Raw genomic sequence first — 144,179 nt, forward strand, 5'->3', positions numbered from 1 at the left:
ATGTTGAGCATCTTTTTATGTGTCTCTTGGCCATTTGTACGCCTTCTTTGGAAAAATGTCTATTCAATAGGTCCTCTGCCCCTTTTTTAATTGGATTATTTGTTTCTAGGGTGTTGAGTTGTATGAGTTCTTTATATATTTTGGTTATTGATCCCTTACCAAATATATCTTTTTCAAATATTTTCTCCCATTCAGTAAGTTGCCTTTCTGTTTTGTTGGTGGGTCCCTTCTCTGTGCAAAAGATATTCTTTGGTGTAGTCCCAATAGTTTATTTTTGTTTTTGTTTCCTTGCCTGACAAGACACCTCTGGAAAAATGTTACTACAGCTGAGGTCGAAGACATTACTGCCCATGTTTTCTTTCAGAAGTTTTATGGCTTGAGTTCTCACGTTCAGGTCCTTAATTCATTTTGAGTTTATTTTTGTATATGATGTAAGAATGTGGTTCAGTTTCATTCTTTTGCATGTAGTTATCCAGTTTTTCCAACACCATTTATTGAAGAGACTGTCTTTTCCCCATTGTATATTCCTGCAATGTTTTCATAGATTAATTGACCATATAAGTGTGGGTTTATTTCTGGGCTCTCTATTCTGTTCTATTGATCTATGTGTCTACTTTGTGCCAGTACCATACTTTTCTTATTATTACAACTTTGTAGTATATCTTGAAATCTGGGATTGTGATGCCTCCAACATGGATGTATCCTGGAGAATGTTCCACATGCACTTGAAAGGAATGTGTATTCTATTGTTTTTGGATGGAATGTTCTGTTTATATCTGTTAAGGCCATCTGATATAAAGTGCTATTCAAAAGACACTGTTTCCTTATTAACTTTTTTACCTGGATGATCTGTCCATTGATTTAAGTGGGTGTTAAAGTCACCTACTATTATTGTATTACTGTCAATTTCTCTCTTTATGTATGTGTTAGTATTTGGTTCCTGAGCACTCTGCACCAGGGGTGCCCTAGCAAGCTGTCTGGATTTGAAGTGACAGAGACCTGGAGTGTTCCCAGTGCAATGGCTGGAGCTGTAGAAACAGGAGTGTCGCAATGTGCACCATGTTGGGACCATATAGGTAGAATGGCTGGAGCTGGTGTGGTCTAGGTGACCAGGACTCACTGAGGCAGCAGGCTGACTATAGAGTCTAGAACCTTGCTCTTGTCCACACTACCAAGGAAGAGGGGGAACATAAACTGGGACACTTGCCAACCCCTATGACCCAGAGAGTTTCAGCAGCTCCTCCAATATTTGTCATAATTCTAGGCCTCGTTCCTTTATATTCTGTTGCCTTTTTTTCTGTGCCCCAGGGCATCCAGAGCTGGGGAGGGCTAGGGATCTTGCTCACCAAGGCAGCAGACCAGCTATGGTATCCAGAACTAAGTATCAAATACTACCACTACTTATACTAATTCAGGTAATTACTTATAGCTAAAGGAATAATTTTCCAGATAGAGATAGCAATTTTAAATTCATGGACACCTAATATAAAATATAGCAAAATATAAAGCTATATCTGTCACAATAAGAAAAATATTGACAAATCCTCCTTAACAGTGGGAGATTTAACATTCTCTCTGAATGACTGATCAACTAGATTTTTTAAGAAGTTTTTCAGATTGTGGATGGATACAACAATGAATTAATCTCTTAATCTATTAGTGATACATAGGATGGTATACTAATACTATATATTGCCATTGATTGAATCACGGTCTGAAGAAACTAGATTTAAAAGGAATTGTATGAACTAATAGAATCATATGGATAATATTAAATAATATTAAATTATTTTAGGGAATGATTAATTTTGTTAGGTGTGATAATACTGTTGTGGTTATATAGAAAAGTGTCTTAGTTTTAGAGATGCATACTGAAATAATTAGGAGTATATTGTTATGATATCTTTAATTTATATTTAAAAATTTACCAAAAACAGATGAAACCAATGATTTAATTGTTAAATCTAAGAGATAGGTGTTTATAATTCCCTTCATTTTTTGCATATTTGAAATTTTTTATAATAACAAGTTTCAAAATAAAAAGCAAAGAAAATAGAAGCAGCCTCAGAGATCTACTATTCTTTGCTAATGTGAACCAGACGTTGGCCCATCTAGGCTCCAATCTCACCTAAAGCTGCCTCCCAGTGTTGCACAATGTATGGCACTGAAAGGTTTAGGGGCAGAGGTCATTCATCCCACAGCAAGCGTGGCATTCTGCCATGAGTGATCATGACACTAATTCAACTTTCTCTGGTTTTATACTTAGCACTCCAATACGAACTTGAGTCAAGCAAATTTGGACAGCTCCTACTTGAGATAACCAAGAAAACTGGGAGACGTTCTGAGATTAAAAGCAGTTTCAACTCTTGGAACCAATTTTCCTATCCAGTTTTACCATTGCTGACTTGGTTTAAATCCTGCAGAACATTTCTTTTCTGGCTGTCTCATTCTATCCAGTTTATAAGTTTTACCCAACAGAAGTTGCCATTCTTCTTCCAGAATATGGAAAAAGAATTATATTCTTATATTGATAAAAATTAAACAGCTGAACTTCATATTCATTAATATGAGCTTCAATCTATCCAAAGTGGCATTCAGTATGTGCTGTGAGGGACTCACAGATAGGCAAGCCCTAAAGGAAAGCATAAGTGACATTGGGAGAGAAAGATCTTGAGCATTAAAGGCAAACTTTGCTACAGAAATTCAGGGAAAAAGTACTACCTATAGAATGAAACATGGGGCAGGCTATGAATAATGACAGTTTTGTTTCTATCTTATTCACCCTTTCATTTCTTTTTCTTGCCTTGCTGACTATGACCTCATTTATTATGTTGAATGAGAGTGACAATAGCAGGCATCCTTTTCTTGTTGCCAATCTAAAAGGGAAAATTTTCTAGTTTCTCCACTAAGTATGATGTTGCCAAAGGCTTTTTTACCTTTCATTCCTGTAATGGATTCTATTGGTTTCCCCCAAGGTTCTTTTCATTGAATCAGTCAGTGTAGCCCACGCCCAGCTACTGAAAATTACTGACAGTTAAAGTTTACAGCTGCCCTTTTCCACAAAAAAAATTATCCTGGATCAAACTGGAGCCAGGATGGCAACCAGTATCTACTGAGTGAAATAGGATTACAAAGACTGACCACTTTGTAAATACCATTGGGACATTGAAGAAAGAAAATTACAGGCTCAGGTTTATTAATCAGCAGTCTAAGACAAAGTATGAGACTCAAAATTCTCCTTGGCAGCATTAAAAACAAAATTTCTTACAGTAAGGGAGTAAACAAAGCTAAAGGCTAGATATAGAATTTATTTGTGAGAATATCAAAAATTCAGAGGAGGCCAGATTCTCCTTGCCTAGGTCAGGGCCCTCATAATAAAGTGGGATCCTGAGGTTTGGGATAGGATATGCAGCCTCACGTCCTCTCTATATGTGCCTATCCACAGACAGCTTACATATCTTCCCATTATGGCAGCTGGCTTCCCACAAAGTGGAAGATCCAAGAGATCAGGCAAAAACTTCAATACTTTTCATGACCTAGTTTTAGAAATCAGGTACCATTACTTCCACAATACTGCGCTGGTCACACAGTTCAGTCCCATCCAGTGGTAGGAAACCACTCAAGGGCATGAATATCAAGAAGCATGAATTATGGTTACCATCATGGAGGCTGAGTCCCACAGACCACCATTTGGCTTTTAATAATTCAAGTCTCTCCTACACATGAATATTCATAAAGTCTCATACCCTTGCCACATCAGCTTGAATTCCACGGACTTCATCATCTAAATTAGGGACAAGCATGTATGAGCTTCCTTGAATGTAGTTTCTGAAGACTAGTGAATGAAGAGACAGTTATCTGGTCTGCACATCCATCAAAATGGTGGGGCAGGGATAGGATAACTACCATAGACTCTTCCATATAAAACTGGTAAAACAGGAGGTACACAGGAGTTATGGGCCCATTTCTAAAATCTAGAACATCAGACACATGTTCATAGATCCTTGATTAGGAGTTAAGTCTTGGGAATGATTCAGTGTGGTTCTGGATCTGCCTTCTGAACTTTTGGTTCTACCCTTCCTTTGCTATGAAGGGTATCTCAAGTTTACAACTGGTCATGTTCTCAGCCTTCTTCCTACATGAATTTGAGGATTCAAAGTTCAATTTTTATTTTTATTGTCCCTGTTCCTTTCAGTTCAAATTAGTGCTGCTTCCACAAGTATGATTATTTTCAAATTATACATTAGTGTTTTTTTAAGTTTTTATTTTAATTTCAGTTAGTTAACATACAGTGTAATATTAGTTTCAGGTATACAATATATGATTCAACACTTCCATACCAGAAATGAACTCACAACTATATGGTCAGTTAATCCTTGACAAAGCAGGAAAGAATATCCAGTGCGGGAAAAGATAGTCTCTTCAACAAATGGTGTTGGGAAAACTGGACAGCAACATGCAAAAGAATGAAACTGGGCCACCTTCTTATATCATACACAAAAATAAATTTAAAATGGATTAAAGACCTAAATGTGAGACCTGAAACCATAAAAATCCTAGAAGAGAACAAAATATGTTTATTTTTAAAATCTTTGTGGTTCTCCTAGGAATCTTACTGAAGTTTAGTCCTTTAGATAATAGCCACACTGCAAGTCTCTTTGAGATAACCCTTTTTCTAATTGGACTTCCCAGTGAAGCTACTGAAGTATAACACATTTTAGATTCTTAAAAGCCCGACTATTTAAAGTAGAAGGTCCATGAGACACGACTTTAAAACATTACAAGGACTTTTGTTTGACTGATTTTTCTAAGGTCTTTACAGGCACATTGTCCTCTTCATCTTTAGACCATATTTTCCTGAACTTTTCCTGCACTTAATCTTTGCCTGGAATCCATTTTTAAATGTTTACATCATTCGTCCTATGGAAAGTCCAGGAATTCTCCAAACCAGCAAATCCTTGATTTTCATGTTTAACAGTTATTTCATGAGCATATCTCTCTCTTCTTGGATTTTACTACAGGCAACAAGAAGAAGCCAATTGTCATGTTCAACAGTGTGCCTAGACGTTACCTAGTTCACTAAGGAAATTTTCTACTTTCCACGTTAGTGAGGGAGACGGCATGTTACACAGGGATCCCCTTCTCTCTAGTTTCCAATAGTATTTTTCTCACTGTCCTTTAAGCCCTCACTGTCCATCTCCTTGGGATCACCTGGCTACCATAAACAGTCTCATTGCTGCCATTTCCCTAACATTTCTTCTAAAGGTCTTCCACCTTTTACCTCCTTCCTAGTTTCAAAGCAATGCGCACATTTTTTAGATTTTTTTATTTGAGTGGCATCACAGTCCCAATATCAAAATCTCTATTAATTATCTATTGCTACATAAACAATTATGCCCAAATGTAGTGGTTTAGAATAACAATAAGTATCTTCTATCTCTTAGTTTCTTTAGACAAGAATTTAGGTGCAGCTTGGCTGGGTAGTTCTGGCTCAGGGTTACTTATGAGGTTCAGTCAGACATCAGCTGCGGCTGCAGTGATCTGAAAGCACAAATGATCTGGAGGATCCACTGGAAGACGGCTCACTCCCATGGCTATCAAGCTGATGTTGGCTATTGGGGGAAGGTTTCAGTTCTTCTCTATGTGGGCCTCTCCGTGAGACTATCTCAGTATGTCATGACATGTTAGCTGGCTTCTCCATGAATAAGAGATCCAAAAGAACTAAGGCAGAAATTTTAACACCCTTTATGACTTAGCTTCAGAAATCACACAATATCATTTCTGCAGTATCTTATCTTCTGAGGTCACACACCTCAGCCCTATTCACTGTTGGAAGGGACTACACAGGGCATGGATGGCAGGAAGTAAAGGGCACTGAGAGCCATTTCAGAGACTAGCTACCCTGAGATGGCTCCCTTCAACCAAGACAGAAAATCAAATACAATATTTCATTCTGGAAAGAATGTCAAAGATTAGTGCCATGCTAAAAGACTTAAAGGATGCGGAATAGTGATCTCCATCATAGTCCCCATTTAATTCACCAGTCTGGTCCCTTTCAGAACTGGATGAATAAAGGTGGATGTTGGTAGATTACTACAAACAGCTAAAGAATAGCCCTTCTTGCAGCTCCTATGTGGGCTTTGGTATCTTTACTACAGTAGATTCATACAACTTTGGATGTGTGGAATGTGACTACTGATAAAATAAATGTGTTTCTTCGATACTTTTCTGTAAGAAGGATCAGAGGCAGTTCACTTTCACATGGGATGGACTACAATACATATGCGTTATCTTGCCCCAAATTTGTATTATGTCTACTGCTTTCTGTTACAAGATAGCCCCAAGAGATCAGGACCATCTAGAAATTCCATGAACATCACACTGGTACAGTATATTGATGATGTATTATCTGTTGCTACATAATGAAGTGCCCCAAACCTTAGGACTTAAAATACCAATAAACATTTTTTACCTCACATGGTTTCTGTTGATCAGGAATTTGGGAGAAAGTTAGGTTTTGGCTCACGGTCTCTGAGGATTTTACAGTCACGGTGTTTGTCAGGGCTGCAGTCATCTGAAGTCTTGACTGGTGGTGGAAGTCCCACTTTCAAACTGGCTCACCCATCTGGCTGGCAAATGGGTGCTAATGATTAAGAAGAAATCTTAGATGGATCTCTCCATAGGGCTACTTGAGGGCCCTTATAACATAGCAGGCAGCATCCCCTAAGAAAGCAAGGAAGAAGTTTTCATGACCTTGCCCTGGAAAGATTGCCCTATTCAATGTGAGAGAGGAATGCAGAAATAGAGGAATAGCAAGGGGAGAGAATCACTGGGGACAGGCTTGGAAGCTGGCTGCTATACATAACATCATGTTAATTGGACCTGATAACTAAGAAATGGCAAGTACAGTTGATCCTTGAACAACAGAGGGGTTTAGAAGTGCTGACTTCTCATGCAATTGAAAATTTGTGTACAACTTTTGACTCTTCAAAAACCTAACTACTAAGAGCCTACTCTTGGCAGGAAGACTTGCAAATAAAATAAGCAGTCAATTATCATGTATTTTGTATACTATATGTGTTATAGACTGTACTCTTAAAATAAAGTCAGCTAGAGAAAATAAAATGTTATTAAGAAAATCATAAGAGCTGGGGTGTCTGGGTGGCTCAGTCAGTTAAGTGTCTGCCTTCGGCTCAGGTCATAATCCCAGTGTCCTGGGATTGAGCCCTGCATCGGGCTCCGTGCTCAGCAGGGAGCATGCTTCTCCCTCTCCCTCTGCCTGCCTGCCTGCCTGCCTGCCTGCCTGCCTACTTGTGATCTTGTTCTCTCTCTCTCTGTCAAATAAATAAATAAAATCTTTTAAAAAATTTAAAAAAAAAATCATAAGAGCAAATTCATAGTACTGTACTAAATTTTAAAAATCCACATATTAAATAGATCTGTGCAATTCAAACCTGTGTTATTCAAGGGTCAGCTGTACTCTGGATGCCTGGTAAGAAATGTGCTCCAGAGGGTGAAGGATAAACTCTACAAAGATACAGGAGTCCTATCAAATCAGTGAAACGTTTCTGGGTTTATTGGTCCGGGCGTTTCTGGACGTCCCTCCAAAATAACAGATAAGTTATGTACCTTGTACCTCCAACCACTAAGAAAAGAGCACAATGCTTAGTAGCCTGCTTTATGCTTCAGAGGCAGTACATTCCATACCTGAGCACGATATTCTGTCTTATTTATCATGTGGCACATGAATTCTTGAGTGGAGTCAAGTGCAAAAAGATACCTTGCTGCGAGGTCAGGCTGCAGTAAAACCCCTCTGCCTCTTCCACCATATAATCTTACAGACCTTGTGGTTCCCAAGATATCTGTGGGAGAGAAAGAAGCTGGGTGGACCCCTAACAAGCCCCAGTAGGAAAGTTGCAGCAAAGAAAAAAGGCTATTTCCTCATTTGTCCCCAACCTCAGTGTGCAGCCTGCAGTTCTGCCAGCTAACCTGGCTTTCCTTTTGTCTTTGCAGGTGATATTTCCTCTGCCTGAACTATTTTATTATTGTATATCTTGGCTCACTCTTTCATGGTTCTGCTTACATGCAACTTTATCACGAGTTAGGGAAGGACTAGATAAAATTGCAACCCCTACTCCTCACCCAGAGCTCTCCTTCTCTGCTTTACTTTCTACAGAGGGTTTAATGTAACACACCAAATACTTCATTTATTTCTTTTTTGTATGTTATCCATATTAGAATGTAAATTTGATGAGGGTAAGAATATTTGTCAATTTTTTAACTACTGGATCCCCAGTGTGTGTATATATATAGAGAGAGAAAAGTGCCTGTATAGTAGACAGTAGGTAAATACTTATTGGATGGATAAATGCTAGACCCCAAATTTTAGTGAACATCTAATGAACATCTTCATATCAATGCCCTTGAGACACTGATCATTATCTCTCATTCCATTTGGCAGACAGAAGAATACCTCCATCCAAAGATGTTCAGGTCCTAATCCTTGGAAATTGTGAATATAACTTGTGTAGATTATGTGGAAAAGGGGAATTAGGTTGCAAAGGAAATTAAGGTTGTTAATTAGCTGACCTTAAAATAAGGGCATTATCCCAGAGCAGCTGCGGGGACTCAGTGTAATCACATGAGTCCTTAAAGCTGGAAGAGGAACAAGAGGAGGAACTCAGAGTGGTGTGATGTTAGAAGAATGCAACTAGCTTTTGTTAGCTTTAAAGGTGGAAGAAGGGGGTGACAAGCCGTGGAATGCAGGCAGCTTCTAGAAGCTGGAAGAGGCAAGGAAATGAACCTTTTCCAAAGCCTATAGAAAGAATAGCCTTAGCTTTAGCCTGGTGAGACCCTTGTCAGACATATGACCTTCAGAACTAAGGAAATACATTTGTGTTGTTAAGTCACTAAATTTTGCGGTAATTTGTTATGATTGCAATGGAAAATTAATACACTTCCTCCCTGTTCTCTTTAGATCTACTTATTCTCCTACACCCTCTTTATTACCAGGAACACAGTATAATACAGTGGTCATAGCTTGCTTTCTGGAGCAGGGTCAGCCTCCTCAAATCCAGTTTCTAGGTAGTAGCTTCAGGAAACTTCAGCCTTCAGAAGACAAACTCCTACTTATTTACTCCTGTTTCCATATCTGGAACCAAGCCCACCTATAGCTTTGATCCCCATTTGTGTTTCTATTCTATTTCTGATCAACAGAGATGCTAATCTTGTATTTAAGCATAGTTAAGTTTTATTAAATTTTTAATGTCCCCTTCCTTTCATAGTAAATCACCAAGTTTTATCCATTCTACTTCTAAAGTGTCCAAGGGATTTGCCCCTCACTGAAATTGCCACTAATACTGTTCTACTTGAAGTCCTAAGCATCTCTTCAAGGATTATTGCAGTATCTTCCTAACTGGTTTAGCTGTTTCCAGGCTTTCCCATTTTAAATCATTGTCCTCACTGCATACTGCCAGTTATAATTACAAGGATGATGTTATTACTACACCATTGAAAAATCTTAACTAGCTCCTATTATGTTTAGAGTAAAGTCCATACTATTAAGAACTGAGTAGTATTAAAGGCCACAGGCTCTGGAATCAAACCGCCTGTGTTCTGAACTTTTTGTTTCAGTACAGGTTCTGGGTCAGAAAAATCCGGATTTGCATCCTAGTTTTCCATGTATTGCATGACTCAGGGCAAAGTTTTTACCCTCCTAAGAGATCACTGTAGTACTTTTTTCAGAATGGTGAGGGTTCTATACTGTAATACATGTAAATTCCTTAGTACCGTGACTGGCATAAAATGTGGTCAATAAATATTAGCTGCTTAACTATGTAAGATAGTATTCACTGTTATTAAGATTCTGGCCCTTTATATTAGTCTGCTCAGACTGCTATAACAAAATACCAAATATTGGGTGACTTAAGTAGCAGAAATTAATTTTCTCACAATTTTGAAGGCTGCAAGTACAAAGATCCAAGTGCCATCAGGGCTGGTTAATGGTTCCTCCTGGCTTATAGACAGCCACCTTCTTACTGTGTTCTCACATAGCCTCTTGTCTCTGTGCATGTGGGATGAGAGAGATCTCTGGTGTCTTCCTGTTCTTATTAGGACACCATTGGGCTAGGGCCCCATCTTTATGACCTCATTTGACTTAATTACCTCTTTTAAGGAACAGTCTCTAAATACAGTTACACTGAGGGTGTAATCCATCCAACATATGGATTCGGAGGGGACACAATTCAGTCTATGGCACCCTCCTTAACCTGACATTCCTGACTCATCTCTTTCTAGTGATACAAATGCCAAGCTCCTGCCATAATAGTATTTTGTGTCAAAAATGCGCATCCTCCCTTTCTTCTCTAGTCAAAATTCCCGCTCAAATGCAGAAATAACTCATCTTCCATCTTTGCTCCTATGGTACTTTGTTCAAGCCCTTAACATAGCTAACATAAGATTAGTATTTTTCAGTTGCATATTTCTTTTACATAAGATGTTTTCTGTTAAATCTCATAATCATTATATGATGTAATTATTATTAATGACCTTCCTTTATGAATGTGGCAACTGAGCCTCAAAGAGGTTGTTTATTCATCCTATCAAAATTGAGAACACTAAAAAATGTGCTTGTTTGTAGAGGATGGTACTATTCACTGATTATGAAACATTGAAAAAGGAGTAGGTTTTATGGAAAAAGATGTTTTATTTGACACATAGCAAGTGCAAGGTGCCTATGACACATCCAAGTATGCAAATATTCTGTACCTATTTAATATAGCCAGTCTTGGATTAACATACAATTTGGGACTTAATCTTCTCATTCCATAATGTTAGCACAAGTAAGTGTTAAGTGGCAAATAACCTCTTTTAGTGGTTAGTGAAGAATAATGTGTTAGTGAAGAATAATGCTAAATTATTTGTTTATTCTATATGCTCGACATTCTTTTTCTTCTCACTCTTACCATATATCTTAACTTCTTAGCAGACAATTTTTTAAATCATAGAAGTGGACAGAATCTGAAGTGAATGACATTTTAAGAGATTATCTAAAGGTAGTTCTTTTAATTTATAGATAAAAAAATAGTATAGTTAAAATGACTCATCCAAGGCCACAGTTAGTACTCACATAAGTAACATTCATATTTTCTTTTTTTAAATTTAAGTTTATACCTCTTAATCATATTCATATTCATAACATTCATATTTTCTCATTCCAATCAAAAGCCTATTCCATTATACCAGTGATTCTCAAACAGTATTCTGCAGAACATAAACTATGTGAGAAGCTCAGTGAATAAAATTGTTCAAATGACTTTTAACCCTGAACACAATCCTCTCTCTGAGTTGCAGTGAACAATTAACTTTATTTAACCCAGAATTTAATGATAGAACCCCTTTTCCAGCATGTATTAATGCTAGTAGAAGATGCTTTGGGAAATGATGCACTATGCCATATTTTAGAATGACAATGGTGGGTTTAAATGCTTAGTAGGAAAATTATCCTGCTGAGATGAGGTCAGGCTAATGCAAAGGAAAGAATTTCACTTGTTTGATAGATTTATGCTGTTATTGGAAGATGTAGGGCATATTAAAAAATAGTTTTATGGGGCACCTGGGTGGCTCAGTCGTTGGGCGTCTGCCTTCGGCTTAGGTCATGATCCAGGGGTCCTGGGATCGAGCCCCGCATCGGGCTCCCTGCTCAGCGGGGAGCCTGCTTCACCCTCTTGCACTCCCCCTGCTTGTGTTCCCTCTCTCGCTGTGTTTCTCTTTGTCAAATAAATAAATAAAATCTTTTTTAAAAAATAGTTTTATTAGTAAGTGAGTTATGGGATTGTTTGAGTAACTTGCCTAGAATGTATTAATCATATTGTAGGGTAGGTTTTTTAAAGATCTGATTTTGCTTAGGTAAATGGAATGTAAATACACTAAATTGGGTGTTTGAGGGCTTCCAGTTGGAGAATTCTTCTTTCCATGGTAGTTGCTGGGAACCAGGTAATGAAGTCATTGTGCTTTGTTTGACAGAGAATTTCTGGGAAAGACAGGAAACTAAACACAGAGTTAGGATTTGATGGAGTAATTAATTCTGTTGCTGTGAAGTAGTAAAGAAGGCTCAAGGGAATTAATCATGATGGAAATCTCAGCCCAGTTTTATGGCTGTGCACTGACTTGAATTTGAATTAAAGGGAAATATTACTAATAAAATTTACATATGAACAGAAAGTTTCTGATTTTTTTAGGACTCTCTTTTAGGACTAAAGCTCATTCATGCAACCTGTGTACATCTTAATGATACACATAGATGGTACTAAGAAATAAATATGTGCTAAAATATGGAGCAATATACATACTTCAAGGTAAATTTATATAATTTTCAAGTTATTTTGGTAAGAGAAAGGCATTATTGTCCTGTACCAGATATAAATGCAACAAACTTGACTGCTTTCAATATGTATTATGTTTATATACAGTGAATAAGAAAATTTTAAATATTAATTTGCATTTCTATTGTATTTAAGCAAGTTCACATTTTAGATGTTATAACTAATGAAATAAACAACATAAATAATTTAACATTAATCAAATATTCCTTGTTAAAAATATGCCCTGCTAATTAAAAAATCTTAAACATTGCAAATAAAGAATACAACCTAAAAGTGGAAAGGACAGATTTTGCCAGCTCTTTGTAGCTGGAAACTTAGAAAAATCACAGATCAAGAAATATTCTATTTTTAAAATTACATTTTGGAAGTTTAGCCCTTTCCCCCCATATCTATAGATAGTTAATCCAATCTATAACTACCTGTATAGTAATGGAAAGAAAACAATTGCAGCAAACACCTCTGAACTTAGAGGTCTGCCACTTACATCCTCTATGAACATAGACCCTTCTATGTCTTGCAGGAAGTGAAATAAACCTATAAATTGTAAACCACCAAGCAAACATTAGATATTTAACTGGACCAGTCAGTACTACTTCCCCTGATCCCTCACATGCTGAAAGATAATGAATTTTTAAATTCCAGTAAAGGCAAGTATCATTCCTTCTACTAATACTTATTGATCCAGCAATGTTCAATGCACCATACTAGGTACTATGAATAAGACAAGCCCTTGACTTCCATAAATTTATATCCGTAGTATAAGTAAGTAATTCTTTGCAAATACTAGGATGAGTTAAGTAATTCTTTGCAAATACTAGGATGAAGGTAACGGTCATAAGCAAGTTACAGAGAAGTTACCACTACAGGCTGCTTTGAATCTGTTTCCCTATAAATAGCTTTGTAATTCTGCATTACATCCTGCAGAGATATTTCTATAATGCACATTACACCACACCCTTCGGTAATGTATATAATAGTTGGCTAGACTTTATACGATTTATCGAGGCATACAGGCTGACAGCCTTTACGTTATTGGTGGCTCTCCACCCAAACATGGATGTTTCCTCGCTGAGACCCAACCATCGTCTTAGAGTGTAGTTCAGTATAACTAATATTACAAATTTTAAAGACTAGGCTATGTTCAGGCCCTAAGGTTTGGTCCTCAGAGCCTACAGCTAAGACCACGGCAGTGCGCCGAGGAAGGTGTTCCTGGATGGTAAAAAACATGCCAACGCCCAGGGAACGCGGCGCGTCCGCCAGCACAAAAGGTACCACCCCACCTAAGGCCCGGGGCTGAGCTCAGGAAGGCGGGCGACCTCCCGAGAGGTCCGAAGCTCTTCCTGCCCCCCCACTTCCGCTTCCGGGGAGGTGACTCCGGGGCCCTCCTGGCGTGGGGGGCGGTAGCGAAAGAGGAGCCGGAAGTGGCCCGGCACTTCCGGTACAGGAAACTCCTTGCTGCCGCTTTGGCTGGCTTGACAGGCGCGGTCTTTGCAAGTAGATCTCTCTCCTTTCGTCTTCCTCGCGTCCGACCCCCGAGCTCTTTTGCCGCTGCCGTCCCGCAACTCCTGTCTCCGAAGGCGCCCCTTCCCCATGTTCCGGGGCAGGAGTCCTGAAAGCGAAGACCCGCTCGCCGGTACCCCATCATGTCCGAACTGACTAAAGAGCTGATGGAGCTGGTGTGGGGCACCAAGAGCAGCCCCGGTCTCTCTGACACCATCTTCTGCCGCTGGACGCAAGGTACCCTGGCTGGGCTCTGACTTCCAGCCGCTTGCTGTGCCCCCTGTCTTGCCCCGCACTCTGTCCCGGTTGCCCTGCTCAGTTCTGAAACTGGACTTTCTAGAAACGCCCTGCCTGCCTTGGGGGGAGTGGTTGGGTAGGAGAACGGTAACAGCTAAATGGTTACGCTAAAGCCCCGAAGCGCCTCTGCCGCTCCCTGGGCTGCCCTCCGGCCGGAGAGCAGGGCTGGTTGTTGGGCTGCAGTGTGCGACACCGAGGGTGCGCTCGGTGCCCCGGTGTCAGTTTCTCGGGAAGTGTTGCGGCCCCCTGAGTCATTACCCACGAACACGGCTTCCTGACGTTTGTGTCTGGATTAATTTTGGAGAGAGCGAAGTCCACGGGAAAGTCAAAGTGGCTAATTCCAGAAAGCAGCTCTGTTGTTTGTATTTTAATTCCGTGGTTAGCCGTAGTACTCGGTGTATGAATATCGTGTGGCTTGCCATCAGGTGCTCTCTTGACCCAAAGCATCCCGGGCTTTGAGATGGTTTAGTATATATTACAGTTAAAAGGGAAATGTGGATCATAGCACTTTCTGTGCTGGTCTAATTATCCAGACAGGATTTTGAGTTATGTAAGAAGTTTTATTAATACGAATACTAATGAAATAAAAACTACCATTTATTGAATTTCTGCACTGTGCCAGGCCCTGCGTTAGGTACTTGATGCTAGCAGTTATCTGTGATTCTGAAATTATAATAAAACACAACATTGCACACTATTTAAGGTGACTTCAGAAAGACTGGTGAAGTTAAGTGAGGTTAAGAGCCTTTGGAGTCCGAAGGATTGGTAATGTAAGTATGTAAAACATCACAGGCCAGTAAATAATAGTTACTCATTCTTATTATTAAATCATTTATTTAGAGAATACCTGTTCTCAAAGGATTTGGGGCAATTTTAGCATAGTAAATCCAAGTTCCTACCTCATAGTGTGTATTTTGTAACAAAAATTCGGGGTTTAAGTAAATCCCTTCCTCTCTCCCAGATATGCCTCATTTAAGAGCTGGTAAAATTAGACTCATAATGTATTACAGGCAGCTTATTTAGTCCATCACTCTTTTTTTGCTGATCAGGAAGATGAGTGGTGGGGCTAAGCAGGACAAAGTTGCACAAATTTATAGAATGGGAGTGAATTACAAGGCTCCCAGTTCCTAATACAGCACTATATTCCTTTGAGTTTCCAAACCTTAACATGTAATTAGTTTGGTTCTTTTTACACATTTTAATTACGTCACTGAAGTAATATTTTCTGAAATCTTGGGCTCTTGCATTTGCAGATTTTAAAAAGCTTACTTTCTACTTTGACTTAATTTATCCTAATAGTGAACAGCCCAGAAGTACACAAGGCTGTGAAGGATTAAGAAAAAATTTACTTCCTGTGTAAGTAGTTAGCATTAATTAAGCTTTTACAACATAGAATAAGATAGTATTCAGCCTTGTTTATGTTAATGCTGTGGTGCAGATTCCAGGAGAATTCAGAGGCCATTCTAATAATGGTTAAGAGAAGGCTTTGGAACAGGTGTGCTTTGGTTCCAGATTCAAGTTGTTTAATTTACTTAAGCCTCAGTTTCCTTCTCTGTAAAATGCAGATAATAGTAGTGTCAACCTTACAGGGTCGTTGTGAGGATTGAAGGCATGTAAGTCCATTGAGGCACTTAGCACGATATCTGACATACAGTAAACACTCAAGACAATGGAGGTTCTTAAGACTTAATTTAAAAAGCGTTTAATTGTAGGCTAAGCCAAAGATCACTCTCTAGCCGTGACCTGACAATTACAAGAAATTGTTTATTTGGTGAATAATCATTATTTTTTTACTTTTATTTTATATTGAAGCATAGAGGATACATGATCATTATTTAAAATACAACTTTATAATGACATTCGAAAATGCTGTGCCACAAGAAGTTCCTTAAGATTCATTCAGTCATTGCCATTTAAAAATAAAGGATTTTTTTTTTCGTTTTAGAGTATGTTTATATTGTGGATATATAATTCCTCATGGTCTTACACTGATCAAGATTTTCAGGTGACCAAATATGTATTTTTAAGTTACCACCTCTGAATCAGAGGGAGGTTGTTACTGGCTTTGCGACGTTAACTGTTGTATTCATTTATTCATTTAGAGACAGAAATCATTGCTAAAGATTGCTTTGGCAGTCATTTGGGATTATGAGAATAGGCACAAGACCTTGCTTTGCTGCATTTGCTTTAATGCATTTGTAATGTGACACCAACTTTGGCTCTATTTTCTAGTCTGTAACTGTGCTTTGACAACTGTAATCTTACAAGTTTTTGGAAGCAAGTTAAAGTGTAAGATGTTTAGGGTAAATATTTGTAAAATTATGTTGAGGCATATTCCATTTATGAACCCATGTTGATCACATTAAATTTTTTTTTTTTTGATACATTAAAACAAGCTGCAGGAGTTGCTGCAGCACAGAGTTGAGTTTTTTTCTTAATTGATCTGGCAGTTTCAGATAATACGTGAAATCAGTGAGCCACAGAAGTGGCACATAGTTTAATTCATTTGGCAGTTTTAGATAATTCTCTTCTGCAATTCCTTTTTCTTTGCGGAAAAAAACAGGGTTTTATGGGGTTTTGGTTTGTGTGGGTTTTTTTTTTTTTTTTGCCAGTTTTTCTTTGAAAGACAGTAAGTCACATAATTTAAAGATTTGCAGTTGTTATTTTCTAACTTGGAAATTGAGTCTCTACTCCTGCCTCCTTCCCTCCTGCTCAATTGCCTGTGATCATTTTTTAAGAAAAGTGCGTATTTTCTACCTCTTATTCAGAAGCACCATTTATCCTCGCCCCTTTCCCACAAACTATATCGGTGTTCCTAGGCCTCTGCAGGTTAGACTTGGTAGGTAGGATGGGAAGGCAGACAAATAATAAGCATAGCACAAATGAAGTACATGTAATAGTTAGAAGGTAAAGAAATAGGGAGTTGTGGAATGGGGTGGTGTGGCTAGGCCTTATTTTAAGAGGAGATTTGAGCAAACACTAGAAGCAACTGAGTTAGTTATGCAGTTATCTGAAGAGTGTTCTAGGCAGTGAGAATAGCCATTATAAAAGACTTGATGCAGAGTATTCCTGGCTTTTTGTTCAAGGAGCAGGAAGGAAACTAGTTCAGCTGAAGAGGGAATGAGGGAAGGGGAGAGTAATAAAAGATGATGTAAAAAATAATTTTCATACAATGGCCAGTAAAGCCTTATAGGCCATGGTAAGGACTTTGGCGTTTATTCTGAATGAAATGAGAGGTCATTGCAAGGTTTGGAGCAGAGGAGAGAAATGACATGACAAGTTTTTAAACTGACTGCTGTGTTTGAGGATAAAGTGTAGTGGCTTGAGTGAGACAGCAAGATCAAACGAGAGACATTTGCAGTAATCCATTGGGGTAGAGATGGTGGCTTAGACCAGGATAGTAGTACTGGGGATGGTAGCAAGTGGTGCGATAGACCAACTCCCAGCAGAACCAAAATAAGAGTCATCTAGATCTGATAGGAGTAAGCATAAATCTTATTATAAATGAAAACATTTTGACTTACTGGGAATTTGTTTTCTTTTCAGTATTGATTGTCTAGTTCAGTGTTTGGCAGACTTTTTCTGTAAAAGAGTCAGCTGCATTTGTTGTTTCTGTCTCCTCTCTGCCATTGCAGCAAAAGCAGCCCTAGATAATATAGGTATGGCTGGGTTCCAAAACTGCATTTACAGAAACAGGTCAACCCCTGATCTAGATTATAAGCTCTGAGAAACCTTTTTTTTTTTTTTCCTTTTCCCCCCTCTTTCTCCTAAGCTTTAAGTTATTTTATTGTTTAGTGTATAAGGTTAACCCAAGAGAGAGAAACACAATTCCTGTTTATACCAGTTCATTGTTTTGGGGGGCCTCATGGAGGTGGAAGGGGAATGGAGCTGTAGTTGGCTGAAATTAAGAGTTTGGACTTTTGATATAGGACAATTTTTGTTATGTAATATGAAAAAAATAAAATTTAACAACATGATAAGTGAGGGATCGGTTAAAATATAAGTATCAAATGTATTTACAAGTTAATACATTTATTATAATGATTTAACATTTTACCAAAGTAAATGATAAACCAGTATAATTATTATTGTTGTTATTATTGAGAGAAGGTGAGCAAGCATGCACAAGTAGAGGGAGGGGCAGAGGGAGCTAGAATTTTTAGCGGGCTCCCAGCCCAGGGCAGAGCCCAACATGGGGCTCTTTCTCATGACCCTGAGATCATGACCTGAGCTGAAACCAAGAGTCAGACACTTAACCGACTGAGCCACCCAGGCACCCTGATACACCATTATTAATTAATTTTTCTTCCAAAATGAGAATAATGTGGATCATATCACTTCAGAGGTTTTTGTTGTTGGATGCCTCTTATTTCTCTCAAGGATATACTCCTTTCTCCAGCCTACCTGAATCATGTCACCTAAGATCCCGTTCTTTTAAACTTAAAATTTGTAAGCTTATATGACAAAGTTAATTTCTTGGTACTTTGAATACAAATACTTTTGTTTTTTAGTTCAAAGTATCTATCATAATATCTTACATTGCATTATGCTTTACAGTTTTTGGAATTCTTATTTAATCCTTGCAATAACCCTGCGAGATAGCAAAGGATAAATGTAGTTTTCCTCATTTTTATAGAGGAGGAAACTAAGGCACAGTTCAGATTTGACTCAACCAATATACATTGAGTTTGTAATGACAAACCAAGTCTTCCTAAGGGCTTTGTTTACTTGGGAGCCTAGAATTATGGAGGCAGAAGTTAAAAAAAATGATTTGAATAACGTATATATGCATAGTAAGTCATATGAAAGTAAAAGATTGGAAAATTACAAAGAGGTTCATGGCTCAGGTTTAGATTAGTTATGAGCTATAAAACAGATTTCTATGTAGTACTGTGGAATGTGATACAAAATTATGTATTTAGGATCAGATGCTTTAGATGGCTAATTTCAGATCTAATCAGAAAAAACCATTTTGTGAAAAGATAATTCCTTTTAAAAGTAGGAGATAATTTGAATATAAGAATACAAGAAAAATAACTATATCCTAAAAAATTAAACTCAAGTGAAACCTTATTATAAAGGAAGAAGCCTACTTAGCCTAGTCCTGTTTTAGCATAGAATACTTAATTTACATTTAGTTGACTTTGTTTCATTATAGCCTTTTGCTCATTATCAGTTAGCACACTCAAACATGTATACATAATTAAACAGAATTTGGAGTACAGCAGATCTGCCTAGAATTCTCGCCATGGGATTTTTATACAAAAGCAACTCATTGTAGTTCATTTCAGCTATAAGCCCCACCCATGGATCTTGAAAACTGCATTACATTATTAGTAATTTTAAGGAAGGTAAGAATTCATTCCTGATTCATGTTTATTACATATCCCGAATGTTTGATAGATTCTAGTTTTCGCCTCTGCCCTTAGGCCCAACGTCAGAGATCCTTTGCTTATTTCCAGTAGGAACAGAACTGGACAGAGTGGGGGGCCTCTTGGCTTCATCTCTTGTTCCTGTGTTGGACCTCAAATTTGATTGTCTTGACATGATAACCAGCACCCTTAGAGCTCATTTGTCCTGTGCATCATACCTGTTTCTCATCCTCCATATAGCCTGTCATCATTTCGTTTCTCCCAGGCTGCTACATATCAATGGAGAAAATTGTGGTCAGCATCAATACAAATGCAGTAATCAAACCTTAGCTGAGCCCTCAGCATTTCTCTCAGTTCTTTATCTTGTCAGCTTTTCCTGTTTTTTAGAATTAACATTCTCCTCAGTTCTTTCTCTCTCTCTCTCTCTCTCATTCCCCTCCTTCTTAACCAACTGAGCCACCCAGGCGCCCTATTCCCCTCATTCTTATTCAGTAATATCACTTCCTCTTTGCCTATATATTTAATTTAGAAGCCTGCTAAGATTCACTTCTTCTGCTAGGCCAGTGGCTTTCAAGTTTTTTTAACTTGGGGCCCCATTATACTCTGAGAAATTATTAAGGACTTCAGTATGAAAAATAAAATTAATGAGACCTGAGGCATTGTTTTACATTTCTGTAAGTCCCTCTAATGTCTGGCTCATTAGAAGACAGCTTGGATCCTCACATTTGCTTCTCTGTTCAATCTGTTGTAATATGTTGTTAGGAAGTGTATGCAGAAAATCCAGCCTCACCAAGATTGTAATTGGTAAGGTAGGAGTCATACAACAGCCTTTTCAGGTAATTGTGGATATTTGTCTTTGCTACTACACCAAAACTTGACAGTAGTTTCTTAGAGGTTATTCTCAATACGCAATCTGAAACCACATGAATGAATTTTTTGTACTCTGTTAAATTGAAAACCATTGGTTTGTCTTGTACTTTGAATGGATCTTTACCCATGCATTCATTTCTAACAGCATGCATCAGTCATTTGAAAGTTATTGGTCCAGTGGTTTATTCAGACATTCCAAATGATAACACATTTCAGTATCAAAAATCACATTTATTACTATCACCGCTGATCTCATTAGAAAAATATCTAAGAATTGAGATGTCAAGTTCACAGTGGTAGATGCAGGTTTTCCAAAATTTTAGTTATGCTTGAAAGCCTGAAATTTTATCACTGGCGAATGTAACTGAAAGTTATTTTTCTTGAAGTATCAGGCTCACTTCATTCACTTCTGAGAAAGGGTTTGCCACATACCCAAGTCTGAATAATCATAGTTTGTCAGTAGCTCTTCAGAATAAAAACAGTGCTCTACAAAAAAGTACTTACAGCTTGCAATTCAGAAAATTACACACATGCTTTTTCTTGAGACAAAGATCAGTCATCATCAAGGTATGTAGCACAGGTGCTTTGTGGGTAGTTTCCTTTTTGTCATGCAGAATAGCTTGAAAAGGGACGCTTTATTCAAGGTCAAGATTTAATAAAATTAGCATCAGTGAGGGCATTCTTTAGTTAAATTGGCTTTTGTGTATGTGTGTTTGAGAGAGGGTGGTTTTGTTTACTGGTATGGTAACTGCTAATACAGTTTAATGACGCTGCCTTCGTGTGTGTGCTGAGACACCAGCAGTCACACCTACATCTGCTTTTGTACCATGGCTCTGAATGTCAACACAGTGTAAAGGGCAAATAATGTCTTAGTATCCTTATGAGAATTATTTTTACCCCTAGTAGATCCCCTGAAACAGTCTCAGATTTCCAAGTTTCCATAGACCACACTTTGAGAACCTCTCTTTATCCAGTCCTTCCCCCCTCACACACCCCCCAACCACACCACAACTCTAAGACTTGAAGTCTTTGAAATTCCTCTTTGCCATGTAATCACTCTTTTCCTGTTTTTAAACTCATGCCCTTCAGTCTATATAAATAATAATTCTTTATCCAGCTACCCTCCAAGTTACCATATTTTTTGCCTTCATTTGTTTAAAAAGTAGTTTGCTTTTACTCTTTCTCCTTGTATTCTGAATCACTTTAAATCACTTACTCTCTCCAGTGCTCTAGATTTCTTTTTTTGTATTCCCAGTGATGTGCTTAATCCAGTGTTTTAATTTATGTTTTTACTCTACTCAGCGGCATTTGTAGCAAGTGACTACTCTTTGCTTCCTGGAGGACTTCAGTGTGTTTTTCTCTTACCTTTCCAGTCTTTGTCCATCTTCGCTGACTCAGCCTCTGCTTATTTTTTAATGTTCCCAACTCCATTATTTTTGTTTACTTGTTCTCATTTACTTTGACTGCCAGTGTTGAGGATGATTCAGATTGCTGTGTTTAATCCTAATCCCTGCCCTGAGCTTCAGACCCATATTTCCCCACTTCTAAGAAATGTTGCCAAATGGTGCTTGAGTGGCCCATTCAGTTAAGCATCTGCCTTCGGCTCAGGTCATGAACTCAGGGTCCTGGGATCAAGCCTGGCATCGGGCTCTCCTCCCAGCGATGAGTCTGCTTCTCCCTCTCCCTCTGTGATCTCTCTCACTTTCACTCTCTCTCAAATAAATAAATAAAATGTTAAATAAATGTTGCCAAATGGTTATCTCACAACTGAACTTGGCACACCTAGAAACAGGCTCCCCTGTTATCTTTCCTTGCAACAGTTGAAAAAGCATTTATTGAGCATTTAACTATACTAGGAAAACTGGTCAGCAGAACAGGCAAGATACCTGTAAGGCAAATAATAAACAAGTAAACAAGCAATAATGAAGTAATCATAGATTATGAAAAGTACTGGTTATGCTGATGGTAGGAGAGACCTACTTAGGTTTATCAGGGAATATCTCTGAGAAGTTAACACCTAAAATGAGTCCTTAATAATGAGAAGGATTCAGGTTTCTAAAGAGAGAAGGGGAAATGCATATAGAAGGAACAGCAAGCACTAGGGCTAAAGTAAAGCCCTTGGGATGTTCTAAAGTCACACGAGAAGCCACTGAAATGTATTAAGTAGGCTATGACAAAATCCGATTTCCAAGTCTGAAATATTCCTCTGGTAACTCTATGGTGAACATATAAGGATGGGGGGTGGGGTAAGTGGGGAGGAATGGGGGCATCTACTTGGAAACTTAACAGTATTCTAGATGAGAGATGACAGTGGTTTGAACCTCAGGGTAGACCAGAGATGGGATAGAAATGGACTGATGATACAAGTCATGTTGTGGGGTCTTGAACCAAGAGGATCTTGCCTCAAGATGACAAAGGATTAGCAGGTGTTTCAAGTGCAGGGCACAGTTATGTTCAAAGGGTAAGAAACCTGACAGAAAATGGATATTTGAGGACCTGAAAGATGCTCAGCATGCCTGAAGTCCCAAGAGGAAGAGTGGCAAAGGATGAGGTAGGAGATTTAGGTAGAAATCATATCATACAGGACCATGTTAAGAAAACTAAACTCTGTTTATGTCTGGAATTATAATCTGGGCTCTATTTGAGAATTCTCTCATTATAACCAGTAATGGAAATCTTGAGAGTAGATGAGTTACCTAAGGAAAATATATGGAATGAAAGAACCATAGATCCTAAAGCCAAGGCATGAGGAACATTAGCATTGAAGAGGAGTTGACCAAGGGAACTGAGAAGAAACTGAAAAGGAAAATTTGCAGCAAGAGAGACCAGTAAAGCCAAGGGGCAAAGGTTTTTCAGAAGAAGTCCATGGTCAGCATTTCAGGTGATTCTCTGGAGAGTAAATAAGAAAAGACTTGAGAATTTGCCTGTATTGGTCATTGATGAACTTGGTGAGAATGAATTTGGTGTAGTCAGAGGTTGAAAACCAAATTTTGGGGGTTAAATAAATTATAAGGAGAATAATATTGTAAGGTTGAATAATTGTAAGGAGATTGAGAGAGTGCATATAAGACAAGTAGGTGGGCTTTGAGAGGGTGGTGGTTGGAGTTTTTGGTGGTTTTTTTTTTTTTTAATGGTCAGCTGGATTTTTTAAATTTAGACTTTACTTTTTTAGAGCAGTTTTCGGTTGACAGCAAAACTGTGGGGGAAGCTACAGAGGTTTCTCATATACCTCCTGCTCCCACAACATGCGTAGGCTCCCCTATTAGCGTTACACCCCAGGGTGGAATATTTGTTAATTGATGAACCTGCACTGACACATCATTATCACCCAAGGTCCACAGTTTACAGTTCACTCTTGGTGTTGTACATTCTCTGGGTTTGGACAAATGTATAATATGGTTTCACAGTATTTTCACTGCCCTAAAAATCTGTGCTTTGTGTATCATCCCTCTTCCCTTTCTCCCTCCACCAATCCCCAGAAACCACTCATCTTTTTATGGTCTTCATAGTTCTGCCTTTTCTAGGATATCCTATAGTTGGAATCATACAGTATGTAGCCTTTTCCAGTTGGTTACATCATTGAGTAATATGCACTTAAGGTTCCTCCATGTCTTTTCATGACTTTTAAGCTCATTTATTTTTTAGTGCTGAATTATATTTTGTTGTCTGGATGTACCGCAGTTCATTTACCCCCCCATTCAGTTACTGAAGGACAACTTAGTTGCTTCCAAGTATTAGCAATTATGAATAAAGGAGCTGTAAACATCTGTGTGCAGGTTTTTGTGTTTACATAAGTTTCCAACTCTTTACTAAAAAGAAATTTGGGTGGATTCTTAAGGAGGATTTTTTGTTTTTTAAATATGTGAGACATGTTTAAGTACTGTTTGAAAGAGAGGGATTGAAAGGTTAAGAGAGCAGAGGTGGGATGGAATGGGCGGCTCTATGCTGTTTCTTATCTCAATTGTTATCACCTGGTGTCTCAAGCTAGAAACTTCAGAATCTGCTCTCATTTCTTTGCCCCACTTGCACATACTCATCAAATCTTAATTTTTACCTAAGAAATACTATTTAGATAGAGTTTCCCCTCTCCATACTATTGTCAGTTTTATTCGGTCGATAACATCTCTGTATGGCTGTTGAAACAGTCTCATCCCCATTCTATTCCTTTAAAAAAGGAAAAAAAAAACAGTATTAAACATATTACAGTTCAATTAGTACTTGTCAGGGTCTGGCCCTTCCCAGTATTAACCTCTTGTCGGCTTTCCCTCCTCCCATTTACCATCTCTCCCATCCTACCCCCCTGCTACCCTTAAGCTACGTTAAATTTCCCCCTGCCCCATAAACTTGTCTTGTTCTTACCAAACCTTTTTCCTTTAATAAAGGTAAGTTTTCTGTACCTGAAAGTCATGCTTCATCCTCGTCCTCACAAATTCCTGTTCAAGATCAGCCTCAAAGTCACCTGTTGTGACTTGACTCAGGCAGAGTAAATCATTCCTTTCTGTATCCATAATACTGTCTTCATACTTCTGGTTTTTTTTTAAGATTTTATTTGTTTGACAGAGAGAGGGAACACAAAGCAGGGGAAGTGGGAGAGGGAGAAGCAGCCTTCCCGCGGAGCAGGGAGCCCGATGCAGGGTTCGATCCCATCAAGACCTGAGCCGAAGGCAGACGCTTCACGACTGAGCCACCCAAGCGCCCCCATACTTCTGTTTTAACATTCACTTCTTCTTTATTGTTTATTTGTTCATATGTCCATGTTCACCTATACTGTTGGCTCCTGCAGACCAGGGACTTTGTCATTCATGCATACGTCCTAGATGCTTGCTGTAGTATTTTATGTTCATTAAGTGTTCGTGGGATGAATGAGTGAACTACAACCATTAGTGAAACTTTACATATTCCTAGCGTGTTGGAATTGGAAACGATCATTTTAAAGATAAGTACACAGAGACCTAGGGAGGCGAAATGATTTCCCAACAGTGATACAGATAGTAACTCAGTCCTCTGGACTTCTGGCCCTATGCTGTCTGTAGGAACATCTACTAGTTGCTCTCAGTCGGTGCTGGTTGGGTAACAGTGAAATTGAGATAGGAGCTAGTATGAGCACATTCCCTGTCTATGATGCCTTTAATTTTTGGCTTATAGAATGTGACTCAAAGATTTGGTTGAAAAAATATTCTATATGGAAAGGATCCTAAAAATTCTATTTGAATTCAGTAGATAGACTTGTCTTTCATCAAATAAAGTATTTAATTTAGTATTCTTTTACTAAGGTCCACACTTTATCCCCTTAGTTCACTTAGAGGGATCCCTAGGTGCAAATTTTGTGTGCGCACGCGTGAGTGTGTGTGTGTGTTTACATGCATTTGGGGCACAGGGTGGGAGCATAAGCTCCAGATCTTTTTTCAGCGAGTTTCTTGATCCCCCCCCCAAAATTAAGAACCACTGTGCCTGAATAAATTGGAGATATTTTGCTTTTGTAATAAGTGACCTTTCTCAAAGCAAAGTACGTTAAAAATTCTTTGGGCTGCTGTTTGAATTACCTGTTTAATCTTTGCTACTTGCTTCCATTTTTAGGGTTTGTGTTTAGTGAAGCAGAGGGATCTGCATTAGAGCAGTTTGAAGGTGGCCCCTGTGCTGTTATTGCACCTGTTCAGGTAACACAGACTGCTTTACCAACTCCTTAGGGGGACATGTTCAGACGTTTCATACTTGACTTTTCGTTTTCTACTGTCTATATGTAATGAGACATGATCAGTTATCTCTTAACTTTTGTTCATGTAAATTGCTATAAATATCCAAAATAAAAAATGAATGCAGAACAGAAGCAGGTTATGCAGCAATAGCCTTTGGACTGTCTTTATTTTCAAGAAAACATAATAGGTGTTCCCTGACCTTCAGAAAATGAGGAATTAATGATAATGACATCTTTCTAATACAGTGATCCTGTCAAGTCGTAATGTTTTATGCTATTGTTAGGTATATCATAGCAATTCTTTTCATTTGTTCTTTCTGTAAAAATGATTTTCCTACAAAGTTGACGATAAATAATATTTTCATGCTCTAAAACCTTATACATTTTTAAAATAAGCTGTATTTACAGTTTTAGACTGTTGGCTTTTAAAATAAAATTAGTAATAACTGACTTCAAACAGAATTTCCAAAATTTTTTAAAAAGGTCTTTGGGCAAGATAGTGTTAATCTGAATATATTTATATATATATATATATATGATTTTGAATCCTAACGTATTGTTCGAATTTCAAAGGCCGATTTGCTGCAGATGTTACGTTGTTAAAACCACAAATTGAATTTTCAGTTTACTGTAATACTTAAAATGTCTGAGCAGCAGTGTCACTTCACATCTGTGCTAAGAGAAGCTGGAATTTATTATGTTTTAATCAGCATGTTTTGAAAATACATATTTAATGTGATATTTATTATTCATTGGGCATAAGGAACACATTCCTGAACTGTTAGCTGCAAAGTAAATTTGTCTCAAGCCTTATACTCCACATTATTAAATTAAAAATTTATCTCTGAAGGAGGCAAAAAAATCTCCTTTCATGCCTGATTCCAAAATAGAACCTTTATAGGTCATCATTTTATTTCTTTAAAGGGTAAAATTGATTTTTTTTTTTTTGCATTAGTAGAATTATAAAAAAAAATTAAGAAAAGTTTGAATGTTTGAACGTTGCCTGGGAGTAACTGAATATAAAGAATAAAATTTAACTGTAAATTAATATTAGAGTTGTTACACTGTTATGCTGGGGACAGGTTTTGGTTGCTTGCAGAATCTTACTATCTGATTTTGAAGATTCGTTGTCCTGTCTGTGTTTAAATTAGATTATATTAATACCGCCCCTTCTGGGTTTTACTAAAAGTATGAATGTTGTTAAATGCAAGGTATACCATAGGAGCTCCCTCTTTTATAAAATTCAGTATATTTCCACAATGATAGCTATTTTTTGCAAGGGATAATTGTAATGTTCAAAACCCTCTTGTATCTTTGAGGTAGTAATTTAGTTTCATAGTCACATAAATCTTTTCAATCATAGAAGAATTTTGGTGTTTTTTTTTTTTAATATTTCAATGTAAAAGTCAAAACTAAACCATTAAGCCTAATGAAGGGAAATGAGCAAGTCTAGATATTAAAACTTTTTTAAACTATAAAAATTAAAACATGGTACTATTGCCAGAAGAATAGGCATATTATGGAACCCAGTAGTTAAAACAGGAGTAAACCACATTACATATAGCAATTTACCAAGAATTTATCACATACTACAAATCAGTGGTAGAATAAAATGAAATTTAATGAATGTCACTGATACGCCTGGTTGCCAATATGAGGGGAAAAATGAATTTAGATCATCTGATACCATATACCAAATATGTTCTTGATATAATATTTAATCAGAGAAAAACTAAACTAATGTATAGAGAAAGGATGAGTTCCAGGCTCAGAAAAATATTTGCAGTGAATTAATATTGCAGTAAGTGGATATTGTCTTCTTACACAAAGAACTTGTACAAATTGGTTAGAAAACACTAAAACTCCAGTGGTGAAATGATGTGTATGCAGTCATCACAGGTGGAATAATGATAGACAACCAGAGAATCAAGATGTTCAACCTCACTGGGAATTCAAAAAAGCACAAATAAAACTGTAACTATATTCTATTGGTTACTCTTTCTAATTTTTAAATATAAAATAATTGCCAGTGCATATATGGGTAGGATGGTGCTGGCATATTCATATTACCATATAGTACATTTGTACTTTGATTTGGGGAGGGAATTTACATTATAACAGGAAGCATAGTGCAGATTTTTTTTGATGAAATCATTGTACTTCTATGAATCTTAAAAAAGTAATCCTTAATATGGAAAAGGTTGTGTTCAGTAAGTTTTTATAGTAGTAAAAGAAAAAATTATAAACCTAATATACTGTAATGTAATTTACACATGAAACGATGTTTGAGTACATTTTGATAGCTCAGTAGACATTTAGTGATTAAGAATTACAGTTAGGAATCCTGTGGGAAAACAAAAATGGGAAACATAGTCACATACCTGTTATGCTTCTCACTTGTAATAAAAAATAAAACAGGTATGAAAGAAAGACTGGAAGAAAGCATATCAAAATGCTAACAGCGTTCGTATTAGTGGTGAAATAATGGGTATCCCACCTCATTTTTCCCAAATTTTGGAATGTAGTTATACTCCTCAGTTTTTTGGTTGTTGCCGTACTGGGGAAAAGTCAGAAACACTTGATTATAGTATTGGTAGATTTTACTTCTATAAGAATGTTGTAGAATATTACTTAGTTTTTTGTTAAAATATTTTGAAATGATTGCTTATTAGGTGGCAGGTACTGTGCTAAGTGTATTACGTAGATTATTTCATATAATCCTCACTGCAGCCTTTTAAAGTTTATGCTATTATTATTTTTAGTTAAGTAGTGGAACCAAGATGCATACCTAGGTGTGTCTGACTAAAAGCAGTCCTCTTATCGACACACTACTGCTTTCAAATATGTAAGTGAGAAGCATCGAAGTAACGTTTTTCTTGGATCTGCCCCGTGGAAATTCAGATACAGCAGGTGGCACATAAGGGTCTTCATTTTTAATAAACAAGTCAGGTGACGAGGGTGGAAGTGGTCCGTAAACTGCATTTTGAGAAGGAAACACTACTGAACTGCTTTCTATCAAATCATTAGTATAACACACTTGACTCACTTAAGGAAAGGTGAGAGGTCAGTTTGTTGTTTTTTTTTTTAAATCTTGTAACTTTTTTTAGTTAAACCAGAAGTTGGAACTCATAATAAAGTGATGAGACTTGTAGTGATATTCTCATATCACAAATCAGAGCTAATAGAGCAGAACCACGTTTGTATTTTGATTTCTTTTTCCCCAAGGAATCTAAGAGAAATGTAGCCTTTTTCCTGTTTCTAGGGTCTTCACTTTGTGAATGAACAATGAGTTTCTTTATGTGTTATGTTATGCGTCTGTTATTTTGAGTCAATTGAGTCAGTTCTTCTATTTGCCAGAAAATACGTATCATGAAAGAAGAATTTTACGGATCTAGAATCAAGTTTATATAGTAGTATATTCTGAATAATATGCTCAATTACTGTTGAATGTGAAGGGAAACTATCTGAAATTTTTATAGCACTACTTAGTAGATCATAAAGGGGTACAAATTAGGGTTTTTTTTTTCCATTTTAAAATAATAGAGTAAGGTATGTTTATAATGCATTCTAATAATTATTGCTTTAATTGTGTAAAGGCATTTCTTTTGAAGAAGCTCCTGTTCTCTTCAGAGAAGTCTTCTTGGAGGGATTGCCCAGGTATGGTAGTGGTCTTCTATAAACTTTTCCTTCACCTTCTAATTTATAGATGATCTGTGCAGCTTTCAGTGGCAGTAGTTTAACTGAAATTATTTATCTTAAAAAATAAACTATAAACGGGATATTTTTTCTTGAGGTTTATTTTTTTCAGTGTTTCAGAGATTTTCATCAACAGTGACTCCAAATGTTAATATGTGTATTCCCAAATTTGGTTTACCCAGGAGGTCTAAGACAGGATAATAGAACTAAGGACAAAAACCTTTGGCCTCTCACTAAAAAGTGGTGCCATTTCCCTGAACTGTTAAATGATAGCATACCATAAGGAATAGTCATTTGTGTTTGTTTTGTGTTACTTAGCTCTGAGCAAGAACTGAGTTGTCTTTGTATTCCTGCAGCTTTTAGTACAGTGCCTTAAACAGTGCAGATAACACTGCAGATATCTCTGGATTAAACTGCAAACGAGCTGTTCTAGCTTCTGCAATATGAACAGGTCAGAGAGCTGTGTGGTGCTACCTGATAATAACAAACATTTGCATTCCACTTGACAGTTTACAAAGTCTTTCCTTCAGTAAGTGAACAATTTCCTGGGAACATCACAATAACTTCTGGAAGAATGGTATAATCCTAGTTTGATATATAAAGGCAAAACAGTTTCCATTCCAAACCATACCCTTAGAATCTTCTAATGATTGTGAACTTAAGAGCTGAAGTGTCACTCATGTATTTTTTATTAATTAATAGCTGAAATGCAAAGTAAATTGTAGAGAAGAAACCAAGAGATACTATTATTAACATCAGTGTTTTATTTATAAAATTTGTGATATTTGTTATACAGGAATATATTCACATTGATAAAATATATAGCATTGTCATAAATGTAAATGTCGTGGTGGTTATAAAATGACCTAATTCTTGCCTTTAAAGAACTGCTGATCTATTAAGAGAAGTAGAATTCTCCCCCTAGCACACAATTTTACATAGGATGTGTACACATCATATCCCCTTTGAAAGTTTCAGGGGCAGTACTACCTTTGGAGAGCTATACTGCTTGAAAAGGGGAGGTGGCTAAGGCTCAGGAAGAAGTTGTCTGAGCATTTTCTGATTGCCCTTTTCTATAAAAGTCTAATGTCCAAATCACTGCAGTATAGTATCGGGAGCTTCTGTATTATGCAGCATAACCATGATGGCGTCTGCTAATGTAAAGAATTGTGGTATTGTATGTGCTGACTATGTATTATCTCATTATCCTTACCCCTTTGGGACAAGGAGACCAAAGACATTAGACTAACTCAGAAATGAGGAAAAAATAGAAGTCTCAGCAGGCCCTCACACTGTGCTTGGTTCTGCAGTCAAGGAGACCTCATGGCTCCAGGGCTCCCATTGCAGCATAAGGAAGGGGAGCGATCAGTACCAGGTTATTCCAAGTAACGTATTCTTTCTCCTAATGTTTAATTCTTCATTTTTCAGGATTCTTTTTCTAATTAATGGCAATATTTAATAGTGATGACATACTAATCCTCAAGCACATTGTTTTTTTTTTTTTAAACAGATTGTTTATTGGGGGGGAGGAATCCTCCACTTAAAATGCTTGAATTTCATTATTAAATTAAAACAGTCTTAATATTGTTATCCATGACAGGATTTTTTCTTTTCAGAGAAAACCATTATAACTGATACTTTGGTTATTTTTAGAGGAAGAGCGGAAGGAACTCCTTTGTCATACCTTATGTGATATTTTAGAAAGTGCTTGTTGTGACAACTCTGGATCATACTGCTTGGTTTCCTGGTTAAGAGGAAAGACAGCTGAGGAAACGGCTAGTATTTCTGGGAGTCGTGCAGAGTCTAGTTGCCAAGTGGAACATTCTTGTAAGATACATTTTTATTTCCTGAAGTAAATTTCTTGTACCTTTGTTTTAATAAAACTATTGAAAATTTTAAAGAAAAAATATTTTAAAATTTTCATAACACATCTCTTTTTTTAGCCTGAGCTTAATTCATGAGCCTTATTATTTTTCATTTCCCTGTCAGTTATTTTAGTTGTTGGAGGATATTGCACTTACCGTGTCATTTTTAGAAAAAAAAATTGCATCTTTTAAACTTTTCTAAAAGTTAATTTCTGCTTGATGACAATCTCTTCGGAGCTTTGGAACTCTCATTTAAAAAGTTTAAAGAACATAATCCTACTTACTTTAGTTTTAGATGCTTTAATGTTGGTTTTCTTAGTATTGGAAAAAAAGGATTTTTGGGGACATTAGAAAATTTCTTAAATATCTTTAGTTTCTTAGAGCAGAGATGGGTACATTATTCTTCATTACATATTGTTTCTTTTCCTCCTGAACTTTTTGGACATTATGTAATACAGTCTACATATATGGATCATTTTAAGGTAGTTTTAAAAAAAGGATTTTAATTATTCCTTCATTTAAGTTTTTTTTTTATTATTATTATTTAAAATTTCTCTATTAGCTATTCTTATTCATAAAAAATATGCTGTGGAATTTAGCCTTTGAAAATTCTTATGCAATCGACCTCAAAACTGCCAGAATACACTAGTAAAATGGAGACTTCTGGTGGTACTGAAGGTAGATAAAGAATTGCTATTCCTGTTTTACTTTTCAGGAATTCTCTTGCTAGTGTGTGACTTTTGATAATTGGTAGTTCCACGTGCTTATATTGAAGAAGTGACTTATCCTACCTATGATGCATTCCATTAACTATCATCTCTGCAGAAATTATTTTTAAAGAAATTGGACACCTGATTTATAGAGAGTAAATTTTGATTACTCATGACATAATCTCGATTTCCATGTAGGATAATCCCTGAGGCACTATTGTCTCCACAGGCTGAAATGACTGATATGTCAGCGTCTTCTTTCTCCTGCAGTTATAGGGGCAAATTCTACTAGGAGTACATTTGCAAGGAATAATTTTTAAAATTTAAACAGTTGAACGATGTTTCTGTTTGAGGCCTCTTTAAACATAGCCTTTCAAAAAGAATTTAACATACTTTGAGAGTTGATGATGACAGTTGAAGAAAACAAGTGGAAAATATTCACAAGGATGATAGTCAAAAATCTTAAGGTTGGCTTTAAAATATTTTCCAGGTTTTACTGGGTTTCATGAAAGCGTGTTTAATAGTTGCATTTAGGACATTAAAATTCTGATAGAGGAACAGTTGAACTAATTAAAAGTTGTTTTAAAGAATATCTGCATAAAGCCAATCTATATATTAATATGCAAGAAAATAGTAAGATCTTTTAATATTTTTTGTTAGTATTTTTGTAGTACACTACTTACCAATGGGGCATACTACTGTACATTTTTGTAGGTAGAGGTTAAATCGCTCTAGGTTAAATAGCCTCATAATGTATTAACTTTGGTACCTGAGTAACTAATTTAGGTGGGCATATTAGATTTAATTTCTCTTCAAAAAACATAGTAGTTTTCCAATTTGCTTTGCCCCATTTTAAAAATGGATATGAAATAAAACCATATTAAATCTGTTTTTAGGACTGTAAAAATTGGAAAAGTTTTGTTAACTGAAAATTTGAGAATTTACCTTAGATGTTGACAAATGTAAAGAACTTACATTAAAGTTTTTATTCCGTATAACAATCTTTTACCTGTTCTTTCCTTTGTTCCCAGCTATGTTCTTTTTCTTGTGTTTTATATTTTTTCACCATCCTGCCTGCTAAGCTTTTTATTTTGCTTGCCTCTTTTTTCTAAATTACTATCTTTATGTCTACTTTCATAGTGTATACCCAGTAGAATTATTTAGGTAATCAAGCGCTGCACAGCAAATTAGTACAATTTGGAAAAGGTTAGGTCGAATTTTTATTTTATACTGAAATTTTACATGTGAGTTGTTTTCCCCTTTGTCAGTAGTACATTGTGCACAAACATTAATTTCATTGGCTTGTGTGGTGTGTGTAGTTTTTGGCTTTTGGTAACGCACACTTGTTTGCAGTAGTGAATGCTCAGGTTCAATTTCAGTTTGTTTCCCACACATGTCAAAAGCTTATTGAAATTAACCCATTTGGACTGGTAAAGATTTTTAAAAGTAGTTTAAAACATTTGAAAATTAAAATGATTTTAAAACGATAGCCTAAAGAAACATTTTTAATTGTAATTCAAAAAAATCCAAATTTTGAATTCATAATGAATTTATTTCATTCTCTAGTAAGAATATTTAAAGTACTAAGATTTGCCTTATAAAATATATATGAAATTGTTCATTGTGATAAATTTAGAGTATCTTGATTCATGTATGAGATCTTTAAAGATGTTATCTTTGTAAAGGGAGCCAAGACTCTCTGGATTCAAATCTCGGCTCTGCTGTTTGTTGCGTTGTGCTCCAGGGAGGCTTCTTCTCTGCCTTAGTTCCTCTTCTGTAAAATGGGGATGATAGGGTTGTTAGAGGATTAAATGAGATAAGACCTGCAGAGCATTTAGAAAGGGCTCTGGCACTTGGTATAAAGTGCTACATAAACATTACCTTGGATTTAAATGATTTATTTCCTGTTTTTTTTTAATTTATAATTGTACTGTATTAATGATCATAATCTAAATAAGTTACTGAAAACTTCTCTAACAGTTGTACAAACAAATGCGGAAACAAACTTAAAGCTGTCGTTGAACCTGTGTAGTTTCAAAGTGCTATGCCTTTTTATACACATTAGTTTAATAATTAAACATTAACCTAAAGATTTTATGTTATAAAGAAGGAAGATTAGCTATGGTGATTTTATTTGGATCTGTGAATTGAAAGATTATTTAAAAGTGCAGGACACATTTCAGTGATGTGTGAAGCACTCTCAATAATTTCTCATATTTTATATACTAGCCTAACTGAATTGAAAATAAATGTTTATTTAATTACCCTCTACATTCTCAGTAGTATGTCCATTTTAGTTATAATCATGGTAACTAAGATCCTGAAATATAAATTTGTGTTATAGTAAAGTTGAAAATAAACTGAGAATTTTAAGGGAATAAGGAAATAGGGAAAATTTTGATTGCTTGAAAGTATTTACAGCCTGCTGTGTGTATCTTGTGTCATTTATTTGCCATGTGTAGTGCTGAAAAGTGTCTTTTATGTATAGCTGCCTTGGCTGTCGAAGAGCTTGGCTTTGAGCGATTTCATGCATTAATTCAGTAAGTAACATTGGAACATTTAAAATACTTACCTTGTGGACACATTGCCATTTTAAGTCTGTTCATACTGTGGAAAGGTACTTAGATTTATATACCTGAGGATTAATTTGTTTTCAGTTCTTTTTAATAATAATTTATAAATGTTTACTTAAATTATTCTGATTCCTAAATTAGCTAACTACCAGAATACTTTTTTATATTAAAAGCTTCTTCATCATTACAACGAAAAAAATCATTCTAGCTTAATGTTTCTCTGACCTGAATGAATACAAAGATTTCTAATAGTATAAATATTTGAATTACTGTTTCATTTGCCAAAATATGCCTTCTATGATTCTCGTCAAAAGTGCCGTATTTTCATTAGAGCGTTAAACTTTTTATTGTAAAAGGTAAGGATAGCTACATTGATAGAATTACAGGTGGCACTTGAAATACGACATTAATTTCTTTTAAAAGAAGCCACAAATGTACACCTTATCTTTGGTATTCAGATATTTATTACATAATTTTCAGGCTTTACAGAGTCAAGTTTTCTTTTTTCTTGAACACTTCTTAGAGCTATTTCATTCTTTAAAAATGTATAATTATTGTAGAATTTATTGATGCCAGACAGTTCACCTAAGTGATGAAGAGTTTTCCTGCCAAGTAGGCATTCTATTTTAATGGTATATATTTAGCGACATTTGTCAGCAATAGCTTTTGCTTTTAGTGGCTAAATTTGTATTTGAAAATTTGAGACCCAGAAATCTCATTTGTACATACATAGTTTAATGTATAAGACGATTTAAAAATATTCCCATTTGTCAGTGTAGTCATTCTTGTCATAATACTAACACTTAATTCTTTTTTCCCCCTAGAAAAAGATCATTCAGAAGTTTATCAGAATTAAAAGATGCTGTCTTGGACCAGTATTCAATGTGGGGAAACAGATTTGGAGTATTGCTTTTTCTGTATTCTGTGTTACTGACAAAGGTTTGTTTCTTCTGGCTTTTATTAGAGTTCAGTACTGTTTTTCATGCTGTGATGAGTAATTTTATTTTTCATACTCTTTCTAAATCTCAGATTAAAAATCTCTTAGGCTGATAATAAGGAATCATCAAGTTCTCTTTCCTCACCACTCACTTAGTACCTAACCACTTTCAAACTTAGTTTTACCCCTGATCTTCTGTGTTATAGAGGTTATCAGTAATGTTCTAATTATGAAATGCACTCAGTTCTTCTGAATTTTATTTTCTTTCATCTTAACAGTATCTTGCATTTGACACCTTAATGCCTTCTGGAAGCTCTTTCTGATGCTCAGTCCCTCTCTTAACTTACTGATAAATCACTGTGCTAGTTCCCTTTTTTTAATGTCTAATGATCCCACTTCCTCTCCCCCCCTTTTTTTTGATAGCTTCATTTTCTTCTTTCCCTGTTAACTCCTCTTTTCTCTCCCCGTCTAAGTTTTTATATTGCAGAAGTTTTCAGTCCCTGTCTACTGTGTGCTTTTTCTTTTATGGGCATTTTATTCTCTCAACTTACTTTTATGTGGTTAATTCCAGTGTGTACACTTCCTGTCCTACCTTTGTTTCCCCCAACTGCTAATCTCCTATCTCTAACAGCCTGTTAGTCTCAGTTGAGAATCCTGCTAGATTTACCATGTCTGCTATCAGACTTCTGTCATTTGACAGATGTTTATTGGGCATTGACTCTCTGCTAAAGGTTGGAATTATGAGAGAAACAATTTTTTTAAATGATTCCTCTTCAGTACTATAAAAAATAAATTGACACATTAATAATTCCATGATGACACTGTTTTTAGATGTTTATTTGTTGCATGCACAAAGCATGGGGGGGAAATAGAAGAAGGTATGTCTGAGTCTTAGGTTTGGTTTTCTTTTCTTTCTTTTTTTTTTTGGTGGAATCAAGGACAGACTATATAGTAGGGACGGTGTGGTGGGTATAGCGTCTTGATGGATGAGGAAAAGTTTTCTAAATGGAAAAGCTGTGGGAAGATTTTCTGAGCCATGGAAACAGCAAGTATAAAGGCATAATGAATTTGGGGGTGTAACACCAGAAGAACTATAAGGAGTTCAGTATTATTACTGCAGCATAATATACCAGGAAGGCAATAATGGGAGATGAGACAGTGCACTTACGTAAAAAAGGCTCAGAATGTGAAGGGCCTTGTAGTCTGAGCAAAAAATAACTGGCAGTCTCACCTGGCCGAAATTAGAACGGAGCAAAAATTTTGGACACGGTAATAAGATCTTTTTGTTGATAAGGTTCCTTAAATTGAGGTTAGAGTTGTACAAGAGGGAGTTGGTGGTGGGGTTGAAGACTAGAGTCAGGAAGACAAGAAAGAGTGGTTACTGAATAGTGAACCTCAGCTAGGGCAGTGACCGTGGAAATGGAGAAGAAAGCATATTTAGAAGCATGTTCTAAATTTGGAAATTTAAAAACATTTTCGGAGCACGTTTAAGAGAAAGAAGCAAAAGTACTTTGTAGTTGGTTAGATGTGAAGAGCAATGAGGGTGGGATCTGAGATGACTGATCTCTTAGGAGTTTGGCTTTGACTGTTCATTATTCCCCCCATTTTTTATTCTCAAAACTTTTGATACCTCCTCTTCCCTTTACAGCCAATAAACCATCATGTCTAGTTGTTCTTACTTGAGCTGGTCTTTGAGATGATGTCCCCTCCCTCACCAGTGATTGTCACTTGTTCTTATTATTGCTTTTGGCTTTATCATGGCCTGCTTTGTATTGTTTACAAGGCAGCAAGTGCAAAATCTCATACTTGTTTGTATTGTCCTACAATATTTAATCCTTAGAAATGGCCTTAATCTGATAGAACCAGTGGTTAAAGTTGGGTGAATAGCACGGTGACAGGCAGTTACTCTTTGTTCTTTCAGGGCTGATGAAATGAAAATGACCAGGTCTTGTACTTACTTAGACTTCTGGGGATTTGGATGCCCTTTTGAGGAATTAAAAAAATATCAGAAAATTGGTTTTTAAGAAAATAAGTTCCTGCCCTCCTAGTTTTACACTTTATTTTGTCAGTACATGTTTAAATTACTGATATTTCTGAGAATGCACAATCAACTCTGTTTTCTTCTGTACCACTTAGACATTTTGTATATTTAAATAGACATCGCTATCAACACTCGTGTATGTCTTTAATACCAATAAGTTTTTTAAAAGGCCTAATACTTCAGATGCCTTAGCAGACATATTAAGTCTGAATTTACTTTAGCCTGAAATTAAATGAATATTAACTCTTAGGATTTAATAATTTTCTCCTCCCGAAACTTAAACATCTCTCAGTACCCCTTGCACCAACATGCCGTGAGATCTATTACCCATGAGACAGTCAGTGCTCTTTGTATAGAGCCGAGGAAAGAAAAGATATTCTTAGAGGAGCTCCTTCTTAACTATTATCATCTCATGTGTTCTCCCACATCAAATCTGGATAATTTTTTGGGAGAAAAGTTACTTAAATAAATGTGTTTTACTCATTTATAGTAAAAAATGGTCAGTTTGTAAACTACTGTAATTTTCATTTTTAGTTTTTAAAATAAGTCAATGAATTTTTTGGTTCCTTTAGGGCATTGAAAACATAAAAAATGAAATTGAAGATTCAAATGAACCTTTGATAGATCCTGTATATGGACATGGCAGGTAATTAACTGAAATCTGTTCTCTCCCTACATGGACTTAAGTTTTTAGAAACTTGACTTAAAGATAATCTGAGTCAGATACTTCCGTCAGTGTTGACAGCATAAAGTATGTGGATTTGAGTAGTCTGTGCTTTATGCATTGCTGGCTTTATGTACGAAATGATAATTTCCACTTCACATTTATGTATGCATTGCACTTACCGTGGCACATATTTTCTTTAAAGATGACAGCGGGTGGTATTTTAACAAATTCTGCTTTATGTTCCACTTAATTTTTTAATGAATTTTTAAGTGTATCCTTACCTATTTGTAAATGCTTTCCTGCTTGAGGGAAATATTTTTTCCTTATTTTTCTCTGAAACCGTTCCCCCAAGCTCTTTACAGTTCTATTAAAATCAGTGAAGCAGTGATAGTTAACCCACTCTATTGCATAAGTCCTTCTCTTTAGATCTTTGTGCCTCCGATGTTAAAATTCAATTGACCATCAAACAAAAAATAATAATTACATATATATTTATAGATGATTGTAAATATTAAGTTATTAGTCTAAGTAATCTTTTTTCCATCCATTTAAACGTGGTATCTTTTTTTTTAAACGTGATATCTTAAAGTTGTTAAATTTAGATGAATATATAGAACAGTAGATACCGTTGTGATGATACACTCAGTGATACATTTCGAAAGCTGTTGTTCAGTTGAGTGTATAAAATAAAAATGGAAGGTATTCCCTAACTTTGTTTCTTAACCAACATAATGTAGAAGTCGTTACTTTATGCTTTACCACAGGGATCATTTGATGTGAAAACTAGTTTATTCATGCTTTAATTACTTTTAAATTTTTATTAATAGCCAAAGTTTAATTAACCTCCTACTGACGGGACATGCTGTTTCTAATGTGTGGGATGGTGATAGAGAATGCTCAGGAATGAGTAAGTATATTTTTTGCTGTGTTTACTCTTTGATGAGGACTATTTCCTTAGAGTATGGTTGACTGTTACTCATCTACTTAATGGCTCTGTGTTACTTAGAGGTTAACATAAGTGCTTTAATATAGAAGAATCCTTCCCTGTCTTCAAGGCACTGTCACTTAAAGAGTGTGCAATGGAGTTTGGAGGCAGACAAACTTGGATTCAAATTCCAAGTGTAAGACTTTAGTCAAGTTACTCCTCCCACCTTTAGTTTTCTCTAGTATAAAATACTAGATGGGATTGCAGAACTAACTTCATTAGAAGGTATAGATCTCTTTTTATCTATAAATCTAGTACATATTTATCCAGTGGTATCTGTAAATCTCAGACATTATTGCATTTTCTTTTTTTTTTTTTTTTAAAGATTTTATTTATTTATTTGAGAGAGAGCACATGAGAGGGGTTAGGGTCAGAGGGAGAAGCAGACTCCCCGCCGAGCAGGGAGCTCGATGTGGGACTCGATCCAGGGACTCCAGGATCATGACCTGAGCCGAAGGCAGTCGCCTAACCAACTGAGCCACCCAGGCGCCCCTATTGCATTTTCTTAATATTGAGAATTACAAGTAACGCATTTTGAAATATTTGGTGAGTCTAGTGGTTTTTTCCTATATTACATTTAGTGTGTATAATTTCCTTTAAAATGCTGGGCAGATTTAATGTTATCTGAGAATTTTAAACTACCACCCCCTCCACCACACCTCCATTTCTGGTCTCAGTGATTTCTTTGCTGTAGTTTCGTGCGTTCCCAGGGACCTTGAAGTGAAACACATTATTGGCCAGTTCATCCACTTAAGAGCCGATAGATAGTTCCGAATAAAATTCCCTTCAGCTTATTACCGGGTCAGTCTAAATTCGGTTATTTACTCATTCAACTTATTATTTTTTTTTTTTAAGATTTTATTTATTTATTTGACAGAGAGATACAGCGGGAGAGGGAACACAAGCAGGGGGAGCAGGAGAGGGAGAAGCAGGCTTCCCGCTGAGCAGGGAGCCCGATGCGGGGCTCGATCCCAGGACCCTGGGATCATGACCTGAGCTGAAGGCAGACGCTTAACGACTGAGCCAGCCAGGCACCCCTCATTCAACTTATATTAACTACTATGTATCTCTTTTTGGAGTATGTAAAGCATAGGATGGGAAGCTTCTGTAGTTTCTACAGTTCACAAAGAAATTTATTTATAATATTTATATTTTATAATATTATAAAATTTATAATAATGAGATGAGACTGTCACCAGATAGCAGAAGCAAATATTATGATTGAGTTGCTGCTTTTTACTCCCATTTAAATGAGGGAATCTTGATCTTAAATTTGAATTTTTCTCAAATTTTAAAAATAGGTATAGTGAAGAAACAGGAAAGGATATAATATTAAGAGAGGGAAAGGTCAGTAAAAATTATAGAATTTCAGGTTTAAAAGCACCATAGCACAATCCAGCCCTTCATTTATTTAAGAAATGTAATAACTACCTTCCCACCATACATGAGATAAAATAGGCAAATTATTCACTCGTGTTTAGGTTAGAATGAGAACCTAGTTTTGCTGATTTTTGGCAAAGGACAAAAAACTCATGGACAAAAAAACTACACAAGTTACCTTGCTCTGTTTTTTGTAAGTGAGCCCATTCTATTCTTGAACCTCCCTCTGATTCAAAGCTGTGAAGGCATTTAATCCTGCCAGTTAAAGGTATGTCATTCTTTCTTCAGTAATATGCCCTCACCCACATGGCTTCTACACACCCTCTCTTTTTCCTTCCCCCTACGGTTTCTGGGGCCTGAAGTATCTTAGATCATCTCAGATGATCAGGGAAGGAATATCTGGTTCCTGTTGAACTTGGGTTGAGGTATCTCATCCCACCTGTCCCTGTGTTGGCTACTCCTCATAATTCTACAGCTCATAAGTCTTTCCACCTGGACTTTGGTGCATTGCTCTGGCTCTTGATACTAGTTATCATGGTCCTCCTTTCTCTTCATTCTGCAAATGCTCCTAAGACTCTCCTACTTTCAGACCCAGGCTGTTCTGTCTCCCTAGGCTTTTCCTCACCTATCCTCCCATAGGCTTTTTTTCTTGCTGTGAATTTGTTACTTTCCCCATAGAGTATTAGTTACTTATCCAAGTTTTGGTTCTTGATGTGTACAAATTGATTCTTTTCTATTGCTTGAAGTATTAGCTTTGAAAGCTATTGTCTCGCTGTGAATTTTTTTTCAGTATAGTTTAACTATCAAAACTAAGCAATGACTTTAAAGTACTTATCTTGGAAAAGAAAATAGGCAGGGCATTATTTCTTTCATTTTCCCTTAATTGTTAGGAATGTTGACTTGAAGTTGAATTTGTTTTCAGTCACCAAACTTAAAAATCTGTATGTTACTCGGCATTTATTGGATGTTTTTCTGATCTGACAACATGGGAGGAGGTTGTGCTATATGTAATATACAAAGAAAAAGTATAATTAAAGAGTTACTAGTTGTAAAATCCTTAGGCAAGCCACTTTACTTCTCCTAGCTTCAATTTACTTAGTTATAAAATACGGAGGTTTAATGCCTTCCTCAAAGGGATGTTATGAAGATTAAGATCATATTTCTAAAATGCCTCAACTGGCCCATAGGGAGAACTTAACTTTCCCTCAAAAGCACACATACCTAGTCTGGGGAATTAAGAACGTGCACACAAATAACTATAATGCAATGTGAAATGAAGCATGTTGAAACAAAGTATTACAGAGGAAGGAGAAAACTTCTACTGTGATTATGTTGGGGTAAACAGAAATACTTTAAGTAGGAGTTAACATTTTAATGGGGCGAGATGGAATGAGCGAGAGGGCATTTTGTGAAAAATTGCAGGTTGTGTTTAGGGGCTGGAGACAGATCAGACTAGCACCCTGGTTCTTAATCCTGACTACACCTGACCACTGGGGAGCTTAAAAATATGTCCATGCTATGGCCTCAGCCGAGAGTAAATAAATGTTAGGATCCCTAAGTGGTAGAGCCTGGGCATAATAATTTTAAAATTACCCCAGGATGATTCTGATGTGCAGGCAGGTTTGAGGACCAGCAGATGAAAGCACTGGATCTGTGAAGGACACTAGTTAAGAGGAAGGATCATAAATGTGGGGCTGAGTAAGAACTCAGAGGATCTTGAATACTAAGAAGTTTACATTTTAGATGGCAAGCATCAGGAAGACAGTCACTGAAGGTATTTGGAATAGAAGAAAAAAGAGCAACCAGTATTTATGTACTTTGTGCTAACCAGTATGTTTTTAGATATGTATCTTAACTTTGATAGATAAAAGGCGAGCCTCAGATGATTGAGTAATTTGCCCGGCATCAAACAGCAGAGGCATAAACTGCTTTGGACCACATCCAAAGCCTGTGCTCATTCCACCATAGCACGTTCTGCCTCTGTCGGAGAGACTACAGGAAGGTAGAAGCTATAGAATTCAACTGATGAGATGCATGAGAGTAAAGTACAAATAACTAGTAGGTTTTCCGATAAAGCTTATTGAATAAATGAACACATGAAGAAACATGGCAAGCAGACTTGAAGTGTCTGTGGATCTTTTGGTGGCGGAGAAAACAGTCTTTGTCCTCAAGTATTTCATTTCCTTTGAAGAGCGGGTACAGCTACTGATGATGGTCAGGAGTACTCATTGTACAGCAGTGGTGAACATTTATTTAACAGTGCTAAGCACTGCTCTTAGTACCTAATTACTGTATTTTCCCCCCATTTACTCACTTCATTCTGAGAACTACTTTGTGAAGATCATAGAGGAAACTAAGGCACAGAGTGTTTAAGTATCTTGCTTCATTTCACACAGCTTAATAAATAGAGCTGAGATTTGAACAACCGTAGTCTGAGTCCATGTAACAAGCATACTTAATCATTACGATAGGCTGCCTCTTATACTACGTTTCACAGAATCGAGCGCAGTAATAAATATATAAGATGATGTGGGAAAAGTTTATCTTACTAAATTTCATACCGTGAGAGGTAGTTAGTTGCCTCATTTATGGAGAGATTTACTGATTTTGAGAATTTAATCCAAAGATTCTTGTCCATGAAACAGAGTCAGTGAATGAGCCATGCTGTATTTCTCATTCAAGGAGAATGAGGACTAAGAATAGGCTATGAATTTAGCAGTTCACAAGGTCTTCGCGTTACAAGAACAACTGAGGTAGAAACCAGATCATAGGGAGTAAATATTTCAGCCATGTAAGCAAGGAAATTTTACTGGTGAAAGAGGGAAAGTGGAATTGATTGCCCAGGTGAAGAGATGGTGAATGTAGTTTTTGTTTTAAGGTATAGAAATCACTTAAATTGTTTGTTGGCCCGATGTTTATAGCAGCAATGTCCACAATAGCCAAACTGTGGAAAGAGCCAAGATGTCCATCGACAGATGAATGGATAAAGAAGATGTGGTATATATATATACAATGGAATATTATGCAGCCATCAAAAGGAATGAGATCTTGCCATTTGCAACGATGTGGATGGAACTGGAGGGTTACGCTGAGCGAAATAAGTCAATCAGAGAAAGACATCATATGACCTCACTGATATGAGGAATTCTTAATCTCAGGAAACAAACTGGGGGTTGCTTGAGTGGTGGGGAGTGGGAGGGATGGGGTGGCTGGGTGATCGACATTGGGGAGGGTATGTGCAATGGTGAGCACTGTGAATTGTGCAAGACTGTTGAATCACAGATCTGTACCTCTGAAACAAATAATATGTTAAAAAAAAAAAAAGGAGGGGAAGAATGAGGGGGGAAATCGGAGGTGGACACAAACCATGAGAGACGATGGACTCTGAAAAACAAACTGAGGGTTCTGGGGGGGCGGGTGGGAGGATGGGTTAGCCTGGTGATGGGTATTAAAGAGGGCATGTTCTGCATGGAGCACTGGGTGTTATACGCAAATAATGAATCATGGAACACTACATCAAAAACTAAGGATGTAATGTATGGTGATTAACATAACATAATAAAAAATAAAAATAAAATTGTTTGTTGGCCAAGGGAAGGGAGCCACTTTTAATCAAAGTAAATGGGGTCAGGAGTAACAGTAACCTTGGAAAGATGCACAGTTCTTCTAAAATACGAAGAAAGAATGTGCTGAGAAAAGAAAAAGACATTTGAAGTGTGAAAGATTAAAATAGGGAGAACTTTGAAGTCTTCTGAGAATGAATGGACAGAGGTAAAGTTGGAGGCATAAAAGGAGAGAAAGAGTTTGAGTCCACTGCTTTAAGAAGGAGTGAAAAAATGGATCATGGGAGAGATTCTTAAAAGTGCAGTCAGCAGTAAGAGGTAGAGATGAGTTTACATAGAGTGATTTAGAGTGGATCCAACCGGTAAAGCTTATAGTTAGGCTTTTTCCTGGCAGTAAGCATCTATCTGGCAGTTGGAGAGAAAATGAATATTATATATATCTAGGAAAGTCCAAGAAGGAAATAGGGCATTTTTCTTGCCTTTAACTATTAAGGGTATCAATGCTTGATCTGTCATATATTTTTATATATATATATATATATATATATATATATATATATATATATAATATAACGTACAATCAACATATTTTTCCTAGTTTGTCTTTTGCCTTTAGTTTGCTTATGGTGTACATGTATATTGTTACCATTTTTGACTGTTCTAAACAAAAACTGCAGAGAACATTTTTATATATAAATTTTTACATACTCAAATATTCCTATAGGATAGATTTCTAAAAGTAGAATGTGATAAAAATTTAGGCATGTTAATTTTTGTTACTAATAGCTTTATCAAGATAGAATTCACATACCACACGTGATACTATTTAAAATGTAAATTCCATGGTATGTATGTATGTATTTCAATTCTGTGGTTTTTAATATAGTCTTAGAGTTGTGTAATCATCACCAGATCAATATTAGAACATTTTTTTGTGCCCATTTGCAACCACTCCTCATAATCGCCTGCCCCTCAGCTCCTAGCAACAATTAATGTTTTCTGTCTCCATAGATTTGCCAAAACTGGGGATTTCTTATAAATAGTTCTATAGGTAGTTCTATAAGTAGTTCTGTAAATAGAATCATATAATATCTGGTCTCCTGTGACTGGCTTCTTTTACTTGGAGTGTTTTCAAGGTTCATCCATGTTTTAGCATAATACCAGCACTGTACTCCTTTTTATTGGTGAATAACATTCCATTGTGTAGAGAGACCATATTTTATGTATTCATTAGTCAATTGATGGGCATTCAGCTTGTTTCCACTTGGCTGTCCTGAATAATGTGGTTAGTTAGGAATATTTATGTAAGCTTTTGTGAGGATATATGTTTTAATTTTTCTTTGGTATCTATGAATGAAAATCCTGGGTCATATGCTAACTCATATATTTAATCTTTGAAGAACATTTGTAAAACTGATAGATAAAGCCAGATTACCTTCTAAAGTCTGCTTTACCAACTGCTAATGTATCAACTTGGCTTTTAACGATGTAGGGGGCTTCCTGTTTTTCTGTATCCTGGCCAATACTCAGAACCATGCATCTTTATTATGTCATCTTACTGATAATTCACATTTCTGATTCCTCATGAGCCTGTGCTTGATCATCTTTTTTGTGTGTTTGTCAGCTTTTAGTATTTCCTCTTCTGGGAATTGCTTCTTTCTAGCTTTTGGCATTTTGAAGGGAAAGGTTATTGTCTTACTCGCAATTGCTAGGAACTCTTTATAAATTCTTTCTTTTTGTTTTAAAAATATGTTGCAAATATTTTCCCTCAGCCTTTTCTGTCCCTTAACTTTGTTAATGGTATCTTTTATCATACCCAAGTTTTTCATTTTTATAAAGATAAATCATTTCATCTTTTCTGTTATGGCTTCTGTTTTAATTTTTTTCTTGAATCAGTTTTGTATTTCTCCCACCACAATATTAAACTAATATTTCCTAGTATTCTCTTCAAATGATTTTGTAGGCCTTTTTTTTAATGTTTAATTCTTAAATCCATTTGGATTATTTATTTGTGAGTGGTATGGTATAGAGATCTACTTTTTTACTTTTTCCCAAAGAATTGCCTGATATCCTAACTTGTCGTTTCTCCACCTGACACACCTACTTGATCAAATAACAGATTTTCCCATATTTATGAAACACTCTTTGTACTCTTCTATTCCACTAATCTATTTGTGAGTTCTTTGCCAAAACTACCTTATTGCCTAGTTTTATGTTCTTTGATATTTGTCAGCACATTTCCTACTATTATTATAATAAAAATATAATAATGTAAAATTATTATAGCCATTTTTACATTTTTTAGTCCAATTGAACTTCTTTCAGCTTTTTAAGTTGCAGTTTTAAGAAATTCGTGAGAATTCGAATGAGTTATGTTAAATTTGTAGATTATTTTAAAGAAGTGCCATCTTTACAGTAGTAAGTCTTCCCATTTAGATTGGGCTTTTTTGTACCTTTTAATGAAAGTATATAGTGTTGATCATATAGGTTCTATAGTTCCCGAATCCATGTACTTTATTCTACCTCAACTGTTAAACTATCTTTTGCTTCTACGATAGAGTACACATAAACCTGCAGTAGAACTCATCACTTAATTTCATTTTTGCCCACACTCTAGTCTGTCACAGTGGCTAGTGGGATATTTTAAAAACTAAGTCAGATCATGACAGTTTCTCACTTAAAACCATTCAGTGACTGGCTTCCCCCTGCACTTCGACTCTTTACGAAGGCTCTCAAAGCCTTTTGTGGTTTGGCCCCAGTCTACCTGCCATCTGTCTTTATTTTGTACTAATGCATGTCTTTTGAACAGAGATTTTCTTTGCTTTGTTTGCCTATAGATCGGTTTTTCGATGGTCTCTTTCCTACCTTTAAGGCATTCTGTTGTATTTGTGCGCTGTGTTATTGTATGTATTGTACATTTATTGTTTATGTTTATTTGATTATTTGAATGTTTTCTTCATTTTATGGGATTGAGAGAGTCAGCTCTTATCAATCAGAAACCCAGAGCTTGCTTTCTTTTTCCTTTTAATAGAAATCATTATCACAGTCCATCCAGGCTACAATTAAATAGTTCATTGAACGTTGATGAACTTAGGATACTAAGGGAATCTAAACCGAAAATTAAGATCATTTTGATTTTAAGTAATATGAATTGCAATTAAGTGGCTAGTTGGTATACAAATTTGAAGTGTTTGGTTTATCAAAATTTGAGAAGGGGGCAGAAGTGCTTATTTTCTCTATATTTTATTACTATAAAAGTTAATTAGCTGGAGCTAAGTTGCCAGATAAAATACAGGACTCCAAGCTAAATTTATTTGCAGATAAATCATTTTTAGTATAAGTATGTGCCATTCAACATTTGGAATATAGTTTTACTAAAAAAATTACTTGTTTTTTTATCAGAAGTTTAAATTTAACTGGGCGTCTTGTGTTTTTATTTGCTAAATTGGGCAACCCTAGCTATATGTCAACACTGTAGCAACCTGACTTCTTAGGAATATAACAACCAGTAAATGGGTTTGAAAAGCTTTTCACTTTCAAAAATAGAATCATAGGTTCATAGGTCAGATTGTTTATATTTATGCAATTTATATATCAGTGAGATAGCCGAATCTTTCTCAGTATCTTACTGCTTTGTAGTTTAGCTGTTCTAACATTCTTGCAAATAAGTCCATTCTTTTTTAATTTTTCTAACTACAGATTTTTTACCTTACTTACTCAAGGACCCTGTATAATTTCATTCTAGCTTATTTTCCAACCATCAGAAACCTATGCTTGAAAAAAATTATGCCACTTGCTTTTATTTCTTTGTTCATGCTATGCCTTTTGCCAAAGACCTGTATCCCTCCCATTTGTGCCTATGCAGTCCTTCACTGCCTGCTTCATATGCCATCCCTCCATGGATAGCCTCCTGATTCTCATGGCCGAAAGTGATGTATCTTTACCTCTGAGCATTTTGTTTTCATGGCACTTAACACATTCTACTTTGATACCTACTATTGGGGGGGAATTTTTTTAATTGTAGTAAGAACATTTAGCATGAGATCTACCCTCATAATGATTTTTTAAGTTAAGATACAGAATTAACCCTAAGCACAAAGTTGTACAGTAGATATCTAGAACTTACCTTACATGACTGCAACTTTGTTGAATAACAACTCCCCATTTCCTCCTCCTCCTATTTCCTGGCAGCCATCATTCTGCTCTACTTCTTTGAATTTGACTATTTCGAATACCTCATCTAAGTGGAATCGTGCGGTATTTCTCCTTCTCTGACTTGTATATTTCACTTAGCATAGTATCCTGAAAGTTCATTCCTGTTGCCACATATGATAGGATTTCCTTCTTTTTTAAGCCTGAGTAATATTCCATCATCTGTATATACCACAATTTCCACATCCATCCATTCGTTGCTGGACTTTTAGGTTGTTTCAACATCTTAGCTGCTGTAAGTACTGCTGCAGTGAACATGAAAGTGCAGATATCTCTTTGAGTTTCTGATTTCAATTCTTTTGGATTGAATACCCAGAGGTGGAATGGCTCTGTCACAGTAGATGTATTTTTAACTTTTTGAGGAACCTCCATACTGTTTTCCATAGTTGCTATACCATTTTACATTCCCACCAACAGTGTACAAGGGTTCTAATTTCTACATATCCTCACCAACAACTTATGATTTGTTTTTTTTGTTTTTTTTTTTTTTAATTTATTTATTTGACAGAGGCACAGTGAGAGAGGGAACACAAACAGGGGAAGTGGGAGAGGGAGAAGCAGGCCTCCCGCCGAGCAGGGAGCCCGAGGCGGGGCTCCGATCCCAGGACCCTGGGATCATGACCTGAGCCGAAGGCAGACGCTTAACGACTGAGCCACCCAGGCGCCCCAACTTATGATTTGTTTTGACTTTCTTTTTGATAATGGCCATCCTAACAGGTGTGAGGTGATACCTCTGTTGGGTTTTAATTTGCAACTCTTATGATTAGTGATGTTGAGCATCTTTTCATGAATTGTTGGCCATTTATATGTATTCTTTGAAGAAATGTCTCTTGATGTTCTTTGCCCAATTTTTAATTGGATTATTTGGGTTTTTGCAGCTGAGTTTTAAGAGTTCCTTATGTATTTTGGTTGTTAACCCCTTATCAGATATATGGTTTGCAAAAAGGATCTTGTCTTGCTTCATCTTTGTAGTCCCCATGGTAGCTTTGTATTCCTGCAATATGCAGCATTGTTTTTTTGTTTCTGTTTGTTTTTTTGTTTTTTTTCTCCCAATACTTGGCACTCAGGGTATGTTTCTTAAATAAATGCAGTGCAGTTATCTGGTTTCCAAGTCAGCATCAAATTTAAAAGGCCAAGTGGGCCTTCCGTAGATGCACTGACAGCAGTGAGAAGTGACAGCTGAAGTGGAAGAGAAGAAGAAAGAGAGGCAAACTGAGGAATATAAAACTTTGCATGTATATACGGTCTCACTGACTGAAGCAGATAGGGTTGATAGGGACTCAACATGATTAATCTTAAATGCAAGGCTAAGAAAGCAAAGTTAGAAAATTCTGAAATATAAGGACACAATTATTAGGGTGTTCTGCAAATGTCTTAATAAGTCTTGAAGTCAATTTACAAGTCTTACATAAGTAAGTTCTGTAAATTGTACTATGTGAGATTGATATATCCTCACTACATTTACAACTTCGTAAACTAATAAATACTCCTAAGGACGCACATTAGCTACTAAAGATAAAAATTTTAAATATATACTCATTTTGTTTAAAGAAATAGTAATTTTTAAGTATTGCCATTTAAACTACATGCCTAAATATGTGCTTACTGACCTAATCTGAATAATTCATTACCCAAGAATTATGAACAGCTAGTTTGCTAGAGTTGGTAGCATGATATTATTATAAATATACTGTTTCAGGTATTTGTTTAAAATTCCGAGGAAATAGATATTGTAGTATCTAATCATAACACTAGGTGGTGATCTGATTTTAGAAATTAAAGTGTGGAAATGTTTCTCAACATATGTATTCTTTGAACTTGAAAACATTTAGTGCTTAAACCTCAGAAGGAAGAGGAAGGAAAAATTAGTAAGGTAATGGAGTACCATTTTTACCTATTAGGGTTGCTCACCCGCACTCCCTTTTTTTTCCTTTGAATGCAATAATCCAGTGATTCACATGTTGTTTGGTTTCATGCCCTTGACACTTGTTTTTGTTTTGTTTTGGGTTTTGGTTTTTTGTGGGGTTTTTTTCGTGGGTTTGTGTTTGTTTTGTTTTATTTATTTATTTATTTATTTATTTTGCTCTTGACACTTTTAAAAATGATAGAAGATCTTGGGGCACCTGGATGGCTCAGTCGGTTAAGCATCTGACTTGATTTTGGCTTAGGTCATGATTTCAGGGTCATGAGATCAAGCCCCATCAGGTTCCACACTGGGCATGGAACTTCCGTAAGATTCTCTCTCTCTTTCTGCCCTTCCCCCCCAGGCTGTCTTTCTCTAAAAAAATTTAAAAAACAAATGATTCAAAATCCCAAAGAGCTTTTGCTTCTATGAGTTATAACCAAATAATGTGCAGTATTTTTCTTCTTAAAAATTAAGACTGAGAAATTTAAAAAGATGTATTAACTCATTTTAAAATAACAGTAATATACCCATTACTTGTTAATATAAATATTTATAATAAGTAACTTTTCTAAAATGAGAAGAAAATTAGTAAGAAGAGTGACATTGTTTGTAAACCCCTTCAGTGTCTAGGTTAAGGTTATTAGTGGACATATCTGTTTATAGATTCAATCTTTTGAGGTAGAACAAACATATCATTTGGCCTCTGGAAAACTTCACTCTACACTCATGAAAGCTTAAGAGAAAAAAGCAATTAATGTTTTTCTAATAGAAAGCATTTTGATTTCATGTAGTCTCTAAAAGGGTCTTGTGGACCCCTAAGAATCCTAAAACACAATTTGAGAACTATTGTTATACCTCCCAAGTACCTGTAAGAAGCTAGTGAAAAAATACAAACTATATATATTATTACATACACATTGTTAATTTTGGACTTGCAAATCCAAAAGGTTCAACAACCAGTTCTTAGCTTATACTGTCTGAATGTTGTTATTTAAGGATACATAGTATGACCAAGAGTTGATGATATTACATTAATTAGAAAAATACAATATCTTAATAGAAAAATGGACAAAACATGACCAGATGGTAAAAAGGAAACAAAGTTATAAATACATTGTATTTACAATGGGCATAATTTTTAACCAGAAAAAAAATGCTTTTTAGAAATATATATGGACCCAAATTACTATTACATTTCCATTTAATTACGTTAGCTGAAAGCTAGTCTATAAAAGATTTGATTATCATTATAATTACATCTCTGTTGTGGAATAATCTATTCTTCATTTTCTGAGCTTTGTTCTTTATTATCCACATGCATGACCTCAATTCTCATCTCTCTGCTGATTCCCAAAGCTCTGTATCCAACCCTGACCTCTCTTCTGTGTTCCTGAGCCTTACTTCCAGTTGTGAATCCATCTCTAGCTAGAAGTCCTGAAGTTTTCTCCATCCCAGCTTGTCTAAAACCAAAGTCGTGTTCTCTCTCCATACCACTTCAGGACTTACTTTCCTTTACTTAACTTTCTTTTAGTTAATCACCATTTATCAGGTTCCCCAGGCTAGAAACCTTTAAAGAAAGGTTTGACATATTCAAACATTAAATACATAACTTTTCATACTTTGTTATTTCCTCCGCCTTGAATTTTCTTCATATTCTCTTCTTGGTGACCTGCAAAGTCCTACATATGCTTAAAGATTCAACTCAAATGTTGTCCCATTTGTTTTTTTCTTTTTTAAAGATTTATTTAGGGATGCCTGGGTAGCTCAGTGGGTTATGCATCTGCCTTCGGCTCAGGTCTTGATCCCAGGGTTTTGGGATCAAGCCCCACATGGGGCTCTCTGCTCAGCGGGAAGCCTGCTTCTCCATCTCCCTCTGTGATCTCTCTCACTCTTGCTCTCTCTCAAGTAAATAAAATCGTTATTAAAAATAGATTTACTTATTCATTTGAGAGAGAGCTGGAGGGGACAGGGAGGGGAGAGAGAGAATCCTCAAGCAGACTCCCCCGTGAGTGCAGAGCCCCATGTGGGGCTCAGTCCCTCAACCTATGAGATCATGACCTGAGCCGAAATTAAGAGTTGGACACTCAACCTACTGAGCCACCCAGGCCCCCCTCACAAAAGTTTTAACTTCTGTCTTTTCCATCTGAAAAATGATTTCACACTTAAAAAAACAAATTCCAATATACACCTTCCCTAATATAGTAAGCAGATGTTCTTTTATCACAAGATAAAGTGTATATGGGGCACCTGGGTAGCTCAGTTGGTTAAGGGTCGGTCTCTTGGTTTCGGCTCAGGTTGTGATCTCAGGGTCATGGACTCAGCCCAGGTACCCCCACCCCACCCCTCATCGGACTGTGTGATCAGCATGCAGCCTGCTTGAGATCCTCTCCCTGTCCCTCTGCCCCTACCCTCTCTCAGGCCTGCTCACTCTTGCTCTATCTCAAATAAATAATTAAATCTTTTAATATATATATATACACACACACAGTGTATACGTATATGTAAACAGAAAAAAGACACATTCTTTTCTTGTCTTGATAAACTTAGTCTTTGTAAGGCAGACACCTTGTTCCATTTGTCTTTATTTCCCAAATCTTAAGCACACTGTATTTGTTTATAGGAGAAATGGATGGTATCAAATACCCGTGTTTTAAGTACTGTGCAAGTAGGTTCACTGCTATACAGTGATAAATTTTACAAATAAAGATTAGCATATTTATTTGTTTAAGTCAAACTCATTCAAGTTGGCTGTTTTGCCTGGATATTATTAAGTATCTCTTCTTTATTTTTGTCAGTAATTCCTTGGGTTTCAGAGGGGACAGTGTCTTCATTTTAAAAGTTAAAGTTGAATATAAGGTTTTATAAATATAAATACATTTAATGTACATCTGAAGCATCACATCACCCACCACAAACATGATCTAATGGTATTTTGTAATAAGTAGTAATATAATGATAATTATATCATTTTAAATTTTTAAAGTATACTTTTGGGGAAATTATACTTTTGGGATAATTATATCATTTTAAATTTTTAAAGTATACTTTTGGGGAAAAGTAAAAATTTTGGTGTAAAATGTATATATGTATACATCTATATTTATATTAAGTAGTTTTCAGATTTATGTATGTTAATGCAGTACAAACTTTTTTTTGTAGAACTTCTTGGTATACATGAACAAGCTGCTGTAGGATTCTTAACATTAATGGAAGCTTTAAGATACTGTAAGGTAAGTTGATTTTTACAGTATTTTTCAATGTTTTTATTCACACCTCCACTGTTGCGGACAGTATTTTCTCCTATGATGACATGTAGCTTACTGCTTTTACTATGTACTTCTCAGTTCTTTCCTGATCTCCTTTCCTAAACTGACAGGCATATTAAGGGTAGAATTAAGTTGGCTGATCATGCCAAGTTTCCTCTTTGTGAGGTTTATTCCTTTCTGAGGGTAGAGGGCAGAGCCCAGTAAAAAACAGTTCATAAAAATAGACACACCATTATTGAAAATATATTTTTTGGTAAACCAGGGGAAGAGGATGTATTGTTTCTTCCTCATAATAGTATACTTCACGGAAACAACTGGTAATACTTACCAGGCAAAGAAAAAGAATTTGCTAGATGCCTGAAGTTTGAACTTTTGTCTTTTCCATCTGAAAAATGATTTCACACTTAAAAAAAGCAAATTCCAAGCATTTCACAGCATTAAATTCTTTAGCACATGGGCTAAGGTTAGGAACTGCCATGAACTTCTCATTTATTGATAAATATTTCATTGTTTTCCTGCATCATCTGAAATAACTATTGGATGTTCCAAATAGTTTTAAACGGGGTTCAAATCATTACACTTAATGAGATGGCCTGATTTTGGAGGAAGGAAGAAGTAGATCTAATTTTCTTTTCCATTTTAGAATGGTGGGTCCCTAGCAGTGGTTCAGGTGATGGTGATTTAGTAAAATAACGGTGTCTTGCCCTCTTTCTGTCTGTCTGTCTGTCTTTTAACTGGAAGTATTCCTCTTTCCTGACAACGCTTGGAAAGGAGTGATATGGGTATGATAATCAAATAGGTTTCATCCTGCCCTTATCCGTTAGTAGGGATCGTATTGTATCACAGTAGTAACTCTTTTATTTTTGGTGACTTTAATTTACAAGCTAAAGCTATTCTGAAGTAGCGTGGCAACCAGAGCATCAGGCTGCATCCCATTCTCCCAAGAAACACACACAAACATTCATCGATCCTAAAAGTGTGTGTGCATGCCTGGGTGCACGTGCACACACGTACAAATGATAACTACATAGAAGTGAAGACTATGTTAATTAACTTGATTGTGGTGATCTTTTCACAGTGTATACATATACAAAAACATTAAGTTGCACACTTTTAATATACACAGTGTTCATATGTCAAAGATATTTGAATAAAGCTGTTTTTTATAAAGCGTGTGTGTGTTTTGCAGGAGGATCGGGTGTGGAGATGATACACTGTGAAATCTTCATCGTCTGGCCTGTAACGCCCTGATCTAGGTCCTGTCTGTCCCTCTTCAGTTGCTTTGCCCTCTCCACTGCTGTGCTCTAGCCCTGCTGGTTTCCTGCCAGACTCTCAAACACACCCAAGCCCTTTCCTGCCTGATAACTTCATTCATAGTTGCTGTCATGTCTGCCTGGAATACTCCAGCTTGTAAATGGACAGCTCCCTCTCCCTTTCAGGTCCTACTTAAAGTGGTGCCTCAGAGACCTTTTCCTCAGCCATTCCTTCAGTGACTCTTTTTCACAATGTCCTAAGAATAATCACTCTGTAATGATCTTTTCTGTTTACTTATTTTTTTAATCTTGAATTTGCTTTTTTATTGTCATCCCCAGTGGATTATAGACTCTCTGAAGCCAGTGACGTTGTCTTTCTGGGTACATATACAGTGTTCAGTAAACATTTGTTGAATGAATGAATAAATGGCCGATTTCACCAGAATTGTAAGCTTTTCTAAATCATGTTTTTGCTTTTCTTTAGCTGTTAGGTAGAACAGGGGAATGCCTGTTTTCCTCCTTAGATGTTAGTGGGAAAACAGTAGTGGCTGTGTATTCTCCTATTACATATTGCTCTAGAGTTCTAGCAGTAACTGGTAGTTTATAAGATTTAAAGATTCTTTTAATGGCCGGACACAACACAGTGGTACTCAGATAGATGAAAGGCAGAACTCTCCGTTACTTTCACTTCCAAACAAGGGAGGGCTACCAGACAGGGCCACCGAGGGGATTATACCTGTGGACAGGGCAATGGTGAGGTGCGACCATAGGGGGCGGCTTTGGTATGGATGTTGGGATGGAGTTAGGTAGGTTTCATGGGCTCCCTGTGGATTAGATAGTTTCAGTGAGTTCTAAGGTTCAGGGGTGAATCTGCTTGTCTGACACCTGGCTCCAGGGCACTTAGGGCAATACAGAGTGGCCCGGAGTGTGGGAGACCTGGAAGGGAAGTGGTTGGGGTGGTGTGATACAGCTTTTTTGGAAAAACTGTGTTACACTGGTGTGTTCATCTGTACGTAACTGTAGATGTCCCTCTGAAAACCTGTAGACATTTACTTTTCACCGAACATTTAGAGAATAACATTAAGGAAATCACTGTGTTATTAGTTTTATGAACCTGAACATTTCCCGTTTTTTAATATTATAGCAAATTGCTCTTTAGAAATCAACATTTTCATATCATTTTGACTATATGTGTTCATTAACACAAATGCAAGTCTACACACACAAAATGAATGAAGAAGGTGAATGAGTGCTTTTGACTGCCCCCCCCCCCCTTTTTGTTAAGATTTTATTTCAGGGAGAGAGAGAAGAGAGTGCTAGGGTGGGGGGGGGAGGGGCAAAGGTAGAGGGAGAAGCAGACTCCCCACTGAGCAGGGAGCCCAACACGGGGCTTGATCCCAGGACACTGGGATCATGACCCGAGCTGAAGGCAGACACTTAACCACCTGAGCCACTCAGGCGCCCTTCTGTGCCCTTTTTTTAATAGATAACTCACATACTATAAAACTCACCATTTTAAAGTGTGCGGTTCAGTGGTTTTTCACAAGGTTGTGCAACCATCACCACTTACCTAATTTCAGAATGTTTTTCTTAACTCTCACAAGATCCTCTAAACCCATTAGCAGTCACTTCCCCACTCCTCCCCAGCCTCTGGCAGCTTCATTTCTCTGTGGTTTTGCCTATTCTGGACATTTCATCTAAATGGAATCATAATCTGTAGCCTTTAGTGTCTGGCTTCTTTTCACTTAACGTTTTCAGTGTTTGCTCTTGTTTGAACATGTATTAGTACTTTGTTCTGTTTATGACCAAATATTCTGTTGTATTATATATCAGTTTTGTTTATCTGTTCATCAGCTGATGGACATTTGGGTTGTTTCTGCTTTGTGCTGCTATAAATAATACTGCTAGGAACATCCATGTATATAAATTTTTTGTGAACATGTTCTCATTTCTTTTGGATGTATACCCAGGAGTGAAATTGTTTGTCATATAGTAATTACATGCTTAACTTGCTGAGGAGCTGTCAGACTGTTTTTCCAAAGGGGCTGCACTATTTATGCACTCTAACTTATTTATATTAGTATAAGACACTTAATGAGTTCATTCATTTACCTTTTGATCCTACCATATATTATCCTCATATTTTACTTCTACCTTAATTAAATAACACACAAACACACATTTTCTAAAAGAGAAATTAAAGAACCACTAAACTTTTCACCACAAGAGGCTGCTACCACATGAGGAGTCAGAAAACCTGAGTTTTAATTCCCGCTCTGTACTAGTTACCTGTTTGAATTCAGACAAGGCACTGATCCTGTATATTTGTTTCTGATGTAAAATTGAAGGCCTTATGCTGAGCACCTCTGAAATCCCTTCTACTCTGAACCTGTGATCAGAGCTTTTCCTTTGTCTTTGTCCTTTGCTCTTACTCTCTGTTTTCCCCAAACCATCATCCTTCCTGCTCTCCTAGTTCACCATTGCCATCACATCCCACTCATCCTTCCCATCATAGGACAAAGATACTGGTGCTTCTGTCCATGAATACGAGAGAGTACCTATTTCCCACTTCCTAATGATTAGATAAATTCCAAAGAGCCATCGTGGTGGTTGAAAGCAGGGATCCTGTCAGGGCTGTTGACTAATGAGGGAAGAATGGCCCTGTTTGCTGCAGGTAGCCACTTGGCATTTCCCCATTCCAGGGAGTCTGTGTGAGAAAAGAAAATAAACCAAATTAGATTGGTAAGGTTGTTTTTAAGTTGTACTCTCTGTCCTCATAAGAGTATAGAATTGATTGATGTGAACATGATGGGATTTCCCAAGTCTGTTTTTTTGTTTTGATTTTAAACTTTCTCAGTCACACACAAAAATGAGACTCTCAAACTTTGGATACTGTGGTTTTTATAGATTAAATATATAGCCATGAGACAGGCTGTAAGTGTAACTTTTTGTACGTTGTAAGGAGACTTCATATTGTAGAACTTAGAACTTACCTCCAACCATGAAGAATCAAGTGACAGGATTCGTTCATATTTTTAAATATTTTGGACTATATATTTTGCTTTAGAGAGATTATCATATTGCCCTGGTTCTTTGAAGACAGGATGTGCTTAAGGCTTTTTCCCTTTACGTTATTTATTCGTAAGTATATTCATTTGTTAATTTATAATTGCTCTCCTGATAAAGTAATTATCATCAAGTTTGTAGTTTAAGGATTTGAGAACAAAGCTGAAAATCTAGAAGTGGTCATTCTGTTTAGCAACTTTAGTAAAACCTGAGAATGATTCTTAGGGCTAAACTAAGTTTTTCCAGCTGTGTTAAATCTGTATTATTGTTACTCTGAGGTAAAGGTATGATATAAGCTTAGCCCTGGCTGTCTTTATAACATTGATTTTTACATTCAGCATTTGACCTTTATGGGTGAGGCATTCTGGCACAATACATTATTCCATTTAAGTATGAATTGGACACTTCAGTTATGCTTCTAATATTCGTGGGCAAATATTCAGCAGGCAGTATAAAATTTTCATTTGTTTATTTTGCTACCTTTGTTCTAGGTTGGTTCTTACTTGAAATCTCCAAAATTCCCTATTTGGATTGTTGGCAGTGAAACTCACCTCACCGTATTTTTTGCCAAGGTATGCTTATATAGCAGGACTTTTTTTTTTTTTTTTTTTTTTTTAAGTATGACATCAGGCAACGAGTAATCTAAGTCCATATTTAGTTTGGATCTTTGTGCAAAATTCAGTGTATTCCTACTAACAAGTGGATTGTTCCAAAATCTAAAAAATTAATAGTAAAGAAAATATTGTTACACTGCTCTATTTTACAATTATTTCAGTAAACTCTGTCATGATTTAGTTATAATTTCTTTATCTTTTATAACTTTAGAGCTTTGGTTTTCAATATTTTTCAGAAATCACTGTTAAATAACTAAAAGTTTTAGAGTGCTCTTCTGTAGAGAGGTTAAGACTAATTTACATAATATAAAGTAATTTTATAACATCTAGGAAAATATTTTTAAATCTATTAATAGTTCAGTGGTATAGGAGTGTTCTTTTAAGATGTAATAAATTCTACAGTTTTGATATATATATGGTTACAGTATTGACATAGATTAAATGCATTTGAATATGTTTATTTTCAAATTCTTAAAACAAACCTGTTTCTAAATTTCATCCTTTAATGATAGTATTTCTTTCTCCACATGGAGTGGTTAAGAGCTTTGGAGTGAGACAGACTTCGTTTGAATCCTAGCCTTCCCACTTCCAAATGTTGTTCAGCCTCTTTTCCCATGTCTTTAAAATAAGGGTTTCTGATAATACCTCACTCTTAGATTTGTCGTCAGGTTTAAATATAAAATGTTTAGCATTACCTAATGTGAGTTAAGTGCCCGGGAAATTTTGGCTGTTGCCATCATCATCCTCACTGCCATCGTCATTATTCTGCATTTATTGAACATGGAGTTGCTGATGTTGGAGTAAAGGGAGAAAATACAGAATTGTTTATTTTGAGGTTCCTTATGTCTAGAGGACTTTCCTGATTACCCCATGTGCTTTTTTAGATTGTACTTGTTAGTGTAATTTTACTAGTGTCTGAAAGAAGTATGACTCATATAAATTATACCAAAGAGTGAGCTGACGTGCTAAGTTGTGGGGATCTGTTTCCTCACTTATTACTGGGTTACTTTTAATGTGCTGCCAAAATCTAGTGAGTGGATTTAGAGCAAGACACGTACTTACCTTAAACATAAAAAGCTATAAAATATAACTCAAAAAGTACAGACTTCGACAGAACTACAGTAGTAAAAGTACTAAGTTAAATTTAGTCTGAAAGCTTTTGCTGTTTTAGAAAAGAAGTTAAAAACATAATGTAAACTATAAAAACTAAACAACTTTGAATTCCAGAGGGAAGATTTCATCAGTGACTAAATTTTGTGTCAAGTGTTCTAAATTTCCAGAAAAGAAAATCAGTTCCAATTTACATGCAAAAATGTAGTTTCAAGCCAATTATTATTTTTATCTCCAGCCCCATTTTTTTAGCACAGGAAAGCTAATAAATTCTATGAAACAATATAAGTTTCATATATAAAACATAATGAGATGAAAATATTTTAAATCTTAAATTTTATGATTGATATTTAAGAAATGAATTTGTTGTTAAGTATCAGAAGAGATTTTACAGAAGGTTAATGGAAGGAACAGTGTCAACTGAGCTGTACACATACCCAGGCATTTTGTATTTTAGCATCTGTTAGGTCTTTTGATAGATACCTTCTTTTCTATGAAACATACACTTTCTACCCACCTGCTTGGTGTTCTTCGTTGTTTCCATAGCATTTGATCTGTTGTGCAATTGCATTTATCACACAGTGCATAGTTCCTACTTCCCATACCTTTTTTTGTGTGTCCAGAGAGCCTTGTGTAGGGCAGGGACCCTCTCACTCATCTTAATCACAGACCTCAACCACGTGCAACAAAACGTTGAATGAGAGATGTGACGTGCATAGAGAGAAAAACCCCTGTCTCACAGAACAAGCTCCGTGTACGCCTCCTAAGTCAGACAACATTTTCAAATCTCCATTTACTTGCATCCCTGGAGCTACCGATAATCCTGATTGGAAAATGCACAAACGCAGAAAGTGATTAGAAAGAATTTTATGGTAAGATTTTAGGGTCTTCAACTATTTAGGGTCTTCAACTATATAATAAGAATCACATATATCAAGTACCTTTTTTCTCTTTTAGAAGTCTTGACTTTATACTAATTGTTTTGGTACTTACCTTTGTATCTCTGGATCTGGTACATAGTCTGGCACATAGTGTAGGGATTCATTAGTTCAATGAATAAAGCCTGTGCATAAATTTTCCGTACTTGGGTTCCAGTGATATTTATATCTTCTAAAAATATTTTTTCATGACTCATTCTGAAGCTTCTTAAAAGCATGAGTACTTCCTCTTCAGTGTATTTTAAAACAACTGATTTTAGACTGTTTGAACATGGTTCTTTAAAAAGAGTTGCAAATAAAGAATTTTTCCCTTTGAGATAAAAGCTGGGAGATCACATAAGTAGTGAATGAGATCAGTAATGCTTCATAACATTTATTAGGTCCAGTTTAAAATTTTTTTAAATAAAGTGGTATTTATGTAGTCTTCGTCAGATAGAAAATACGTAAATTGTGCTGTTCTTTACATTATAAGACCTATTATTTGATCATTCTTTGATATTTCTATATTTGACCAAGTAATTTTGGCCTTGTTTTTGTTACTCAAAAAGTAGTCTAGAGGTTTGTTTTTCTTATTTATTTTTGAGTTTGGGTTTATTTCTTTTGGGGGATTCTCTCACTTTATGTTCCATGGCCTGCAACAAACAGGAGCATAATGTAAATGCTGAGGTCTTTTTCTGTAAAACTGATATGTTTGTATGGATATGTATTTCATGTGATGATCTCTTTGTGCTGATTATGATTAAGTAAAAAAGCATGTTTAAAGGTCACAATTTTCAAAGCGTTCTGTAATTTAACATTTTAAAATGCTTTTGGAAAGCAGTGCAATTCTTGATGTGACACACCGGAGGTGATGGTAGTTGCAACTGTCCTCATTCGTGTGTATATTCATTTGTCAGAAATTTACTGGGCGTATAGTATGTGCCTGGCATTATGCCAGGTGCTGTGAAGACAGTGGTGAGCAAAAATAGATGTGCTTCTGTTCTTAAGGAGGTATACATTCTAATGGGGGAGGCATTCATCAAAGAATCACTTATAAAGCTATAAAATTATAACTATGATGAGGGCTGACAAAGTACAGGTCTATAAAACTCTTAAGAATGTATCTTAGTTTTGGAAGATTAGGAATGTTTCCTTGAAGAACTGATGTCTATAATGAGCATCAAGGCATTAGTAAGATGAAATTATGGGAAGAGGGAAAAAAGCCTTCCCTAGACAAGAAATAGGAGCCAAGGACTATGGTGGGAACAAACTGGAAGAGAAGAGCGGGAGCACTGAGGATTCGAGGGGCAAGGTGTAAGATGAGGGTACAGAAGCAAAAACAGGTCTTTGACTAGAAAGACTCTGTTCAAAGAGTAATGACAGCAAAAATCGGTTGTGGGAATAGTTTTGGGGGAAATAGGAAGGAAAGAAACAGGATTAAATTTGCATTTTGGAGATGACTATGGCTGATTGTGGAAAACAGACATCCTGAAGGATAACCTAGGGAGTGGGTAAAGAAGACTTTTGTAGTATTCTAGGTAAGCAGGGGATGTGGTTTGGCCAGGGTAATGATGGTAGACATTAATGGAAGTACATAAATTTGAGAGATCCATTCCTGTGGTAAACTGACAGGACTTGGTGACAGATTGGATTGGATAGATGAGAGTTAGAGAAAGCTAATGAGATGAGTGTTTTTAATGATTAATCGTAGAGTCTCAGAAAGAGCTCAGCAGCTTTGCTCTTGTTGAATGTACCCACTCATGATTAAAGCAATTTTTCATTGGGCTCGTTGACCCAGTCAAGAGTAAAGACTGAGACACTGTAGTTTGGGGTATCTCAACAAAATGGCCCAGCCACATAACCCCACAGTGCGGTTTACAAGCCCCACCCACATGGGCAATGCTTGGAATGCTTACATGAAAAACAGAAATCAAAGCAATAGGGGGAGTACGTGGATGGGTTAGCCTGGTGATGGGTATTAAAGAGGGCACGTACTGCATGGAGCACTGGGTGAACAATGAATCATGGAACACTACATCAAAAACTAATGATGTAATGTATGGTAATATAACATAATAAAAAAACTTAAAGCAATAGGGGGAAAGGAACTCAATAAAATAAATTAAAAAAAAAAAAGAAAGAATGGAGATAGTATAGGACAGTATAGGGCTCAGAAGAAAACTTCAAAAAACCAAAAACTGTAAGAGAAGTTATTATATCCATGAAATTCTGGAGGCTATGAGGAAAGAACATTTGACAGACAAACTAGAAACTGAAAAGTTACTGAAAGAATTGAAAGACAAATTGGAGAAATCTCTCCCCTAGATCGTTGGCAGTAGCTTCCTAACTGAGGACTATGCTGTTGCCCTTCGAGGAGCTATAGTATCTTCTCAATTCAGCAACTAAAATGGCCCTGTTAAAATGTAAGTCACTTCATGTTACTCTTATGCTCGAAACCCTACATTGGTTCCCCTTCATTAAGCATAAAAGCCAAAGTCCTTAGAATAACTTAGTAGGCCCTACCTCACCTCATCTGATTGCCTTTCTAATCACATTTCCTACTACTCCCCTTCCCGTCTTGCTTGGCCACGCTGATCTTTCCTCTAAGTCAGGAATGATGCAAGCCCTTTGCACGTGCTGTTCCCTTCGCCTAAAATGGTCCTGCCTCAGGTGTCTATATACAGGATTCTTTTCTTCCTTCAGGTCCGTATTCAAAAGTCACCTCCTTAGTAAACCTTCCCTGGTTACCTTTTCTAAGAGGTCAACCCCTTACTCCCCCCACCTTTTCATTAACATTCTCACAGATATAGGTATATTTTAATTGAGGTGAAATTCACATAACAAAATTAACCATTTTCAAGTGAACAATTTAGTGGCATTCAGTACATTCAGGGTGTTGTGCGACCACCACCTGTAACTAGTTCCAAAACATTTCCATCACTCCAAAGTAAAACCCCATATCCATTAAGCATTCCTTCTCTCCAGAACCCCAGTAACCACCAATTTGCTTTCAATCTCTATGAATTTACCTATCGTGGATATTTCCTATAAAAGGAATCCTACAACATGTGACCTTTTGTTGGGGATTCTTCCATTGAGTGTAATGTTTTTGAGGTCCGTCCTCTTTGCAGCACGTTATTATCACTACTTCAGTCCCTTTTGTGGCTGAACGATACTCTGGTGTATGCACAGAACACAATTCAGTTATCTGCTCAGTGGACATTTGGTCTGCTTCCACCTTTGGCTAGCGTGAATAATGCGAATGTTTCTCTACAAGCACTTGTTTGAGTCCCTGTTTTCAATTCTTTTTGGTAAATATTTAGAACTGGAATTGCTGGGTCATATGACAATTCTATGTTTAGCTTTTTGGGAAACTGTTTCCACAGCAGCTACACCATTTTACATTCACATCAGCAATATACAAGGGTTCCAACACTTGTTATTTTCCTCTTTCCTTTTTATTATTATTATAACCATCCTAGTGAGTGTTAAGTGGTCATTGTAATTTTGATTTGCATTTCCCTAATTAGTGACTAATGATGTTCATCATTTATTTAATATACTTTTTGGCCATTTGTATATATTCTTTGGAGAAATGTTTATTCAAGTCCTTTGCCTATTTTTGAATTGGGTTGTTGGTTTTTCTGTTATTGAATTTTAAGAGTTTTTAATATATTCTGGTTTTAGGTGCATACCATATATTTGTTTTATATATCTGTCTTTCTCTGAAGGCAGGATTTTTGTCTCATCTCCTGCTGTTTTCCACTGCCTAGAACAGTGCCAGACACAGTGTTGGTGCTCAGTAAATTTTTGTTGAACAAATGAATTCCAGAAAACACTGAAGATTTTTCTCAGCAAAAACTGTGATATAACCATGTTGGTATGTGAATAAGGGGGAGAGATGGGGACTTAGGAATACTAAGTTGTCTTTGATCGTAAGAATTCAATAGATCTCTAAGCTTATAAATCAAGAAATAACAGTTAATGTATTCAATATCTATACGGAGTCTAAAACAGAAGAACTCGCTTTTGCTCTTCTGCCTTATCAACTTGAATACACATACAGATTCTTTCTCCAGATTAGTGAATAAAAACAACTTTGATGAGTATTTATAAATAAGCATTGTCACATATACTCTATCATATTTAAAATTTCTGTTCATGGTTTGAGGATGGGTAAGAAAATTGTTCCTATTCAGTAAAATAAGTTTATAGTTTATTTTAAAAGAGGTGTAAAGTTTGTGATTTTAAATTTGAGTGCCAAACTGTTTACTTAATAAAGTTACCCAGATATTTGAGATGTCCAGTGGCCCAAAATAAAAAAATAACTTTTTTATTTTATTGGAACCCTCTTCCTGACCCATGGAGATCATTCAACACATTTTGTAGGGTAGGTAGAGATTTTTCACAATTCAGTCTTATTTGAAAATCAATGGTAAAAGTAAATTTAATAATTGACTTTTTATGAGCAGCTAAAACTTCAGATTATAACCATCTTTTTTATCTCCTTTAAGTTTTTAAATTTAACTATCTGCCACATTTTATAAATCCTTACTCTTCCATCTGACTTAGACAAAGTGATCTTTCTTCTTATTAAACCTCTGTATCTTGGAAACAACAAATATGATATTGTACTCTTTGATGTATCTTAGAGGATGTGGTTGCAAAACATACATAGAAACCATCCTGTATAAGTGGGACTTTTATAGGTTATGTGCTATTGCTCCTCAATATTAACTGCAGGGATCGCATAGGAACTCAGATTCATCAAGCAGCAGGGGTCCCACAGAACTGTGTAATAAGAGGATGTGGGTGAAAATGGACTTCTTCAAAGAAGGAAACTTAATTTCCATTAAGTAGGGTGGAGAATTCTCCAAGCAAGTCATTTGAGCCATGACAGAATAAAATTTTCAGATCGGTGCATTGTGAGAGAGTGTGCCTTATAGGTATGGGTAGTATGTTAAAAGTCATCGTACCATGCTACTTTTATTTTTAATTCAAGTACCATGGTACTTTTGATAAATTGAAAACTTAAGAACTTACTGCACAGGTAAAAGAAATGATTTTGAGTAGTAGATGCTTGAATACAGAACCTATATTTTTAAACTTATCTTTTTTGAATCATTTCCCTTAATTAAAAAAAAAAATAGCTCTTATTGTTAAAATAGTCTGTGTAACATTTTTAAATAATCTTTTAGGAGTCAGGTCTTTTCATACTGAAACATATATACTTTAAATGCCCAAATATCACCTGACAGAATATTTGGGCAGTTGTCTACTTACCTTTTTCTTCTCTCTAACCATCAATTTTCCCTTTGATTTTTTGTCTTCCTTTTTTTATATTTTGGTTTTAAGATTAAATTATTTGGGTCATTTTCATTATTCCCTCGTGAATTGGAACTAATTATGAAATTAATGTTTAGAGCAAATTGAAGATGAGGGCTTTATGTTTGAAAATACACTTTTGATTTTGTTAGAATTATATGTGTATAAAGTAGACAAAATAAATTTGTTGTTTTTGTTTTTATTGTGCATTTCAATCTCAATGTGGGATGACAGCTGCTGGTTCAATATAAAAATAGCTGGAACTCACCTATGTAACATCTAGTTTCATCTTCGGAAGATCGGTGACTAATTTCCCTGGTAATCCATTTCATATTGTCTTTTGAAGTTGGAGGGATGAGTTTTACATCTCTTTTTGTTCTCTTTTATGGTTATAAAAAGGACTGTGTGTGTGTGCAGAGTATCACCTTTGACCTTTGTTGTGATAAAGCAGTTTTCCTTTTAGGTAAGAACACATAAGATGAAAACACATGACTGTTGAAACTCAGAATATATAAAGAAACTGAACTGAATGCGAAGGAGGAACAAAACATGTAACTGTTCCTGCATGAGCTGACTACTCTTATGGTGGTATCTGTTACTGGGAGTCTGTTTAGAATTTTTTCTCCAGGGCAAGCTCCTTTTGTGTGTTCATCCTTGGATGTAACGTTAGGAAGACTACTGTGATTAAGTGTTAGGTTTCTTTTTTTATCTGTTTAAAAACTGGACAGCCCTACTTGACCATTAATACATTTCTCTACATGTCATAAACACAATTTTAAGAAAAAGTGAAACAATGCTTTAGAGACTTTGTTATAAAGAAAATTCAGGCTCTGTGTGTCTTTCCTTGTTGGGTCAAAGTCGTGGAACGTGGAAGGCAGGTTAAATTCACAGGTGGGCATTCTGTAACATGTAGAATGTTGCAGTTTGCTATATTAATGTAGTTAGTCACCCCATCCATTTATCTTAAGTAGATTTGTGAGTCTGTGCTTATGTTTCAATGTCATGCCTTCTCTACTATAGAAAGGAAATGGATTTGAGACCTAAAGTATTTATTTTTATAGTTAAAGTCATAACTTGTCATGTGTGCTTCTAACACCTATCCTCTAACGTAAGAATAGCATCTGGTATTTGAACGACTTGGAAAGTTTGGGTAGAAGTCTACATAAATTAACAATTTTCATTTATTTAAATTATTGAAAAACTGTGAATTTTTAACCACAGACTGCTAACTCTTAGCACACTTTGGAGCTAACCCTCATCAGCTATCTGTAGGGTTATGCCAAGGATTTGAGCCGTCATAAATTTTATTTTTAACTGTTTTTATCAGAGATGTTTCAAAATATATTATAAATATTCTTGCCTCCTTAAAGTGACAAATTGCTCTTACCTTCTCTTTCATACTACTCTGAATGCCCTTAGGCAGCCGTTTCTGTGTCTGGTTTTTATTTTTAGGATTTTGCTTGTTAATCATGTCAGTCATGTCAGCCTGCTGACTGAAGGCCATCCCTCTTTCCCTTTCAATTTGTTTCTAATATTTTTTTGTGACAGTAGTCATATAATTATCCAAACAAGGTAAAATATCATTGATAAAAAGGCCTACAGTAGGTGTTCTGTCATGAGTTTTAATTAGAATCGGTGTTGATAGGTTGACATCTCTAGGTGTCTGTCTATAATTGATGGAAATAATTGCAGTAGATACACTGGCTAGCAGAATAGAGCAAAAGGTCTTAATGTATATAATGTATGATAGTGTTAGCAAGTTTGTGATTTTATTTCTCTGTGTTTTTATATATGTCACCCTCTGCCCAGAATGTGACCAAAATCCTGCTCATTATTCATGGTCCAGCCTTGATGTCTTTTGTGTTTTGACTCCTGCTTCTCTTACTCCCTTGTTGCCCCTAAAATTTCTTCCAGCTTTTTACCTCCTTGTGATCACTGATGTGAACTGCGCTTTACCTGTTTTACCACAGGACCCAGTATAGCTACCATTAGGCATTGTACTAAGTCCTCTTGAAGTGCAAAGATGAATGATGCGGTGTAGTAATTTTCTGTTTCCGTTTACTGAGCGGCGCCTGTGTCAGGCATTATGCTAACCATCTTGCATGCATTCCTCATTTAGTCCTCAGGGCACCCCTGTGAGGTAAGTACCGTTTCTCATCTACATTTTCTAGCCTGGGGCCAGTGAAAAATAACCTCTCCAGAGTTATATACTAGTGAGCGCCAAAGCCAAGATTCATACTCCAGTCTTCTGACTCTGTAGCCTTTCACTTTTTCTGTCCCTTAGGATAACAAAAAACAAATAATTACACAAGGGTGGAATAGAGACTGGAAGAGGGCAGAGGTGAGTGCACAGGATATGATACTTGAATTAAAGGACATGATAAGTTTTTGACTTAATATGAAGTAAGGGCAATATTCTAGGCTTGGAGAAAAGATAAAGCGAAAGGACGAGATGGGGGATGTGACAGTCCATGCTGTATTTGGGGAATAGTAATTGGTTTGGTATGGCTGAACCATACTGGTTGTGCTAGAAGACTAAGAAGGAAGCAAAGGTTGGGATCAGATATGGGACCAGCTGGAATAATCCTTTATTCCCAGACCATCTTCACCCTACTGTGTCTGCATGCTTAGCTTGATATGGAAGGCTTAATGTGAATTTCCAAGGCATGAATGTAAAGCATGTACATGAAAGTAGAATAACCTTCGTAACGAACAAGTAGAACTTTTCCGTAAAGCTCTGATAAAACTTAAGAGTATTAGAAATTTGAATATTGTGACTATTTTTCATAGTCAAACCCTGTTTCAAATAATATAAAGGGAAGGATTTTTGGGCGAGGGAAGGGTGTATGGTCAGGGTTGTCCCTTACTTTGCATTGATAACTAATGCAAGCCTGCCAAGCTTAAATTACATAGTGTTATATGGACTACAGTGTAATCTTCGTAGGCATTCATTTTCATATGAAACGTAGAAAGTCTGTATATGTGGAGATTCCCCTTTATGCAGCTTACAGTATTACAATCAATGTCAGAGGGTATACATGAAGGGAAAGACAAGAGGAAGAGGTAGGCCAACTATGAACAGGAAGAGCAAATGTACATGTGGCGCAAGCAAAATAAAGCCCCAGCCAGAATATGAGATTTTAATTCCTTTTGCCAGTTTCTTGAAGTAACAACCCTGAAATTCCAGTGATTTATTCCATATTCAAGAAGGAGGCGGGCACCTGGGTGGTTCAGTTGGTTAAGCGACTGCCTTCGGCTCAGGTCATGATCCTGGAGTGCCTGGATCGAGTCCCGCATCGGGCTCCCTGCTCGGCAGGGAGTCTGCTTCTCCCTCTGACCCTCCCCCCTCTCATGTGCTCTCTCTCTCTCTCTCTCTCTCTCTCTCTCATTCTCGCTCTCTCAAATAAATAAATAAAATATTAAAAAAAAAAAAGAAGGCGGCAATGAGAGCAGTCCATCCCAGGCAGGAGGGATATTAGACCACTAGAATTATTTAGATTTCCCTGCATGTGTTGGTGATTATGAAAGCATTTCAATAAGGTGAGTTTTGTTATATTTAAATCCTCTACAGACAGTGCACCCCATATTTGCCTATACTGGGTACACTGCTCCCACCATACCCCTTCTCCCCAAACACACACCAGAGCTTATTTCTCTCTTAGTTTACATGGTGGCTGCAGGTGTGTTCCATGTGCCTTCTTCATTCTAAGATCTGGACTGAAGGTGCAGCCTGTCAGAAATGTGCAATTCTCCTGGTAGAGGGAAAAGAGAAAGACACTTGGCAAAGCCACAGGTGGGCACTTCAAGCTTCTAGGAGCTAGCAGAATGTCACTTTTGCTTATATTGCTCTGGCCAAAAGAAGTCACCTGGCCAAACCTATGTCAGTGAGGGTAGGAAGTAGACCCCTCCCAGAGAGGTACTTCACAGCCCATAGCCACAGGCCTTGATAAATAATCCTCTTACAAGGCTGGGAGATGCAAGAAATTGAGAACAACAATACCACCTAGCACCATAAGTTACTCTGTGTCCAGGTGTTTTAACTGAATTTAAAACGATTCAAATGATAGAGTCTTTACTTAGAAATAAGGAGGAATTTTCTGATTTTTTATCCAAGTGATCATTGAATATTAACTTAAACCATTTAAAGAAGTCGGAAAAGAGGTTTTCTTGAATTATGTAGGTATTCATGTGCGGAGAGAGGAATGGCTTAGGTTAGCTGTTCTCTTCATGAAATTCAGTAGTTGAAAGGCTAACAGCTTCTTCACCTGCTTCTTCACATAAGCAAGAGAACACAGAAAATGATTATAGATAACCCAGCAGAGTCATTACTCAAAGCGTTAGGCCTTAGGGATGAATTCTTTGGCAGAAACCAGTTGAGAAAGGCTAGGATTATTAAGGTGAGTTGTATAGTTACGACAATAGGGAGAAAAAGAAGCCCGTTCATTAGTATTAATAATAGTAATGATTCTAATCATGTCCATTGGAGATTTCCTCCTACTGCCGTATTTCTGCTTGTACATTTAGAGTGGTTTTTTTTTGGAGAAAGAATCTTGAAGGGCTTTTCTTTATGTTCCTTCCCTGACTTCTCTGCTAATGCAACACAGATCAGCACTACACAGCAACGGGCTGTTGTGGAGAGAGCCAGGGGCTTTTGCCCATTTTGGGAGAAGTAATGGAAGAATAAGGAAAAAGTCCACTGTCCTAGCTACTTTCAGTTGACGTGGCACTACCTGAATTGTTTCTGACATTTGCACTGAAGAGTATTATGTACTTGAGAGCATTTGGTAATTGATTTAAAATTGGTTTCGTAGTGATTCCCAAAATATTTCCAGAAATGTAGTTAGTGAGTGTGAGTCAATATGAAATATAAAGTGACTTTAAAGCGAAACATTACTTAAAGCTTAAAGGGAAATTAGATACCAGTTAACTTTTTTCTTTTGAAGAGCTCTTTGTGGCACTATGAAATGCCTGCGAGCTAAAATGTTATATGTGTGTGATCATTCCTGAAGTTAGGTAAAACTCTCACAGGTTCTTTGATTACTTAGGAGATTTATCTTGATAATGATGAAAGGTATAATGAATAAACTTTAAATAAGACCTTTTTTCAGTCATGAGCTACTTATACCTAGCCAACGAACTGAACACAGGCCTGCCTTATATTTCAGTAGGTGTTTAGAAGGATAGCTAATGTTACAACATTTTAAAAGGTTTATGGTGAACAGCGAATAATTAGAGGAATAGTGCAGACAGAACTACATGAAAAAGAGATACTTGTTTCATGACTATAGGATATTAGATAGTCCCATTACAGCTTGGCTTTCTTTTTCCCCTTCTCTTCTATAGCACTTTGTCAGTTAAGGAAAGTTGGTTGGAGCTAGATAATTTTAAAAAGCTATATTGTTTAGCAATCCCTGTTGGCCAGTAAATTGGCTAAATTGAAATTGTTTGTTCTGACATTCCTCTGATAAAAGTATCTGATGATATTTGACCAAGTAGAGAACTACTTTTAGAGTAAAAATAATGTTGATGGTAAATCAGAGTTTAGATAACTAAAACACTAATAACTATTAGGTTTAGTATCTTTTCCCAGTGGAGGTACCTAAAAGAGTTTCAGATGCAATACCCATGGAAATTTTGTTCTGCTTAATAAAGCTAGGATAAAGAAAAGAAAATGCTTACAGCTAGCCTTGTTGACTTGGATAACTTGGAATTACATCATTAGAAACTCTGTTTATAACTCAGTGGTTTTCAGAGGGCAGGGGGTTGATGTATGTTTGGATTTTATTTTAGGAGGTAATTTTCTCAATACTATTCATCAACATAAGCATATAGTAGCATATTTTTCTCTTTTCCATTAGATTGTGACCATAAACATACAACCTAGGTCTTTACCATTTAACAGGCTTGCCAGCCAGTATTCAGAACATTGTGGGTGTGTGCGTAGTTGTATGCAAAAAAATGTATTAAATATATAAAAGCTATTGCTATATGAAGTCCTAGAAATGGAAACCTGAAAGGTAAAGTTCTCGCATTATTCCTCACACTACAACTGTTACTGAGAGTTCTCTTTAACTTCATCCTTTATGGTCAGCGACAAAAATAGAGCAGTTGTATCCCTCACTAAAATATTTTGTCTTAAGATTATAAAGGACACTTTCTCAGTTGAATGAATTCTTTACTTCCCATTCAAACGTGCCATGCAAGTATGAAATACATTTGACATTTAATATATTACCAGATTCACCACATGGATCATTCTGTTCAAGATCCTTAAATCAGGAACCTTGTTCAGAAGTCTTTAAGTTAAATAAATTGGCCAAAATTAGTGTTGGTATTTGTCATTTTAAATCAAATTGGAAAGTTAAAGTGTTCAACATGGAACACTTTAATGGGAATAGGTAGTTTTATAACTTCCCCAGATTTCATCCATAAACATTTAAACATTACATAAACTTAAACAACCTTTAACAAAACATCATTTTCTATGATAATCTAAAAGCGTTGTAAACAGTCAAAATAGGCAAGCCAGTAATCAGTTGGGAAGACTATACTGGCTTTGATTTGTGGATGAAAACTTTTGGAATGTTTTCATTGGAATTTAATATTGGGGGGTGCTTTTCCTTTTCTTTTGTCCCTCTAGCATAAACACATCCTAAAATGAGTGGTATGATTAAAAACAGTTAATTTCTAAGGAGTTTAGCCAGTTAGCTATTAGTATATCATTGAGACAAAAGGAGCAAAAGAAGATTTAAAAAAAGATCATGACGTAATTTACTTTATTAGTAATCACCATTACAGTTGCTGGGTTCATTATGTGGAACCTGACCAGTGCCATTGGGTTTTATTTTGGGAGGAGAAAAGGAATTTCTCTTGAGGTAGTTCACATCTGGGTTGTTTGCTCACATCCAGGGTTTGGAGCTACTTATTTTACACTTCTGAACTTCAACCACAGTTCCTTTCTGCAGTCCTCCTTTCTGACATCTTTAAAGTAATCTGTCCTCCGTTTCTGTGTCTCACCTCGTAGGTTCTCCAGCCCTGGCCTCCTCCAGTGCTCAGGTCCTGCTCCCACTGGCCTATGAGCATCTTGCAGTTGGCAGGCATGGAGTGTTCGTAGTGTGCTCAGCATTAGGAGAACTCCATGTGCTCTATTTGGATACATAACCGTCACCTCCTAATCCCTGGTGTTCACAATCAGACTCATTCTTTCATCAAGGCTGATTTCCCTTCCTCACTGCGGCTTTTCTCACAGTTCTAGTCCCCCACCCACAGCTCTGCTAATTCCTTCCAGCTAGGATTCCCTACCCTCTTTTGAGCTGAGAGCAAAGTATCTTCTTCGTAAAACTTGTTAAGGGACACCTTTGTATTCCCAGATGTGTCAGAAAGAAGGATGTTGAATATAAGTGCCAGTGCACTTGGGGAAATAATATATTCTCTACAGCGTGGGGCAGCAGACTGGCCCACAGGCCAGACGAAGCCACCAGCTAGTTTTGTAAAATAATTTATTGGAACACATCCATGCTTATTTATGTATTATTGTATTGTCTTGCTGCTGAGATCATATGGCCCTATTTACTCTCTGGCCCATTACAGAAAAAGTACGCCAGCCCCCAAATGTTCTAAATGAACATTTGTTAAACCAGAGTACACTGGGAGTTGTGCCCAAGCTTCAAATGATCTTCTAGATCAGGCCAGCATATATAGCCTGTTCAAACAAGAATAATACATTTTCTAAAGCCTAAGTTTTTTTTTATGTTCATAACCAGAGGTAAGCGATATGCAGTGAACATTTCATTAAATCTGTTTTAATTCTTCTCTACGTTAGCATATTTTTTTATTTATTGCACTTAGAGCTTAGAGATAAGGCATCAGGTAGTTCACTTTCAGTTCTTTCACGCACCTGCATTTTCTGACATATTTAATGCCAGAGAATTTGATGGAAGCCTTTTTCTGTGGCTAACACTGGACTCTTCCTCGTTAGCTCAACAGTAATTTCCCAAAATTTCATTTTGTAAGAATATTAAAGTAATACTTCAGCTGTATTCTTTGCCCCCTCTTCCCCTGAAAAGATTTTCTTTTGTGACCGAGAAAAACAGTATTTCCTTTCCCTTTATTTAGATAATTCAAAGTCCTGTTTTAACACCCATTTTAAGCTTTTCCTCATCACTTACTAATAACAAAGGTTGAAATGCAGCAGATGGTTAATAGAAAGAATGTATCCTCATCTTGGGCCAGTATAAGTTTACCCTTGGGTAAAATCTCATCTGCAGCTCTACCTTCTCCTCATCCAGAATTTTAGTGACAAATCCCCAAATTCCAACAGCCATGCTAAAGGGAAGAATCGAAAAGAAGTGGGGTTGGAAATAGTTAAGAAAACTAAAGCTTACAGTGAACTACATGGAGCAACTTTTGTAATTACAGTTGGAAGTGATAAAAGTAGCTAGGGGATCATAATAATAGCCCCAGTGTTAGTAATTGCTCCCTAAATCAGAGAGCTGACAACATGGCAATCCTAGCGTCAATACGAAGTTAATTATAGGGCTAAGGCCGTACTGGTGATGTATTATAAAAAGGAAAGAATGTTTAAGAAATACTATTTTAAATAGGCTAAATAAACATAACCCAAGAGTCTGGCATTATCAACCCAAATTACAAATGCATTCTTCCTTTGACCCAGCAGTCCTACTCTGGTGCTCGATCCTACAGATAAAACTGTGCATGTATGAAAATTACATGTTCAGGTTTATTTGGTGCGGCTGTGTTTATCACAACGAAAGATCAGACATTGTCCAAGTATCCAGCAATGAAGGACTGGGTGATAAAATCAGAAAGGGTTTGAAAGGCAGGATGAAAACATGCCACTTGACATGCAGTTATCTGCAAAGTAATATTGAAAGTGCAGGGAAAGGAGACCCTAAAAGTTGCTATCAAGGGATAGTAAATGGGAAAGAATTGTACATTCCCAAATTTTACTGTGTTATAAAATAGCACTTTTTAACTTTATTATGTGAAATATGTGTAAGGGCTTGCATCTGTTGTTTTCCCGTTTCCATTTGACTTCTATTTCCATACAAACTGAAGCACCTCGTCTCATCGTAAGAACTACACTAATTGATTCTTACACTTTGTTCCTTCATCTTCAAGATAAAGAGGGGGGCGGTGATTAGGCCAAAAGTTACTATAAAAATTTATTTCCACAGAGGAATAGCATTTCAAATTGTATTTAACAGTTTTATCCTATAACTTGTTAAAGAGGATTCAAGAAGGTAAAAGGGGATAGTTAGAAACTTGTTCTCTAATGAGGTTTGTATGAGTGAACACAATTTTAGACAAAAGCTCAGGCCAACGCTATGAATAGAGGAAAACAACTGTAGCTCAGAGTCTAGATTTCTATCAGTCAGATAGAATTTCGTAACAGTTTAAATATGTGGAGCAAAGGTTTGTGAAGAGTCTAAGATAACATTGAATTCTGTGATTTTTTTTGATAAATTGTAATATTGCTTACTATGCAAAGAAATTAGTCGTGATAGAGAATTTTATGGGAAAAAGAAATCTGCCTTCAAGATATTTCCTCTGAGTTAAGAAAAATTAAACTTCTGGACATGCAAAACTTGATTATTGATCTGTGGCTAGGTATTGCTATAATAGGTTTACCAAAGTAATAAATACCAAATGTATTTCTGTGTAATTGCTTGCTATCATATCTCTGGATTTAATTCTTAAATATTTGAAAACTAGATATATTGTAAGTTTTATTTCTTTTTATTTGAACAATGATTAAAGCAAAAGTGTAAGTCATTACTTTTTGCAGGTTGCATTTTTATAGTAATTATTTAATACTAGATTTTCCACATGTTTTTATATAAAGCTTCAGTATCATGCTCACAATAATTGCCTGTGGTTGCACTATTATTCCCATTTTTCAAATGTCCAATTAAGGCCCAGAGAGTTTGTGACTTACCTAGTCACACACATCTGATAGAAATATCACTCAAAATCTTCTGACTCCCGATTTCCTAATTTCCTCACCCTAGCCTCATATTTGTTCTGTTTATTTTTAAGGCCGTGATATTATTGTGGCTGGTTGATAGCAGGCTTTTTTTCTTTTCAGGACATGGCTTTAGTTGCTCCCGAGGCTCCTTCAGAACAAGCCAGGAGAGTTTTTCAAACCTATGATCCAGAAGGTAAAAGATTTTCTTTTATTATCATTGACTCGGTGTTTTATATCTTTATATGTTTGAAATGGATTGATACCTGAGTTTTATTCAAAAGTATTTTTGGATTATTGAATAAAATGTAGGTTGCATTTCTTGAAAATTTTAAATTGGAAATGTAAAAATGGGAACAAATAAGGATGCTTAATGATTGTCAAATTCTCACATGGTGTAAGGTTTGCAGGTTTCTTGGGGTAACAGTTATGATTACTTGCATCTTGACTTCTGAAAGTCTGCGTTAAACAGGAAAATATCACCTTCTAAACAAGCTTTTTGAAAAGGTATTCCTTTATTCTGTTATTCAAATTAATATTAAATAAGTCTTCCAGAATACTTTTTAAAATTGAAATAGACAAATATTCTGTAAATTGTGGGTATACAAAGTGTTGCTTTGATAATTTATATATTACAGAATGGTAATTACAGTAGCATTAGCTAACACCTCTGTCATGTCACATAGTTACCATTTTTCTGTGGTGACAAGATCTAGTCTCTTAGCAACTTTGAAGTTTATTTATAGCACAATATGTTATACTATAATAACTATGCTGTGCATTAGCTCTCCAGAACTTATTTATCTACTAGTTGCAAGGAACATCTTAAAACACCTCCCTCACTAACCTACCTTCCCAGCCCCCGGTAACCATCATTCTTCTCTTTTTTTTTTACAAATTCAGCCTTCTTAGATTCCACATACAAGTGACATTGTGCAGTATTTCTTTTTATTTGTCTGACTTATTTCACTTAGCGTAATGCCCTTGAGGTCCATCCATGTTTTTTCAGAAGGTAGGAGTTCCTTCATTATCATGGCTGATCAATATTCCATTGTATATATAGGTATATAAACCACATCTTCTTTATCCATTCATCCCCTGGTGGACAGGTAGGTTGTTTTCACATCTTGGCTGTTGTGAATAATGCTGTAGTGACTGGGGTAGTGCAGATAGCTCTTCAAACTATTGATTTCAGTACCATCAGATAATACCTACCACTAGGATTGCTACATCGTATGGTAGTTCTGTTTTCAATTATTTTTTGAGTAATTTTTTTTATATGTTTTCTTTAGTAGGTGTACCATTTCATATTTTCTCTAGCAGTATATACTGGTGCTCTTTTCTCCACATATGCATCAACATTTACCTCTTTGGATAAAAGCCATCCTAACAGGTGTGAGGTGATGCCTCATTGTAGTTTTGATTTGCACTTCCTTGATGATTAGTGATATAGAGTATCTTTTCATATGCCTATGGGCTATTTGTTGTCTTTAGAAAAATGTCTCTTCAGACCCATTGTTCTTTTTTAATTGGATTATTTTATTTTTTGCTAGTGAATTCTGTGAATTCTTAAGGGGTTAACGCCCCAAACACATTATCAGATAGAGGCTTTGGGAAGATTTTCTTCCATTCTGTAGGTTGTCTTTTCAATTTGTTGTTTCCTTTGCTGTGCAGAGGCTCTTTAATGTGACCCCACTTGTTTATTTTAGGGGTTTTTTGCTTGTGTTTTGATGTCTTATCCTAGAAATCACTGCCAAGACCAATGATGAGGGGGTTTTTTCCTATGTTTTCTTAGAGGAGTTTTACAGTTTCAGGTCTTACATTTAAGTCTCTGATCCATTTCAAGTTAATTTTTGTGAGTCATATAAGGGGTCCAGTTTCGTTCCATTTCATAGCCATCTCATGGAGATACCGAGTTTTCCCAGCACCATTTATTGAAGAGACAATCCTTTCCTCAGTGTGTGTTTGTGGCATCCCTGTCAAAAATTAGTTGACCATATATGAATGGGGTTAAACCTGGGCTCTCTACTCTGCTGAACTGGTCTATGTGCCTGTTTTTATGCCAGAACCATACTCTTTTGATTATTATAGCTGTGTAATACAGGTTGAAAACCAGGTAGTATGACACCTTTGGCTTTATTTCTCTTTCTCAGGATTGCTTTGGCTATGCAGTCTTCTGTGATTCCAAACAAATTTTTTCTATCTGTGACAAATTTCTTTGGAATGTTGATAGGGATTGCATTGACTCTGTAGATCGCTTTGGGTACTATGGACATTTTCACAGTATTCTTCCAATCCAAGTATACAGGATACCTTTCCATTATGTATCATCTTTGATCTCTCATCAGTGTCTTCATTTTTGGTGTATATGTCTTACATCTCCATGGTTAAACTTATTCCTAAATATTTCATTGTTCCAAAGCTATTGTAAATGGGATTGCTTTACTTTCTCTTTCAGCTAGTCCGTTCGTGTATAAAAATGCAACTGGTATCAGTACGTTGATTTTGTATCCTGCATATAAAATGAAACCATTTATTAGTTCTAACAGTGGTTTAAGGGAGTCTCTAGAGTTTTATAAGATCATGTCATCTGTATGAATGCCTTTTCTTTCTTTTTCTTACCCAATTGCTCTGGCAAGGACTTTTTTTCATCATTGAGTATGATATTACCTGAAGGTTTGTCATCTGTGCCCCTTATTACACTAAGGAACATAACCTCTATAAGAAATTTTTTGAGCGTTTTTCTCATGAAAGGATTTCCATTATGCCAAATGCTTTTTCTGCATATTGAGATGATCATATTTTAATTTTATTAATGTGACATGTACCACATTTATTGATTTCTGTATGTCAAACCATCCTTGCATCCCTGGAATAAATCCCACTTGATCATCATGTATGATCTTTTTAATGTGCTGTTGGGTTTGGTTTACTAATATTTTATTGATAATTTTTGCATCTGCATTCATCAGGGATATTAACCTATAGTTTTCTTTTCTTGAAGTGTCCTTGAAGTGTCTGGCTTTGGTATCAGGATAATACCGGCCTCATAAAATAGTTGAGGAGTATACCCTCATCTTCAGTTTTTTTGGTACACTTTGAGAGGAACTGGCATTAATTCTTTAAGTGTTTGGTAGATTCACCAGTGAAACCATCTGTTCCTGGGCTTTTGTTTGTTAAAAGGTTTTGGATTACTTTGTCAATCTCCTTTTTGTTAGTGATCTGTTCAGATTTTGTGTGTCTTCATGATTCTGTCTTGGTAGGTTATATATTTCTAGAAATTCATTTCTTCTAGGTGGTCTAGTTTGTTGGTGCATGATTGTTCATAATAGTCTCTTCTGATACTTTCTCTGGCATCAAGTTGTAACGTTTCCTCTTTCGTTTCTGATTTTGAGCCCTCTCTTTCTTGGTGTATATAGCTAGAGGCTTGTCTGTTTTTTCCAAACCAAGCTCTTAGTCTCATCTTTTCTATTGGTTTTCTGGTCTCTCTTTCATTTATTTCCATTCTGATCTTTGGTATTTCCTTCTTTCTGCTAACTGTGGACTTAGTTTGTCTTTGTTTTCTAGTTTTTTGAGGTGTAATGTGAAGTTGAGGTCTTTCTTAAACTTCTCTTAAAACTGCTTTTGCAGCATCTCATAGGTCTTGATATGTTGTGCTTCCATTTTCATTTGACAATATTTCTTGATTTTCCATTTGAGTTCTTCTTCGACGCATTGGTTGTTCAGGAGCATGTTGTTGAATCTCCATGACTTTGTGAATTTTCCAGCTTTGTTACTGATTTCTAATTTCATACCTTGCTGGTCAGAAAAGATATTTGGTATGATCTCAATCTTCCTAAATTTGCTAAGACATTTTTTGTGATCTATCATGTGATCTATCCAGGATGTTCCATGTGCACTTAAGAAGAATATGCATTCTACTGCTGTTGAATAGAATCTTCTGTATATGTCTAAAGTGTCATTTAAGTCCACTGTTCCCTTACTGATTTTCTGCATCGATCATCATTGTTAATAGTAGAGGAATTCAATACCCCACTTTTATTTCATTGCTGTCTAAAATTCTCCCCCGTGTTAAGGAGTGTTTACTAAATTGAGGTGCTCCAAAATATGGTACATAAAGGTTTACAATTGTTATATCCTCCTGATGAATTGATCCCTTTATCATTATATTGTGACCTTTTCTCCTGTAATGGTTTTTAACTTAAAGTCTATTTTATCTGATATAAGTAAAGTTAGCCCTGTTCTCTTTGGTTTCCATTTGCATGGAAAATCTTTTTTTGATCCCTCTGAGAGTTTTTGTAGGCAGCATATAGTTGGGTTTTGTTTTTTTTTTAATCCATGTAGCCACTCTTTTCATTGGAGAATTTATTGATAGGTAAGGACTTATTATTGCTATTTTCTTAATTGCTTTCTGACTACAGTTTTGTAGTTCCTTTCTTCTCTTGCTGTCTTGTGACTTGATTTTATAGCAGTATGCTTTGATTCTTCATTTATTACAGGTGTTTGCTCTGTGATTACCGTGAGGCTTTCATCGTATGTCTTACAGCCATCCATTTTAAGCTGGTAACAGTTTAACTTCAGTTACATCACAAAGTTCTGCCCATTTATGTGCCGTACTCATAATTTATTTTGATGTCCCAGTATACATCTCTTTATACTGTGTATTCATTAACATATTGTAGCCATAATTACTTTTAACACTTTTGCCTCTTAACCTATATGCTAGAGTTCAAAGTGATTTACACACCATTACAGGGTGTGAACGTTTTGTTTTGTTTGTTCATTGAGGTATAATTGACGTAAGACAATTTCAGCTGCACAACATAATGACTGTGTATATTGTGAAATGCTCACAAAGGTTTTTTTCTTGTGGTGAGACATTTTAAAGTCTATTCTTTGAGCATCTTTCAAATATGCAGTACAATATTACCTGTAATCACCCTGCTGTACATTACATCCCTTTATTTTGTAACTTGAAGCCTACACGTTTGACACCCTTCAACCTTTACATTCTCTATCCCCTACCACCAATCCTGCCCCAAAGCAATAAGTCTGTTCTCTTTATCTGTGAGCCAACTCTTGTTTTTAGATTCCCTATGTAACAGAGATCACATAGCATTTGTCTTTCTTTGATGTATTTCACTTAGCCTAATACCCTCGCCTTCCATGATGTTGTAGAAAATGGCAAGATTTCCTTTTTTATTGATGAGTGATATATATATATATATATATGCGCACTCACAATAGAATATTTTTTTTTCCCACTCATCCATTGATGGACACTTAGCTTCCATATCTCGGCTATTATAAATAATGCTGCAGTGAACATGGAGGTGCACATATCTTTTGGAGTTAGGTTTTTAATTTTTTTTTTTTTCCAAAGATTTTATTCATTTGATAGAGACACAGCGAGAGAAGGAACACAAGCAGGGGGAGTGAGAGAGGGAGAAGCAGGCCCCCCCACTGAGCAGGGAGCCCGATGTGGGGCTCGATCCCAGGACTCCGGGACCACGAGCCGAAGGCAGACACCCAACGACAGAGCCACCCAGGTGCCCCTAGGTTTTTAATTTTTTAAGGCACTTCCATACTACTTTCCAGAGTGGCTGCACCAACAGTGCACCAATGTTCCCTTTTCTCTACATCCTTGCCAACACTTGTTATTTCTTGTCTTTTTGATAATAGCCATTCAACAAGTGTAAGGTAATAATGCATTGTAGTTTTGATTTGCATTTACCTGATGACGAGTGATGTTGAGTACCTCTTCATATACCTGTTGGCCATCTGTGTATCTGTTTCAGAGAAATGTCCATCCAGATCCTCTACCCATATTTTAATCAGATTGTTCAGGTATTCTGCTGTTGAGTTGTATGAGTTTATGTATTTTAGATATCGACCCCATATCAGATATATCATTTGCAAATATTTTCTTCCATTTGGTAGGAAGTCATAGCTAAGCCATGTCCTAGAGCTTTCCATCTATGTTTTCTAATAGGAGTTGCATGTTTTCTGATACTGAATTTTTATGTATGGTATAAGACAGTGGTCCAGTTTCATTCTTTTGCATGTAGCTCTCCCAAATTTCCTAATGCCATTCATAGAAGAGACAGACTGTCCTTTCCTTTTGTGTGTTCCTTTGTTATGAATTGGCCATTTGTGGGTTTACATCTCTATTCTCTGCCATTATGTGTCTATTTTTATGCTAGTATCATACTCTTGATTACTGTAACTTTGTAATGTACTTTGCTATCAGGAAGTGTGATGCCTCCAGCTTTGTTCTTCTTTCTCAAGATTTCTTTGGGTATTTGGGGTCTTTGTGGTTCCATACAAATTTTAGAATTGTTTATTGTAGTTCTGTGAAATATGCCGTTGGTATTTTGATAGGGATTGCATTGAATCTGTAGCTTGCTATGGACATTTTAACAGTATTAATCCTTCCAATCCATAAGCACAGATTTGTATCTTTCTTTCTTTAATGTATTATAGCTCTTTAACTTATTAAATTCCTATTTCTTTTAATGCAATAGTAATGGGATTATTTTTATTAGTGTATAGAAATGCAACAGGTTTTTGTATTCTGCAACCTCACTGAATTTGTTAAACCATTTTTTAGTACTCTGCACATAGTGACAGTTTTACTTCATCCTTACCAATTTGGATGCCTTTTCTTGCCTAATTGCTTGGCTAGGACTTCTAATACTATGTTGACTAAAAATGGTGAGGGTAGACACCTTTGTTCCTTACCTTAGAGGAAAAGGTTTCAGCTTTTCACTATTGAGTGTGATAGTAGCTGTAGGTTTGTTAAACATGGCCTTTTATTGTGTCGAGGTAGTTCCCTTTATAAATATCTGCTATGTTGAGAGTTTGAATTGTGAATGGATGTTCAATTTTGTCAAAAGCTTTTTCTCCATCTGTTGAGAAGATTTTTTTATCCTTCATTCTGTTAACATGGTATATTATATTGATTGAGCTGTGGATGTTAAACCATCCTGGCATCCCACTTGATCGTGGTGTATCATACCTTTAGCGTATTGTTGAATTTGATTTGCTAATACTTTGTTGAAGATTTTTGCATCTGTATTTATCAGGGATCTTGGCCTGCAATTTTCCTTTCTTGTGCCATTTTTTGTCTAGTTTGGGAATATTCCTGCCTCTTCTCTTTTTGGAAGAGTTTGAGAAGAATTGGTATGTATTCTTTTAACATTTAGAATTCATCAGTGAAGCCACCAGATCCTGGACTTTTGACAGGTTTTTTGATTACTGATTCAATTTCCTTACTCACAGTTAGTCTGTTGTAGGTTTCTAAGAATTTATCTGTTTCTTCTTGTCTAGTTGTCCCATTATTTAGTATATAATTGTTGATAGTCTCCTCTGATCATTTGTATTTTCTGTGATCGTGGTATCAGGTGTTGTGTCTTTGATTCTGATTTTCTTTGAATCGTGTCTTGTTTTCTTGGTGCATCTAAATTCAAAAAAACAGCTCTTAGTTTTTCTATTTCATTTATTTCCACTCCGATTCTTGTTCCTTTTTTCTCCTTCCATTAATGTGGGACTTCATTTCTTTCTAGTTCCTTGACGTGTTTGACATAAACAGTCTTCTGTTACACTTCCAATAGAGGATTTTGAATTTGACTGTATAGTCACCTTTATTATTGACTTTTATACTTACATTTTCATGTTACTAATTTAGTGTCATTTCAGCCTTAAAAACCCTAGTATTTCTTATAAGGTGGGTACACGGTGATAAATTCCCTTAGCTTTCCCAGTAAAATTGTAATTCAGAAAGGAAGGACAAGTAAAGTATTCTTGTTGACAGGTTTTTCTTTTGAGCACGTGCTCTCTTGGCCTTATTGAGATTCCTTCTGTTGCTGCTTTCAAAGTTCTCAGTCTTTGATTTTTGAGAGCTTGATTACAGTAACATGTTTTGGTGAAGAAGATCTTTTCAGTTTTCACAAGGGAAACCCTATAAGGCTATCAGCTAATTTTTTCAGCAGAAACTTTGCAGGCCAGAAGTCAGTGGCTTAATATGTTCAAGTGCTGAAAGGAAAAAAAAAAAACTTAGAGCCAAGAATATCAAAGCACAGCAACCAGTTAAAGGAGGGTCTCACCAGTAAACCAGCCTTACAAGAAAGGTTCGAGGAACTCCTTTAAAAGGCCACAACTAGAAGAAAATTAATTATGAAAAGAAAAAGTTTCACTAGTAAATGCAAACATTATAGTAAAGGTAGTAGATTATGTATAAAGTCAATATGGAGGTTAAAACACAAAAGCAGTGAAATCAATTACATGTACAAAAATTAGTCAAGATGCAAAAAAATATGTAAACAGGACATTGTATACATAAAATGTGGACTAGGGAATAATAAATATTTAATGCTTTTAGAATGTGTTTGAACTTAATATAGACACACACAGCATGCTGTATATGAACCCCATGATAACCAAAAGATACACAAAGAGAAAGCAATTCAAACACTAAAGAAAACCACAGCACAATGGCAATACATACATAACTATAAAAATTAACGTTAAATGTAAATGGACTAAATGCTCCAATGAAAGGCTATAGGCTGACTGGATAAAAGAATAATATTCTGATGTAAGTGGGGTGTTAAAGTCTCCTCCTATTACTGTAGTACTCTCATTGTCTCCCTTGAGGTCTGTTAATTTTTGCTTTATATAATTAGATATTTACAATTCCCATGTCTTCTGTTGGAAGGATCCCTTGATCATTATGTAATGACCTTCTTTGTCTTGTTGCTGCCTTTGTTTTAAAGTCTATATTTTGTCTGGTATAAGTATTGCTATCTTGCTTTTTTTTTTTAAACTTCATTTGTATGAAGTACCTTTTCCCATCCCTTCACTTTCAGTCTGTATGTGTCCTTAGGTATGGAGTTTCTTGTAGGCAGAATACAGATCAGGAACAAGACAAGGATGCCCACTCTCACCGCTTTTATTCAGCATAGTAGTGGAAGGTGCAGCAATCAGACAAGATATAAAAGGCATCCAGATGGGTAAGGAAGAAGTAAAACTATTTTCAGATGACATAACAACTATATATAAAAATCACAAAGACTCTGCCTCAGGAAGGTTGTAGGATACAAAATCAATATACAGAAATAATAAGAAGGGAAAGGAAGGAAACCATGCCATTTACAACTCTATCAAACAGAATAAAATACCTAGTAATAAATCTAACCAAGGAGGCAAAAGACCTGTACTCTGAAAATTGCAAGACATTGACATTGATAAAAGAAATTTAAGAAAACACAAATGGAAAGATAGACCAGGCTCTTGAATTGGAAGAATTAATATTGTTAAAATTATTGATATCACCCCAAGCAATCTACAGATTCAGTGAAATCCCTATCAAAATAACAATAGTGGCTCTCACAGAACTTGAACAAAAAATCCTAAATTGCATGTTGAACCACAAAAGCCATAGCAAGCTTGAGAAAGATGAACAAAGTTGGAAGTATCACGATTTCAAGATATAATACAAAGCTATAATAATCAAAACGGTATGGTGTGGCATACAGATCAATGAAACAGGATAGAGACCCCAGAAATAAACCCATGCTTATGTGGTCAGTTAATCTATGACAAAGGAGGCAGGAATATACAATAAGGAAAAGACAATCTCTAAAATAAATGGGGCTGGAAAAACGACCACTTTCTTAAACCCTAAACTCCTAAAAATGAACCCCCAAAAAACCCAAATTGGCAGTAGTTTGGATATCAAACTTAGCACTATTTTCCTGGATCTGTCTCCTCAAGGGAAACAAAAAAAATAAACTATTGGCACTACATCAAACTAAAAAGTTTTTGCACAGCAAAGGAAACCAGCAAAACAAAAAGGCAAGCACTGAATGAGAGAAGGTATTTGCAAATGATATATCTGATAAGGGAGTAGTATCCAAAATATATAAAGAACTCATACAGTTCAACACCAAAAAAACACATCCCCGCCATACACATTTTCCCAAAAAAGACCTACAGATGGCCAACAGACAGATGAAAAGATGCTCAACATCACATTAGTGGAAATGCAAATCAAAATCATGGTATCACCTCACATCAGTCAGAATTATCTGGTATCAAAAACACAAATTAAGTGTTGACAAGGATATCGAAAAAAAGGGACCCTCATGCAGGGGGGGTGGAATGCAGGCTGGTGCATTATGGACAGCAGTATGGAGTTTCCTCAAAAAACTAAAAATACAAGTACTACATGATACAGTAATTCCACTTCTGGATATTTACCAGAAGATAAGGAAAACATTGATTTGAAAAGACAGAGACACCCCTGTGTTTACTGCAGCATTATTTATAATAGTCAAGCTATGGAGGCAACCCAAGTGTCTATAGAAGAATGGATAAAAATGTGGTATATACACAGGAATGTTACTCAGCCATAAAAAAGAATGAAATCTTGTCGTTCACAACAACATCGACGGACCTAAAGGGTATAAGGCTAAGTGAAATAAGCCAGACAGAGAAAGAACAATACCATATGATTTTACTTAGATGTAGAATCTAAAAAACCAAGGAACAAGCCAGCAGTACAACAACAATGGTGACAAGAGAAACGGACTCAAATCGATGGTGGCCAAATGAGAGGAGGTTGCGGGGGGGGGGCAAAATGGGTGAAGGGGATCATGAGGTACAAACTTCAATTCCAAAATTGAAGCCACAAGGATGAGAAGTACAGCACAGGGAATACAGTCAATACTGTAATATGCTTCTCACAGTGAACATTTGTAACATACAATTGAGTCCGTGTGTGTGTGTATACACACACACATATACATACACTAAATATCAGCTACAATTCAAAATTAAAAGTCAAATGGCTTCCTAAACTGCTAAGAACACTTCTGTTGGTATCTGACAGCCTGGATTCAAATCCCACCTCTGTTACTCAGCTGTGTGATGTTGGACACGTTCCTAACCTCAGTTTTCTCCTCCCTAAAATGGACTTAATACCTACTTCACATGGATTATTCAAGTACTCAATAAATTGACCATGTCGTTGTTTAAAAAAAAAAACAGGTGGCACAGAGCTTAGTCTTCTTCAAAGCACTGAATTCTACATAGATGGTATTTGAAATGATAGACACAGGTTTGTGTATTACACACAATGGGATTTGTTCTGTTTTCTCTTATTATTCTCCCTCAGCCCTCCCCCCTGGTATAATTACATTTCAGGAAGCAGCCCAGTTTGGGCAAGGGATATGTATTTGGATTTAAAAAGAGCCCCTTAAATGCTATTTCTTTATGTTGATGAGATACAGTGACTGTTTACTATTCATCAGCCCTTAGACATTCTTTAGAAATTGCCTTTTGTTCAATTCAGTCCTCTCTATTCCTCTTAAATGATACCATTTTCTTCTCTGTTCCCTTGCTACTCCCCTCCCCCCCGCCCCCTATCCTCACCTTGCTGTAGCAAGGTCAGCGCTGTTTGGTGTAGGTTTCTCTGTGTCCCGCCACCATGTTTTGTTTTGTATCTTTCCTATCACATAATACAGGTGGTTCTGCAAGACAAGCCATAAATTAACTACTCCTTTCTTTCTGATTTTTCATATGTTTACAAAGCATTTTTGGATGAACCATGGTGCCTGAACAGAGTACTTTGTTGAAACTTTAAGTTAGGATTAGCTTGAATAATTAAATATAACAAGAGTTGTTGAGCAGCTGTTGTGACAAGCAACCTCTGCTTGGCAGGAACTCACATCTACTGGGGAGCCAGATGAGCAAACCAGTAGTAATACTAAGGCAAAGAGGCCAAGGAACACTGAAAATGAAAATGTCTTAATTTCGCCTAGGGACAAAAGTTGCATACTTTTTTCTACAGGTTATATTAAATTGCAGCTATACGTTATTAAATTTTTAATAGGATTAGGTAAAGTATAATACAGTGTTTAGTAAAAAGGAATTTACTATTTGACTAAAACAAATGGCATTAAATTACCTTTAGATCTCAATTTTATTTTCTATTCCCAAGAAACTTGACTCTCACACCTACAGTGGTTTGAAAATGTTAACAGTCCTAAGTGCTGCTGTGTTCTACCCCATCCCCTCACAAGTCTCCTGCCTTCTCTGTTAATTCCTGGGATTTGCTTTCCTCCTGCAGCAGTTTAACCAGTGACAACACTTGCCAGGCTCTCCCTTTTATTCCCTTGGCTTTCAGAACAGAAATCAGGATTCAGTGTAAATGGTGAGCTGATCAGGAAATGACTCACTTAACTGCAAAGCTAACTTTCCTTCATCGGTGCTTTTTTACATTGAGTTATTCCTCCTCTCAACCACTCCACACTTTTTACAGTTAAAGCTTCTAATTTTTAAACACACAGCTTTTCCCCCTTTTTTATTTTTTTTTAAAGATTTTATTTATTTATTTGACAGAGAAAGACACAGCAAGAGAGGGAACACAAACGAGGAGTGGGAGAGGGAGAAGCAGACTCCCGCCGAGCAGGGAGCCCAATGCGGGACTCGATCCCGGGACTCCAGGATCATGACCTGAGCCGAAGGCAGTCGCTTAACCAACTGAGCCACCCAGGCGCCCGCTTTTCCCCTTTTCAAGTGTTTTAAAACAATTTAACTGCTTAAGATCACAACTGGTGCACCCTCTTGTCCTCTCTCCACCTCCTGTTCCTCATTGTTCTGAGCCTTAAAGCCTGTGGAAGTCCATTTTATGCTCATCTGGTTAAGTTACCTATGCATTCAAGCTGTAGAGTGCTGATGAGGTCTGGGTAACTGGTCAGCAAATGGTCCTCACTGGTATTTCCTCTGCTCTTGGTACCAAGGGCTTATCATTGCATCTCTACTTTACTCGTCTCTCAGGCATTCATTGCCTAAATACTAGATGTCCTAAGCTTCATCTGCTTTCAGACTTAAGGATTTCTTTTTCTAAAGAATTTGTCTGATACTTTATTTGGTATGAATTCAAGAATAAAGTAACATCACTATAAAGGTTTTTTGGTAAGGAGTTTTCCAAATCGCCTCTTCTAATTGGAGGTATAGTAAAAGTCTTTGGTATATTATGAAAATTACATTATAGTCTAGCTTTAAAATACTGTATGCACTAAATGTAGAATCACTGAGTTGGTAGTTACTGTTGTTCTCTAGAATGTCTGTCCTTAAGATACTCATAGGTATCTTAAAAATATGTTGGAATATCTATGTTTGAGGTTAATCGTGTTTGAGTGAAGAAGGTTGTTTTCCTAGTTGTTGTTTGCCTCTCTATAGTGCTAGTTAGCTCCTTATCTGGGTGGGAGCTGAGTCTCTAATTTATGTTAAGAAGAGATAAGACCTCCCACCATTCAGGGCTCCTGAGGAACATTGTAATACAGACTGTTTATCAGGTGGATATACACGATAGCCCAAAAAACAAGGAAACCTATGCGGAGAATTGTTCTGGTCAACTAGTGGCCAAATAAAGCCTGTTTTACATTTTGAATGCTGAGGTTTTAGCTGTGACTTAGCTAAACAAATGAGTTTTCTACCTTCTAACCTGAGCAAATTTAAGCTTACAAAGCTTGAATATTTTCACATGTACCTTCTGACAAGTTCTTTACTTACTCTCTATGCCTCAAATTACTGGTAACTTGAAAATTTGGATTTAAACCTTCACTTTTAAAAATTATACATGTTTAATTATCCTAAATGAGGGGCTATCCTAAATGAGGGGGACCTAGGTGGCTCAGTCGGTTAAGCTTCTGCCTTCGGCTCAGGTCATGATCTCAGGGTTCTGGGATTGAGTCCTGCATCGGGCTCCCTGCTCAGTGGGGAGTCTGCTTCCTCTCCCACTCCCACTGCTTGTGCGCTCTGTCAAATAAATGAATAAAATCTTTAAAAAAAATCCTAAATGATTCTTGGCCTTTTAGTCAAGGCCCATTTTTCTTCAAATGGCTAAGCATCTGCTTAAGAGGTTTAAGACTGTAAAATCATAACTTCTTTCCTTTCTGGTAGAGTCCATGCCACATCCTGAAAGAACCACATTTTATTCTGCAGTATGATTATAGAAGCGGGTCTTTTGTACATCTTGTTCTCCATGACAAGACTTTGTTTCTAAATTATCTAATTCCTGAAAAGGATATTGTGTAGAAAGTTGATTTAAAGCTGAAGCAGTCTCCAGGAATGAGTAAATGGGTAGAGAAACTCAGACATTGCACATTTAAGGGAATGAACTTGCTTGTTCAAACAGTGATTTCAAATGACCCTACACGCCTTCTTTGTGTGTCATGTGCTATTGCATCATCCAAGTTTGGGCCCTTTCCCAATGCTATTTCCTCAGCAAGCCCAAGAAAAGGAGTTTTTTCCATAAACTAGTCTTCATCAACCATTTGATTCTGTTCTGCATTTCAACTTTTGAATTTTTCCCACTAAATCTATGGCTTTTATTTAAATGAAGTCTGTTACAGGGATAGCTCTTGGTCCTGTATTGTCAGATATCTAAATAACAGCACATCATTAACATTCTTTCAAAAAGAATGACATTATAACCAACATTGTAACTAAAGGAATTTGTTGGTAAAGACTTATTTTAATTGGATTTCTTAAAGGGAATTTAAAGGTTCACATTGTTATTCAAAGACAAAATTACTAAATAATTATGAAAACTTTAAATAGAAAAACACTTTTATCGTTGAAATTTATAAGCCTCTTTAAAAAGGAGTAATTTGACTTTCAAGTTTCCTTGGAATTCTCAGGTAGAAGTCATGTGGAGTTTTTTTTATTAGAAAAATAACTCATTGCCTCTGTGCCTAAGAAAACTCAAAGAAGAGAGTAATAATAGGCACTTGATTTTTCTCATAGCATTTCTTGAAGCAAACTCTTATTCAAGATGCTAATGCTATTTTTTTTCCCCCCAGATAATGGATTTATACCTGATTCACTTCTAGAAGATGTGATGAAAGCATTGGACCTTGTTTCAGATCCTGAATAGTAAGCTAAATAGGAAATATTATTTAACTGACTCAAAAGGATTCCATTACATTTAAAACAGTACACACATTTTGGCCTTTTTTAAAAATCTAAACCTGCATATCGGCAGCTTAGTTCTTTATATAAAGCAAAGATTTAGGAAGAAATCAAACTAATCCGTATTTATAGCAGAGACTCAACAAACTCTTTTTCTATTGTTTTTTCTCACTACAAAACCTTTTCCATTTTTTTTAAATTTTGTTCATATCTGAAAGTAATGACAATTACCTATAATGTCCGTATTGCTAGTCGCCCTGCTTAAAGGACCAGCAACCTTCTGACTTGGTCTTAAAGACATTTGATTGAAGACACTGGACATTCTATATCATTAAATTGACTGACCTAAACCTTTGTAAGCAACCCCAGTATGTTATGGAATATAATTTTCAGTCTTGCCAAATGTTAATATCATGTCCTCTTCATTCTTTTATATTTTGTACATTGATAACATCTATAACTTCTTTCATAAATTTGTGCTTTTTGTTATCCAAGAGAATCTCTCAGTAAGGGGATACATCTTTTGCTCAAATAGGAAAATTTAAAGATCACCTATGATCTATACTAACTTTTCCTCCTTCTGCAGTTTATTTTCAGTCTGAAAGTTATCTGACAATGAACAAATTAGAGCTTACAAAACATCACAGGAAAAGATTCAGCAAAAGCATCATCAAACATATTAATATACGCAGTTTTTAGAACTAGATATATATAACTGTTCTTAAATAGCTTGGTGTATTTTCTTTGAGAGTATGAAACACAAACATTTTCAAATTGCTCACATCTGAATTAATTTGTCTCTTGCTACCTAGAGCTATGATATTATTAATTGTTTCCAACTTAAAGAGGAACTCAATTCAGAAGATTGAACTTGTCCAATAAATGGTATAATTGTAATTATGATTTGCAATTTTACGAAATATGTATTTATTCTGAATGGATTTCCAAGTAGAAGCCGTCTTGTTTATTGACTGTAATTTGCAAAAGAGAATTGAACTCAAGCTATCATCTACTTAATTTTCCTTTTTTCATCAGAATACATAACATACCTTGAATTATAAAGTTAGTATACTAAGTTAGACTGGACGGAGTTCTTCGTTCTGTATTTTGGTCTACTCACATTTAAAATATGTGATGGCCTATAAACGAACAGCACCTCCTTAGGATTAATGAATTAAATACATTAAATATGACCTTGCCTTCGTTTGTTTCATGTCCTAACCTGCTGCCTTTACTCAGACCCACTCAACCGTCATATCCTTTGCATTGTAGAACGAGGTATATTTACCCTGGGATGTAGGATTGGGGAGAGAACATGGAAAATGAAAATTTTCTGCAAAGACCATTTTCATTTTTACAACTCTGCCCTCCTAGTCACACATAACCCCTTTCACCAGCCTTGGCTCCACCTACATGGCAAGGGCTAAGCAAAGCACCATTCACTGGAGACTGCTTCTGGAATACTATAGTCCATGCCGCTCACTGTCCTTCACTACACCTCAGCTCTCTTTACCTCTTCACCCTTTACCCTCCAGGTTACATCGTCTAAGCTTAAATTTTAAGCTTCCTTCACATTTGGTTCTTGAAAGTAAGTCTTTTGGGAGATGTTTTTGATTATCTGATGTGCCTTTTGATACTGTTTCTTCTTCTCTTTGAGCTTAAACATTTTTTTAAGTTAAATGCCTCATATGATTGTTAAATTCAGGCATACTATGAAGCAAAGAGAATGGCCTGTGGGAGGTTATAAGCCTGCCTTTACAAGCCAAGCTTTTTAAATTACTTTACCTAATAAGGGACCATGTTCCAAAGTCGTCATCATCATTTAAATTCTAAATAGTAACAGAGAGCACTCTGGTTTAAAAATAACCAAGTTTTGGCGAATTAGATGTCATTCCTGTGTATTTGTCATTAAGGGTCTAAAAAGAACAGCTCTTAAGATTTTTGGCAGTCAGATGTGTTATAGTACTAGTTATTTAATCTTTATGAAAGAAGGAAAATAAGCTTTTTCTCCTTTGGTATCCACTGATTTTTTTTCTTTTTTTCCCTCCCCATAGTATAAATCTCATGAAGAATAAGTTAGATCCAGAAGGATTAGGAATCATATTATTGGGTCCATTCCTTCAAGAATTTTTTCCTGATCAGGTAACATAGTTGAAGAAATAGTTAATGTTTTGTTCTACTGGGATGAGCATTTTGTGATTGTTTCAGCATTTCTTTTCTATTCATGTAAAATGGTCTAACATGCAGATAGAAGACGAAGAAAGCACAGTTATGATGTAAATACTTTTCCATACAGAGAGGGTAGAAGGGTATGTGTGTTCCAAAACAGTAATATAAAATTTCTGGGGAGGGGGTAGTGGAAGAGTATACATGCACCACTATATACACATTAAGAAACAGGTGGAGTAAAAAGAGAAAGAGCCTCTTTATCCACCTGCACCCTATTTTCCTTCTCTCAGGTCACTGTTATTCATAGATGGTATGTATCTTTTGGAAACTTTTTAAATACATTTAAATAAATAGAGAAGGTAAAGGAGTACATATGTTGGGGAAACGCCTAAGTTCCAGGAGCATTTTAGTTGAGTAAAAGAAGACCCTTTGAGAGGAGCTGTGCTATTTCATATTAGGACTTGTCTTCCACTGGGTCTTGAGAGGAGCTAGTCTCAATACTCCTGAGTTATGACTACATCATTGACAAAGCCCATTCTGTAGCCTACGCCTGTCTTTTCTTCGTGTTTCCTATCTCAGTGAAGGATTTTACTGCTAAACCAGATGCTAAATTTAGGCCAGATATAGTGGGATCGTTTCATCAGATACCATTGTGGTTTATGTTAAAGATCATTGTTTCAATAGAAATGCCAGTTTCTATTTCACCTCCCTTATAAAGGACATGTACTGCCAAGCTTAAAATGATGGAGGGAAAATGTCAAGATATAAGTGTTAATTTGATGTTTCAGGTTTAAATTATCTTTAACAGAGTAGACATTATTGACATTCAGTCTTGGTAATTAAGAGAGAACCCATATTTTCTGAATCTGGATCTGCTATGGTTAATGTGAGGAAAGAAAGTGAGGTGAAATTCAAAAAGTCAGTATATCACAGGATAGCAAGACTTCTTTAAATTTTGGTAAATGCTTCATGGAAAAAAAAAATACTCTTTTCTGACATTATTAAAATGACTACTGGATTGTGGTATCCTCTCTGTTTTAGATATCTTAATGTTCAGTAAATGATAGCATTAACTTTATAGCATTAAATTAAAAACTATTGCCCTAAATTTGTGTGCAGATTTTGAAAAGTGCTTGGGAAATATAAACAAAGTGGGATAGTTACCAACTCTTTTCAGATGTGATTTATTACATAGTAGTATTTGTAAATATTCTAAGAACTTAGTAGTTCAAGAAATTAAATTTTTAATTGTAGTATTCCTTGAGGTAATTTAAATCCCCTGGTTCTTTCAAAGTGTAATCTCCAAAAGCTTATTAGAAATGCAAGTCCTCAGGTCCCTTCTCCAGGTACCAGAGTTTGAGACCTGCTGCTTCTGAGGAAGACTGGTCACACTCCCACCTACTCTCACTCTTCTGAACTTTCTGTGGCGCATCTCTTCTGACCACCGCCCACACCACTGAGGTCATCTTTATACTCCTTTGTACCTAACAGACCAATTTTGTGAAACTCAGTAAACATTTAATCAAGTAAAGTTGCAAAACTGGGGTCAGAAGGGCAGCCAGGAAAATACCTAACTTGAGTAATCCACAAATGCTTAAAGTAGGTGCTAGGGAAGAGCAATTTCTTTGCCTGGAGGAAAGGCAGATTGGAGAGGGAGGTTAGGGGGGCTGCAGAGGAATACAGAGAAGCATTTCAAGGCAATTTGTTTATAATAAGAATAGCAGAAGCAACTACCATTTTTTTAAAGCTCATAACTGTGCCCGGGGTACTGTGTGCCTTATAATTTAGGTACTATAGTCCCTCCATTTTGTCAGTGAGGAAATTGAGGATTAGAGAATGTAAGAAAATAGCTTGAAGTCATACAGCTAGACAGTGGCTAATTCAGCAGTCCAGGGTAGGTACTGGCCACTGTGTTACAGTTACTTTCTGTTGATATTTTAGCATTTTCTGCCAATTGTTAATGAGTGGAACTAAAGAATATAAATTGTGTATCATGTTTACTTTCTAAGTACTCTGAAAATAAACAGCCAAATTATCTAAGAGACTAATTCTACATCAACTCATGTATACAATTAAGAAAATGATCACATTATTGATTTTTCTATTTTTTGTAAAGCATTTTGAGTAGGATACAAAGAATTATAAGCTTAGATTTATTAGATCTCTTTTTTTAAGATTTTATTTATTTGAGAGAGAGAGAGCATGGTGGGGGAGAGACCGAGGGAGAAGCAGGCTCCCCGCTGAGCAGGGAGCCCGATGTGGCGCTCCATCCCAGGACCCTGGGACCATGACCTGAGCCGAAGGCAGACGCTTACCTAACTGAGCCACCCAAGCACGCTGCTTTATTAGATCTCTTCTCAACTTTCAAGAAGTTTAAAAAAAAAAAAAAAAAAAAAATGAATGTACAAAGAGCCAACAACAAAAAGTCTTTTCATGGGAAAATGACTTAATACGTTTGTCTGAAACAGAAAATTCAGACAACCGAGTAGATGGAGAAATGGCAGAAAAGGTAGATTAGGTCCTGTATTTTAGGATTCTTGGTTGCAAATCACAGCCTGAATTGACTGCAGTGGGAGGGAAAGGTAAGAATTGTGAGGAGTAGCTTATAGGCATTCAGGAATGGAAGGAGGGAGGACTGGGGCCATCTGTCCCACTCCCCTCCTTTCTCTAGAACATTGAAGCCACTGTTGCCAGCAGCTCTCTTCTCTTAGTTCCAGAAATGGAACAAATTCTAATACGGACCAGGACCAGTTTTTGTCCCATGCGCATCCGTACATCAATCAGATAAGGCAAGGAACACAAGGCCCTAGGCCTTGAGGGAAATAACTGGAGCCAGGTACCTCAGGTGGGGCCAGACCATTAATGGCCTTGAATACCAGGTTAGGAGAATTGAACTTGATCTTTAGCTGAGACCAGAAGGTTAAGGCAGTAGGGATAACATGATCAGATTTCCTGCAAGTTTAGTAAAATAGGAATTTATAGGATTTCACTTCTTTATTGGATATTATTAAAGGCTCTCAGCACTATAATTTGTGTTTTCATTTCCCACAAGGCTCTTCTCACTATTTCAAAGTTGACAATATTTAGATGGGGGAGGGTGGATGGAAACCCCTAATTCAGTATGGTAAGCCGAATGGAAAATATTGGTACAGAGATGTTTGCAGGCTAACGAAAAGTGACATTACTGCTCTTACGTATTTATTGAGAGGAACAAATTATTTACAACCAGTAAAAGAGAGGTAAGATTTTAGGAAATATTTTTGTGTTTTAGAACCCTGTCCTTTAAAAAAAATAAACCAGTACAGAAGAGCTTATGATAAAAATCAATACTTCCCCACTTTCCTGCGTCTTCCCCAGAAGCAACTATTTCAGTTTTTATGTTTTCTAGTAGATAAAAGTCTTAAGTTTCTTGTTTCAGCAAATGATTTTCCAACCAAAATTTTCCTTTCAACTGCTAATTAGAAATTGCCTAATATAAAAGTATACTTTAAAGTTTTAATAGTATTTTATTTATAATAGGGCTCCAGTGGTCCAGAGTCTTTTACTGTCTATCACTACAATGGATTGAAGCAGTCAAATTATAATGAGAAGGTATGGTCATTCAGAGTAATTTGTCTTCACCTTGAGTATATCACAAGGTTTGATTCCCATAAAACTTTCTAAGAGTCTCTACTCTCTTTACTATTACAGCGTATTTTAGAACTGGTTATATTTTGATCTGATCAGTATATGTTAGTCATTGAGATCCTCACTGGAGTTTTGGAACAATAGTTTCACTGTGACAAAATAACTACATTTTGTTACTCTTGGCTGTATAGATATTACTAAATCAAGTTTTGCCCATGAAATAGGTCCTGTTTTATCTGATAATTGTAATAACTTGAGTTAAATTCTTTGTGGACAATTTTTCAGAAATGGAAGTTGTACTGTGGGGAGTTAAAAATGTGAGTTGTAGTCTCATTGTATTAAATTTATTTCATCACAACTAGAAAGTAATATATTAATGCAAATAAAGATGCAAATGTGTTTTTATGGAAACTCCCAGTTAAAACCAAGAAAGCTTATAGCTTTTATATTGGAAGAACATAATTACAATCATGTGTACCAAACACTGAATATATAAACATACATGTACTTTGGAAGAAGGCAGTCTGTATCTGTTCCTTTTAAATTTTACATTTGGAATTTCTCTTCCTACAAAAAGAGATTAATGACTGACTCATTTAATGTACACAGTGAGCCCTTATAACGGGGTGGGGTATTAGTATATTATTTCATAGGTCTGAAAGTTTATTGCAATTAAATCAGAATAAAACTTGTTTCCAATATCCATCTGCCCATGTATATTTTATATGATCATCGCCACTGCATATAAGCTACCTGGCTAGTTTTCTGCCAATTTTTTTTGTTTCTGTCCCAACACCCTTCTTTTCTCCGTGATTTTTCATGCAGTACGGAGTACACTCATGAATAGCATTTCATAATTACAATAGCAAATTTGCCTCCAGCTCTGGAAATTTAACACTTTTAAATTGAAAGAAAGTGAAGTCCTCCTCTGAATATATAGCTCTATTTCTATTACAGTTTCTCATCTCATGAGACAGCATTTCCATTCCAGTGCCTCCATGTTAAAGCAGGAAGAAGTATATGTTATATAAATAAACATTTCTTCCAAATGGTATATGTTAATTAAAGGATGATTTTTTCCTTTAAAAAAAAAAAAAGTGAATCCTAAAATACATGCAGGTTTTTTGTGATAAAGATTTTATTTATTTATTTGACAGAGAGAGACACAGCGAGAGAGGGAACACAAGCAGGGGGAGTGGGAGAGGGAGAAGCAGGCTTCCCGCAGAGCAGGGAGCCCGATGTGGGACTCGATCCCAGGACCCTGGGATCATGACCTGAGCCGAAGGCAGTCGCTTAACCGACTGAGCCACCCAGGCGCCTGGGATTCACATTTTTTAAATCATGATCTTAAGCTAAAAATCAACTGCCAAAGGGCGCCTGGGATTCACATTTTTTAAATCATGATCTTAAGCTAAAAATCAACTGCCAAAGGGCGCCTGGGTGGCTCAGTTGTTAAGCGTCTGCCTTCGGCTCAGGTCATGATCCCAGGGTCCTGGGATCGAGTCCCACATCGGGCTCCCTGCTCTGCGGGAAGCCTGCTTCTCCCTCTCCCACTCCCCCTGCTTGTGTTCCTGCTCTCGCTATGTCTCTGTCAAAAAAATAAATAAAATCTTTAAAAAATAAAAATAAAAAAAATAAAAATCAACTGCCAAGCTATCAGTTAAAATGTGTATCATCATTTTGTTTCCAAATATATTTTCACATTAACTAGTAAGCAAATATTCTTGCTCATATCTATCAAAATAAAATTAAATATACAGTTCCATATGAAACAATATGCAACGCCTTGTTTGCTAGCCTATGCAAAGTTTTATATCCTTCATAAGAATTGGCTAAGAATATTGGTTGACCTTTGTGGCTTGCTTTGTTCAACAGGTAATGTATGTTGAAGGGACCGCAGTTGTTATGGGTTTTGAAGATCCCATGCTACAAACAGATGACACTCCTATTAAACGCTGTCTCCAAACCAAATGGCCATACATTGAATTACTGTGGACCACAGATCGCTCTCCTTCACTAAACTAATTTGCCTATTTATAAGGAATATTGTAATAGCAGATGTTGAAAGGGATGCAAGACTGGCAGTCGGCTACATTAAGCTATACACTGGTATCACTGATTAACTGTAAATAACAATTAAAAACACATTTTCGGTGTTTAAGATATGTTTAAATTATTTGTTTTAAAGTTTATGTTAAAGGTTATCCTATTTTAACTCTTTATGTGAAATTTACTAGCAAATTTACTAGCTTTAATCAGGGTTCATCACTTTTACAGTCAGATAATTGATCATTTATTGAAGTGTAAACATCCTAATACTATACAGCATTTGTATATTGAGTATCAAAGTTACTATTTATAAACTACTTTGGGTTTTTATTTCATTCAGACATTTTATGGTTTCAGTGATTCTGGCTTGCAGTCTATCAGCCTCCACATTGAAATGCACAAGAGTTAAATCTTTGTTGTTTCTTCTCTACAATCTGGTTTCCATTAGGAATACTGATAAATTATCAACCTGGATTCTTTGCCAATTGGCTTAGCTCTGGCATGTTTATAAAAAGTAGAAACTACCATTTATTCACTGATATTTAGAGGATGTATTTCAAAAAAATGATAGGTAAGAGAATCTGTTTGATAGTCTTAACACTGTTAACTTACTGTATTGCCAAATACACTTTTCCAAATTTGTCCCAGCAGCCTTGTAAGCCAGCTTTCTTGTATATTTATGTGATAAATGCATGAGAACATCTGTTATTACATTAGTATATTACATTATTTATTATGATCCTGGTGGATGGTCTAAATAAACATTTTTTTTTTCTTTAACTGTAACTTGGCATTTTTTCTATTAGTGACTCAAAAGAAACTAATACTCAACAGTGTGTCTGCCCAGCAATCCTGAGAGTACATCATAGAACAAATGCCTAATGAACTTCCACAACACCTTGAAAAGGAGACCAAACCGTATGCTGACCTCAGAGTTCTGTAACTTACTTGGACAGCCAGGAGTACTAGAACCTGAGTAGACAAAGTTAACAGAAGCCCCATCCTGTTTATTTTAAAGAGAGATTTTACTTTATTTCAATAGGTTTGTTGCCCAGCAATTTGAAATGTGAATAGCCAGAAATACATTCCTTCCTTCACTTGAGAAGCATTTGTCAAGTATCCTCTTAGGAATTTAAGAACTGAATTTTATGGGCACCTGTGGAACTCAGTCAGTTAAGTGTCTGCCTTCAACTCAGGTCATGATCCCAGAGTCCTGGAATCAAGCCCCATGTTGGGCTCTCTGCTCGGTGGGGCCTGCTCCCTCTCCCTCACTCCCACTCTTAAATAAATAAATAAAATCTTTAAAAAAAAAACAAAACTAAATTTTACCTTCATTGTTTAGCTGAATATGTATTTGCTCTGTGAATTTGGGGTTTTATTTAAATTTTATTTTATAAATGTTAACAATTCTAATATAAGTAGGTTTTAGCATAAGAAAAATTTTGGTGACATTATGTTCAGGAGTGTGATACTAGCTACTAGAATTACAGCTGTGCAATGTCTTTTTGTTGTTACTCTTGGCTTCTTCCAAATGTATATAAAACACATTGTGCTAACTCTGGTCCCAAATTCCATAGGATTATGAAAAAGCATAGATTTTCCCGTAAACGTTGAGCCTACAAAATAGTGTTTACTTTTTATGATTGTTATATAACAAACCATCCCAAAAGCTTCGTGGCATAAAACAATCATTTTACAAATTCTGTGGCTGTAGACTGTAGAGCACAGTGGGGAGGGCTTGTCTGCTTCTCAATCTAGAGGCTCAGCTGGGAGACTGGAGGGGTCTTTACTCACATGACTGGACCTTAGCTCGACCTAAGAGACAGATATAGAACACTACACTTAAGGCTGTGGATACATTTTCTTTACACAGGCATGTGAGATGCTTACCAAGATCGACTATATGCTGGGCCATAAAGCAGTCTAGAGAAATCCCCAAAGTTGGGAAATTAAGTAGCACACTTACAAATGACGCAAGGGTCAAAGAGAAATCGGAAGTTAGAACATGTTTTACTGAATGATAAAAATAAAAGCAAAAATTATGGATGTGACTAAAGCAATACTTAGAGGGAAATGAACAGCTTTAAATTAAAGGTTTGGAAATTGGAAAGCTAAGCTTTCGTCTCAAAATAAACCAAAGAAAGTAAACAAGATAAAAAGAGGTATTCACATACAAAAGAACATTTGTACTCCTACCTCACACCATATGCAAAAAATAACTTAAAATGATCAGAGGTCTAATTGTAAGAGCTAAAACTATAAAGAGTAAGTCTTCATGACCTTGAACCCATAGCAACAGTTTCTCAAAATACCAGATACAAAAAGATTGTCTGGACTTAACCAAAACTAAAACCTTTGTGTGTCAAAGGACCTCATGAAGAAATGTTTTCTCCCCATAGAATGGGGAGAAATCATATGTATCATAGGGAATTTGTATCTAGAGTATATAAAGAATTCATAATTTAAATAAAAAACAAGTATTTTTCAATGGGCAAATGATTTGAAGAGCTGTATCTCCAAAGATGATACACAAATGTCCAGCTAGTAAACACATGAAAAGATGCTCAACATAGTTATTAAGCAAAATCCAATCAAAACCACAAAATAACCATTTCACACCCACTAGAATATCTAAAAATCAAAAAGACAAGTCTTTAGCAAAGATTAGAGAAATTGGGACCCTCGTGTTGGTGGAGATACGAAATGGTAAAGTCACTTTAGGAAAATAGTTGTATGGTTTCTCAAAGAGTTAAATACAGAGTTAGCATATGATCCAGCCATTCAATACTAGCTACATATATTTGCACAAAACGTTTACACAAAATCTTTTATGTGGGCGTTCATAGTAATGTTATTCATACTCACCAAAAATGGCAACAACCTAAATGTCCATCAAATGATGGATGGGAAAATATATACATACAACTGAATATTTGACCAAAAAAGATTTACACATGCTACAACATAGATGAACCTTGAAAACATTACAGTTAAGTTAAAGAAGCCTATCACAAAAAGATCATATATTATATGATTCTATTTTTGTGAAATGTCCAGAATGGGCAAGCCATAGAAACAGCAATGGGATTAGCAATCACCAGGGGTTGAGGATAAATGGAGAAGAGAACATAATTGGAGAATAACTGCTAGTGTGTATGGAGTTTCTTTTGGGGGTGATAAAAATGTTCTAGACTAGATCGTGGTGATGGTTGCATAATTCTGAACAGGCTAAAAAACATTGAACTGTGAGAATAAAAAAGGAAAATGAAATAAGCAGATACATAATAGGGAAAAAAAAAATCCAGAAGTTAACATTTGCTGAATATGGATCCTATGTGTATACATACACACACACACACACACACACACACGGTGGCATATTACTCATCCATCAAAAAGAATGAAATCTTGCCATTTGCAACGACAGATGGAATTAAAGTGTATTATGCAAAGCCAAATAAGTCAAGGAAAGACAAATACCATACGATTTCACTCATATGTTGAATTTAAGAAACAAAACTGATGAAAGGATGGAAAAAAAGATAAAAATAGAGTGGGAGGCAAACCGTAAGAGACTCTTAACTATAGGAAACAAACAGGGTTGCTGGAGGGGAGGTGGCTGGGGGCATGAGGTAATTGGGTGATGGGCATTAAATGGAGGGCACTTAATGTAATGAGCACTGGGTGTTATATGCCACTGATGAGTCACTAAATTCTACCTCTAAAACTAATAATATGCTATATGTTAAGTAACTTCAATGTAAGTAAAATCTAAAAATAGTGAAAAAAATTAAGAATGAAATAACACACTAGAAATTCTCTAGGTATTAAAAGTACTGGAGGATATTTATTATGCCAATAAATTTAAAATTTTAGATGAATGGACTAATTATATAAGAAATAAAACAACTGACACAAGAAGAAAATCTTACATCCGTTAAAGAAGTTTAATCAATACTTTAAAGCCTTCCCTCAAAGAAAACTCTTGGCCTATAGGGTTTCACTAGCAAATGCTTCCAAACACTGAGGAAAAGATAATACAAATTGTAAACCAGTACCCCCAGGAAATAGACAAAAGAGTATTTATTTTATGAAGCCAAAATGGTGCTGAGAGGAGAACAGAATCTGACAAAGACTATATAAGAAAGATTAAAAATCAAATATTTCCGATGGTCATGAAAACAAAAATCCTATACAATATGAAACCCATCAATAAATTTGTATGTGTGTGTGTACAATGTGTTTATATGTAATACATAACTAGTGAGTACTGCAGAAGTATTAAGTTCGTTTAAGATAAAATCAGTAGTTTGGGGCGCCTGGGTGGCTCAGTTGGTTAAGCGACTGCCTTCAGCTCAGGTCATGATCCCAGGGTCCTGGGATCGAGTCCCGCATCGGGCTCCCTGCTCTGCGGGGAGCCTGCTTCTCCCTCTCCCACTCCCCCTGCTTGTGTTCCTCTCTCGCTGTGTCTCTCTCTGTCAAATAAATAAATAAAATCTTAAAAAAAAAAAAAAAAATCAGTAGTTTAACATTAACAGATATATAATGGTATGAAACTAGAAATCAATTTCAAGAACTGGAAGAAATACAAACAAATGGAGGCTACACAATATGCTACTAAACATCCAACAGGTCAATCAAGAAATCAAAGAGGGAATCAAAAAATATCTGGAGAGAAATTAAAATGTAAACACTAGAGTTCAAAATGTTTGGGCTGCAGCAAAAGCAGCTCTAAAAGGGAAGTGTATAGCAATATAGGCCTATGTTTAAAGAAAACAGCCCTATGTTAGTAGGAGGAAGAAAATAATAAAGATCAGAGCAGAAATAAAAGAACTAAAAAAATAATAGAAAAGATCAATGAAACTAAGAGCAGACTCTTGGAAAAGATTTTTAAAAATAGTGACAAACCTTTAGTCAGAATATTCAAGATAAAGAGAGAAATTCAAGAAAGAATGATCAGTGAAAGAAAAGTTACAACTGCCACCAAAGAAATACAAAAGATTATGAGAGACTATTATGAACAATTTTACTTTCCAACAAACTGGACAACCTAGGAGATGTGGAAAAATTCCTGAAATGTACCAATATGTAAACTTCTAAGACTGAATCAGGAAGAAATAGAAAATCTAAACAGACTGATTACTAGTAACCAAGTTGAATCAGTTAAGAAAAAAAAAAAATCTCCCCACAAACAAAAGTACAGGACCAGATGACTTCAGTGGTGAATTCTACCAAACAGTTACAGACAAGTAAGTAACCTATACTTCTCAAACTATTCCAAATAAATACAAGAGGAAGAAATGCTTCTAATCAGTCTATGAGGCCAGCATTACCCTGATACCAAAACCAGACAAAGATATTACAAAAAAGAAAATTACAAATACCTCTGATGAACATAGATGCAAAAGTCCTCAACAAAATATTAGCAAACCAAATTCAAAAACACATTAAGAGGATCATTCACCACAACCAAATGAAATTTATTCCAATGATTTAGTATTTGCAAATCAATCAACAAGATAAACCACATTAAGAAAATGAAGGATAAAAATCATATGATCATCTCAATAGATGCAGAAAAAGCATTTGACAAAATTCAACATCCATTCATGATAGAAACTTTCAACAAAGTAGGAATAGAAGAAACATAATAAAGGCCATTATAACAAACCCATAGCTTACATCATACTCAATGGTGAAAAGCTAAAAGGTTTTACTCTAAGATGAGCAACAAGTAAAGGATGTCCACTCTCTCCACTTTTATTCAACATAGTACTGGAAGTTCTAGCCACAGCAATCAGACAAGAAAAAGAAATAAAAGGCATCAAATTGGTAAGGAAGAAGTAAAACTATTTCCAGATGATATACTATAAATAGAAAACCCTCAAGACTCTACCAAAAAAAAAAAAAACCTATTAGAGCTCTTAAAAAGAAAATCACAGGCCCAAAATGTGATGACTTAGGTTAAACTGGTTATTGATAAATTGGAATTTTCTGGTCAGCATCAATGAGATGACTTGCCACATGGGCTGTCTTCATCCCCAAAGGAAGATGAAATGGTATGCAAAATAAGATCCCTTGAACTTCCTTGTAAGAGAAGGTGATCTTGCCTGAAACAATCCTTCCTTTTATTTTGCTAATTACTTTCTTGGCCCACCCTCTTTCCTATAAAAACCTTCCATTTTATACAACTCCTCAAAGCCCACCCCCTCTCCCCGTTTACTAGATGGGATGCTGCTTGATTCATGAGTCATTTCTTAAAGCCAGTTAGATCTTTAAATTTTACTTGATTTTTTTTTTTTAACAGATTTAATAGCAATGGGATCCTAAGTGAACTCCAATAGCATTTGGAGACAAACACAGGCATGGAACCCAAGAAGCTTTTGAGTTCACTTTCTTGCCATTTCTGAGGGCTGTGGGTAAGCTTCTCTCAGTTGTGAGCTCCAGTTTTTTGTTTTGTTGTGTTTTGTTTTTTACATTTGAGCTCCCAAACTAGTTGTATTTCCTTTACAGGGCAGGTCAGCTTGAGAGCGCTGATGGTTATGCCTGGAGCCCAAATGAGCTGGCAATTTTGCACAGAGCCCCACTGAGCTGGCAGAAGGGGCTGCTAGAGCTAAGCCCCTAGCCTTTCAGACTAGGTGGAAATTGTTGGTAAGGTTCCATGAAAATTGGTGGTGCACAAAGGGCCTCCTTGTGTCCCAGACACAGTAACATCTCTTGATTACTCCAGATACATTAAGGTGCAAGTTTGTTTGCCTTCTTTAGTGTAGATAAAAGCTATTGCTAACAGGGATCTTGAAGACCAAAAACTGCAAAAATTGGTGGGCACAGGTCAATCATTTAAGGCTGTTAGGGTGCTCACCACCTTAAGAAGACTCCCGTGATAGAAAATTTGGCCACAGCAAGGGTTAGATTGACACTATGTCACCCACCAACCTCAAGAAAACTTCTGTGCAATGAGATACACTGTGAATCACACACAATCTCCAACCCTGAGGCACAGTCCTTCTTCTAGGTATCAGTTCTGAGAAACCCAAAGGCTTAGCTAATGGGATCCTTAGATTCTCAAGAGTCAAGCATACCACTTTCCAGCACACCTGTGTATTTTACATCTCAGAACTAGAGTCCCAAAAATTGCAGATACCTAGCAAAAACAGCAAAATCTTACTAAGCTTGTTTCATCTCCTGAGGAACTTGGCTTGGTAACCATTAGATGGAGATGGGGGTGGACAAAATAAGGCCAGACAGAAATGTGGGTTAACTCCATTTCCAGCTAGGGTCCTACCAAACTGCTACCAGCCCTCAGGGGAATTACGACTTAGAAATACAATGATCATTGTGAGGAATGTTCCAGTTAGTAAGATCACTTAAGAAATGCACTTGAAAGCAAGGATTCTAGTTAAGTGGAATGGGATACCTATTTTAACTGGCATGAAGAAGTATCCTGAAGTTTTCAAATTTCCAAAGTAGTTTCACTGAAATTCATTACGGAAAAAAAGCTAAGGAAAAACAGGAAAAGATACCTAGAACTAAAGATTGTAAGACTGCTATAACTCCTGATGTTCCCCTCTTTCATTTGAGTACTCATCCTAGTAATTCTCTGTCTGAACTGCTTTTCCACTCTGAAGTGACTATTATGAAATTACTTTTTAAAATAAAGGTAGCCAGAGGGGAAAAAAAGTCATTCTAACATAGGTGGATAGAGGTTAGTCTTTAATATCATTTAGATGGCAACCCAATTCTTTGAGGAATTAAAAACTGTCCTTGGAGGGCGGAAAAGATGGAGGATGAGTAGGAGACCCTATTCCAACCAGTCCCCGGAATTGAGCTGGATATCTACCAGACCACTCTGAAAACCCACAAAATCAGCCTGAGATGTAAGAAGATAGATCTGGATCTCTACAAACAGACTATCGCAGGCGGTCCTGTGATTCTCTGGGCAGATACCAGAGGATAAATGGTAGCGGGAGGGAGCCTGGCCATGGGCATCCTACATCCCCGGTGAGCGACAGCCTCCCATGCTGGGGACGGGGCACAGACTCGCAGACTGCTAGCAGCGGGGAAAGGACTTTAGGGCAGCCTCCTGATGGAAACCAGGAGCAGGGACCACGTGTGCAAACTGGGGGTGGTTTTAGAAGCACAAAGGGCAGAGACGTGCCCTGACCTGGTGGCGAGGACTGGGAGTGCTGCGGGGGGCTCACAACCCAGGACTCTGCAGTTTATAGCAGCACAGACAGAAATGGAGATAGTGTGGCCTGGAGAACTCACTGAAGAACAGACTGCGATCTCTCTGCTCTGAGGCAGAGGGCTGGAAACGGTCTCTTCTGCTCTGACTCGCGGAAGAGACGCAGAAAGCTGCCAGGGAAAGCCACCAGAGAACAAAAGCCCCCCAAAAACAGTTTTCACTGAGCCCATCCCCTGCCACAGGGGACACGGCAAATCTGCCCAAACAGGGTTGCCTGAGTAACACTGCGGCAGGCACCTCCCCCAGAAGACAGGCTGGGAAAACAAGAGGCCAGCAACCCTAAGGTCCCTAGAAAACAGGTGCATCTTGCTTGGATTGTGGTCAATAATTTGGACTCTCTACATTCCCTCAACCACCCCTCAACAGAATGACTAGGAGGAGGAGCCCCCAAAATAGGAAAGACACGGAGACTATGACTAATGCCACAGATTTACAAATGGATTCAGATGTCGGAGATGGAATTCAGACTCACAACTGTGAAGACAATAGCTAGAATGGAGAAATTGATTAATGGCAACATAGAGTCTCTAAGGGCAGAAATGAAAGCTGAATTGGCAAAACTTAAAAATGTGATCAGTGAGATCCAATCTAACCTAGATAATCTAACAGCTAGGGTAAGTGAGGCAGAAGAACGAATTAGTGATCCTGAAGACCAATTAATAGATAAAAAGGTAAAAGAGCAGGCCAGGGAAAAACTCAGAATCCATGAAAATAGAATCAGAAAAATAAGGGACACCATGAAACGTTCCAATGTCAGAATTATTGGGATCCCTGAGGGGGTGGAGAGAGAGAGGACTAGAAGATATATTTGAGCAAATCGTAGCTGAGACCTTCCCTAATCTGGGTAATGAAACAAACATTCATGTGCTAGAGGCACAGAGAGGACCCCTCCCAAGATAAAGGAAAACAGGCCAATGCCCGGCATGTAATAATAAAACTCGCAGATCTTAGAACCATGGAAACCACCTTAAGGGCAGTTAGGGGGAAGAGATTCCTTACGTACAGAGGGAGGAAATTTAGAATAACGCCAGACCTACCCACAGAGACCTGGCAAGCCAGAAAGGGCTGGCAAGACATATTCAGGGTACTAAATGAGAAGAACATGCAGCCAAGAATACCTTATCTGGCAAGGCTGTCATTTAGGATGGATGGAGAGATGCAGAGCTTCCAAGACCGGCAGAAACTGGAAGAATATGTGACCACTAAGCCAGCCCTGCAAGAAATATTAAGGGGGGTTCTATAAAAGGACAAAGACCCCAAGAGTGATATAGAAAAGAAATTTACAGGGACAATCAATAAAAACAAGGTCTTCACAGGCACCATGATGACAATTAATTCATATCTTTCAGTAATCACTCTCAACGTGAACGGCCTAAATGCTCCATAGAACAGCACAGGGTTGCAGATTGGATAAAAAGACAGGACCCATCCATATGCTATCTACAAGAGACTCATTTTGAACCTAAAGATACATCCAGACTGAAAATGAAGGGATGGAGATCCATCTTCCATGCCAACGGACCTCAAAGAAAGCAAGGGTAGCAATTCTTATATCAGACAAATTAGATTTTAAACTAAAGACTGTAGTTAGAGACACAGAAGGACACTATATCATTCTTAAAGGGTCTATCCAATAAGAAGATCTAACAATTGTAAATATCTACACCCCCAACATGGGAGCAGCCATCTAAAGAGTCATATTGATGATAATACATTAATTGTAGGAGACTTCAATACTCCACTCTCAGCAATAGACAGGTCATCTAAGCAGAAAATCAATAAGGAAACAAGAGCTTTGAATGACACACTGGGCCAGATGGACCTCATAGATATATACAGAACATTCACCCTAAAACAACAGAATACTTATTCTTCTCTAGCGCACATGGACCTTTCTCCAGAATAGACCACATACTGGGTCACAAATCAGGTCTCAACAGATACCAACAGGTTGAGATTATTCCCTGCTTATTCTCAGACCATAATGCTTTAAAACTGGAACTCAATCACAAGAAAACATTTGGAAGAAATTCAAACACTTAGAAGCTAAAGACCACTCTGCTCAAGAATGTTTGGGTCAACCAGAAAATCAAGGAAGAACTTAAACAATTCATGGAAACCAATGAGAACAAAAACACATCGGTCCAAAACCTATGGGATACTGCAAAGGCGGTCCTAAGGGGGAAATACATAGCCATCCAAGCCTCACTCAAAAAAATAGAAAAATCCTGAATTCACCATCTAACTCTACACCTTAAAGAACTAGAGAAAAGGCAACAAACGATGCCTAAGCCACACATTAGAAGAGAAATAATTAAGATTAGAGCAGATTTTAATTAGAATTAAAAACCAGGAACACAGTAGATCAGATCAATGAAACTAGAAGCTGGTTCTTTGAAAGAATTAATAAGATCGATAAACCACTGGCCAGACTTATCCAAAAGAAAAGAGAAAGGACCCAAAGTAATAAAATTATGAATGAAAGGGGAGAGATCACAGCTAACACCAAGGAAACAGAAACAACTATTAGAAATTTTTATCAACAACTATATGCCAATAAGCTGAGCAACCTGGATGAAATGGATGCCTTCCTGGAAACCTATAAACTGCCAAGAGTGAAACAGGAAGAAACTGACAATGTGAATAGGCCAATAACCAGTAACGAGATTGAAGCAGGGATCAAAAACCTCCCAAAAAACAAGAGTCCAGGGCCTGGTGGATTCCCTGGGGAATTCTACCAAACATTCAAAGAAGAAATAATACCTATTCTCCTGAAACTGTTTCAAAAAACAGAAACAGAAGGAAAGCTTCCAGACTCATTCTATGAAGCCAGCATTACCTTAATACCCAAACCAGCAAAGACCCCATCAAAAAGGAGAATTTCAGACTGATATCCCTGATGAATATGGATTCCAAAATCCTCAACAAAATCCTAGCTAATAGGGTCCAACAATACATTAAAAGGATCATCCACCATGACCAAGTGGGATTTGTCCCCGGGATGTAAGGGTGGTTCAACATTTGCAAATCAATCTATGTGATAGAACACATTAATAAGAGGAGAGAGAAGAACCATATGGTCCTCTCAGTTGATGCAGAAAAAGCATCTGACAAAATACAGCATCCTTTCCTGATTAAAACTCTTCTGAGTATAGGGATAGAGTGAACATTCCTTACGTTCATAAAATCCATCTATGAAAAACCCACAGCGAATATTATCCTCAATGGGGAAACGATGAGAGCCTTTCCCGTAAGATCAGGAACACGTCAAGGATGCCCACTCTCACCACTATTGTTCAACATAGTACTAGAAGTCCTGGCATCAGCATCAGACAACAAAAAGAAATAAAAGGTATTCAAATTGACAAAGAAGAAGTCAAACTCTCTCTTCTCGCAGATGACACGATACTTTATGTGGAAAACCCAAAAGACTCCACCCCCAAATTACTAGAACTCATACAGCAACTCAGTAATGTGGCAGGATAAAAAAATCAATGCACAGAAATCAGTTGCTTTCTTATACACTAACAATGCAACTGTAGAAGGAGAAATTAGAGAAATGATTCCATTTACAATAGCACCAAAAATCATAAGATACCTCGGAATGAACCTAACCAAAGAGGTAAAGGATCTATCCTCTAGGAACTACAGAATGCTCATGAAAGAAATTGAAGAAGACACAAAAAGATGGAAAAACATTCCATGCTCATGGATCAGAAGAATAAACATTGTTAAAATGTCTATGCTACCCAGAGCAATTTATACCTTCAATGCCATCGCAGTCAAAATTCTAATGAGATTTTTCAAAGTGCTGGAACGAACAATCCTAAAATGTGTATGGAATCAGAAAAGTCCCCAAATCACCAAGCAAATGTTAAAAAACAAAGCTGGGGTCATCACGTTGCCCAATTTCAAGCTATATTACAAAGCTGTGATCACCAAGACAGCATGGTACTGGCACAAAAACAGACATATAGAACAATGGAACCGAATAGAGAGGCCAGATATGGACCCTCAACTCTATGGTCAAATAATTTTTGACAAAGCAGGAAAAAATATGCAATGGAAAAAAGACAGTCTCTTCAATAAATGGTGCTGGGAAAACTGGATAGCTATATACAGAAGAATGAAACTCGACCATTCTCTAACACCATACACAAAGATAAACTCAAAATGGATGAAAGACCTCAGTGAGAGACAGGAATCCATCAAAATCCTAGAGAACATAGGCAGTAACCTCTTTGACATCGGCCACAGCAACTTCTTTCAAGATACATCTCCAAAGGCTAGTGAAACAAAAGCAAAAATGAACTTTTGGGATTTCATTAAGATAAAAAGCTTCTGCACAGCAAAGGAAACAGTCAACAAATAAAGAGGCAACCCACAGAATGGGAGAAGATTTTTGCAAATGACGCTACAGATAAAGGGCTGGTATCCGGGATGCCTGGGTGGCTCAGTCAGATAAGTGTCTGCCTTCGGCTCAGGTAATGATCCCAGGGTCCTGGGATCGAGTCCCACATCGACCTCCTTGCTCAGCAGGGAGCCTGCTTCTCCCTCTGCCTGCCACTCTCTCTCTCTGCCAAATAAATAAAATCTTAAAAAAAAATGTTGGTTCCAAGATCTATAAAGAAATTCTCAAACTCAACACCCAAAAAACAAATAAGTCAAAAAATGGGCAGAAGACATGAACAGACACTTCTCCAAAGAAGACATACAAATGGCTAACAAACACATGAAAAGATTATCATCATCATTGAGCCATCAGGGAAATTCAAATCAAAACCACATTGAGATACCACCTTACACTAGTTAGAAGGGCAAAAATTGACAAGGCAAAGAAACAACAAATGTTGGAGAGGTTGTGGAGAAAGGGGAACCCTCTTACACTGTTGGTGGGAATGCAAGTTGGTATAACCACTTTGGAAAACAGTGTGGAGGTTCCTCAGAAAATTAAAAATAGAGCTACCCTATGACCCAACAATTGCACTACTGGGTATTTACCCCAAAGACACAGATGTAGTGAAAAGAAGGGCTGTATGCACCCCAACGTTCATAGCAGCAATGTCCGCAATAGCCAAACTGTGGAAAGAGCTGAGATGCCCTTTAATGGATGAATGGATAAAGAAGATGTGGTCCATATATACAACGGAATATTACTCAGCCATCAGAAAGGATGAATACCCAACTTTTCATCACCATGGATGGGACTGGAGGAGATTATGCTAAGTGAAATAAGTCAAGCAGAGAAAGTCAATTATCATATGGTTTCACTTATTTGTGGAACATAAGGAATAGCATGGAGGACTTTAGGAGAAGGAAGGGAAAAATGAAGGGGGGGAAATCGGAGGGAGAGATGAACCATGAGAGACTATGGACTCTGAGAAACAAACGGAGGGTTTTAGAGGGGAGGGGGTGGGGGATGGGTATTAAGGAGGGCACGTACTGCATGGAGCACTGTGTGTTATACAAAAACAATGAATCATGGAACACTACAACAAAAACTAATGATGTATGGTATGGTGACTAACATAACATAATAAAATTAAATTAAAAAAAAAACTGTCCTTGTTCTACAAATCTAGTCTTCATAAAACCAGAAGTGTGGTTCCTGAAATGATTCAAAGTCCGCCAATCCTTTGTGCCAATTCCAAAAACCTCCCCTATGTATCTCAAAAGGCTTTTAAGTATTGTAAAAATTCTGACCTTAAGGGAATCGAAGTCCTTCCAAGAGGAGTGTGCATTATTCGCCCTGTCTGTTATAGGTAAATTTTTTCCAAAGTCTTCCCAAGAACTCTCATCTAGCCCATCTCTTTGATAGACAAACTTCAGGGGGGTAATTCATATACATTTTAAATATGTATACATACATATATTTATAAAATATATATGCCAAAGGGATGACATATAAATCTTTTTTTTTTTTTAAGATTTTATTTATTTATATGACAGAGAGAGACAGCGAGAACAGGAACACAAGCAGGGGGGGCAGGAGAGGGACAAGCAGGCTCCCTGCAGAGCAGGGAGCCCGATGTGGGACTCGATCCCAGGACCCTGGGATCATGACCTGAGCCGAAGGCAGACGCTTAACGACTGAGCCACCCAGGCACCCAACATATAAATCTTAATTGTGTTCTCCAAATATAAGTGGAAAAGCTTAACCTATCTAGACAGGTAACTTTAATGTATTCCATCTACCAGAAAAATACATTTAGATCCAACTTTTATAACAATGGCAATAATTTTAAAACAGAAGCCATAAGATCTCTGGTTCTGCATGTTCATGTGTGTCAATCCATATGTGTTACAGGTATGTGGTGTTTTCTACCTCCAGATGGTATTGTTAAAATTAATTTGTAAGCTCTATTTAATTGGCTAAAAAAATTAAGCACCTATGTAATTAAATTCTCAAATATAATGGACACAACCCAAATGTTTTTCAAGTTCATAAGATCTGGGTTTAATCTTCAGTAAAATTAAAATTTAATTAAAACAGACATGTTTAGAATTATCAATATTGAATATAATGCAGATAATCATCTTTTATTCTACCTGAATTCACCTGTTAAATTCATGTTATATCTGTTGCAATTTGTCAGCAAAAATTACTTAGAATGGTAGTTAATTTTGTCTAGTTTTTAATGAAGTTTTCATAGGTAATCTAGACATAAATGTTAAGAACAAGTAGATGGAATAAAAATTTTTAAGTAAGCTTTTTAAATAGTTTCCCAAATCTTAGTAACTTGAAACCTTAAAGGTTTGCTAAATGATGAGTTAAGTTAAATTCATTGAAAATCTATGGGGCACCTGGCCTGGCTCAGTCAGAACAGGCAACTCTTGATCTCAGGGTTGTAGGTTCAAGCCTCATGTTGGGTGTAGAGGTTACTTAAAAGTAACATCTTAAAAAAAAAAATTAAATTCATTGAAAATCTAGATTATTTCCCAGTAAGATAAAATAATGCAACATTAGTTACTGTACATAAGTTTATCTACTTTGGCTTCTTACTACAGAGAAACCAGAAGATAACTGGATGTGTTAGTGAGATATTTGAAAACTGAAAAAGGCATATGTTTCTAGAAATTATGAAATATATTCATAAATTTGCAAATTTAAAGAATGCTGGTAAAGCAGTTTAGACTCGTTTACTTCTTAGTTTTCACTAGAAATTAAGGTTTCTGAGCACTAAGAATTCAAAATAATAGATGTAATTAAATATACTAAAAATAATAAGGAAAACATCTTTGTACGCCAGGAAAGTAGGATTTGTTTTCAGTAAGAGAATTTATGAGAAATGGAAATACACTTTGTCGTTGAGGGAAAAGAAAGCAATTTGGTCCTAAAGCGAGTGTGATTATTTAAAGAGGAAAAACATCAGACAACATCAGAATGTAAAACAGAAAGTTGCAAGTTTGTGGAAAAGGAATCTCTAATGTGTAGTCAAGCTGGCTAAAATTAAAATGAATTTATTTTAAAATGAATTTTAATATCAAAAGTAAGCTGCCGCAGTTTTAGAATTTGGTTTTCTTTCTGTTAAAAGGACAGTATTCTTGGACTTCTGGTCTGCTTTTGGTAACAGATTGTGAAAGTTTATCTTTAAATTATTAAGTTTCATGATTATCTGTGATCCAATTTAGGCAAGTGCTTTAAAAACTTTAATATTTTTTCACAACCTTTCCCAAAATCAAATTCTAAGTGAAATCTTTTTTAACCTGGAATATTCCAAAGGGCTTGGTAAAGTAACTAGGTTTAGTTGATAAGTAAATTATAAGGGAAACATTTAATAGGTAATACTAAGCCTTCTTTAGATCATATTTCTAAGATTGCAGCATGTGTAAAGTCCATTCTCATCCTGCAAGAAACGGCTCCTCATTGCCAGACTTTTGCCATCCTTTTAGTATGGCAATGGTGTGCTCCTGAGTCAGAAATTAAGATGAGTAAACGATGGCTTTAGCAGTCAGGGCTATGGGAAACCCAAGACAACCACTTCGTTCTTCCTGGCGCCCTGACCAGCCCCATTTTTCAGTTTCTGCATTCCTTCACCTACCATAGTGCATTTAAACTGACTCCAATTATGAATAGACACTGACAGAGACTCCTATACATTTTTTTAAACATTCTACCAACAATGTCTGACCTGTTAGTTCCATAATCCTAGAAAAACTGGCTTTGTTCCCAGAGGCTTCAGGCCTCTGTCTGGACCCCTTGAACACCTGCACCCTGTACTTCATTCAACTGCCACTTAGTATGAGTTATCCATCTGTTCTTGTTACTGTAGGTGTGTTTTCTGGATGGGTTGAAGCTTTTTCTGATTCAAGGCTGATGATAAAGAAACTGTTAGAGAATGTTTCCCACTTGCTATACCTTCCTCAAACTACAGTGATGGAAGCACCCAGTTTATAGAGCCCCTATCATATGAGCCTTAACAAAAACCTTGCAACCTTCTTGGAATTACCATTGTCCCTACCATTCTCAATCTTCAGGCAAGCTCAGGAGGACTAATGGGATCATCAGACTTAAAAGTAGTAAACTTGCCAAAGCTACCAGACTTCCCCTGGCCTAAGGTATTGCTTTTAGTCTTGCTGACTGTTCTCACTATCCCCTTTGGAAAACAAACTCTTTCCACACAGGATAATCACTGATAGACCAGTGTCTATTGGTATACAACTTTCTGTTGATCTCTCATTACCTCTCATTATCTCATGCTAATATGACCAGCTCTGGTCAATCTTTAATGTGTTATGCTAAAGCCTATCATCAACAGGTTAAAGAAGCCTTCCTGGATTCCAATTTAAAGGATCCTGTTGGTCAAGTGTGAAGCCTGGTGATTAGGTGTTCTGGAAATGTCATCATAGGAAAACAGCCCTCAAACCTCATGGGAAAGTACCTTACCAACTGATCCTGACCACTGAAAAGGCTGCAAAATTAGAAGGCGCTGAGCCTTGGATGAATATCTCATTGTTGAACAAGTCGTCACCTAACACTGGGTTCTGGATAGACACTCGGGACCTCCAAATCAAACTGATGCAGAAGAGAGGTAGCTGACATTGGGGTAGACTGCTTCTACCCAAGATGACTGATAAAGATTTTCTACTTTAACTGAATATAAAAATATTTCTTCTTCTTTTCCATTACTCTAGCATTGCCCTGGAAAGATAATGCCCTCATTTGTACTTCCCAGGCCATTGGAACGACATTAAGAACAATATTTCAGCCATTGAGAAAATCTAACCCTGCTTCTAACTTTCCACAAGCAAAGATATCTCATTAGTTAACTCCCCTGACTTTGTATAGTCAAGTTAGAAAAGATCTACTAGCAGGCTTTCATGATTCAGGATTCACTCCTTCTGGCAGGTCCTATTTCCCTGGCTAAAGATAAATGTAAATGAGGCTATCATCAACTTCTTAATTCTTGAAATTACTGAAGAATCTGCGGCTAGAGCAATAGCTGCCCAATACAGAGCCTTAGACTTTCTGGCCAAAAGTTGTATTTGGTAACAGGATAGCTCTTGATTATTTTTTAGCTGAGCAAGGAGGATTTTGTGCTGTGGCTAACATCACCTGCTATATCTGGATTAACACTTCTTGGGAAGCTGAAACTCAGTTACAGAAGATCACTGAGCAAGCCCCTTGGCTTAAAAGGGTGACTCCTTCAATGGGGTCTTTCTTCAGGAGTTTCCTATGTGTTTTGCTTGCATTCTTCAGTTGTGTCTGAGTCACTTTTCCTTTCAGTCCAAATGACTGCACTGACTCTCTGCCTGTTGTAGGCTGTGCTTGATCTCTATGATGTTAGTGGGTCCCAGGCTGGCCACCTCTGAGGGGGCATGACTGCAGAAGGGCATGGGGGCGGGGCGGTTGTGTTAGCAAAATTGGCACTGGTCCTAGGTCAGATCCCCTGAAGTGCTGTGGTAGCCTGAGGTGTAGAGCATGGTAGTGGTGGTAGCCTGGTCTGGGTTCAGCACACATGATCTATGCATAGTGGTGGGGCATGGAGCATAAGGGATAGGGCATACAGTATCTGTGCAGCTGGTGTCTGGGTGGGGTGCACAGAGTGTAGCAAAATTGGTGCTGAGCCCAGGACCAAGGCCAGCAGGCTCGGAGTGGGTGATTCCTCAGACCTTATGGGTGAGGCACACTGCTAGCAGGTTAGTTAGCAAGTGTCTTTGTAGCACTAACTCCCACAGGTGGCTCTGTTTTTATGCTGGGTTGAGGGAACAAAATGGCACTCACCAGCTCCTTTGTTGCCAGAGAAATACCCCCAACATGCAGATCTCCCTCCCATTGTGCAAACTGTGCTTCTATGTTGCCTCTCCTCAGGCTGTTGTCTTTTTAAGGGAAAGGACCAGGCTATCATTCACCCTCCAGGTTCACCTAGTCCTGAGTCAACTGACTTCTAAAACTCCAGGATCTAAATCAAAAATTACATGGAAACAAATGAAAACAAACACAATCATCCAAAACTTTGGGGATGCAGCAAAAGCAGTTTTAAGAGGGAAGTTTAGAGCAATACAGGCCTACCTCAAGATGCAAGAAAAAATCTGCAACAAGCTAACCTTAAAACCAAAGGAATTAAAAAAGAACAACAACAACAAAAAACCATACCAGCAGAAGGAAGGAAATAATAAAGATTAGAGCAGAAATAAATTATATAGAAACTAAAAAAAAAAAAAAAATAGAACAGCTCAATGAAACCAGGAGCTGGTCCTTTGAAAAGACCAACAAAACTGATAAACTTTTAGCTAGACTCATAAAAAAGAGAGAGAGAGAGAAAGGACTAAAATAAAATCACAAATGAAAGAGGAGAAATTACAACCAAGAGCACAGGAATACAAATAATTTTAAGACAGTATTATGAAAAACTATATGCCAACTAATTAGAAAAATCTAGAAGAAATAGATAAGTTCCTATGAACATATAACCTACCAAAACTAAAGCAGAAAGAAAGAGAAAATTTGAACAGACCAATTACCAGCAAGGAAATTGAGTCAATAATAAGAAACTCCCAACAAACAAAAGTCCAGAACCAGATGGCTTCACAGAAAAATTGGACCAAACATTTAAAGATGAGTTGATACCTATTCTACTCAAACTGTTCCAAAAAATAGAAGAAAAACTTCCAAATACATTCTATGAGGCCAGTATCATCCTGATAGCAAAACCAGATAAAGATACCACAAAAAAAAAAAAAGAGAGAGAGAGAGAGAGAGAGTTACAGGCCAGTATCTCTGTTGCACATAAATGGAAAAGTCCTCAATACTAGCAAACAGTACACTAAAAAAATCATTCACCACAATCAAGTGGGATTTATTACTGGGATACAAGCAAGGTTCAATATTCACAAATCAACCAATGTGAGATAGCACACCAATAAGAGAAAGGATAAAAACCATATGATCATTTCAGTAGATGCAGAAAAAGCAGTGGACAAAGTGCAACGTCCATTCATGATAAAAGCCCTTAACAAACTAGTTTAGAGGGAACATACCTCAACATAATAAAGCCCATAATTATGAAAAGCTCACAGTGAACATCATACTTAATGGGGAAACACTGAGCGCTTTCCCCCTAAGGCCAGAAACAAGACAACAATGACCACTCTATCCACTTTTATTCAACATAGTACTGAAAGTCTTAGGCACAGCAATTAGACAATAAGTAGATGATAGATAGATAGATAGACAGACAGATAGATAGATAGATAGAAAAAATCCAAATCGGTAAGAAAGAGGTAAAACATTCACTATTTACAGATGATATGATGCTATATAGAAAACTCTAAAGGGGCATCTGCGTGGCTCAATTGGTTAAGCATCTGCCTTCGGCTCAGGTCATGATCTCAGGGTCTTGGGGTTGAGCCCCGCATCAGGCTGCCTGCTCAGCAGGGAGCCTGCTTCTCCCTCTCCCTCTGCCCGTCTCCCTTGCTCATTCTCACACTATCTTAAATAAATAAAATCTTAAAAAAAAAAAAAAACCTAAAGACTCCACCAAAAAATTATTGGAACTGATAAATAAATTCAGTAAAGTTGCAAGATACAAAATCAGTGCACAAAAATCCACTGCATTTCTATACACTAATAATGAAGCAGCATAAAGAGAAATTAAGAAAACAAGCCCATTTACAATTACACCAAAAATAATAAGATAAGAATAAACCTAGCCAAAGAGGTGAAAGACCTGCACTCTGAAAACTATAAAACATTGATGAAAATAATGAAGAAGACAGAAAAAAATGGGAAGACATTCCATGCTCATGGATTGCAAGAACAAAAACTAAAATGTCTATACTACCCAAAGCAATTTACACATTTAATGCAATCCCTATCAAAATACCAATAGCATTTTTCACAGAACTAGAGCAAAAAAATCCTAAAATTTGTATGGAACCACAAAAGATCCTGATTAGCCAAAGCAATCTTGAAAAAGAAAAGCAAAGCTAGAAGTATGATGATTCCAGACTTCAAGTTATATTACAAAGCTGTAGTAATTAAAACAGTATGGTACTGACACAAAAACAGACACATAGATCAATGGAACAGAATAGAGAGCCCAGAAATAAACCCACGATTTTATGGCCAATTAGTCTTCAACAAAGGAGATAAGAATATCTAATGGGAAAAAGAGTCTCTTCAAAAAAATGGTGTTGACAAAATTGGACAGTAATCTGCAAAAGAATGAAACTGGACCACTTTCTTACACCATACACAAAAATGAACTCAAAATGGATCACAGACCTAAATGTGAGACCTGAATCCATAAAAATCTTAGAAGAGAGCGCATACAAGCAGTCATTTCTCTGACATTGGCCATAGGAACATAATTTCTAGACAGGTCACCTGAGGCAAGGAAAGCAAAAGCAAAAATAAACTTTTGGGATTAAAAAGTTTCTGCACAGCAAAGGAAACAATGAACAAAACTAAAAGGCAATCTACTGAATGGGAAAAGATACTTGCAAATAACATATCCAATGCAGGGTTAGTATCCAAAATATATAAAGAACTAAACACCCCAAAAACAAATAGTCCAATTTAAAATGTACAGAAAGGGCAGAAGCAAGATGGCAGAGGAGTAGGAGGCCTGGATTTCATCTGGTCTCAGGAATTCAGCTAGATAGGGATCAAACCATTCTGAACACCTACAAACTCAACAGGAGATTGAAGAAAAGAATAGCAGCAACTCTCTGAACAGAAAAGCGACCACTTTCTGGAAGGTAGGACGTGTAGAGAAGTGAATCCAAGGCGATATTCGGGAGGATAGACGGTGGGGGAGGGGGCCTCTGTTGGCCGCTTCTGGCAAGTGACAGAGCTGCAGAGCCCAAAATCGGGACTTTTAGAAGTCTGCTCCACTAAGGGACATCGCTCCAGTGCCTAAGCAGGGGGTGGAACCCTCATGGGACAGTATGATCTCAGGACCCTCGGGGTCACAGGAAGACCGGGGGTGCCTGAGTGTGGCAGAGCTCCCAGGTATCGGAGCGGGGAAGCTAGCTGCAGAGATGGAGCCAAGGAGCAGACTCTCAGTTCGGGGTTGCCATAGACCGTGATCTGTGGCACAGTCGGGCCACTGCTCTTCCAGCAGGGACCCAACAAGCGGCAGATCTGGGGAGACTCCCCTTTCTCCCCTGGGAGGAGCAGCACAGGAACGCACGGCAGGGATCTGCTGGGTTTGGAGACTCCACAGGGGGTCGGGTGCCAAAGATAGAAATGCTCTGTCACCGGCCAGGTGAGCGTGGAGTGCGGCCGGAGACCGGGGAGACGGGAGTGATTGACTACTTTTCTCTGGGGGCTCACTGAGGAGCGGGGCCCCGAGTTCTCAGCTCCTCCAGGGCAGAAATTGGGAGCCGCCATTTTCACTCGCAGCCTCCAAAGCTGTGCAGAAACCTTGCAGGGAACAAAAGCTCCCGAGAGCAAACCCGAGCAGATTACTTAGCCCGGACTGGCAAGGGCAGGGCAATTTCGCCTCCGGCAAAGACATTTGGGAACCAGGGCAACAGGCCCCTCCCCCAGAAGATCAGTGAGAACAGCCGGCCAAGACCAAGTTTACCGATCAATGAGAACGGCAGAACTCCAGCACTAGGGGAATACCGCACATAGAATTCATGGCTTTTTTCCCATGATTCTTTAGTCTTTCAAAGTTAATTTTTTTTATTTTATTTTTCTCTTTTTCTATTTGTTTAGTTGAATTTTTCTTCTTTCCTTTTTCAACCAACATCTTATCAATTCCTTTCTAAAAATCTTCTTTAATTTTTCATTTTTATAATCATATTCTGTCTCTTCATTGTATTTAACATTATTTTTTGTATATATATGTTTTTCTTTAAAATTTTGGGATACAGTTTCTTCTAACAGACCAAACTATACCCTAAATCTAGTGTATGATGTTGTCCTAGTCTCCCACATGATCACATTCTCTCTTTATTTTGATTTTTCAATCAACTTATCAATTCCTTTTTTAAAATCTTTTAATTTTCATCTTTACAATCATATTCCATCCTTTCATCATATTTACCCTTACTTTTGCATATATATAAGTTTTTCTTTCTTTAAAATTATAGGAGGCAATTTCTTCTAACAGACCAAAATACACCCAAAATCTAGTGTGTAGCTCTGTTATATTCACCAGCCTCATCATATTCTTTTTTTTCCCCTTTTCTTTTCTCCCCTGTTCCGGGTCTCTTCTGATTTGATTAGTGTATATTTTTCTAGGGTCGTTGTTACCCTTTTAGCATTTTTTTTTAGCATTTTGTTCTCTCATTCATCTATTCTTCTCTGGACAAAATGACAAGATGGGAAGACTCACCTCAAAAAAAAGAACAACAGGCAGTGCCTACTGCCAGGGACCTAATCAATACAGACATTAGTAAGACATCGGAACTAGAGTTCAGAATGACGATTATAAAGATACTAGCTGGGCTTGAAAAAAAGCAGAGAAGATACTAGAGAATCCCTTTCTGGAGAAATAAAAGAACTAAAATCTAACCAAGTTGAAATCAAAAGGCTATTAATGAAGTGCAATCAAAAATGGAGGCTCTAACTGCTAGGATAAATGAGGCAGAAGAGAGAATCAGTGATATAGAAGACCAAATGATGGAGAATAAAGAAGCTGAGAAAAAGAGAGATAAACAACTACTGGATCACGAGGGCAGAATTCGAGAGAGAAGTGATACCATAAAGTGAAACAGAATAATTGGGATCCCAGAAGAAGAAGAAAGAGAGAGTGGGGCAGAAGGTATATTGGAGCAAATTATAGTGGAGAACGTCCCTAATTTGGGGAAGGAAACAGGCATCAAAATCCAGGAGGCACAGAGAACCCCCTTCAAAATCAATAAAAATAGGTCAACACTCCGACATCTAATAGTAAAACTTACGAGTCTCAGAGACAGAGAAAATCCTGAAAGCAGCTCGGGAGAAGAGATCTGTAACCTACAATTGTAGAAACATTAGATTGGCAGCAGACCTATACACAGAGACCTGGCAGGCCAGAAAGGACTGGCATGATACATTCAGAGCACTAAATGAGAAAAATATGCAGCCAAGAATACTATATCCAGCTAGACTGTCATTGAAAATAGAAGGAGAGATAAAAAGCTTCCAGGACAAACAAAAACTATAAGAATTTGTAAACACCAAACCAGCACTACAAGAAATATTGAAAGGGATCCTCTAAGAGAAGAGAGAGCCTAAAAGTAACATAGACCAGAAAGGAACAGAAACAATATACAGTAACAATCACTTTACAGGCAAAACAATGGCACTAAATTCCTATCTTTCAAGAGTTACCCTGAATGTAAATGGGCTAAATGCCCCAATCAAAAGACACAGGGCATCAGATTGGATCAAAAAACAAGACCCATCAATATGCTGTCTGCAAGAGACTCATTTTAGACCCAAAGACACCCCCAGATTGAAAGTGAGGGGCTGGAAAACCATTTACCATGCTAATGGACACCAAAAGAAAGCTGGGTGGCAATCCTTCTATCAGACAAATTAGATTTTAAACCAAAGACTATAATAAGAGATGAGGAAGGACACTATATCATACTTAAAGGGTCTATCCAACAAGAAGATCTAACAATTGTAAATATCTATGCCCCTAACATGGGAGCAGCCAATTATATAAGCCAGTTAATAACAAAACCAAAGAAACACATCAACAATAATACAATAATAGTAGGGGGCTTTAATACGCCCCTCACTCAAATGGACAGATCATCTAAGCAGAAGATCAACAAGGAAATAAAGACTTTAAATGACACACTGGACCAGATGGACCTCACAGATATATTCAGAACATTCCATCCCAAAGCAACAGAATACACATTCTTCTCTACTGCACATGGAACATTCTCCAGAATAGATCACATCTTGGGTCACAAATTAGGTCTCAACTGGTACCAAAAGATTGGGATCATTCCCTGCATATTTTCGGACCACAATGCTGTGAAACTAGAACTCAGTCACAAGAGGAAAGTTGGAAAGAACTCAAATACATGGAGGCTAAAGAGCATCCTACTAAAGAATGAATGGGTCAACCAGGAAATTAAGAAAGAATTAAAAAAATTCATGGAAATAAATGAAAATGAAAACACAACTCTTCAAAATCTTTGGGATGCAGCAAAGGCGGTCCTAAGAGGAAAGTATATAGCAATACAAGCCTTTCTCAAGAAAAAAGAAAGGTCTCGGAGCCTGGGTGGCTTAGATGGTTAAGCATCTGCCTTCGGCTCAGGTCATGATCCCAGAGTCCTGGGATCGAGTCCTGCATCAGGCTCCCTGCTCCTTGGGAGCCTGCTTCTCCCTCTGTGTGTGTGTCTCTCTCTTTCTCTGTCTCTCATAAATAAATAAATAAAATCTTAAAAAAAAAAAAAACTCTCAAATACACAACCTAACCCTACACCTAAAGGAGCTGGAGAAAGAACAGCAAATAAAGCCTAAACCCAGCAGGAGAAGAGATATAATAAAGATCAGAGCAGAAATTAATTAAACAGAAACCAAAAGATCAGTAGAACATATCAACAAAACTAGGAGTTTGTTCTTTGAAAGAATTAATAAGATTGATAAAGCCCTGGCCAGACTTATCAAAAAGAAAAGAGAAAGGATCCAAATAAATAAAATCATGAATGAAAGAGGAGAGATCACAACCAACACCAAAGAAATACAAACAATTATAAGAACATATTATGAGCAACTCTATGCCCGCAAATTAGATAATCTGGAAGAAATGGATGCATTCCTAGAGATGTCTCAACTACCAAAACTGAACCAGGAAGAAATAGAAAACCTGAACAGACCCATAACCACTAAGGAAATTGAAGCAGTCATCAAAAATCTCCCAACAAACAAGAGCCCAGGGCCAGATGGCTTCCCAGGGGAATTCTACCAAACATTTAAAGAATTAATACCTATTCTTCTGAAGCTGTTTCAAAGAATAGAAATGGAAGGAAAACTTTCAAACTTATTTTATGAGGCCACCATTACCTTGATCCCAAAACCAGACAAAGACCCCATCAAAAGGGGGAACTACAGACCAATATCCCTGATGAACATAGATGCAAAAATTCTCACCAAAATACTAGCCAATAGGATCCCATGGTACATTAAAAGGATTATTCACCATGACCAAGTGGGATTTATTCCTGGGTTATAAGATTGGTTCAACATCTGGAAATCAATGTGATACAATACATTAATCAAAGAAAGAACAAGAACCACATGATCTTCTCAATGATGCAGAAAAAGCATTTGACAAAGTACAGCATCCTTTCTTGATCAAAATTCTTCAGAGTGTAGGGATACCTACATACCTCAATATCATAAAAGCCATCTATGAAAACCCACAGCGAATATCATTCTCAGTGGGGAAAAACTGAGAGCTTTCCCCCTAAGGTCGGGAATATGGCAGGGATGTCCACTATCACCACTGCTATTCAGCATAGTACTAGAAGTCCTAGCCTCAGCAATCAGAAAACAAAAAGAAATAAAAGGCATCCAAATCAGCAAAGAAGAAGTGAAACTCTCACTTTTTGCAGATGATATGATACTGTATGTGGAAAACCCAAAATACTCCATGCCCAAACTGCTAGAATTCATACAGGATCAGTAAAGTGGCAGGATATAAAATCAATGCACAAAAATCAGTTGCATTTCTATACATCAACAAGACGACACAAGAAAGAGAAATTAAGGAGTTGATCCCATTTATAATTGCACCCAAAAATCGTAAGATACCTAGGAACAAATCTAACCAAAGAGGCAAAGGATCTGTACTCAGAAAACTATAGAATACCCATGTTAAAAATTGAGGAAACACAAAGAAATGGAAAAATGTTCCATGCTCATGGATTTGAAGAATAAATATTGTGAAAATATCTATGCTACCTAAAGCAATCTACACATTTAATGCAATCCCTATCAAAATACCATCAGCTTTTTTCAAAGAAATGGAACAAATAATCCTAAAATTTGTATGGAACCAGAAAAGACCCCAAATAGCTAGAGGAATGTTGAAAAAAAAAAAAAAAAGAAAAGCAGGTGGCATTACAATTCCAGACTTCAAGCACTATTACAAAGCTGTAATCATCAAGACAGTATGGTCCTGGCACAAAAACAGACACATAGATCAATGGAACAGAATAGAGAGCCCAGAAATGGACCCTCAACTCTATGGTCAACTGATCTTTGACAAAGCAGGAAAGAATGTCCAATGGAAAAAAGTCTCTTCAACAAATGGTGCTGGGAAAATTGGACAGCCACATGCAGAAGAATGAAACTGGGCCATTTCCTCATACCACACACTAAAATAGACTCAAAATGGTTGAAAGCCCTCAGTGTGAGACAGGAATCCATCAAAATCCTTTAGGAGAACATAGGCAGCAACCTCTCCGACCTCAGCTGCAGCAACTTCTTCCTAGAAACATTGCCAAAGGCAAGGGAAGGAAGGGCAAAAATGAACTATTGGGACTTCATCAAGATAAAAAGCTTTTGCTCAGTAAAGGAAACAGTCAACAAAACCAAAAGACAACAGACAGAATGGGAGAAAATATTTACAAATGACATCTCAGATAAAGGGCTAGTATCCAAAATCTATAAAGAACTTATCAAACTCAACATCCAAAGAATAATCCAATCAAGAAATGGGCAGAAGACATGAACAGACACTTTTCCAAAGAAGACATCCAAATGGCCAACAGACACATGAAAAGTGCTCAGGGAAATCCAAATCAAAACCTTAATGAGATATCACCCCACACCAGTCAGAATGGCTAAAATTAACAAGTCTGGAAATGACAGATGTTGGCGAGGATGTGGAGAAAGGGGAGCCCTCCTACACTGTTGGTGGGAATGCAAGCTGGTGCAGCCACTCTGGAAAACAGTTTGGAGGTTCCTCAAAAAGTTGAAAATAGAGCTACCCTAGGACCCAGCAAATGCACTACTGGGTATTTACCCCAAAGATACAAATGTAGTGATCTGAAGGGGCACATGCACCCCAAAGTTTATAGGAGCAATGTCCACAATAGCCAAACTATGGAAATAGCCTAGATGTCCAACAGATGAATGGATAAAGAAGTTGTATACACACACACACACGGAATATTATGGAGCCATCAAAAAATGAAATCTTGCCATTTGCAATGACGTGGATGCAACTAGAAGGTATTTTGCTAAGCGAAATAAGTCAATCAGAGAAAAACAATTATATGTTCTCACTGATATAAGGAATTTGAGAAAAAAGACCGAGGATCTCAGGGGAAGGGAGGGGAAAATGAAACAAGACAAAACCAGAGAGGGAGACCAACCATAAGAGACTCTTAATCTCAGGAAACAAACTGAGGGTTGCTGGAGTGTAGGGGGGTGGGAGGGATGGGGTGCTGGGTGATGGACATTGGGGAGGGTATGTGCTATGGTGAGTGCTGTGAATTGTGTAAGACTGATGAATCACAGACCTGTACCCTTGAAACAAATAATACATTATATGTTAATTTTAAAAAAAGTAAATAAATAAATAAAAATAAAAAATCAAATGTACAGAGAGGGGCACCTGGGTGGCTCAGTGGTTGTGAGTCCAAAACTCTTGATTTCAGCTTGATTTGTGATCTTGGGGTTGTGGGATTGAGCCCCATGTTGGGCCAGCATAGAGTCTGCTTGGGTTTCTCTCTCTCCTCTCTCTGCCTGTCTCCCTGCTTGTGTTCTCTCTCACTCTCTCTGTCTGCACCCCCCACCACTGACTAAAAAAATAAATCTTAAAAGAATGGAAAGACATGAAAGACATGAATGGACATTTCTACAAAGAAGACATCCAAATGGCCAACAGACATATGAAAAGATGCTCATCATCATTCATCATCAGGGAAATGCAAATCGAAACTACAATGAGATATCACCTCACACCTGTCAGAATGACTAAAATCAAAAACACAAGAAACAGCAAATGTTGGTGAGTATGTGGAGAAAAAGGAACCCTCATACACTGTTGGTGGTAAAGGAAGCTGGTGCAGTCACCAGGGGAAAACAGTATGGAGGTTCCTCAAAAGTTAAAAATAGGACTACTACTTGGTACTAGCAGTAATCGCACTACTTAGTATTTACCAAAAAAAATACAAGAACATGAATTCAAAGGGATACATGTACCTCTATGTTTAATGCAGCATTATTTACAATAGCCAAATTATGGAAGCAGCCCAGGTGTCCATTCATAGATGAATGATAAAGAAGTGGTATACACACACACACACACACACACACAATGGAGTATTACTCAACCATGAAAGAATGAAATCTTGCCATTTGCAACAACATGGATGGAACAAGAGAGTATAATGCTAAGTGAAATAAGTCAGTCAGAGAAAGGGAAATACCATATGATCTCACTCATATGTGGAGTTTAAGAAACAAAACAAATGAACAAAGGGAAAGATTCAGACTCTTAGAGAACAAACTGACAGTTACCAGAGGGGAAGTAGAAAGGGTAATGGTGATGGAGATTAAGGAAGGCACTTGTTTTGATGATGTATGGAACCTGTTGAATCACTATATTGTATACCTGAAATTAATATAACACTGACTGTTAATTAACCGAAATTAAAACAAAAACTTAAAAAAAGAACAAATCAGAGAGTTGGGACAATCACAAAGGTTTGAGAAACAAATAAAAGCTATAACAGGGTAGAACAATAAGGCTCATCTCCTGCAAGAGAATACTCCATCAAGACTGGGAAAGGTGGCTATTTTATCTACTACATAAAAACCAACATGGAGAATCAGGGAAAATAAAGAAACAGGAATATGTTCCACATGAACAAAAAGAACATCAGAAAAAGATGTTATGAAGAGGTAGGTGATTCACCGAATTAAGGGTTCAAAATAATAGTCATAAATATGCTCATCAAGGTCGGGAGAACAATGCATGAACAAAGTAAGATTTCACCAAGATAGACAATTTAAGAAAGTACCAAACAGAAAACAGAGCTGAAGAATATAGTAACTGAACTAAAAAAAATACATGGGTTCAACAACCGAATAAACGAAGCAAAAGAAAAGATTAGCACTACCCTTAAAAAGGGCAGTGGAATTCATCTGATCAGAGCAGCAAATTAAAAAACTGATGACACTTTAGGAATTTAGAGGACAGTATCAGGTAAACTAATATTGCATTATAGAGTCCCAGAAGGAGAAGAGACAGAAAAGGTAGAACACTTAAAGGAATAATGGCTGAAAACTTTCTTAACCTGGCAAAGGAAACAGATATCCAAGTTCAGGTATTTCAGAGAGTTCCAAATAAGAACCCAAAGATACCCACACCGAGTCATATAGGATATAAAAGAGTCATATAGTAATTAAAATGACAAAGATAAGTAGAGATCTTAAAAACATCAAGAAAAAAATAAGTTGTTGCATATAAGGGAACCATGATAAGAATATCAGGTTTTTTTGTCAGCAGAAACTTTCCAGGCCAGAAGAAAGTGGCACAATATATTCAAAGTGATGAAAGGAAAACAACAACCAAGAATATCCTACCCAGCAAAATTTTCCTTTAGAATTGAAGCAGAGATAGTTTCCTGTCTAGAAAACTAAATGAGTTCATCCCCACTAGATTGGTCTTACAATAAATATTAAAGGGAATTCTTTAAGCTGAAACAAAAAAGATGTTAATTAGTAATAGGAAAACATGTTCAAATATAAATTTCATAGACAAAGTTAAATATTTATTTAAATACCTTAATGCAATTCTGGTGGGCTAATCATTCCTAAACCTAGTATGAATAAGACAAAAGGAGTAAAAATAATTAAAAATACAGTAATTTTTTAGTTGATACACAAGATAAAAATGTATAAATTGTGGCATGAAAATCGTAAAACATGTAGATAGAAGAATGCAGTGTTTTAAAATGTGTTCAGACTTAAGTTGTTATCAAATTGCTAGACTGGTATAAATATTAGATTTTTATGTAAGCCTCATGTTAACCACAAAGGAAAAACCTATAGTACATACACAAAAGATGCAGAGAAAGGATCTAAGCCTACTCTTAAGGAAAAATCATCAAATCACAAAGAGAGCAAGGGAAGAAGGAATAAAGGAATTATAAAACAGCCAGAAACAATGAGCAAAATGACAATAGTAAGTCTATGCCTATCAATAATAATTACTTAAATGTAAATGAATAATCCAATCAAAAGACATAGAGAGGCTAAATGGGATAAAAACAAAACAAAACCCAACCATATGCCATCTACAAGAGACTCATCTCAGCTTTGAGGACACACATAGACTGAAAGGAAAGAATGGAAAGAGATATTCCATGCAAATGAAACCAAAACAAAGCAGAGATATTATACTTTTATCAGACAAAATAGACTTTAAGACAAAGACTGTAGTAAGAGAGATAAAGGTCATTATATAAAAAGAGGAATAACCCAACAAGAGTATATAACATTTGTAAATATTTATGCACCAACATATACCTAAATATATTAAGAAAAAATACTAACAAGTATGAAGGGAGAAATATACAGTAATACAATAATAGTAGGGGACTTCAGTGCCCCACCTTCAACAATGGATTATCTATACAGAAAATCAGTAAGAAGGGAGAAATATACAGCAATACAATAATAGTAGGGAGAAATATACAGCAATACAATAATAGTAGAAAATACAGCAATACAGGGGCGCCTGGGTGGCTCAGTTGGTTAAGCGACTGCCTTCGGCTCAGGTCATGATCCTGGAGTCCCAGGATCAAGTCCCGCATCAGGCTCCCTGCTCGGCAGGGAGTCTGCTTCTCCCTCTGACCCTCCCCCATCTCATGCTCTCTCTATCTCATTCTCTCTCTCAAATAAATAAATAAAATCTTAAAAAAAAAAAAAAGAAAATATAGCAATACAATAATAGTAGAAAATAGTAGAAGATATACAATAATAGTAGAAAATCAGTATGAAGGGAGATATATACAGCAATACAATAATAGTAGGGGACTTCAGTGCCCCACCTTCAACAATGGATTATCTATACAGAAAATCTACATGTTAGACTAGATGGACTTACACAACATTTCCACAACATTCCATCCCAAAGGAGCAGAATGTGCATTCTTCTGAAGCACAATGGAATATAATTCAGCATTAATCACATGTTCTATCATAAAACAAATCTTAATACATTTAAGAGGACTAAAATCATATCAAGCTTCTTTTCTGATCACAATGGTATGAAACTAGAAATCAATTACAAGAAAAACTGGAAAATTTAAAAAATACATGGAGATTAAACAACACGTAGTAAATGGGCCAAAGAAGAAATCAAGGGAGAGTTCAGAAAATATCTGCAGACAAATGAAAATGGAAATACAATATATAAACACTTATGGGGTGCAGCAAAAGCAGTTGTAGGAGGGAAGTCTATAGCAACTGACACATTAAGAAACACATTCTCAAACGACCTAACTATACCTCAAGAAACTAGAAAAAGAAGAACTAACTAAATCCAAATTTAGAAAAAGAAAAGAGCAAAGGTCAGGTGGGAAATAAATGAAATAGAGACTAAAGAGAAAACAGAAAAGATCAGTGAAACTAAGAGCTGGGTTTTCGAAAAGATTTTTTTAAGTGACAATTAGCCAGTCTCACCAAGAAAAAAAGAGAGGACTCAAATGAAATCAGAAATGGAAGTGAAGAAGTTATAGTGGATACCACCAAAATACAAAGGATCAGAAGAGACCATTATAAACATTATATGTCAAAACACCTAGAAGAAATGGATAAATGCCTGGAGACATTCAACCTATCAAAATTGAATCATGAATAGAAAATCTGAACAGACTAATTATTAGTAAGGATATTGAACTGATAACTAGAAACTTACCAGCAAAGAAAAGTCCATGACCAGATGGCTTCACTGGTGAATTTTACCAAACGTTTAAAGAAGAATTAACACCAATCCATCTCATACTGCTCCAAAATTAGAAGAGGCAGAAACCATTCCAAACTCATTTTATAAGGCCAGTATTACCCTGATACCAAAGCCAGGTAAGGACACTCCCAAAAAAAAAAAAAAAAAAAAAAAAACCTATAGACTGATATCCCAGATGAACATAGATGCAAAAATGCTCAACAAAATATTAGCAAACTGAATTCAAGAATTTACTATAAGGATCACACACCATGACCAAGTGGGATTTATCCCTGGGATGCAAAGAGGGTTCAACAAATACAAATCAATGTGATACATTAATAAAATTACAGAAAAAAATTCTATCAAAATTCTAATGACATTTTTCACAGAAATAATAGAAACGATCTCAAAATTTATATGGTACCACAGAAGACCCCAAAGAGCCAAAGCAATCATGAGAAATCAGAAAAAAGACAGACATCGTATTTTCTGACATCAAACTATACTACAAAGCTAGTATCAGAACAGTGTGGTATATAAATAGACACACAGACCAATAGAACAGAATAGAGAGCCCAGAATTAAATCCCCACATATGCAGTCAACTAATATTTGATAAGGAAGCCAGGAACATCTGGTAGGGAAAGTTGATCTTTTCAACAAATGGTCATGGGAAAACTGGATAAACATACACAGAAAAATTAAATTGGACCCTTGTATTACCCCAGCAACAAAAATTAACTCAAAATTGATTAAAGACTTAAACATAACACCTGCAATCATAAAACTCCTAGAAGAAAACATAAGGAAGAAGCTTCTTGACATTAGTCTCCGCAATGATTTTTTGGATATGTCTCCAAAAGCACAAATGAAAACAAAAAAAAAATCGAGGAGTACCTGGGTGGTGGTTCAGTTGCTTGGGTGTCTGCCTTCAGCTCAGGTCATGATCCAGGGATCCTGGGATCGAGCCCAGTGTCTGACTCCCTGCTCAGCAGGGAGCCTGCTTCTCCCTCTCCCTCTGCCTGCCAATGTGCATTCCCTCTCTCTCTCTCTCTCTCTCTCTCTCTCATTCTCTATCAAATAAATAAGATCTTAAAAAAAAAAATCTACACATGGGACTACATTAAACTTAAAAGCTCCTGCACTCAAAAGAAACCATCAACAAATGAAAAGACAACCTACAGAATGGGAGAGAGTATTTGCAAGCCCATCAAATAATGAGTGAATATCCAAAATTTATAAAGAACTCATACAATTCCATTTTTTAAATTATTTATTTATTTATTCTTTATGTGAGAGAGAGAGGCAGAGCATAAGCAGGGGGAGGGGCAGAGAGAGAGGGATAAGCAGGCTCCCCAGTGAGTAGGACTCCTAGATCATGACCTGAACTGAAGGCAGACACTTAACTGACTGAGCCACCCAGGCACCTCTCATACAACTCAATTTTCAAAAAACCCCTAACAATTGGATTTTAAAATGGGCACAGAAAACTGAGTAGGCATTTTTCCAAAGAAGACATCCAAATGGCCAACAGGTGTAAGAAAAGGCATTCAGTAATCACCAGTGAAATGCAAATCAAAACTACATTATCACTTCACACCTGTATGAATGGTTATCATCAAGAAGACAAGAGATAGGGTGCCTGGGTGGCTCAGTTGGTTGAGCGACTGCCTTCAGCTCGGGTCATGATCCTGGAGTCCCAGGATCGAGTCCCACATCGGGCTCCCTGCTCGGCAGGGAGTCTGCTTCTCCCTCTGACCCTCCCCCCTCTCATGTGCTCTCTCTCTCTCAAATAAATAAATAAAATCTTAAAAAAAAAAAAAGAAGACAAGAGATAACAAAATAGGCAAGGATGGGAAGAAAATGGAATCCTTGCGTGCTGTTGGTGGGATTGTAAACCACTTCGGCCACTGTGAAGAACAGTATGGAGATTCCTCAAAAACTTAAAAACAGAACTGTCACACAATCCAGAAATCCTACTTCTGGGTGTGTATCCAAAGGAAATGAAAACATGTTATCGAAGGGATGGATGCACTCCCATGTTTGCTGAAACATTATTCACAAGAGCCAAGATATGTAAACAACCTAAAAGTCCATCATTGGATGAATGGATAAAGAAGGTGTGGTATACGTTTACGATGGAATACTATTCACCCAGGAGAAAAAAGGAAACCTTGCCATTTGTGACAACATGGATGGACCTAGAGGGTATTATGCTGAGTGAAAGAAGTCAGACACATAAATACTGTATTACCTCATTTACACGTGGATAAAAAAAAGTGAACTCATAGACTCAGAGAACTTATTGGTGGTTGCCAGAGACAGGGGTTGGATTGGGGGGGGTGCTGGGAGGGGGGTGAAATGGACATAGGTGCTCAAAAAGTACAAACTTCCAGTTACAAGATAAATAAGTCCTGAGGATGTAATGTACAGCATGGTGAATATAGTTAACAATACTGTAAAATGTATTTGAACATCGCTAAGAGAGTAGATCTTCAAAGTTCTCATCATAAGAACAAAAGTCTATAACTATGTGTGGTGATGGATGTTAACTAAACTTACTGTGGTTATCATTTTGCAATACAGTATACATATATCAAATTATTAAATTATATACCTTGGACTAATACAATGTTACAGATCAGTTATATCTCAATTGAAAAAAGGCTGATGATAGGAATGTATAAATAATTATCGACGAACTAAGCAAAAGAGATAAAGGCTTATGAAACCAACATATCCCTCTTCTTTCAAAATCAAACACTGCTGAATGAGTAACACAGGATACCACTGATCTTTTAGGCTCACCCCAGTCCATTCCAGGAAGACGGACAATAAAGCAGAAAGAGCACTGGACTTGAGATTATAAAATCGGATTTTAAATCCTGGCTCTATTACATACTTGACTTACTCATTTAGAAAGCATGCAGTGACTAGCCTACCAGGCTGTGTGCTGGCTAGGTCACTAATGTTTGAATTCCAATTCCTCTGCTGTAAAATGGGAATAATTATACCTGTCTCACACAGTTATTACCCAAGTCAAATGAGATAAGTTGTGACTGTTCTTGACTCCCATTTCTACTCAGTCATAGTCAATTGAAAACATTTTCTCTTGTTTAATTCCTCAGCATAAGATTCTTGGTAACAATCAGAAAAAAGAGGCCAACTAGTAAAAAAGGTCACACCGCGGGTCAAGTTCAGCATTAGTTCTGACAGTATGTCACGTATTACTTTCACAAAATTTTTCGATTATAATTAGAGACACCATTTCTTATGGTGTCTCTGCGTCAGCCACTGGGCTGGTCCTAAGACTTTTCAACAACCCTACTACACTTTTACGAGTGTAGTACTTAAAGTTTAGAGATGAAGTTACTGTGCATAATCACATGATCAGAACATGGCAGAGCTGAGATACAAGCCTGGTTTTGTCTGGCCCTTGTACCCTGTCCCTGACCACCAGTAGGCCACGGTGGTCCTGAGTCCAGAGAACAATGCCACCCATGCTTTCAAAGATAAGGTGACTTTTGCACAGCTCGGTACAATGAGACACAAAAATGCCTGGTCTCATCTCTGAATATTTGCTCCTAGCATGGATTTGGGCAACTTATTTAAATACTTTTATTTGTATTTTATGTAAGATGAAGTTGAAAATGACATTCATCTTCATTCACAAGAATTTAGTGGTCACTTCTGTACATACTAAATAACATATTAAAGATAAAGCATTCCAGCACATACTAGATGATCAATGGATGTTTTTTTCTTTTCTGCTCACCTCTTCCTCATGAAGAAGATGGAATGTGAAAATCACAGAACTGCCATATGGACTGGGAGACACTGGTACTGCATTCCAAATTTACACCAGCCCAGAAGTTGTAAAAAGAACTATCTAACTGGAGGAAAAAAAATACATCACATGATTTACTGGCATATAAACAGTATGTATCGGGCGCCTGGGTGGCTCAGTCGTTAAGCGTCTGCCTTCGGCTCAGGTCATGATCCCGGGGTCCTGGGGTCGAGCCCCGCGTTGGGCTCCCTGCTCGGCGGGGAGCCTGCTTCTCCCTCTCCCACTCCCCCTGCTTGTGTTCCTGCTCTCGCTATCTCTCTCTCTGTCAAATAAATAAATAAAATCTTTAAAAAAAAATAGTATGTATCATATCAGGGTATGTAATTAAAACAATTTTCTAAGTATGAAAAAAGTATTTTGCCATGAAAGTCTTCTGATTTGAGTAGAAGACTCACAGTACAAGTATTTTTTTCACCACGTTCCAAATCAGAATTAATACTAAACATCTCCACTGAAGAACACTAACTCATTCTATCAACACAGCGGTTACATTATGTAATTAACATTTTCCTCCCTGTCAATGCACTTCTTCTCTTGTCCTCACTCACTGGTGTTACATATTAAACCAATTGACTAATTCTAAACAAATATTTTGAGTGAAAGAGCAAATGCAAGCCATTTTTAGCTGTCTTGCAGAATTAAATTAAAACATTTTGTCACATAAATGCACATATAATCATGTTAAAAATTTAAGAGGGGAAATGTGCCATGTCAAAATCAGTGCTCCAGAAAAACAAAAAAAGGTGTTTTTTTTTTCACGTACTAAATTTCCTACAACGTTTTATTTAGTTACTGTCACACTTCTCATCTACTCATTTTTATAATTTCAAGAAAGTTGGTACCACTTTTTCCTATATGGCAGAGTTCCAGAATCCTAATTGAAATACACAACCTTGCAAGAAGTTGGAACCAAAGGCTAACCTAGTGGACGTTTCTGAGGGCATAGTGGACCCCTGACACTGGTCCTTCCATTCACTAGCTATGCATTCTTGAATAAGTTGTTTTGTTTCTATCTTGTTTTCCTCACCTATGAAATGGCTTATTGTGGAATTCTAAACATTTTGCATGCATTTTCTGGCTCAAAGTAAATAGTAGGTGGTGGGAATTACAATGTTTATCATTGATTTTCAGGTTATTCACTTGCCAAATAATGACTCCATACCCTGATCAACCAAAAATACTCGTTTTCTAAAGGAGATGGTGCACAAATCTTCTGGGACTAGACAGAAAAAAATAGAACTATTTAAAATATTCAAGCTCTCAAACCATCCAACTTCTTATGGAACAGAGTGACAGTTTTCAGTACATTCCCCAATGTAGGTCTGTGACCTCAGTTACAATGCTAATAATCACAGCAGTAAGTTTTGGGCTTCTAAGAGGTAGCACTAAATCTCATTCCCTTCTGTGGTTCTAATAACACCTTGTTGAACAAACTCGGGACTCAACCATGGTGTAAAATACTCATTTGTAATCCTTTTTAATAATCACCCGCTTGAATTAGGGAAATTTCATGAATTTTTTTTTTTAAGATTTCATTTATTTATTTGAGAGAGAGAGTGCTCACAAGCATGAGCATGGGAGAGGCAGAGAGAGAGAGAAAAGGAGAAGCGGACTCTCCACTGAACCGGGAACCCAGTGCAGGGCCTCGATCCCAGGCCCCTGGGCAGATCCTTAACCAACGGAGCCACCCAGGAGCCCCATGAATTGATTTTTCTCTTAAACTGCTGGGGTTATAAGAGTCCCCTTCCTCCAGAGGAGTCCACTGTCCTCAGTACATGTGACACATGATACAACTACAGTAAAAGATAATTAAGAATAAAGTAACATATTAAGATTCAACCGACTAGGGCGCCTGGGTGGCTCAGTTGGTTAAGCGACTGCCTTCGGCTCAGGTCATGATCCTGGAGTCCCTGGATCGAGTCCCGCATCGGGCTCCCTGCTCGGCGGGGAGTCTGCTTCTCCCTCTGACCCTCCTCCCTCTCATGCTCTCTGTCTCTCATTCTCCCTCTCTCAAATAAAGAAAATCTTTAAAAAAAAAAAAAAAAAGATTCAACCGACTAGAGGTCTCATACTCCTACAAATGAGGATATTGGGTGGCCCCACTGAATCTTGACTGGTGAAATCTGAAGCGGGGTTGGTTAGATTAGGTAAAAACCCCAGGTGATGGCATAAGAAAAAAAAAAAAAGCCTGCTTTAGGTATAAAGGATTGTTTCTCTCTCCTCCTGTGGAGCCAAACTTTGAGCAAATAGCAGCTTTGGTTTGGCTGCAGAGGAGTCTTACGTTTGTGGAGCAAAAGCACGTGGGGTTTGGGAGCAGAATCTTGCACTGAGGAGTTGAGGTCTCATGCTTAAATATTTAAGAAGAGGCCATGGAGAGTGCTGAGATTTCATAAAGACAGGTGGGAGGAGGCTAAACGTAAACACCCTGGTGCAACGTTTCTAAGAGGAAATGGTGTTACAGCCAGGACAGGGGTATTTAGGAGTCGGAACCAGACATTCCCAAAGGGCTGAAATCCAAGATGGGGGAACTCTTTCCAAACAGCAGGTAGGAGGGCTATCCAGAAAGGCAGACAGAGGCTACCTGGTAGAGTTCATGTTACATCCCCATTCCACAGGTGAGAAAGCAAAAACTCAGAGGTTGAGGCTCAAGGTCCCCAGTAAGTAGCAGAGCAGGGGCTCAAACACAAATCTTTGAGTAGGTCCTACCTGTCCCTAAGCCAAAGGCAAAGCTGGACTGACAAGCAGGGAGTCTGGTCTCCAGGGGCAGGGAGCCAAGCCAATCAGTACCTTTCCTTCTGCAGTCAATCCTCAGCCACCTCTACTACTGGTTCTTCCTAGTTCAGCAATGCTACACTGGTTCACTAGCTACCATTCTATCACCACTTTCCTCCTTTCTTTGTGTAAGAAAATGAGAGGAAAGGTGTCTGGGATGGTCTGTCCTTGGGGCAGTGCAATATTCAAAGGGCATTTCCTCAAATCATGTGTGAGAGTGGGTACTGGGCTCCCCTCCCTAAGACCAAATGAAAGAGGCATCAGGGGAAACACTTTTTGTAACAGTGGGTGCCTGCAACATTGAGAGACCTTCTCAGACAGCAGCCTGGGGATATGTTCATATGCTGTTCTGAACAAGACAGAAGAGAACTGGAGAAGCCTTGACCCAGCAGTGGAACGACCTTCATTTTTACTGGGACACCAGTGGTGTGTGGGGAGGGGGGAGGGTAGGGGTAGTTGTGCTTGAACTACGTCCAGGTGGCCCAGCTGGGATAGCAGCCCCCAGGAGTCTAGTATGTCACACATCAGGCAACTGTAGAAGGGAGCCCCTCAGCCCACTGTAAAGAACTCCTCCATGCCCCCCACCCCCACCCCGGAGCGAGCACCACTGGGAACTCATCCATGAGAGGATCAATGGCAGGTTAGTGTCACCCAAGAAAGGAGTACAGCCAGCCAAGAGAGGGCAGCAAGACCTTCCAGTTACCATCCCTTCCCTCCTTGTCCAGCACACTGGAGCATCATCCCCTGCACTTTGCTCACTCCCTAAAGTAGGCAGAGTCCCAGTAAGGGTGGGGAATGGAGAGAGATGAGCTTCATATGGAGTTTGAAATTCAAGCTTTAGACTAGATTCATTTCATAACTTTAAGTGAGCTGAAAGTTAAGGACTCTTAAAATAATTCTTAATCTCCACCCTGCCCCCTCCCCACAATCAAACCAGCAAAGGAACCCGTCAGGTTTACCTCCAGAATATGTCCATAATCCAGCCACTTCTCACCACCACACTGCTTCTTCTGGGTATAAGCCACCACTCTCTTTTTTGTAGATTATTTTAAAAAGCCTCACCCCACTGGTATCCTGGTTCCCAAAACCTTGCCCCTCTACAGCTTATTTTTAACACAGCAGACAGAAGAGTCCTGTTAAAATGCAATTCAGATCATGTCACTCTCCTGTTCAAAACCCTCCAATGGTTGCCTTTCTTGTTCAGAATCAAAGCTTAAGTCCTTACACTGGTCAATATTGCCAGATATGATCTGTACCCACCCACGCCCCATTTCTTATTCCTATAACCACCCTACAAAGACACTCATATGTTCCAGCCACAACTGGCCTCTTGGCCAATTTTCAAATTACCCTGCACACTCCTGCCTCAGGACCTTTGCACTTGCTTCCCCTTTTCTTGAAATTCTCTTCCCCCAGATATCCCAAGCCTCACAGAAATAGCAGCCAACCTACAGAGGCCATATGATGTAATCTTTGTCATTGTTTTTGAAGGTCGTTACCACATAACTAACTCTAAGCTAACTGATACACTAATTTATTTTATTATCTGTATTTTCCCACTAGAATATAGGCTCAGTAAGGACAAGGATGTTTGCTTGTTTTGTTCACTAGTGTTTAACACACAGTGGGAACTCAGTAAGCATTTGCTCAATGAATTACTCTAGCCAAGAATTTGTTGAAGGATGGGAAACAACATTTGATAAATTATGGTTTAAGCCGGTGACTGGGGGGTGGGGAATGTTTTGACACTTTCACTACCACGGAGTTATCACACGATAATGAACCAGTTATCTGTGTGCTTGGGGTACAGCAAATGCTGCATTAAGGTGTATTATGCCTATTTTTATTTGTATGTCAAGGACATGAAACTGAAATGAGGGTAGAAAGGCCAAAGGTATTTCATCAAGGGAAAATTATGTGTTGGGGCTGGGATGCTGGGGTAGTGGGAAATTCCAAATGGCCTTGCTCGTGTGGCTGAGTTGGCAGTTCACATGGGAATAAAAGGAATATACCCTATTTGGGCATAACATTTGAAAACAAATTTTTTAGAAACATCAACCTGGCATCACTCTCCAGAATGTTAGAAAAATCACAGAAAGAAAGATCAATGGGACCTGCTTGGAGGGTTGAATGGGATATGGGGTACAAATAAAAGGGAGGAAATAAAGAGAACTCCAAATTTTTCCTTTAGAGGATTGAGAGAACACAACTTGAGAAAGAAAGTCACTTAGAACCAGATGTGGCTGAGTTGGCAGTTCACATGGGGTGGTGTCCAGGGTCCTCTGTTCTTCTCCACATGGACCTCAACACACAGCTGCTTGACCTTCTGCACAACACAGAAGCTGGACTCAAAAGGAGTGGCCCAAGAGGACCACAAGCCTCAAAGTGCTCATGCCAAGCAAGCCTCCACTCATGTTTCATTAGTTGATGTTTCAATGGCCAACAATGGACACATGGCCAAGCTCAGAGACAGTGAACAAGGTGACTCCATCAGGACAGGAGCATCAGGGAACCTGGGTCATTGGGAGGAGCCAAAGGGACAGCTTCTCACAGCCATCTCAGGGAGTATCTGGGCCAAATACAGACTAAACATCCAGCAGTTCAAGCTATTCACTTAATCCAAGGGTAAGCTCATTTGAGAGATCATTTCACACAAACCAACTTTGCAAGAGCCTGATTTATAAATGATGTCAATTCGTTAGTTTTTCTTAGGAAATCTGCCTATATTCAAACTCTGTGCCATTCATGTAAGGCCAACAGGTCCTTATGAGGGGTCAACAGGAGACAAAAATTTCTGGCCGTGTGGTAAGCAAGCAATCAGTAAAAAGGAGAAAAAATAAAGAATAAAATAAAAACTTTGCCTTGTCAAAAGGTCATTACAGCAAGTTAATAACACCTAGTGCTATCATTTTCCAAGTCAAAGAATATTTTCATCTCAGTCACTGGAACTAGTCACTAGAGTCAAAGCAAGGAGCCCCATGGGCAATGCTAAACAGAGCAACCTTATTTCACTCTTTAAAATTTCTACTTTAAAGACTCAATATTGGCTTGTGCAATTATTATTTCAGAATTAAAATACAACCAGATTACCAAGGACACATCTACTAGTTTAAATTTAAACTGGTGGTTTCTGGATAAAATTCAAGGATACCGGTTTCAACAGCAAAATACATACATCATATCTCACAGTTGATTAGTTACTCTAATAGTTAATCACATTCACTTCTTTATGCTTCTACTTAGCAACAATTGTACGGAGTGATATTTTTGTACTTGCCTCCAAGTACAAACTAAAAGGAATATGCCCTATTTGGGCATAACATTTGAAAACAAATTTTTTAGAAACATCAACCTGGCATCACTCTCCAGAATGTTAGAAAAATATAGAAAGACCAAAGATGGAAAAACAGATCAATGATATGGGCCATGACTAAGAAAGGGAAGAAGGAATCTGAAAAATCACAGAAAGAAAGATCAATGGAACCTGCTTGGAGGGTTGAATGGGATATGGGGTACAAATAAAAGGGAGGAAATAAAGAGAACTCCAAATTTTTCCTTTAGAGGATTGAGAAAACACAACTTGAGAAAGAAAGTCACTTAGAACCAGATGGAAGAATAGGATGAGAAATTACTGGAGGGAAGTGCTGAGTTCCAAATATATTTATTCAACAGATATGTTTTGAGCTCCCATGATGTGCCAGACACTGGTCTAAGCTCCAGGTCCCAGTGAGGGATAAGACAAGGATGCTGTCCTCAGGGAACTTACCTTCTGCTCGAGAGAAGCAAACTGCAAACATGTAGGCAAATAAGATAATTTCCCATAATAATAATTTAGAAATGCCATGAAGGAAATACAAATAGGAAATAGGATAGAGAGTGAATGGGACTGATAGGAGAAGTGGTAAACACATTACCTCAGAAGGTCAGGGAAAGGGGGCGCCTGGGTGGCTCAGTCATTGGGCGTCTGCCTTCGGCTCAGGTCATGATCCCAGGGCCCTGGGATCGAGCCCCGCATCGAGCTCCCTGCTCCACGGGAAGCCTGCTTCTCCCTTTCCCACTCCCCCTGCTTATGTTCCCTCTCTCACTGTGTCTCTCTGTCAAATAAATAAAATCTTAAAAAAAAAAAAAAAAGGTCAGGGAAACCTGAGAGCTAGGGGATTAAAGTGATCTAGTGAAGGAAGCATCTGGGAAGGCATCCCGGGCAGAGGGAGAAGCAAATGCAAAGGCCCTGCAGTGGGAAATAGCTTTGCAAGTTTGAGAGTTGGCACTGAGAAAGTAAGAGATCAGTTTGGGAAAGGTAGGCAGAAATGAGATAACACAGGGACTTCAGGCCATGGTGAGAAGTCTGGACTTTACTCTGATATTAATGGGGTGCCACTGGAGAACGTGAAACAAGGTGACAGGATCTGATTTAAAAGATCACTCATTCAATTGTCAAATCAACATGCTGTACACTTTAGACTGACACAATATGTCAATTACATCTGCAGAAAGCTGGGGAACACTCTGGCTGCTCAATAGGGGTATATCATAAAAGGTGCAGAGGTTGGGGAAGAGACCAATTAGGGAGCTCCTGCAGGACTCTGGGTAAGAGCGGCAGTGGTAAGAACTGTCCTACTGGTGGTGGATACACTCTGATGGAAGCCCCGCTGATGCATTCATGGGGGGATGTGAAGAAAAGAGATGAACACACAAGACAATCACCTGCAGACCCCAGAGAGAGATAATGTGAGAGACATACGCACAGAATTTGAGGGACAGCAAAAATAGGATTGCGAGATACTCAAGATGAGGGTATTCTCTAGATACCTAAAAATATAGGGCTAGAATTTAGGTGAGAAGTTAGGGTTGGAGGTATAAATTTAAGACTTATTAGCTTGAGTATGATGGCTGACATGTTCATGCACTCTAATAGACTAAGCATAGAGTGGGAATAGCTAGTCATGCCAAAGGGAATACTCCTACTTAGAAACTAACAAGATGAAGGAGAGTCACAGGGCCATTTACACACACAACTGGCCAGAGCAGGGAGAGAGCCAAGTGTACTGAAGCCGTGACTGACAGGCTCCAGGTCTAAGATGATTCTGTCTCTTAGCAATGCCCAAAATAGGGACTTGTTTGTTGGTTTATCTGATCTGAGACCCAAGAAAATGTTTCTAAAATCTGAGAGGAAGTCTAAAAGGCTTTAGTAATCCAGGAGGATGAGGTCTTGGAAAAGGCTAGGTAATTTAAAAAAAAAAAAAAGAAAGAAAGAAAGAAAAACAACAACTTTTGGCAAACCTTGATGATGGAATCAATTAAAACAACAATGAGATACTGCTGGACACCTATTAGAAATGGGCAAAATCCAAAATACTGATAATACCAATTGCTGGCTGGGATGTGGAGCAACCCAAACTCATTCACTGTTAGTAAGAACACAAAACGGTACAGTCACTTCAGAAGACTGTTTGGCAGTTTCTTACAAAACTAAACCACCTTACCATATGATCTAGCACTCACACTTCTTGGTATTAACACAAAAATGTCAAAAAAAAAAAAAAAAAAACCTGCCCCCCCCCCCCCCCCGCCAAAACCTGCGCATAGACATTCATAGCAGCTTTATTCATAGTTACCAAAACTTGGAAGAACGAAGATAACCTTCAGTAGATGACTAAATTAGGTTATTGTGGGACATCCAAACAACAGACTATTTTAACAGCACAAAAAAGCAATGAATTGTCAAGTCATGGAAAGACATGGAGGAAATTAAATGCATACTGCTGAGTGTATGAAGCTAACCTGAACAATGTACATAGTTTGTAATTCCAACTATAGGATATTTTGGAAAAAGCAAAACTGGAAACAGTAAATGATCAGTGGTTGCCGGGGGTTAGTGGGCAGGGATGAATAGGCAGAGAACAGAGGATTTTTTAGGGCAGTGAAACTATACTGT

At 37.0% G+C, this 144,179-nt stretch overlaps 1 protein-coding gene and 2 long non-coding RNA genes across 5 annotated transcripts; 2 read left to right on the plus strand and 1 right to left on the minus strand.

The window, feature by feature from the left end:
* The first annotated feature begins 13,796 nt into the window (after nt 1-13,796).
* Nucleotides 13,797-99,792, plus strand: MINDY3 (MINDY lysine 48 deubiquitinase 3). 3 transcript variants are annotated; one of them, XM_035021562.1, is made up of 15 exons: nt 13,797-14,120; nt 26,000-26,079; nt 29,714-29,774; nt 31,467-31,640; nt 34,877-34,928; nt 35,786-35,900; nt 38,512-38,585; nt 39,434-39,513; nt 53,812-53,882; nt 58,729-58,809; nt 76,312-76,384; nt 91,059-91,131; nt 93,222-93,309; nt 96,856-96,927; nt 98,839-99,792. In XM_035021562.1, exons 1-15 carry the CDS (start codon nt 14,027-14,029, stop codon nt 98,986-98,988), a joined length of 1,338 nt encoding a protein of 445 aa, XP_034877453.1. In that variant the 5' UTR covers nt 13,797-14,026; the 3' UTR covers nt 98,989-99,792. The 3 variants fall into 3 exon arrangements, with proteins under 3 accessions (XP_034877453.1, XP_034877455.1, XP_034877454.1); XM_035021564.1 differs by lacking the exon at nt 26,000-26,079 and having other exon boundaries at nt 14,102-14,120; XM_035021563.1 differs by lacking the exons at nt 13,797-14,120; nt 26,000-26,079; nt 29,714-29,774; nt 34,877-34,928 and having other exon boundaries at nt 29,819-31,640.
* LOC118021547 lies at nt 59,628-61,014 on the minus strand. The gene is made up of 3 exons (XR_004682220.1): nt 60,955-61,014; nt 60,567-60,784; nt 59,628-59,640 (listed from the first exon to the last, which is right to left on the minus strand). It is a non-coding gene; the product is annotated as an uncharacterized LOC118021547 (long non-coding RNA).
* LOC118021546 lies at nt 64,538-66,586 on the plus strand. The gene is made up of 2 exons (XR_004682219.1): nt 64,538-64,758; nt 66,438-66,586. It is a non-coding gene; the product is annotated as an uncharacterized LOC118021546 (long non-coding RNA).
* Nucleotides 99,793-144,179: the final 44,387 nt, after the last annotated feature.

The sequence above is a fragment of the Mirounga leonina genome, unplaced genomic scaffold (assembly GCF_011800145.1).
Source record: "Mirounga leonina isolate KUSES-001 unplaced genomic scaffold, KU_Mleo_1.0 Mir_175, whole genome shotgun sequence".
Classification (NCBI taxonomy): domain Eukaryota; kingdom Metazoa; phylum Chordata; class Mammalia; order Carnivora; family Phocidae; genus Mirounga; species Mirounga leonina.

Bases quoted from the DNA above. Each gene is read 5' to 3' on its own strand.
- MINDY3 (XM_035021562.1), top strand. From the start codon at position 14,027: ATGTCCGAACTGACTAAAGAGCTGATGGAGCTGGTGTGGGGCACCAAG. The intron at 29,775-31,466 runs GTATGGTAGTGG...GGTTATTTTTAG, and splicing joins TTCTTGGAGGGATTGCCCAG to AGGAAGAGCGGAAGGAACTC. The intron at 93,310-96,855 runs GTAACATAGTTG...TATTTATAATAG, and splicing joins AAGAATTTTTTCCTGATCAG to GGCTCCAGTGGTCCAGAGTC.